At 39.4% G+C, this 144,179-nt stretch overlaps 1 protein-coding gene, 1 long non-coding RNA gene and 1 pseudogene across 3 annotated transcripts; 1 reads left to right on the plus strand and 2 right to left on the minus strand.

The window, feature by feature from the left end:
• Positions 1-43,153: 43,153 nt before the first annotated feature.
• Glrb (glycine receptor beta) lies at positions 43,154-113,673 on the minus strand. 2 transcript variants are annotated; one of them, XM_010627960.2, is made up of 10 exons: positions 113,533-113,673; positions 112,433-112,584; positions 82,280-82,386; positions 80,669-80,736; positions 68,165-68,394; positions 67,980-68,062; positions 64,950-65,090; positions 59,761-59,913; positions 53,983-54,275; positions 43,154-45,525 (listed from the first exon to the last, which is right to left on the minus strand). In XM_010627960.2, exons 2-10 carry the CDS (start codon positions 112,552-112,554, stop codon positions 45,229-45,231), a joined length of 1,494 nt encoding a protein of 497 aa, XP_010626262.1. In that variant the 5' UTR covers positions 112,555-112,584; positions 113,533-113,673; the 3' UTR covers positions 43,154-45,228. The 2 variants fall into 2 exon arrangements, with proteins under 2 accessions (XP_010626262.1, XP_010626263.1); XM_010627961.2 differs by lacking the exon at positions 113,533-113,673 and adding an exon at positions 108,362-108,563 and having other exon boundaries at positions 112,433-112,507.
• A 3,582-nt stretch (positions 113,674-117,255) lies between these two features.
• Positions 117,256-117,770, plus strand: LOC104864799 (annotated as a pseudogene).
• Positions 117,771-126,157: 8,387 nt separating this feature from the next.
• On the minus strand, positions 126,158-128,104 carry LOC104864758. The gene is made up of 3 exons (XR_780982.1): positions 128,038-128,104; positions 127,135-127,211; positions 126,158-126,444 (listed from the first exon to the last, which is right to left on the minus strand). It is a non-coding gene; the product is annotated as an uncharacterized LOC104864758 (long non-coding RNA).
• Positions 128,105-144,179: the final 16,075 nt, after the last annotated feature.

Genomic DNA, 144,179 nt, shown 5'->3' on the forward strand with positions numbered 1-144,179 from the left:
TCATCCAAGTGGACACCTGAATGGGGTGAAGTAGAGTTTCTTTCGGTGAAGAAATAGACTTAGCCGAGGAGAACACAGAAATGGAATGGCCTCGGCAAGTAATCAAAGAATCAAAAGCAGTTCGGTATTTCTACAATGGGAAATGAGATGGAGAAGTAGAAGGAATAAGCCCGACTATACTTTTTTGTTAGTTGAACTTTTTCCTATAGTTCAAAAATAAGCACTTTGAATGTTACAAGTAGAGAAAGGAAGTCTCCAGATTTACATTTTAGATAAGATGTTGGGAGCTATGTGGAGTGAGGTGTGATCACAACACATGTGGTGATTGTTTCAATTTTAAAATCTTAGTCAAAGGCACATTGCCATTAATACTCCTCAAAACAAACATTCCCTCTCACTTCAAATACACATTTTCTGTCATGCTTCCACTTTCTACCAGGGGTCTTGCCACTTTCTGAAGCTGGTTGTTCTCTTTTGTGTCTTTATGAAATGTGGTATAAATTGAATTGTACTGCCAAGTGCCATCCAAGGGAAACAGGATTTTTACTGGATTTGGGATCATGTAACATCTGGCTCTTCACCAAAGTAAAAAGAGCTATGAAGGTAAACATTTTGGTTTGATTCAGGACATTGAGGCAGCCATAACAGTGCAACTAAAGACACTCAGGAAAGTGGACCCTCAGAAATGCTTCAGAAAGTGGCAAGAAAAACGTGCTAAGTATGTTTAAAGGAAGGGGGAATATTTAAAGACAATGAATGGCAATGGGTCTTTTACTGTCATTATATTTTTAAACTTAAACATATATTTTATTTTTCCATCACACCTCACATTTAATCAGAAACATATTGAAAGTAGGGATACCAGGTAAGAAGCATTTCTTGGTGGGGATATGAAAGGCAAGATTAATGGCTTAATAGTATAAATAGGAAGAAATAGTTGTTTTTCAGAAAATATTTAGGGTTGACATTTATAAGAAATTGTCAGTGAATGTGTGTGTGATAGAGGTAAAGAGATAGGGAAAAAAAAAAGAGCTGACTTCCAACAGCAAGAAGTTGAGAGCCCAGTAAGATAGTGTCACCGCGGCAGGAGGAGAATGCTGGGCAGCAGATGTGGAGAGCAGGCAAGGGGAAGAGTCCAGGTCAGGACACACAGGGTTTGCAAGGTTGGTGAGATACATCCACGTGAGGCCTGGGGTCAGCGCCTGATTCTGATACTCAGGTGAGAGCCACATGGTGGGTTTCATGTTGAGACTCATCAGCCTAAGGTGTTTTTCATGATAGTTACCATGTCTTTAAAAACTCAGTTAAATGCACCTTCAAAAAAAAAAAAAAAAAAAGCTAAAAAGCACAAAAATCAAAAAAAGATGACATCTATACACCTTTAAAATCCTGCTTTGACTTAATGTTCATGGAGGTACAATCATTTTTACACTCTTTCAAAGTAGATCCTAGGCATGGACCCGTTGAATAGCTTCTCATTTCAGTTGATTTAAAGTGGAAAAAATGTCACAGGTATCTGTAAAATACTCAGAATACTAAATCTTTTTCAAATTTTAGGATTTTTCTATTATTTTATAATGGTCTTGCTCGCACAAGGAAGACTAAATTTTTTTGTGTCATTGCTTGCTTGCTGATATTCACTAGCACATTCAGCTTAGCTTTTATCAATTCTCTTTCAACAAGTTATCAATGACTTTGTTAAATTACTTAACAGGAATATCAGATTTAACTATCATAAAAGGAGTTTTTTTCCTTGAGTCTTTCTCCCTCTCCTCGCCCCCCTTTAAAACAAATCCACTTGACTCTCACTCATCAGTGACAGTCAAAATCAGATAAGAGTACTCATCACAAGTATTCGGAGGCTCTGTACTGGTGTTTCTCATGAAATGTAAAATGCTGATCACAAGGAATGACAGCAACAAAACAGTGGAGTCGGAAGCCCCAGACTCTACGCCTCCGCTGATTCAACAACAGGCAGATCAATTTTGTTTGTGAGAAACTCATAAACTATTCAAAACTCCTGTACCCAAAATGAGCAAAAAATATCCACATTGAAACCAGTAGGCATGAAGGTCGCGCACCCGCCGGGTGATCTCAGGCAGGCAGGCAGCTGAAGATAGGCTCTTTTTTTTTTTTTTTCTTTTTCTTGAGGTTATTGGTACAATCTAGGTATACAATACAATTACATTCATCACTGGGATTCTGTACCTTTACATAATAGGTCTTGGTTCTCATTTTTCCCCTTGTCCCTGCCCTCCCTTCACCCCTTCCTCCCCTCCCCATTTACACTTTATTTCCATTTTTTCAGTTTCTCATATTTTTTTCCTCTCCCTTGTTCCCTTTCCTCCACCCTTTCCACTTTTCTTACACCTTTAGCCCTTTACTTCTTATTTCACATTATTAATTATCTCATTAGGATCCTGTGTACTATTATAGTTTTTCACACCAAAGAAACTATTCAGTATTTCAGTTAAAGAAATCTCTGTATGAACATTAAAAATAGGGAATCTTAAAATAAAACTAAAAAGGAAAGTAAAAGAGAAAAGGCAATGATGTAACATCAAAATAATCCTTAATTCTGGAGATGAAAATGGCCCCTGAACATATTTAAATTGCTTCTTGCTCTTATAGTCTTATCTTATTCTTTTTTTCATTATTTAGAGAATACTTTATTAGTTTCTGTAATCAAACCCACGTAGATATGACCTTACATATTTAGTATGATGTGTTAACCCTGTACACATGGAAAAAAAATAAATTAACATAAATGGTGTTGGAAAAACTGGATGTCAACCTGCCACAGATTAAAATTAGACCCTTATCTTTCACCATGCACTAAATTAAAATCCAAATGGATTAAAGGTCTAAATATTAAAAACAGAAACATTAAACTTGCTGGAAGGTAAGTTAGGCAGAACTCTAGAAGACATTGGTATAGGAAAAGACTTTATGAACAAATCCTCAGTAGCACGGGAACTAGCAGATAGAATCAACAACTGGGATCTCATCTTACTAAAAAGCTTCTGTACTTCAAAAGAAACCATCAGCAGAACTAAGAGAAAAATCTACAATATAGGAAAAAATTTTTACCAGCTGTTCCTCAGACAAAGGACTATCATCAAGGATATATAAAGAACTCAAAACAATCAGTCCCCCCAAATATAAAGACCCGATTCAAAAATGGGCATCCGAAATGAACAGACATTTCTCAGACAAAGAAGTAAAAACAGCAAGAAAATATTTGAAAAAATGTTCCACATCACTGGTCATTCGAGAGATGCAGATGAAAACAACACTGAGATTCCACCTCACCCCACAAAGAATGGCTGCTATCAAGAAATCACACAATAACAAATGTTGGCGGGGTTGTGGGGAGAAAGGAACCCTCCTCCATTGTTGGTGGGAGTGCAGACTAGTGCAACCACTATGGAAATCAATATGGAGATACCTCAAAGAGCTTGGACTGGAGGTTCCATTTGACCCAGCCATCCCTCTGCTGGGTATCTTTCCAAGAGAACTAAAAGAATCATATCACAGAGAAGTATGTGCACCCATGTTTATAGCGGCACAGTTTGTAATAGCTAAATCTTGGAAACAACCTATTTGCCCATCCGTTGGAAACTGGATAAAGAAGTTGTGGTTTTTCTATAAAATGGAATATTACTCAGCCATAAAGAGCGAGAGAATAGATTCATTCATAGGAAAATGGATACATATTGAAGATATACTCCTAAGTGAAATAAATAAGTCACACATGTGTAAATACCGAATAGTTTCCCTGGTGTGAATAATCTGCAACAATGCATAAGATCCTAATAAGATTACTGACATTTAGAAATGGGAAGAAAGGAGCTAAAGGTGTAGGGAAGGTGGGATGGGTAGGGGAAGAGTAAAAAGGGAAAAGAAAAAAATGTGAGAGAATGAAAAGATGAAAATAAAGTGTTTGTAGATGGGGAGGGGAAGAGGGGGTGAAGGGAGGGCAGAGGTAAGGGGAAAAAATGAAAATCAAGACTTGTCATGTAGAGGTACAAGATCCCAACAGTGAATGTAACTGTACTGTATCCCTAAAATGTACCAATAAACTCAATTAAAGCTGAAAAAAAAAAGATACTGGAAAAAAAAAAAGAAACCAGTAGGCAAATTCGAGCTATCCTTTCACCACAGAACAGACCCATAGCAGGACCCAAGATGATCTACAGCAAACCCCACCCAGCTCCAGCTTCTCTGGGGAAAGAGAGAACTGGACCACATATCCAGTGCTCCCGTTGTGTGGCAGTTGTGTTGTGTGGCAGACTGGCTTCTTCCTGGAAGCACACAGGACTAAGCATGTGCTAGAACCTTTGACACTACAGAGGACAAAGATGGTCATCTATGGGTGGCAGTAAGCACTTAATGCAGCCCATCCTCCCAATTTAGTGCAGAGTGAGGAGGAGAGAAAAACAACAGCTTTGACATTGCAGTTTTCTTCCACTGCTACTACCAAAGGAAATAGCTTCCTTCTCTTTTGTCATAGTGTGCATATGAATGCTTGTAAGAAATAAGAATAAAGGCAGCAGTGTGAACTAAGATAAAGGGTTGAAAATGTTGCAGAATCTCTTACCACACTGATTAGGGGAAGTCTTCTCCCATAAAGCTCATTGGAGCATGGCACAAACAAGGATCAAGGTAAAACCCCAGTAACTGACCCAAATTGCCTGACAGACAATTCAAGGTAACTGACATACAGAGGCTGAGTGAGCTCAGAACATAACCAAAGTTAGATTTTTTACAAAGGAAAAGTTTAAAAGGAGATAAGCAGAAAACTTAAAATTCAAAAATATAATAACTGAACAGGAAAAAGTAAACAGAGGGATCAACCTAGAGCAAATCAAGCAGAGAAAAGATCAGCTAACACAAAGATCATTTAAAATTATCCAATCAAGGAATTAAAAAAGAATGAAAAAGTGAAGGTGGCTTCAGACCTTATAGAATATCTTCAAGGGAAGCAATATATCCAATATGGTATTCACATAAGAAAAGAAAAGGAGAAAGGAACCAGAAAGAATATTATAAGATGTAATGGCATGCATCTTTCCAAATCCCAGGAAGGAAATGGAGATCCACAGCCACAGAGATGATGGAACTTCAAGTAAAACGAATCTTAAAACATTAAAACACATTGTCAAAAATCAAAGAGAAAACTTTTTTGAAAGCAACAAATAAAAATGTTTTCTCAAATATAAGAAACTTTAAAAAAACACTGTTACCTTCAAAGTACAGGAAGAAAAAATTATCAACCAATACTACACTCCATGAAACTACACTTCAAAAATGAAAGGGCGTGGAGGCATTTTCAGACAATTCTTTCAAATCTGAGTGAGTTCATTGGTAAATTTGCCTTATAAAAATGCTAAAGGAATTGCTCAATTTGAAAAAATGGGCCTTAAAAAATGGGAATAAACCATTATTAAAGGTAAATATATGGAGTAATACAAAATATTCTTATAATAGTGGTAGATAAGTCACTTTCAATTCAAATATAAAAGTTAGAAGCTTCCAGGCGTGGTGGTGCATGCCTGTAATCCCAGCACTCAGGAGGCAGAGACAGGAGGATTGTCATGAGTTCGAGGCTAGCCTAGATAGATCAGGGCCAGCCTGAACTACAAAGTGAAACCCTGTCTCAAAACACCAAATCAAAAACAAAAAAGTTAAAAGCTAAAGAGTAAAAAATGTATTAACACATGCAAAATATCAATTATGACATGAGTAATAACAAGTATAAAGGAGTAAGAAATTAAAATGTAGTTTTATATGTATTTGAAGTTAAATTATTTGATTAAAATAAATTGTTATAAATAGAATATTTAATATACATTTCATGATAGCCACAAAGAAAATACTTATTGAGCGTAAAGAAAAAATAAAGCATGTCAAGTAACAGAAATAAGAAAATGAAATATAGAAGACAGAAAGAGAAGAATCAGGAACAAAAGAACAACAAGCAAGACTCACAAAGTCAAATAGCACATGTTTTCTTTCATATGGGCAGCCTAAAAAAAGATGAAAAAATAGAAGGGAGATTTTTAGAGAAGCAGAGGAGGTTAGAGAAGGGTGATAGGAAGAGTGGTAGGAGTGAAAATAATCAAAATGTGTAACATGCATGTATCAAGGTACCAAAACAAAGTCTTTTTTCTATATAACTGCAATATACTAATAAAGTAAAATAAAAAATAGTGGGAAGGGTAAAAAATGGGAAATAATAATCTTCCCAGTTTTGGGAGGAGGGGTTGAAGGGAGGGCAGGGACAAGGGGAAAAAATGAGAACCAAGGCCTGTCATGTGAAGGTACAAGATCCCAGTGATGAATGTAACTGTACTGTGTACCTTGATTGTACCAATGAACTCAATAAAAAATCTTCCCAGTTTTATTGAGGTATTATTGGCAAATAAAATGGCCAAAATTAAGGAGAAGAGGAAATGTAACACAGAAAAATCTATCGTTATGAATAATTAAATTACACTTCCCAATCAAAAGACATAGAGTGGCAGAATAGCTTAAAAAATAACTTCTTACAAATACTTTAAGTTTCCACCTGTGTGTATCACTAAATCTAAGGAATGGAAAAAGAAGTCAATGAAAATATTAACCAAAACAAGGAGAGAAGGATATATTTATATCTGGGTAAAGTCTTTAAAGTACAACTGTCTTGAGAAGGATATTAGATAATGCTTAAAAGTCAATCTGTCAGGAATACATAGCAAGTACATATGAATATAGCCCAAAAAAGCCAGATATATACAGCAAATGTCAACAAACTGAAGGAAAATAGCTGTACAATAATAGGTGATGTCAATATCCACTTCCATAATGATATAACAAACAAACAGAAAAATCAATAAAGAAATACAGGACTTGAACAGCAGTATAGCCGAAGTCAACAGAAGTCATTCACAGAACACTCAACCCAACAAAAGTGAGTATATATCTTTCTCAAGCATAGAACTTCTCCGCATAGATCACATGCTAGGTCACAAAATAGGTCTTAATAAATGTAAGAAGTTTGACATCATACCAACTGTCTTTTCTAGTGACAATGGATTATACAATCAACAGAAGAGAGTGAAAAATTACCAAATATGTAGAAATGGAACAACTTTGAATCACCAGGAAATTTTTAAAAATGAAGAAGAAAATGATAAAATATGAAAAGATACAACATACCAAAAGTTTCAGGATGTGGCAAAAGAAATACCAAGGAAAATACATTGTGATAAGTTTGTATAAGAGAAAGACCTAAGTTAGGCAGCCTACGTGCCTACCTGAAGAAAGAGGAGGAGGAGGAGGAGGAGGAGGAGGAGGAGTAGGAAAAAAAGGGAAGGGAGGGAGGAAGGAGAGAGAACGGAAGGAGGAGGAAGGAGAAAGGGAGAGGAAGGGAGAGGGAAGGGAGTGAGGAGAGAGAAGAAGGAGAGGGGGAAGAGGAAGATTGAGGGGAATTAACACAATAGAAGGTTAAATAGAGATGAAAACGAAATAGAGACTAGAAAATAAATGCCTAAGTAATAAATCTTTACACAGAGTAAATATAGAAGACACAAATGAAATCAGAAATAAGAGACATTATAATTGATAGCACAGAAACAAAAATATTCTGATACTGCTACAAATAAATTGGGTAGCCTACAAGAAAGTGGTAAATTTCTGAAAAGCTTAACTTACCAAGACTTAATAAACTAGTGAAGATCAATTAATACGATACAGTACATTAACGAAGGATAAAAATCACATTATCATCTCAATAGAGAAAGTATTTGACAATATTTAATATTCTAGCAAATTTAATATCTATTAAATTAGTTTGTTAGAATATTAATATTTAATACTGTAGTGATATTTAAAACTAGCAAATTAAGAATATCAGGGAATTATCTCAACATAATAAAAAACATATATGGCAAATTCACAGCTAATAGTGTACTGAGTGGTGCAAATCAAAAGGTTTTCCACTAAAAAGGCAAGGCATAGATGCTGACCCTCATTACTCATGTTCCACCTAGCACAGAATAACTTAGCTAAAGTAATTCATCAGGAAAAGAAATGTCATCCAAATAAGAAAGGAAGAATTTAAATTATGTTTGCAAAATCATAATCCTACAGGTATAAAACTAAAATTTCCATACCCAAAAATGTCTGTTAGAACTAATAAATCAATTAAGGAAATTTTCTGGAAACAAAATAAATACACAAAAGTTCAGTTCTGTATCTATGCACTAACATCAAACTGTCTTAAAAAGCAAACTAAAAAAAAAATGCCATTTCCAATAAAATGAATAAAATGGGATGAAAGTGAGAGGCCAAAAGCTTTTACACTGAAATTTACAAAACATTGTTGAAATTAAAGAAGTCACAAATATAAAGACATCATGTTGAAAAGATAGTAGTCTTAGTATTATTCAAATGTCCATATTACCCAAAATGATACACAGATTTAATGTAACACCAGTCAAAATCTTAAAGACAGTATTGCAAAACAAAATTTCAAGATGCATATGGAAATGCAAAGACTATAAATAACAAAATCTATTTTGAGAAAGAACAACAAAAGGAGAGACAACATATTTCCTGATTTTTTCAAAGTATTAAAAGACCACCATCATTGTACCAGTACGGTACTGATGTGAGTACTTATATCTACTGAGACAAAACAGAGAGCACAGAAATAAGTCTATACATATGCAGTCCACTGATCTTCAACAAGGACAGAAAGAATATACAATTAGAAAAGAAAATTCTCTTCAACAAATGGTGCTGGTAAAATTGAATGAAAACACGCAAAATAATGAAATTGTCCTTCCTTAAATCTGCACAGAAAAATTTCAACGCAAAATGGAGTAAAACCTTTGATATAAGACCGGAAGCTTTAAAACTCATAAGAAATCAGAACAAAAGCTTCATGATGATGACTTTGATAAAGATTTCATAGATTTGACACCAAAAGCACAGGTAACAAAAGCAGAAATAAGTAGGAGGGAATAACTCAAGCTAAAAATCTTCACAGCAAAGGCCAAATGTCAAGCTAAGCAAAAACACAAACTATAAAGTGAGAAATGATATTTGCAAACCATATATCCAATAAGGAGATTAATAGTCAAAATTTCAAAGAAAATCATACAGTCCAATATTAAAAAAATAAAGTAAATAAAAAGATAATTCACTAAAACGCACCAACTGCTGACAGGTACATGAAAAGATGTTCAATATCATTAATCTTTAGGGCACTGCATATCAAAATCACAATGTCTATAAACGCCTACAAAAAGAAAAGGAGGCAATCAAGGGATAGGCGGAAGGAGTAGGAAAGGGGGAAAGGGGGGGAAAAAAGAATTAAGATGTGTTACATGCACCCACTTCTCGCAAGGAATATGAACATAATGTACTACACACATGTACTAGTAGTATGTTTAAAAAATTTTAAATCACATTGTCACCTCATATCTGTTAGGATGGATATTTTTTAAAAGATAAGGGTTGAGGATCTGAAGAAACCTGAACCCCAGTACATGACTGACTGGTAGAGGAATGAAAGTTGATGCTGCCATTATGAAAAAGAAAACAGTGTGGAATTTCTCAAGAAATGGAAAATGGAATGATTTAGCAATTCTACATTTGAAAATATATATATGAAATAATTGAAATCAGTATCTCAAAGATATAATAGCACTCCAGTGTTCATTCTGGCATTATTCACAGCAGGGTGGCAAAGTGGGCATTATATAAAGCACGACATATATGTGCATGGAAATGTCACAGTAAAACCCATTAATCTGTATAATTAATATGAAGTTATGTTTAAACAAGAATGAAATAATGAGAGCTTAAAAATACTGCATTGAATAACTTAAAAAAAACAGGAGTGAATCTTGGGTTCAATTTTCTTATCACAATAACATTTTTAAAATATGCTATTACAGCCATTTTCTCCAAACATTTCTTTCATATCCACATCACTTTTTTACCAGCTACACTAAAGACAGGCTGTTTGGTGTATGTGAGAGACCAAGCCCACCCTTATTACTGCAGGATCTGAAACCTTGATGTTCCTCTCTTTATAATGTTTCTGTAGGTTTGTTGTTTTGTTGTCATTGTTGTTGTTTGGTTTGTTTTATTTTGTTACATTTGTTTGTGCGGACTACTAGGCAATATAATAGTAAGAGGCACTCTAGTGCATACTGTGTTCACTAAATAACAAGTCTAATCTTCATCCCATCCATTTTGTGGCATCTCTGTATCCCCCAGTGAGGATCACACACCCAGGCAGCAGAAAGACGATTATTTTATTTGATGGTTCAGCACCAAAAGGAGACCCATATGAACAAGGGACTGTCAGCTTCCAGCTCACCCAGAAAGGAAGAAAGATCTCCTTGGGCTGAGGAGCAATGTCTTCAAACTCTTAGCTCCCGTGCAGTTTCTCAGGGACCCGCCAGAGGTACTGTCTACGTCTGTGTCTCCACGTGCTCCAGATGCTTCCATTCCCGTGGCTCATGACTTCGGTGTCCGCTTGCTGTCCACTATGCACCGCGAGTGACATTCCATTCCCTGGGTCCAACAGTCAGTCTATAGTTCAGAACGTACACGTATGTTTGGATACCCTAAGTAGACATGGAGCCCAAGTGCCATATACTTTGTAAAACCCAGAGAGGTCTACTGAGCATCGCGTCTTTCTTTGGGGTAGGTACCTCTCTTGTCAGATCGCACATCTGTGATGCAGACCCTCTGCCTTCCCAGGGGCCTTTCACTTGTGCCCTGTCATGCACGTTTTCACTCAAGGCATTGAAGCGGCTTGCTACTTCCTATTCATCGGGTCCAACTGCCATGCTGTCAGGTCCACAGAAATTTTGGGGAATTTGGAATTTCAGAGCTTTCAGCCTCATCCCTGTCTTATAAATGGCCTTATTCTGCACCCCAGAGTTCTGCTCCTTTATCACCAGAATGATTAAATTAGAGCATCTAATTGGCACTGCACAATTTTTTTACCTAAAAGCAGAATTCAGGTTTGTGAAAGGCTACAAATTCCTCACTACTTCAGGAGAGGAGGGACCCAATAAAAACTTCAAGAGATCTTTTTATTCTGCCATGTATGCATTTAAATATATGTTCATAAGTTTTATGACTCATAGGCTCCATGTTTGTTCTCTGGGACCAGAAGAAGAGAGTGGATCACTCTGAAATCACTGCTGTTTTCAAGAAACTAGATAAAATGCAACTTGATTTCCCTCCAGCTTCTTCTTTAGCTTGTGTAACTATCAATGGAAATGAATTCTGCTAACATGATACCACCATCTGATACTCATAATTATGTGTGTCTCTTCCATAAGGAGCATAGCATATCCTTGACCCTCAAATACACGAGCAATGGAATCCTTGAGTTTCATTGTGAGGTTCTGTTTCCTAGGCCCGTTGCAATACCAATTATTCTATGTCTGACTCACTGGAGAAAACACGACATTCACAAAAAATGATCCCAGCATATTTCACTTACAAAGTATGTATGCATGAGGAAAAACACAAAAATTAGTCTGATAGTCTAGGGTGGTAGCAACAGGGCCAAGGCCGGGAAGAAATTGGGTACCTAAACAGAGAAGAAAATATTATAGATAAGGCCACCCTGAAATGTGCAGTGACTCAGATCACTTGATATAACTATCAGGAAAGAAGCCAGGGAAAGAATCGCTCTGGTCTCACTCTGCATTCTTCTAAGCACCTGAAAGGATTGCAATCGGACAAAGCCAACTGTAGGAGTGAAAGGAGCCCATTGCTATAGCTCACCGGGTCAGTAGAGAGCAGAGTGCAGAAGGCAAGAGAAAGAATTTGGGGAGGAAATGGAAATATGCCCTGTAGACATGAGCCATGCTTTCTCAAACTTAATCATGACCAAATTAAAGGTTTAAAACAAGATGAACTGCTAGATAGATACCAAGATTTCATTTGCACAGCCAATGTGAAATGTGGAACATGTTCTTTTTATCAATAGTTGGTAAGTACATTGCTTTGTTGATTGGTTTTGCCTAGAGGAAGGCAAGGAAAAGAAAGCATATGGTATCTGTGTCATTTGAATTCAAATCCACAGAGCTAACATTTGGAAAGAAAGGAAGACAGAGCATGAGAAGACATCACAGGAGTCTGTGTGAAACAGAATGGCACAATTAGTGCCATGTCTCATACTCCTCGTAAATCTGCTGGATTGTGATAAAACACAATGTAAGGATAGAGTTGCAAAGAATTCTTTGTGACTTTGGTAGCTTGAGGTTTTCTCACTATTGGAAAACCTCATAAAATACATAAATGTTTGCATACTTGGGACTGGCATAACATCCCGAAGAAGACACTACAACAAAATTGCTTAAGTACCAGACACTGATGAGAAGAACAGAAATGTGAAAGCCTAGAAGAATGTTTGTGAGTCCACAGGAAACAAGTCCAGAGACTCCCAAGAGGAAAACTGAATCGGGGAGGGATTAATGTCATACATATGTGATATATATCAGGAAGCATTAGAAACCAAAACGAAGTCAACTATAATACTGTAAAATTACCTATCCTGATTGCACAGACTGACAAGGCCCTGGGGAGGTAGGTCATTGTCGAGGCCAATTTTTAAACCAGAAAAGTGTCTGACCTCGTGAATTTATTTTCTATGACATTTTTTTTAATTTTTGTTTTTATTAGAACATTTTGTGATACATAACGATTACAGCCATAGTAAGGAGTTGGTACGTGGACCCACACATCTTAATTATTTTTATCCTCTCTTCTGCCCCCACCGGCTGTCTCTTGGCACCTTCTTGTTGCATTTGTTTCCTTGTATTTGTCTTTTGTTATGTTCTTTATACTTTGGATTTCTCGTATAAGAAAATCCATGGAATATTTAAGTTTGCATGTCTAAATTAATTCGCTTAACATTATGGTCTTAAGGTGCATCCATTTTTGTGCAAATGGCTTGAATTTATGTGTTATGGCAGAGTAGGACCTGTTGTTTATAAATACATTTTCTTTACATCTGTTGTTGGATCTATGGCCTGCCTCAAGGATTTAGATTTCATGAGTTGTAGGGTTGTAAAAATGCATATGCGTGTATAAGTAACATGATGTCTCTCACATTGGCAGGAAAAAACTTAGGGATGAGCTGGCTCAAATGGACTTTCTATTTTTAGATTCTTTGAGGAATTTTGTAGTGGTTTCCATTATGGTTGTACCAGTTTACTTCCAACAAGGTAGGAAGGTTCATTTGGTCCTCCCAGCCACTGCCTGTATTTATTTTTATTTAATTATTTTATTATGTCCATTCTTTCTGGAGTAAGATGGAATCTCAGTATTGTTTCTCTAATGGCCAGTGATGTTGAACATGTTTTCATCTATTATGCAATTGTACTTCTTTGGAGAAGTGTCTATTCATTTCATGTTCATAAGTTTGCTCACTTTTTATTGGATCTTTTATTTTATTTTGGCTGGATCAGTTTATTCTAGATATTTTCCCTCTGTCCAAGGAGGACAAAATGTTTTCCCTTTCCATAGTTTGTCTTTTCTCTCTGTTTGTTTTATCCTTTGCTGTGTGGAAGATTCGTAACTTGATACAACCCTATTTGTTGGTTCTTGATATTATTGTTTGTGCAACTGTGGTTCTACTCAGAATGTCTTTGTCTTCACTTATGCCTATGTCTTCAAACATTTTAACCTATGTTAAATTCTATTAGACTCAGTGGTTCTGTTTTCATATCTAGGTGTTTGATCCACTCTGGGTTTATTTTAATACGTGGTAACAAATATGGGTCTACACTCAGTTTTATGCATGTGTGTTGCCAGTTTTCCTGGCACTATTTGTTAGAGGCCATCTTTCTTCCAGTGTGTATTTTTGGCCACTTTTTCAAAGACCAGATTGCTGAATGTGCCTGCACTCGTTTCTGCATCTTCTCTCCTGTTTTCATTGATCCCTGATGTCCGTGTTTGTGCCCATAGTATGCTTCTCTATGCCTTTTTTTTCATGGTGAATGATACAAATCAAGAGTCACTCTGCAGCATGTGTATAGCTACCTTTTTCAGTGCCGTTTGCTAAAGAGGCTACCTTTCCTTTAGTATATGTTTCTGGCCTCTTTGTCAGAAGTGAGATGGCAGATGTATCTGGAGCTGTCCCTGTGCCCTCAGTTACCCTGAATGTCTGTTTTTGTGCCAGTACCATCCTGCTTTCATCACTGTAGCTCTATAATATAACTTGGAATCTTGGGTGTCATTATTCCTGTTTTGTGTTCTTGTTGCCCAGACTTGTTTTTTCTATTCCAATTCCATATGAATTTTCTAAATACGTTTCTAGTTCTGTGAGGAACACCATTGGTATTTTGATTGCCTTAGATCTACATGCCACTTCTGGAAGTATGGCCATTTTGACAATATTTGTTCTGCCTATGTAGGAATGAGGTATCTTTTCATTTTCTGATGCCCACATCCATCTATCAGAGTACCTTAGTGTTCATGAGGTCTTTCACCTTTTTTAGCTAGATTAATTCCTGAGTGCTTAATATTTCTTGAAGTTTTTGTGAATGCTATTGTTTTCCTAATTTCTTTCTTGCTGGGTTCATTATTATTGTATAGGAATGCTGTTGATTTTTGCAAGTTGATGTTTAATCCTGCTACCTTGCTGAATTTATTAGTTATAAGAATATTTTGGGGGAATTTTTGCATTCTCATATGTAAAGGATCATGTCAGCTCTGAATAGTGATAGATTGACTTCTTCCTTTCCTATAAATATCTTCTATTTTTTCTCTTGCTTGGTTTATGCAGCTACATTGAAAAGGAACCTTGATAATGGATGTCGTTGTCTTATTTGTGAGTTCAAAAGGAACGCTTTCAGTGATTTCCCTTTAATAAGATGTCGGTGGTGGGTTTGCCATAAATGCATTTTATCACATTGAAATAAGGTCCTTCTATGCCTAATTTCTTCAGAGATTTTTATTATGAATGGATATTGAAGTTTTTTCAAAAGTGTTTTCTATGTCTATGAAGATGATCAGGTGATGTTTATCCTTGCTTCTATTTATACTGTATATTACATTTATTGATTTGCATATGTTCAACCAAACTTGAATCCTTAGGATGAAGCCCACTTAGTTATGATGTATCATCATTTTACTGTTTTATTGTATTCTGTTGACCAGTATTTTGTTGAGGACTTTTGCATCTATATTCAGTAAAGAGATGCCAAATACAAGTGACCCAGAAAACAGAGAAGCAAGGAAACACAGAATGAAGATTGGATCCTACAGAGAAGATAGAAATTTCTGGAAAAGGGATATGAAGAACTTTTTTGTTTTACATTTTTATTGAGTTTATTGGTATATTCTAGGTATACAGTATGGTTACATTCATTACTGGGATCTTGTACATTCACGTGACAGGTCTTGGTTATCATTTTTTCCCCTTGTCACTGCCCACCCTTTACCCCATCCTCCCCTCCCCATTTACAAACACTTTAGTTCCATTTTTTTCATTTTCTCACATTGTTTTCTTTTCCCTTATTCCCTTCCCCCTACCCTTCCCACTTTCCCTACACCTTTAGGCCTTCTCTTCCTATTTCACATTGTTAATTATCTCATTAGGATCTTGTGTACTATTATAGTTTTTCACACCAGAGAAACAATTCAGTATTTACACATGTGTGACTTATTCATTTCACTTAGAAGTATATCCTCAAAATGTATCCATTTTCCTATGAATGACTTTAATTTCTCATTCTTTATGGCTGAGTAGTATTCCATTTTATAGACAAACCACATCTTCTTTATCTAGTTTCCAACTGATGGGCAAATGGGCTCTTTCCATGTTTTAGCTATTACAAAATGTGCTGCTATAAACATAGGTACACTATGTCACTGTGATATGATTCTTTTAATTCTTTTAGAGAATAGCCAGAGCTATGGCTGTGTCAAATGGAACCTCTAGTCCCACCTCTTTGAGGTATCTCCATATTGATTTCCACAGTGGTTGCACCAGTCTACACTCCCACCAACAATGGAGAAGGGTTCCTTTCTCCCCACAACCCTGCCAACATTTGTTATTGTGTGATTTCTTCATAGCAGCCATTTTTTGTGGGGTGAGGTGGAATCTCAGTGTTGTTTGCATCTGCATCTCTCAAATGACCAGTGATGTGGAACAGTTTTTCATATATTTCCTTGCTGCTTTTACTTCTTTGTCTGAGAAATGTCTGTTCATTTTGGATGCCCATTTTTGAATTGTGTCTTTATATTTGGGGGGGCTGAATGTTTTTGAGTTCTTTATATATTCTAGACAATAGCCCTTTATCTGAGTAGCACCTGGTAAAATTTTTTTCCCACATTGTAGGTTGTCTCTTAGTTCTGTTGATGGTTTCTTTTGTAGTGCAGAAGTTTTTAATAAGATAAGATACCAGTTGTTGATTCTTTCTGCTAGTTCCCGTGCTACTGAGGATTTGTTCATAATGTCTTTTCCTATGCCAATGTCTTCCAGAGTTCTACCTAACTTATCTTCCAGCAAGTTTAGTATTTCTGTTATGATATTTGGATCTTTAATCCACTTGGATTTTAATTTAGTGCATGGTGACACATAAGGGTTTAGTTTTAATCTTCGGCAGGTTGAGATCCAATTTTTCCAACACCATTTATTAAAGAGGCTATCTTTCCTCCAGTGGTGGTGGTCAGCTCCTTTGTCAAAGATGAGGTAGCTGAGTACATCTGGAGTTGTTTTTATGTCTTCCAGTCTGTTCCACTGATGCTCAGGTCTGTTTCTTTGCCAGTACCATGCTGTTTTTATCACAATGGCTTTGTAGTATAGTTTCAAATTGGGAATTGTTACACCTGGTGCCATGTGTCTGTTGCCTAGGATGGCTTTTGCTATTCTAGGTCTCCCATGGTTCCAAATGAATTTTTGGATTCTTTTTTCTAGTTCAGTGAAATATAGTGTTGTAATTTCAATTGGCATTGCATTGAATCTGTATAGAAGTTTTCGTAGTATGGCCATTTTCACTATGTTGATTCTTCCTACCCAGGAGCAAGGGATATCTTTCCATTTTCTTATATACTCTTCGATCTCTTTTTTTAGAGTGCTGTAGTTTTCATTGTAGAGGTCTTTTGCTTCTTTTGTTAGGTTGATTCCTAGATACTTCATTTTTTTGGATGTTGTTGCAAAAGGAATTGTTTCCCTAATTTCTCTCTCAGTGAGTCTGTTATTTGTGTACAAGAAGGCTATTGATTTTTGGGTGTTGACCTTGTATGCTGCTACTCTGCTAAAAGTGTCAATTATGTCTAGAAGTCTTTTGGTAGAGTTTTCTGGGTCTTCAATGTAGAGTATCATATCATCAGCAAATAATGACAGTTTAACTTCTTCCTTTCCTATCTTTATTGCTTTAATTTCTTTCTCTCGTCTAATTGCTGTGGATAATGTTTCCAGAACTATATCAAAGAGGAATGGTGATAGTGGACATCTTTGTCTTGTTCCTGATTTCAACCTGAAGGTTTTCAGTTTTTGGCCATTTAATATGATGTTGGCTATTGGTGTTTCATAGATAGCCTTTATTAAGTTGAGATATAGACCATCTATTCCAATTTTTGCAGGGTTTTTAACATAAATGGGTGTTGAATTTTGTCAAATGCTTTTTCTGCATCTCTTGAGAGGATCATATGGTTTTTGTCCTTGACTCTGTTAATGTAGTGTATTACATTTATCGACTTACGTATGTTGAACCATCCTTGCATCCCTGGAATAAATCCAACTTGGTCAGGATGTATGAACTTCTTGATGATCCTCTGTATTCTGTTTGCTAGTATCTTATTAAGGATTTTTGCATCTATGTTCATTAAGGAGATTGGCCTATAGTTCTCTTTTTTAGTTGCATCTTTCCCTAGTTTGGGAATCAAAGTGATACTTGCTTCCAGGAATGAATTTGGAAGTATTGCTTCCCTTTCAATTTCATTGAAAAGTTTGTAGAGTAATGGCAGTAGTTCTTCTCTAAATGTCTTGTAAAGTTCAGCAGTGAATCCATCAGGACCTGGGTAATTTTTTAATTTTTTAATTACTTTGTTGGTAATTTTTTTAATTACATTTTCAATTTCACTGATTGTAATTGGGGAGTTTAAAAGTTTTTATCTTCTTTGTTCAACTTTTGTAATTCATAAGTATCTACAAATGTGTTCATTTTTTCTGTGTTTTCCATTTTATTAGAGTACAGATTCTCATAATATGTATTGATGATCCTCTGGATTTCTGTTGGATCTGTTGTGACTTTTCCTTTTTCATTCCTGACTGCATGGATCTGAGCCTTTTCTTTCCTTTTTTTGATAAGGTTTGCTAAGGGTTTATCAATTTCATTTATTCTTTCAAAAAACTACCTCTTCAATTCATTTATTTTTTGTATCATTATCTTAGTTTCCATTGCATTGATTTCTGTTCTAATCTTTATAATTTCCTCTCTTCTTCGACCTTTGGGTTTTTCTTGCTCTTGTTTTTGTAGGAGTCTAAGATTCATCCTTAGGTTGTTTATTTGAGCTTGCTCTGTTTCCCTAGTGTGGGTATTCAGTGCTATGAATTTTCTGCGTAGAATTGCTTTCATTGTTTCCCATAGATGCCTGTATGTTGTATTGGCATTTTCATTTATTTGTAAAAACTGTCTGATTTCTTCTTTAATTTCCTCTGTGATCCATTGATTGTTCAGGAGAGTGTTGTTCAATTTCCACATGAAGTTCCTACAGTTTCTTATGCTGTTGATCTCCAGTTCTATTGCACTGTGATCTGATAATATACAGGGAATAACCAATTATTTTGCATTTATGCAAACCTGTTCTGTGAGTTAGTATGTGACCTATCTTGGAGAATGACCCATGTGCAGCTGAAAAGAATGTATATTCTGATTTTTGTGGAGTGGAGCACTCTATAAACGTCTAATAAGTCCATGCATTCAAAAGCTTGGTTCAGTTCTCGTATGTCATTGTTGATTTTTTGCCTAGATGATCTGTCTATTTGTGATAGTGGGGTATTTAGATCCTCCACTACAGTTGTATTAGTGCTTATTTGATTTTTCATGTTACTTAATATTTGTTTCATATAATTGGGGGCATTTATATTTGGTGCGTATATGTTTATGATTGTCATTTCTTCCTCTTGGATTGTTCCCTTTACAAGGATGTAGTGGCCTTCTTTGTTTCTCTTAATCAGTTTTGGTTTGTAATTTACTTTGTCTGCAAATAAGATTGCTACCCCTGCTTTTTTGGTGCTCCTGTCGTGTGGAGAATTGTTTTCCACCCTTTCACTTTCAGTCTATGAGCCTCTTTTTGCACTCAGTGTGTCTCTTGTATACAACATATTGTTGGATTTTGCTTCTTAATCCATTTTGCCAGTCTATTTCTCTTGATTGGTGAATTGAGGCCATTGACAATGGTTATAACTGATATGTACTGACTTATTATTGTCCTGTTATTGGCCTTTTGTTGACTCTTTTTACTTTTTCACCTTCTCCTTTTAGCTTCTTGCCTTGACTATTTGATTTGCTCTGTTGGGCCTCATGGTGTTGTTGTCTTCATTGTCTTTTTCTAGGATCTTGTTTAGAATTCCTTGTAGTGCTGGTTTGATATTCATGAAGTTTCTCAGGTGTTCTTTGTCATGGAAGTATCTTATTTCCCCATACATTTCAAAAGAGAGTTTTGCAGGATACATCAGTGTAGGTTGGATATTGTTTTCTTTTAGGACTTGAAATACCTCACTCCAGGCTCTCCTTGACCTGAGGGTTTGTGTTGAAAAGTCTGCTGTAATTCTGATGGGCTTTCCTTCGCATATGATTTGTTTCTTTTCTCTTACTGCTTGTAGTATTTTGTTCTTCTGTGGGGTTTCTGGGATCTTGATTATTATATGTCTAGGTGTAGCTTTTTTTTTTATTGTGGCTAGTTGGAGTCCTATATGCCTCACTTATCTGCATGTCAAATTCTTCCCCTCTGTTTGGGATGTTTTCTGTCATTAATTCTATGAACAGCTTTTTTAAGTCATTTGCATTTTCTACTGCTACTTCATGGATTCCTTCAGACTTATGTTATTCTTCTTTGCATCATGTAGGAGTTGTTGGGCCAATTTCTCATGATCCCTTACTGTTTTTAAGAGACCTCTCTTTTCACTGCCACTGTCTGTGATCCTATCTTCTATATCTGAGATTCTATCTTTGTATTATTTTATTCTGTGGTGTACACTTTCAGTAGAGTTTTTAATGTCCTGGATATCTGTTTGAATCTGTTTAATGGATTCCATTTCTTTCCTCTGTTGGGCATTCATTGTTTCCATTTCTTTCTTATGCTGGGCCTCACGGCTTCTGTCATGGTCCTGAGCTCATCTATTTTTTTGTCTGTTTCTGCTCTAGAGTCTCAAATCATAACTTTCATTTTGCTCACCATCTCTATGGTTATCTGGGAAATTATTTATGTTTTGAATTTTTCTAGAGCATGATTGATCTGTTTTGTTATTTCCTGTGCTGTGAGTTCAGAGTGTCCTGGAGGTTCACTGTCAGATTTTTCATCCTCATTTGCCCTACTCTTTGCCATTGGTGAACTGGAAGTCTGTCTTTGTGTCTGGCTTAAGTGTTTTCTCATTTTTATTTTTGCTGTTGGGTTGCTCTTGAATCAATCTCTGTGTTATTACATCTTCCTGAAATCATTGCATTTTAGCTTTTGATTCTCTAATGACTCATAGACATTCTCATATCAGACAATATCAGAGAAAACAACTCATCAAATCAATCCCTATCCTTTATCCCAATCGATGCAATCAGCAACACAATAGTATCAATCACTACTTGCAAATTGACCACTTGTGGTAGTCATTAATCTATCACCTTTAAACCATGTGAATTAAATTAAAATGAAGAAGCAGCCCAAAATATGTTTGCAGCGAACAGACTCCTCAACACAGTATATTTACCAGTTAGGATGGGGGCCTAGACAGAGTTAGGATGAGAAGAGTAATTAAGTAAAAGAACAGGAAAAGGTTTCAAGTGAAGCCAGAGGACAGAGCAGGACCACACAATCTTTAGGAAACTATTAAACTCAAAAGGGATAGACAGAGTGCAAATATAAGGATAAGTCTATATCCCCTTAACAGCAATAGGAGCTCACTTTCCCTTGAAACTACTGACCCTTGAGTGAGGCACAATGATAGAAAAAAAAAACATTAAGAAAATAGAAAAAAAATGATAAAAGAAGAAATCTGAGACAGGGCAGGAGCAGGAACAGAAAGGGAGATGAGGTACAGTATGGTGGAGCAAGAGACTGAGTTGGTGAAAGAGGACAGAAAAAAGAATTTACAGAGTGGAATGAGGAAAAGAAAGAAATGGACAAAAAATGGCTTTGAAGGGCTTCTTTCAGAGTATATCTCTGCTGTCATAATTCACATCGTGTGCAGCCATGTTCAGAACTAAATCCCCCTATCTCAGCTAGCCGATGGCAGACCCCCATGACACAGATGGACCTCAGGCCACAAGGCCCAAATTGAGCTCCCCAACCTCCTGCAGGGTTGAACTGCAGACAGTTCTACTATAGGGTTTCCCCTGCCCTTTCTTTAAAGATGTTCAAATTTGGGAGCTCAGAAAATTACCCTTTATAACCAGCTATGCCTCTGCAGAGTGGGTCCAACAACTGGCACAATCAGGAGGTCTGAGAGTGGGGAGTAGGGAGTGCTACTCTCCTGGCACTGGATCAGAAATGGCGGTGCCTGCAAGGGAGGGCAGAACTACCTGGTCCCAGGGACTGGGCCGAGGCAGGCCGGAGGGAGATCTGATGTCTGAGCTGCTTTACCAAATCTCACCTTCCTGGCGTTGGAGCAGCCAAAATCAGTATGTAAAGAACTAATTTTTTTTAAAAATGATGGTCTAATATTCAAAGTTGTATTGCTAGGACTTCACCACTCCCTTTCCCAAACCTCCAAATGTAACTTTGTTACAGAGGTAAAATTCTACTCCTATATCAATAGAGAAAGTTACCTCAAGAACTCTAGTTATTTGGGATAATATCTACAACCCTGGCACATGTTTTAGTAAGCTTCTACCTATCAGAAACTGAAGCCTAAACAAAAATTTAGGTTTTTAATAAAACAATACTGGAAGGTTTTATCATATCTGGATGAGGTAGAAAATAAAAGAAATTTTTTTTTTTTTTTTGGTACTGGGGATCAAATTCAGGATCTTTTGCTTGCAAAGCATGTGGCAGAACCACTGAGCTAAATCCCTGGGCCTCTAAAAAGGATAATTTAAGGGCTGGGGAGGTAGCTCACTGGCACCACTCCTGCCTGGAAAGCATAAGGTCCTGAGCTCAATCCCCAGTACTTAAAAAAACAAAACAAAATAAAAAAATAAAAAGGATAATTTGACTACTAAGTCTACAAAGTTTTATCCAGACTCCAGGTGCTTTAAATGAATATGATTGAGTTTCAGAGTTGTGCACAAGTTGATTGACTCAAGCATTCTGATTTTCTTGAAATCGCTTTTAATCTAAGACTAAGATTAATTCTTATGCTTGTAGCAAATGATGTTTTCTCTCCAGCTGAAGTGATAGCACTTTGGCTGTGGCTTGTTAATCATTTGTCCCGGTTTTATTTAACTGGTTCACTTGCCTCAAATGTCCCACATTGACACAAAGCCTGGTCCAGAAAGGAAATGCAGGGTTGTTTTTTGGGAGTATCTTCCTCACTTTCCTCTTAGCTAAAGTACAGTACCTAACACCTGCAATGTAAAGGAAGAAACGTTTTGCCTTCACTTCAGAAGTGTCACACGATGGTTTTCAGACGCCAAGGCAGAACCAACATGGTGGAAGGGCCTGCCATGGAGGAAAACTGTTTGAGTATACAGCCAGGAAGCAGACCTTTCCAGGCCACCTCCTCCATAACCCGTCTCTAATCAGGCCCCACCTCCTGTCAGCAAGTCAGGTATGAGTTCAACAGAGGAGTAATTCACTGATGAGGATAGTGGTGGAATGTCACTCTGATCTACCATTATCTGATCACCTTCCAAACACATGAGGCTTTTGGGAGACAACTGAAATCTGAGCCATAACAGTGAGTTACTACTACCGCTAATAAATGATGGAATTTGTAAGTATTATGTGAAAATGGGGAGGAAAAAGATGTTGAAAAGAAAGACAAGCATGTGTAACTGAGTAGAAAAATACAGAGAAAAACAATATTCTTTTAAAGGAGAAATTCTGTAACTTTGCATGCTTTTCTCTTTTTGTGTAATCTTAGAAGACTTTGAATTGGTTTAATCACTTAGTATTTGCTGTGCACACACACTGAGCTCAGCCTCCATTTCAAAGGGGATTCCTCAAAGATTGTAGAAACTTTGGTAACACTGTATACCCTCTTGGAATACATCGTTTGCTACTATACATACAACCTGAGAAAATTTCAGTCATAGAAGTTGTTTGAGGCCCAAATAAAGCCTGAAATGTACTGAATGCCTCCTTTTTCCAGAGGTTTTATGATATCATAAATATTTCTGTTTGATCCCATTAATGAGTGCCATAAAATAATTTTTAAGCCACCAACATCATTGTTCAGTTTTCTCTGTTTGGCTACAGTAATTAGTATTTTTATGTGACTATGCTAAAGTACACCACAGTTAGACAGCCATTTTAAAATTTTAAATTAGTTTATGTCCTAAAAAAGACAACATGATTTTATTTTTTGATCTGCTGTTCTTTGTGCACATTCTTTGTTTTTCAGTATTAAAGTAGTAGTATACTGACCACTGATGACAGATTTTTTGCACCTTACATCATGTCTAAGGAATGCATTAAAGTTGCAATTGAAAGCTCTTTTTCAGATGGTGACATTAAAGCAAAAATACTAGTTAAATGTGTTGTATTGAATGCACAGATCAAAGCTACCTACTGAAATAAGAAAAAGAAACCTGAAATAAATCTTACCAGCCACCTAAGGTTTTGAAAAGTTAATTATAAATGTACACAATCCCACAATTCATTGTTACTTTTAGAAAAATGCTCCTGTCAGACAATACACAAAAGTCTAATTCAGATGTGCCATTAACATTCCTTCCCACTGGAATGCATTACAAAGCGTGTCTCCGGGACAAGGAGTCCTGGTACCATTAGTGGCAAGATAATTTATAGATATAAATAATTTATGTTTTGATCTCAGTCTAGTAAAAAGGGAATGAGAACTATTTTCCTTCTGGTACTCATCCTCTTTGAAATGTTTTGCAGATCTTTGAGCCCTAGAGGCAGGGGGATTTCCTGTCTCTGGATTAAATGAAAGAATGTGGTTTGAAATGAGTAGATTATTAAAGCCGAGAATATCTACACCTCTCAAAAGTTTCTCTGAGGGGTAGCAAAGAGATGGTTTCTCTGTTTGCTTTGATTTTCATTTGCTTCTTTTTGTTTTCCATGAGCATAGTGGGCCATGATGTTCTTTACAAGATATGGAGAAATCTGGAAGAACTCAGCTACCGGAACCCATGATGAAGTGGCTCCTGGAGACTGGGAGAAGAGGAGAATCCAAAGAATCTTAGCTTTGGGGCTTCGGGAGAGGATTCTGTGACCGTGCGTGGCAGGAAAGGAGAAAGCTGTTCCTCTCTGAAGGATCACATGCCCCAGAAAATGAGCATATCTGCCATGAATTAATGCATTGCAGAAGATCATTCTTTCTCTCAATTTCGAGGCATGACGAAATTTCCTGGTTGGTTATGTGATCCTAGGAAAAGAAAAGGTCTCTTAAAATATGGCAAAATTGCATTTATCACCACCCTGGGAAAATGAAGGCACCAAGTCATATTCCATTTAATTCGGTAACATAAGGGTCCTGGGACCTTCCTTCTGACTCTGGATGCAAATCACATGCTCTATTTATTATTATGCCTTTGACCAATTTTACAATCCAACTGACACTAATAAATTTTCCTCGTATTTGACATACTTCTGAATATTAAAATGGTTTCTTTAAATTTGAAGTCATAGAGAGAAAAAGAAACAATTACTTAGCTAAAGATGCTTCTGTAAAGACATTGAAGTCCTTTTTTGTGCAGAATGAAATGACATTAAAATACAAGCTATTGCATTAGGAAGGAAGTAATCACAGACTCAGATACATGTCACCTTTGAAACAGTGGCTTCTAAGCAATTTTAGAAGTTAATGAGAGAAAGCAGCCACATCACCAGAATGTCCAGCCCTTTCAAATAATATCTTTTGCAAATACAGACATGTAGAAAAAATTAAATTAACTATTTTTCAGTTATTAAAATGTCGAGGTACTGGAAGAAAGCTAAGTTAAGCCACAGTAAGGCTTATGCAACTTAGGTTTCTCCATGTGACAAGTAAAATTTTGGGCCTCCAAAGCTGCTCCTATGCCTGGAATGACAACCATGACATTCTGTCCATGGTATTTTCCCATTTACTTTTTGACCATGAAGATGTTAGACCAGTTATTCAAGTCCAATAATGTTTCAAATTATTTTATAACAAATCAAATCTTGGTTATTAATCTTGCAGTTGTCTAGGAGGATGATGGATGAAGATGACTCCAATCTTTTGAATCTCATATTAGATCCAGTATTTCATTATTCAGATGAAGTTATGTGTTCCCAATTGGTGAGTGTAACTATATTACATATAGGAGAGCTGCTAATTTATTCTCTTTATCATAACACACAAAAAGAAGAGTAGAGTACATATTGAATGCTCCAAAATAACTATCTTTATTGAGTACTTACTATGCCTGCCGCAGACCCTAGATATTGAAGCATTTCATCTAATTTTGTCTTTATGTTACTGTGCATAGCATTGTTCTGTAGAACAATAAACTGAGCCCTGAAATTTTAAGCAACCCACAGCTTGGAGGTGATAGATGAGAACACAAATGTAAATCGTGTCCTACTCCTAAAAACACGTGACCCACTGTTCATTATGCATCTGCAGTGTAAACCCAAGGACACGCAGTGGAGCAAAGCTGCAGGCACAATGCCTGAAACACATGTGCCGCCCGCCATGTTGCCAGCGCTCACACTCCCTTCTCTTGTGGTTTTCTCATCTCCGATTTGCTCCTTACACTGTCACCAATTCCTCCTGCGTGAGGGGATAAACTGTGGGCAAACAAGGTCCCTGTTCTTAGGAGACTTTTACTGAGTATTTTCTTGTATGAGATCAAAATCAGTATCCAAGCTAAAAACAAAAACAATAGTTACAGACTCTGATAAAGAATGAGAAGAAGAAAATAAAAGTATTGTGATAAAGGAGACAGGAGGATTGTCTTTCCAAAGCATAGTTATTGGAGAAGCTGATTTGAAGCTGTTATCTGAAGGAGCACAAGGAAGAACCACATCTCTCCAGTTACTTCCACATTCACTTGAGGCACTCACATCATTGGAAAGAACAAAAGACCCACCCCAAGTACACTGATAACTGTTCCCAGATGTCCCGGTGATGATGCATGCAACAAAATAGCATGCTCTTTCACACTGACTACACAGCTGAAGGATCCCTTTAAAACTCCTTCATGAAAATAGGGAAGAAAGTGTCAGGGAACGCTTACTTGTGACGCAGTTGAACAGCAGAGACTGTAACGTGGAGATAATTTGATTTATGTACAAGATTGTCAACTTCAGTAGGGGTGGGAGATTGAGTGATTAAAATGCTGTTTTTATTTGCTATTCTGGTCATTTTATATGAAGGTTAAAAACTTAATAGAGATTATCTGTGGCTTTTGGTACATGTTGTGGAGAAGAATTCTGGGGCCATGTCTGAGTCCAAAACAAAGTATAGCAGCATGTGTACAATGGAAGTGATGTTTCAGAAAAAGAAGCAAAAAGGGTGGCTGGTGGCAAAATGCCACTCAAGTCCTGTTCCTCTTCTAAGACATAAAAGTTACTGAGAATGGGAACAGGGATTGGAGATGAGCATCTTAAGTTAGGCATCTTAAATTAGATCCTCCTAGAAGCAGAACCTGAGTGGTAATGTCAGAGATACGCACCAGGAAAAACCAGGAAAGGCAAGAGCACTGTAAGGAAGAGGGCTGAGCCATAGACTGATCAATGTGCCTTCAAAGAACACCCCAGATTCCACCCCATCTTTTGTGGGACCCCACCTCAGAGTGAAGGGTCTTCACTTCTGTTGGCCAATAGAGCCAGGACTTGGCCCTGGGCTGTCCTGAGGTAATGAGATTGGTTTTCCAGTCTTTTCCAAGTGTCAAGAGTCAGACCCTAAGAAGGGCTCAAAAAAACATGCAAAAGCAGAAGGATGGGCCTGAAGGCTGGTTTAAAAAGGATCTACGTCAAGATCAAAGATCTAAGAAGCTCACTGATAAAATACTGTTGCCAGCTATGAATGAAGAGGATTGGGAAAGTCAGGGTAGATGTGTAGCTAGCCTTTGAGTTTACAGGGCATGAACTTGCGGGCGGAAGAGATCAAGGTTCTCTGGCACTGGGTGAAAGGACAGATGTGCTAGCAAACTGCTCCAATGTCGTTAGGAAGGGGACCAATACCTGCCTGCAAGGCTGGTCTCGCCGGAGTTCACAGAAACTGCACAAGGAGGATCTGTACGGCCACTTGCCAGAATGTGCCGCAGATGCAAGTGACCAGGAGATCCCTCCAATGGCAGTGAGGAAAGGAGGCTTTGGACTAAGATGCAAATGCTGTTACCTCTCTGGCAGTGCCCAAAGCCCAGACATTCTCATGAGGAGTGGGGAACATTCCAAGGTTGAAATAAAGAGGTGAGGGGCTGGGAATATAGCTCAGTGGTGGACCATTTGTCTAGCAGGTGCAAGGTCCTGGGTTCAATCCCAGCACTGCATCAAAACTAAATAAGAGACTATGAAGACGCCAAGTAAAGGGAACTAAGCTAGGGAAGAAGTTGAAAGTGGACATTGTGGCTGGATGGACTCCCTGTGACCTCACATGTAACTACAATACAAGTAATGTATGTGAATGAGATATAGATGTGCTTTTCACATGGGCCTTTGGCCCGATTCAGAATGGTCTCAGTACAGGAATATAACAATCCAGAAAAGTCAACATGAGTATTCTGACTAAGGACATGGTTGAAGTGAGAGTTTTAATTCCTCTTAACTCTATTTAACAAGTCTGTCTAGCCAGTATATCAGACAGCTCTGGAAGGGTGACAGTAATTAGTAACACATTACCCAAAGCGAATGCTGTGCCTCGTTCCAGGAACCTGTTTAAAGGCTATGCAGGGAGGACAATAGGAAAGGGGGACTCACATGATGCTATGGACCTTCTGTTCTTATGTTCCCATTTATGGAGTCTAAGTAGGAACAATTACCATCCTCCTTAATGGAATATATACATTTCAGGTTTTCCACAGGCATATTATAGTTTATTAGTACATTATGATATTGCATTGAAGTGGAATTTTAACAGTTTCGCAAATCATGTTAGACTGCTACACTCTAGATGGCATAGCTCCTCAGAGGAGGAATTCCAAGAGTAACTGAGGATTGTGATTATTCCTTCTGGTGAATAGAGAACGACCGATGAATTCAGGTACAGCCTTTTCTGAGGAATTTCTGGGAAGTTTTTAAAATCATGAAGAATAAGTTATTTCTCACAGACCCTGGCAATAAACAAGAGTTTCAGTGATCGGCAGGGCCATCTCTGGCTTTCAGCACAATCACCTTCCTTATCTAGTGACCTGGTTGGAGTCTAGTTTCAAAGTCAACAAGAGAAAATTATAAATTGGCCTTGGGATCCAAGTTGAAATTAACCCTGAAAGAGTCACAGAAGAGCCGGGCATGATGGCTGACCCACGCCTGTGAGCCCAGTATTCAGGAGACAGGAGAACCAAGGCCAGCCTGGGCTACATGGTGAGAAGCTATCTCAAAAAGCAAAAACAAACAAACAAAAAAATCCACAGAGATGACATCACTCACTGAGACCCTGAGACCCACATGTCCTTAGGACCTAACTGCTCCAGTTATATCAGAAATGTCTTTAGCCAGAATCTACAGTGACTGCACACTTCAGAGGTGGGAATATTTATCACCAACTTTGAATATTTACATCTGAGAACAGCCTTCCACTGTGCTGACTGCGGCCTACATGAAAGCAAATTGTTGGCAAGTTGTTATTGGATTTATCAAAACTTCACCCACCATAGAAGGAGTCAGATGAATCTCACCAGAAATCCCCGTAGCAACTTGGATGGTGGAACAGCGGCATTCTAATGTGGGAAGAGCAGTGTGAAGTTCACTCATGAAACGAACGTGGTGTCTCAGAGCAGGGAAGGGGGAAGATCTGTGTGTAATGGGCAAAGGGGAGGGAATGCCTCCCTACCCAGGTGTTAGGACTCCTGAAATACACCTTGCTTCCACTGCTGTGTGGACAGCACCTGTTTCCCTCCCAGCTGGGGAGGTTTCCTGGTACCTGGAAGGGGGTTCCAGTCTTAGGGCCGCATTGCCATTTGGAAATGGGCCCCAGTGCATCCAGAAGATAGCTACACTTTGACAGAGGAAGGCAAGAGCAAGTTCACACAAGACGTAACTGAGAGATGTGTAATTAGAAGTGGAAGATGAACGAGGCTCAAACACTCTGAAGAATATGAGCAATCATAGCCATGGACTGTAGCCAAAGCCTGACATACAGTCAGGAAAATGGGCTGAGTGAGGGCAGTAAATCCCAGGCAGCTAGACTTTGAGACGTGGCCTTCTTCATTCATTCAGATGCCTGGCAATAAAACACAATTGCCAGCTATGAGTAAAGGGCTCTGGAGAATTCTGTGGACGTGCAGCTACCCCATGAGTTTACAGGACACGTGCTTGTGGGCTGGAAGAGATCTCGCATCAGGCACTGGGTGAGATTACCGAGGAGATAAGAAACTGCCTGACATCCTTAGGAAGGGGACCAACACCTGCTCTGCTGGTTCTGCTGAAGTTCACTCAAGTACCCCCATGATCTACAAGTGGGTTTAGAGAGAATTTGCACAGATTATACTGTAAGGTTTTCTTATCCTTCATCAAAAACAACCTTAGAGAAAATGATTAAAATCTGGGCCAGCACCTTTCCCAACATTTCAAGCCATTTGGTTTTATTTCTTCAAAGAAAAAGTGCACCCACTGCTACCAACAAGCAAAAATATGGGGAAAAAATAGTATCTGCACCCGTGACATTGCAAATATTTAATTGGATCTACATGATTGAAGAACTAATTATTCAGAACAGGGAAGAAGAATACTTGGAATGGTTTGCTTAGATGTTTCATTGATTTTGTTCTTACATCAGCTATGATAAAAAGAAAGGCAGGGACTCCAGTGGGGGACTTCAGTCTTTTTGGAAAGGAGTGTGTGAGATATAAAAGAACACAATCACGAGGATTTATAACTGGCTCTACTAATTAATTATTTAAACTTTTAGCCAGATGTAGTGCACACCTGTGGTCCCAGCCCTCTGGTAAGTTGAGGCAGGAGGATTGTAGTTTCACGCCCGGCCCAACAAATTTAGCAAAATCCTTGCCTCAAAAAATAAAAAAATTGAAAGACTGAAAAGCAGGTGTTCAATCTCCAGTACTGCAAAAATAATAAATAAATTTTTACACATAAAATTTTGCTTTATCCACTGGTCTCATATCTGGTCTTAAACTTACCTTTACAAAAAATGGTAATTATAACATAGATGATACAAAGCATATTATTAAATCTGATATTGTGTACCTGAAAAGACTCACTAATGTGAACTTCATGCAGCCAAATTAAATATAAATATAATATCTTAGATATAAATGTGATATAAATATAAATGTGTCACCATTGGCAAATGGCAGAGACAACTGTGGTTCCTTACTCAGCCATATCCTACAGCATCTGCATAAGGTCAAGAAGCATAACACCAGCCCCATGACTGAAAAGAACATTTGAGTCAGACAAAGTGACTGGGAGGGACAATAAATAGAAAACAAGGAAAATTAGAGTGAACGGAATAGGCTCTCAAAAGTGATAGTAATCTGAGCAAGGAAACAAAGCATACTATTTTGCGATGTATTTCTACAAGAGTGCCTGAGAATATTTATTTCTGGCCCTGTGTGGCTGAAGTGGGGTGGGACACCATGAGCTTATTTTTGCTGAAGAAGTAAATAGGACCATGTTAATATTTCTTCCTTAAGAATTTCTCTTGGAAACACAAGGAAGAGGGAACTCTGAGCACCTTCATGCCTCAAGTTGCCTGTGTTCAAATCTATCAGTTGTGCGGTAGATTATTGTTATCTCTTCCCTATTTGACTGGCTTTTTCCCCAGTCATTTTCTTTATTAGTACATGCTGTAGTTCATAATGTTTCATGACTTCTGGGAATTGGTACATAGAACACAGCCTAATTTCTGTCTTCATCCCCTTTTCCTTCCCGCCTCCCATTTATTTCTATATATGTTACAGTACATGTTTACTTTACATGGCACAAGTATCTAACATGTCTTTATTCTTTTTCTCATCCCCTTACCTTCTCCTCTCCCTCCCTCTCTCTTGACCGCCTTCTCCTTTGAGGAAGTTCTATCTCCTACCTCTTATTATCTATCTTTTATTTTATTCTTTATTTGTATTTTGTGTTTCTCGTATACAAGAATCTTGCAATATTTAAGTGTATGTGTCTGATTTATGTCACTTGACATTATGGTCTCAGATTGCATCCATTTTCCTACAAATGACTCAAGTTTATCTGTAATGGCAGTGTAGTATTCTATCTTGTATAAATACCATATCTTTATCCATTCATCTGCAGTTGGACATAAATTGTGTTACTATAAACAAGGGTATGCATGTATCATTGTAATATGCCCTTTGTATGACAAAGTAACAAAAAGTTTCATAAAATGGTAAGAGAATAACAATATTTAATAATGCTGTATCATTATTTTCAAAGTAGTTACTGAGAGTACAAGACATAGACAAAATTATTCTTACAAAAGGAACAGATTATAGCACAAAATTTTTTTCAATTAAGATGAACTAGTAGTATAAATAAAACAAATTAGAATATATATTAAAATATTTTTGAAACAGAGGAATAAATAATTTGGGGAATTATTTGAACTCCCCACTTCCCATTTATCTAGTATTTTGCTCTTTATTTGTATATCTATGTCTATATTTATATTTATGTTTTTATCTATACTTTCTCATATAAGATAAGCCACGTGATATTTAAGTTTGTGTGTCTGACTTATTTCACTTAATATAGTATCATGTTCTCAGGTTGCATCCATTTATCTATGAATACCTTAAGTTTGTCTTTCTTTATGGCAGAATAGTATTTCACTGAGTATAGATACCACATTTTCCTTATCCATTCATCTTTTGAGGAACATGTGGAACTGCTGAAAAGGGAATTTGTAGATTTAAGTGTGTTATTGAAAATAAGAAAGGTTAAAAGAACTTAACTAAGGGATCAAATCAAAATATTAATGAAAAGCAACAAAACGAACCTGAAGATAATAGGAGAACCATGAAAAAAAGAGAAATAATTAGAATTAGAACAGACATACACACTATCAGAGTTAATCAATAAAATTAAGTTTATTCTTTTATAAGACCAATAAAATATGCAATCCCCTTAAGTGTAACTAAAAGAATACATGAGTAAATATCATTAAGATAAAAATGACTCATTATAATAAACATATATTTGATAAGACTGTATTGCAGAAATAATGTTAGGTAAATAAATTAAGGATCTAAATTAAATGGATAATTTTGTGGAGAAAATGTAAATTATCAAAATTTGTCCAAGGAGGAAAATGCTGACCTGAGCAATAACATTTAAAAATTACCTCAGAATCACAAATGTCCCCCAATCTATCCTCAGAGGAACAAGACCAAATTTACTTCATAAGAATTCCAGAAATTTAGAGTCATAAATTCTAAACATATTGGACTCTTCCAGGGTTTGCTAAGACAGAGAAAGTTACACAAATCATTTTTATGAGACTAGTGTAACCTTGATGTATAAATAGAACATAGATGACATAAAAATAATATAATTGGCCAATCTTAGTTCTAAATCATATAGAGCAGATTTACATAACTCTCAAATAACTACACTAAAGTAACAGAAGTATGTTAAAAGTAATACCTCACAAATATAGTTTATCCTGGAAGTATAGATTTTAGTTCAACTTACACTGTAACTACATAATAGGTTATAGGAGAAAAACAATATGAGTGTCTCAGCACCTGCGAATTAAGACACAGACCAGTGTGTTGATCAATTTAGTGTGGCGAGGTTTCTAGGTGGTGTCTTCTGCCTCTAAGACTCACGAAATAGAGGCTGCAAAATTAGCTGCTCCATACAATCCTGGTTGGGTTATGATGACAGGGGGAGTAGTTACTTGGCAAAACAAACAAACAAAAAACTGTAGTATTGATTAATTTTTTTAAAATTGTAGGTAGCTTTTAACAGAAGGACTCCACTTGTTATCTAGTACATAAAATCATACATTAATACCAAGAGATATTCACAAGCATGTTTGTAGACTTGTTTGAAATAATGAAAAAACTTTGAAACAACATATGGATTTTAACTGAATAAAATGTGATACATTCTTGTATTAGCTCTCCTATCACTGGACACAATACCAGACACCCAGGGCCTAAAGGAAGAGAAGTATAATGCAGTTTCAGAAGTTTCAGTCTGTGGTCTGGGGCTCCAAGCAGAAACCTCATGGCGGAAAGCTGTGGCAAAGGAAAGTTGCTTAGTTCTTGATGGCCAAGAAGCAAAGCAGGGATGTAGCACCCAAGAGGAAGGAGTGAAGGATCAGACACAGATGCCCGAGCCTCCCATGATCCAATGACACATCTGGAATTATTCTCCACAATCCCCTGGGGGACCTACAATCAAGTTGACACTCCACCTGAACTGCCACATCCCACGTATTGTCAACAACATGCTCAAACACATATAATCTCCAAATAAAGAAAATAGCAAGTTCATGATTTCACTGATCATAATATAACAATCCTGTACACAACCAAAAATGAAACAACCCCAACGTCTCAACAACTCTTTTTTCAAAAGTCAAAGTCTCTTCTGAAAACAAAGGCAAATTCTTAGTTGTGAAATTTTGTAAAAATCAAAAGCAAGTTACATAATGACAAGGTACAATGGCACAGTGTAAGCATTCCTATTCCAAAAGGAGGACTAGAAGAGAATTCGACCAGAATAAGACTGAAACCTAGAAAAGCAAACATTAGGTCTTATAGCTCCACGCAGAGCCTATGTGGCACATGGTGGAGATACAAGGTGCAGAGGGCTTAGGTGGACCCACCCCTATAAACACATTACCGGTGCAGCCCACACAGCCTTCCTCTTGATTTAGCCCCACTCACAACCTGCAGAGACTCCATGTTCCTAGCATCTCTGACTTCCTGAGGCTGCCACTGCAGGTGGAGAAAACTGTGAGAGAATACAAAAAGGGGCTGTTTGAATTGTATATTGTTTAGTATCTACTTCACAGTTTGCTATCTAGCAGTATCATGTACTGCCCTGTCAGTAGAACACTGCCTAACCTTGCAGACTTCCTTCAAAAATGATAAAAGCCTCCCTGACCCCACAACTCTTGCATTTTGCCTGCCAGTGAAACCAATATCAGATGGATGATGCCAATGCTGGCTATCGGCCAAGCAATAAGCATCCCCTGTAGACCATGGCTGCAGAGTACCTTCAAGGATATGGATGGCTGAACACAGAGAAATGAATTCCAAGAAACAAATGCCCTGGAAGTCCCTTCTCAAGCAGGCATCCCCGGGACTTGCTTCTCAAATGAATGTTGAACAATTCTGTAACTTTGAATTTGTGGCAGGTGATTCCTGAGATACCCTCAAGGCGTTATTGTTCTTCTTGTCCCTGAGCAAAGTACCTGGTTTCTTATTAGCAGTGTTAATCTCTTCTGCAGCAGCATCTCCTTTGGGACAACATTTAAGTTTTTCAAAATTTTCTGCTCTGCCTCCCCCTTCCAGTTCTCACTATAAACTAGCTAAAGCAGCCTACAGTATCCCTGCCACAGCATGAATATTGGGCTGTCTTGAAATTTCCTCCACCAGATGAATCAGTTTTCACTCTACTGCAAAGTCTCTGGACATGGGCAAAATGTAGGCACATTTTCTGCCAGAGTGTAACACATGTAATCTCTAGTCAGTGGAGATTGTCAGTGTCAGTGGAGATTTTTTTCTCAACTGAAAGCTAATAAGCTTTGTCCTTTACCATCAGTTCCTGTTAGTGCTTGGTGTTCTTTTTTCCAAGCAGAATTGCCCTTCAGACTCTGCCTACATCATTCTAGGGTATCTCTAGCCCACAGCCTCCAACTTTTCCAAACTCTTCTTGCAAACCATTTCCAAAGAAATTCTGAAACAGATGGTCGGGTAGGATCATCACAAAGATCCCACTTAATCCTGTACCAATTTTCTCTATTAGTCATGTTTCTCATTTCTAGAATACCATACTCACCACCCAGAATTTAAAGGAAGAGAGATGTGATTAAATAATTCAAATTATGGGTAGCTGACTCTGAGGCAAAAACCTTATGGCAGCAGGTTATGGCTGAGAAAGCTGCTCAGTTCATGGTAGCCTGCAGGCTGAGTATGGGAGCAGTGCCAGAAAGAGTCAAGGAACAAGACATAGATCTCACTTCATGACCACCCAGCCACATCCGAAAGCATGCTCCATGAATCTCTCAGGCAGATCCAAAAGATAATCAATTTGACACCCTATCCTAACCACCGCAATGCATATTACTGTCCATTCTACATGAATAATTCTCAAACAACTGAAGATTGTGAATGATGAATTTGGTTTATTCTTTAAATTTAAAAATACCAATATTTGTGAATAATTTTCATATATTTTTAAATGTATTTTTCAAAACAACAAGTAAATGAACAATTATGAATATGTCTACGTATCTCGTCAATGGCTGGAAGCTAGCCAGTATTTAGCTTAGAGAAACCTTGTCTCAAAACTGATGAATGATCAGAGATGATGACAAAAGAACAATGCATCAATCTTAAAAAGAAAGGGGTAGAGAAATAATATGGGATCATGATTAGGAAGCAAAAAACAAAATGCTAATTCCAGTCTCATAAGTCATATATTATGAGAAAATGAACAGGGGATGTTAAATCAGATATCAGTTAGTATCTATTTCACAGCTGGATGTCTAATTTAGCTTCTAAGTACAGGATAGGCAGAGAAAGAAGTGAAATACTGAACTTTTGGATGTACAGCTTTATACATTCCAGTAACTACTAAGGAAAATATATGGAAAGGAAAGCTCCAAAACCCCTGGAGGACATGCACAATTTGTCTGTGTGGCTGGAGTTAAATTTAGCCTTAGTTTTGTATTAGTCCAAAAAACTACATGAGGTAACAGGGAGGCATCTGGTTTCCTCTCAGAACCATTCCATACTTAGAAACCAGTCACTGTGGACATTTGGAACAAAGTGGGGTCGGGGTATCATTTTATGAGGTAAGAATGAGTGTGGGGCACATACAGGAACGAGGGTGTTTTCAAATGAATGAACGCACAAATAAATAAATGGAGCAGTCTGCTGAGACTGAGTTTTCTTTGTGGGCCATCTGGTTCATATCAATTAGCACACACTTATTTCATTTGATCTTTAAGTACACATTCTAGCCAACACAACTTAATGCAAGTGAAACTGTTCCATGTATACATAAAATAGATACCACACAGAACTTAAAAATGGAAAAAATTAGTAATCATAGTTCAAATAGAATATATACTTAACATATAGATCATACATATACAAGCATATACAGTGTATAAATATGTATTCACATACATATATGTGTGTGCATGTTTGTGTGTGTGTGTTGGTGTTAATCTACAATGCCTTAATTTCAACTAATTTTGTAAGTACAATACAAAATATATCAGGGAACTAATGTCTTATCTCTCATAGACACAGGCATAGTAATTTATCTCTAAGCTGTCCTAACAAGCTGATATAATTGGATCAAACATGCAGGACATTTTCATAGTACATGTGAAATGATCCATCTTTCTTATAGTTTTTATATTCTTTGTCAGAACAAATTAAATTCCACCTAGCAAAAATATTTTAATAAAATTATTCATTAATAATTCTTCCATATTTTTAAGCTAGTCCCATTTCTCATAATTGTCTTGTGCAGTGCAACTCAACTCTGTTCATCTAGGTTTTCCTGTGGGGGGAAAAATTTAGTTGACTTCAAAAGGCCTTTTGCATACCCTAGATATTTAAGTAAGGTGACCACACACTGAGGTATTTCCAGGCTACCCATTTGTTTCCTATTGTTGAAACTATCTGATATTCCTGTCTCCTCTATCAAAGAGTATCCATAGTAGAAACTCATTTATTTAGTAAATTAATTTTAGTATCTGCCCAGCATTATAAAAGTCACCTGCTAAGGTATTGAGTCTATAATATAAAATATATTGCCTTAAGAAGAGTTAAATATAATTTTAGTAGTTAAAAGTTGGTCTCAGATATTTTTAAAATGAGTGAATAGTGCACCAAATCAGCATTTGTACAGAATTGGTTTCATGGATATTTTGATTGGGAATAACCTTCACATTTGGCAGTTGGATTATCAAACTTCAAAGTGTTGGAATATAATATATTAACACTATAATTCCATTAAAAATAATTTGATATTTCCATTATATTTCAGAAAGGAATTCAGAATCAAATTTTTCTATTAATATTATTAGCTAATTATCTTTTTATCATTTTGCATTAATTATAAGCAATTGTGTTCAGCTTGCACAGCACCCTTGAACTATTCAAGAAATTCTTTCAAAGATTCAGAAGTATTCTCACCCTTTTTTTTACAGGATAAAAAATATATAAAATATGATCCTTTAATCTGTGGACTCTAAAATTCTGGCATTGTTATGTTGTATTGAATTATCCACAACCTTATTTTTTTTACTCTTAGTCAATATTATAAAGATTACTTTACTCACCCCACCAAAAATTTTAATATGCAACTCATAGTTCCTTCTAACGTATATATTATTAAATTATTTTATATTTTACATTGATATAAATGAAATCTAAAGACTGAAGTAATATGTATCTTGTCAAAATGTTCACATCTTTTTACTTTGAGTGCTTTGATTTAAAAAATGTTATCAATAGTAGTTTTAATATTAGAAATGAGAGTAGGAGTAATAAGAAAACTGTATAATGAACTATGATTTATTTATATGCAGTACATTAAATTCTCCCCATCTCTGAGTTGTCATTATTACTGATACTTTGCGAGGAAATGGAGTTCAGGTACTAAGATTTACACAAATCGTATTTACACAGATAAGTATGAACTCTACCCGTGACTATTTCCAAACACCACTACAAAAAAATTGACACACACATTGCCACCAGTAATTCTTTTGCTATTGTGTATTCCCGCTTTTAAATAAAGTAGGATGAGTGAAGAAAATTTTCCTTGACGAGGTCACCAGTGTTGTCAATAGCAAACCCAGGTTTGCCATTTCCAACCCGAGGCTCTTTCTCCCACCTTCTCCTGCCTTCTCCTGCCTCCCTCTATCATAGGGAGTACTGGCTTTGGACTTAGTTCAGCCCCATAATTTTGCTATAGTGCATTTTCCACACATACTCCTTAGGAAATTCCAAACTTCTATGTGCACGTTTATATTAATTCACCTAAAAATTTGAAAACTTCCATGATGCCATAGAACTAATTGGAAACCAGTGATTTTCGAATGAAAGAGCTTTTGAGTCTCTGAATGAATTAACCGGAAAAGCACAGCTGTGTGTAGAAAGAGGCTTTATAATAGTCCAAGGCAGAATTTATTAGGTTATTCCCTCTTAATGAGATTCATATAATATCCTCTCAGTTAATAAGTTAAAGATCATCTTTGTAGCAGAGAAACTGGCAAATTCTGACTTCAATTTATGAAAAAATGCTGGAGTTTCGGTACAGTCAGCAGAGGACTTTGCTGTTGTCATTCGCTTTCGCAGGAGGAGATTTCCAAAAACTGTGCAGTGTGACCTTGCAGTCTTCAGAGAGAGGCAGACAGACACCTACTTTTGTCAAATGCCTTTCCTTCCTGCTCTAGTTACAACTGGAAGGCTAAAGAAAAGGTTCCATTGAAATTTATAAGAAACTGAGCTGAGCTTTTCAAAAACTCAAATGATTTGCCCCTTCTTCTGGTTTTCCAGTTGTTTCTCTGACTCGCATCCACACACAGGGCTGCAATCCTAATTGACGAATAAAGTCTCTTTCTGCTGTGGTAATTGGTGGAGGACCTGCAGCTTCACTGCAATTCTTGTTAAGCCATGTGGGACTCCCCCCGGACGCGGCCTCACTGTCAATGATATTAATTGAATTGCAATGGCCTCAGGCAGCAAATCAGGATTTCCTGAAAATTGTTTCAAGTTATAGGATTAAAATCAGATGTGGGTTTTAGTTAAAAAAAAAAAAATAGAACATCAGCTAAAGTGCATTACATCATGAGCTAAGGAAAATGGGTTTTCCTGCTCATTATTTCCTCAACAATGTTAACTAGGAAATAAAATTCAAATAGCACTGTGGGGTTTTTTTCTTGCAATGTTTTTGCATTTTTAATTTGTATTCTTACTTTTAGTAAACTTCTAGCTTCAAAATCCTATGATGTATTTTAAAATGCCCTTAATTATATTAAAGTATTTCTTCTTTATTCTTCTTCAGGATTTCTTTCTTTTAAACAAATAACTGTGTTCTTGTGATTTTGGCGGGGAGGGGGTACTGGGGATTAAGCTCAGGACCTTGCACTTCTAAGGCAGGCACTGAGCTAAAACCCCAGCCCTCTTCTTATGCTTTTTAAATAATATGCAGTATATTTTCATTTTTCTTATGGTGATTTATATATTTAGTCTACTTTGACTTCACAGTGTTGAGTATGTGTCATTGAAGGCCACAAGCTGCACTTTACTCTTTCCAGATCTTAGTTAGCAGAGACCTTCACCATAAGAAGTATGCAGTAAACATTTCTCGATTTCCATTGTGTTTGCCCCTTCAGTAATCCTCTCCTATAAAAGGGGCTCTTCCAGAATCGCCATTTGCTCCCCCCTTTTAGACCCCCCTTCCCTCCCTCTTCCTTGGTCCTGAGCGAAGCCCCACCTAGACGGTTGAAACATTAGCAGCTAAACCTTTCTTTAGAACTAGCCAGGCAGGTGAAGTCTATTGCAATGCTCCGGCCAAAAAAAAAAGGAGAGACCCGCCCCGCACTTAGGCTTCCTCCCGTGTGCTACCCGCTCCCCCCCAACTCTCTCTCTCTCTTCCCCACAAAAGCACTTCGCATCCCTCAGTCCGCAAGGTACAGCACTGAAGCAAAAGCCCTTTTAGATCTCCCGAGATTTCTGGCCCTTGAATAAACCCGGTTATTTGGCTATTTGCGTAAGAGCTCTCTCCGCAGTGAACGCGGCGCTCCTTCAGCCTCAGGAAGCCCAGACATTTGATTCCAGGAACACTCTGAACGGGTTTGGAAATAATTATTTTTGAGTGTGATATGTGAGATTTCAGAAATGTAAAGATACTTGTAATTTCCTTTATATCTGAAGTACATAAAATGTAACAATAGCAGAATTCACGAGCTCTCTCATTGTCCTCGCTGGTTAAAGATACAACAATATAATATAAGTGTGCAGATATATGGAGAGAAGATATAAAATGTATTGAAATACGAAATATCAAGTGCATACATATAGAGATAATATAACGGACCCTGTATACTTTTCCATCAATGTTAATCATGTGAAATCCCATAAAACAGTCCCGCTCCAGTGAAATGGCTGATTATTTTAAAGAAATTGACCTTAATCCCTTAAAAGGTTAAAACTGGCTTCGTTTAAGAAAAAATGGGAGTGAGCAAATGCTACATTATTGGTATATCCATAAATATGCAAATTAATTTAAAAACATATTGGAATAAGCCTGTTGCTCTAAAGCAGGGTAATAATAGGTTGTGAAAGTATTGAGCAAAGCCTACAAAAAAGATTTCAAACTATTTCTCATTTTAGGTCTGGTACTTTAAAATTTTATATCCAATTATGCGTGTGAGCTGAAATCTTCAGTAATATGGATGATGATAAATGAGGTGGTTTTTACAGCACTGTAACTTAAGCACTGCATGTGTAATGGAAAATATTTCAACTGCATTATTCACTAGAGATAAAAATCACATGACTGAAAAACACTCAGTGTGGAATAAAATACATATTATTTAAAAGGAGCAAAGACACTTACCACCAAAGACTGATCCAATTTAAAGAAAAGCATTAACCACTTACCTGAAAGGAAAGGGATTGCCTGCTCTTCCTGCTCCGGTACGGCCCAGTGTGACAGAAAATGGTTCAGGTTAAGGTGGTTAAATATTATTAGCACACGGGCAGAGCAGTGTTATGAGAAACAGCTGCAAGATAGGTGAAACGCTTACTAGAGGTAATTACATGTAAATTTTTTAAGTGGTAGAAAAATTTTCACTTGGTTTGCTAGTTAACAAAGGCATGAAAGACAGCGAGTGAGACATCACCATTGTGTTACCTCTATTTTAAAGGAATAATGTCATGACAATGAAATGAAACATGTTATCCTGAGCAGCAAAAAATAGTGCAACATTGGCAGGTGGGGGTCAGGCATCTAGATTATAGTACTTTCTCGATGCTGACTTCCCAGTGTCCATACATTGTACTACTGTGTTTATGAAGGAAAATGCTCCTGTGCTTCAGGAACACATGCTAATGTGGTAGAGGGAAACAGACATCATGGCTCTTCTATTATTTTGAAACTTTTAGGAGAAAATGTCTCATGCACATGTAGCAGAAAAGTAAACTAAGTGTGAGAAAATATTAACATTTCAGAATTTGCATGAAAGATACAAAGGAATTTTCTGTCATCCTTTTTAAACTTTTTCGGAAGTCTGAAACAATGTTGGAAACTTTTTATAGAAATAAAAGTAGTTTACCTGCGATATAAAATAGAGTAAGAGATGACCACTGTCAATGCTTGGGAGACTATAGTGAGGAACTACATTTGCTTCACTTTGGAGGGAAATGAGCATTCTCCAGAATTCGAAATGTGTATGTCTTTCAATTAGTAGCTCCACTTACTTATCACAGTACTGTATTGAATTAGGAAAAGAAAGAATTTTAAATTTCTATCCCATACAAAAGTAGGAGGCAGAAGTTGAATTTAATATGTCCCCAACTGGAGAGAATTTCAATACATGTTAAATGGTAAAAGAAAAAAAAATCGCAAAACTACATATCAAGTAAGATACCATGTATGTCATAGCTCATTATGGTGACTGGTCTTCGATATTTAAAACCGAACTAGAGGTTGGCAATGCCCAGCCAAAGTTCTGAGTGTGTCCACAATGATGGTACTCTCGGGAAGAGGTAGGCTAGTTAAGTGAGGCTAGTCTTAGTTTAAATACGCATGCTTGCTCTGTAACATAGCAGTATGCTTGGGCATTGTGTAATTCACAAGTAAAAAAAAATCACACAATTCAAAAATAAGTAACACTATACTGTACTGGAATATAGTACAGCCCAATTAAAGAGAATGAAAAAGGGAACTTGGATGCTGCTGGCAGAGAGTGGGGACAGGTGAAAGAGAAAAAAATATGCTCATCAGCTTCCCACTGCTGGACAAATACTGGGGATAAATCAACTTCAAAAGAGGGAGAGCTTATCTTGGCTCATGGTTTCAGCAGTTCCAGTCCATGGTTGGTTTTTCTGTTGTTCGGAAGCCTGCGACCAGGCGGAGCATCATGGCAGAACACATGGTGAGCAAAGCATCTCCCCTGAGGTGGCTGGAAAGCAGAAACAGAGAGAGGAAGGGCCAGGGCCCCAACTCACCCTCACCACCGAGCTCACCTCTTCCACTAGCCCTACCTCATTAAACTCTACCACCCACCACCAGCACCACAGGGCGGTGACCAAGCACCTAACACATGGCTACCGAAGGACATTTTAACCATAGCACTGGGGCCCTGAAGGAATATCCAGTGTAACGTAGGAAGGGAAACTGGCCACGGGAGGCTGAAACAGCAACGCCTTCAACAAAAAGAGAAAATGAGAAAACCTAGTGATTTGTGAGAAGGAGACCTTACGTTTATTTTAATGACACTGATTTTGATGCATCAGGGGCTCTCTCAAATCCAGAGATGCATAATACTGAAAGTCCGCAGGAGGAACTGCCCAGGGGTTATGATTAAACCTTTGAGAGAAGGATTAAAAAGGACCGTCAGCAGGACCTCACTTGTATGATCACTATGGAATGTTCCATTTGAAGCTATGGGTACAGGCTAATCCTGGGATGGTTGCTTATGTATATGCTTGGGTACTAAGATTCACTGAAGAACTTACAGTATTCTATTACAGAAAAGATATCCATTCACATTGCTTCCAGCAAATACATTTCTATGTAATGAGTGCCTCGCTGTAGTATGGCATATCCTCCACTTAAAATGCTAGATCAAACTCCCCCAAATAAATACGATTTTCAAAAATAAAGAAAACATATTGTAAGTATAATTATTACAAATAAAATTTTAAATGCTTTCAATCCTATTCAAGACGTTTCCCTCTCACACAGTTCTATTGAAGTACTATTGCCTTGGGTCTCAGAAGAGTATTGAAGTTCATCGATAAGCCTATTTGTGGCACCTTAAAAGTATTCAAATGATTACACTTTTGCAACTAGGGGGTGCTGGAGCACTACAGAGGATTAAAGCATATTACATTAAAATTTTTGCAATGAAAGTCTTTACAATTAATCATCAGTGAACTAAATAAATAGCATTGTATTACATATGGTAGTTTGCATAACATTTTAATCCATCATGTAATACAGTATATTATCAAACTGGCATACAGAGTCTCAGTTGTAACTTTCCAAATATATTCATTTGATCTTACGTTTAAAATACTATTATTTCCAATTTCAGCAGTGGTAGAAAGAAAAAGTACATTGAATGTGATATTTTGAGTAATGGGGGCGTCTCATAAAATGAGACTTAGTGCTTACTTTCTGGTTGGAACAAGATCAAAGAAGTAAATCTCAGTTGTCTAGACTCTCAGTGAGAAAGAAAATACAAGTAGAAGTGAAGTCTAATATAAACACAGATATCACTTACTTAATCTTTAAGTGTTTTGTAATATATCCCAAAATATTCAAAAGAATAATAAATTCAGAAAATATTTTTAATATTACTTAAAACAGGTAAGCATTTTAATCCAATGAGAAGTTAAAATTTTAATGATCATGAATGTTTTTTACAATTCAAGTTACTTCTATTAACATGATATTTATTTCCTCTTGGTTTCCTAAAATGATATGAAATAATGTGTCTACTAATGCATTCTAATTTAAAATTTCTGTAACTGTTTTTAAGGCACAATGCTTTTGTATAGCCTACATCAACAGATGAAAATCCATGTTTAAGTTTTAATGTGGATTAAATAAGTTTTTTGTCCTAAATATTTAAATGATGCATCTATCTTTTATTTACATATATTCTATCATAAGTCAGAACTCAGTATGCATTAAATTCAGATTTCCCTTGGACTCAGAAATGCATATTGTGATTCATTAGCTTGCATTTTGACAACTGAGATAACGTGAGCTGATTTTACAAGTTAATAATTTTCTGAACTGTATTTCTCCACAGAGCCTGCATAATTTATAATTGATATATTTCTACTTACAAAGTTTAAACAGTATCAATACAACTTTCCTTAATCTTTGATAATACCATCAAAATAATATAAGAATAAGATGTCTTTCTCTGCATGTTACAAGGAAGGAACTCCGAAATACTACGTACATTAGAAAGGTGACCATAACAAGATTCAGCGTGCGCAACATTTCATTACCAGAAATAACTGAAGTTTTTGCAGTTTATACAAACTGGTGAATTTTTGGGATTTATAATTTGTAATAGGCGCATCATTCATTTATTCTTCAAGCCATACATTTGCTATACATATATACATCATTAGAGCACAGACATTGCAAGATCATGCTGCCATTCAAAAGTAGGCTGCCACATTTTATTACAATCAAATGGCGCCCAAAATGCAATATATTGCTATGGAAATGCAAACGTTTTCACAGACTGGCAAATATGAATGAGGTTGGTCACAATGAAATGGGATTTTATTTTATACAAATGGAAAAGACTTATCACAAATATATAGACCAGTATATAACATTGAAGAACAAGAAGCAGAAAGGAAATAATGCTCTCGCATAAAGATCAATTCGCTTTGCTGCTGTGGGAATAACAGGTTTGGCAGGAGGAGGCTTCTTGCTGTTCTTTGCCTGAGATTTTCCAAGGCCATTGTTGACTTCAATGGGTTTGCCATAGCAGTCATAATTGGACAATTCAAAATCTCTTGGTAAGCTTCCAACGATGCTGAAGTCATTAGATCTCAGATCTGACTTAGAAGTACAAACCTTTTTACATCTGGTCTCACCAACCTAGGGATACAAATTAAAGACAGAAGGTATTTAGGGCTTTTCAATGTATAAAGCACATCTCTTCAAAAGGCTCTTTTACAAATTGCTAGTTTCCACAGGCAGATATCTGTTTATGTCACAACGAACTAACAGAGATAACAGACAACTGATTGAACCATCACATTGCTTGAACACTTAGGCTGAAACGTTGCCTAAGTAACAAGGCTTACACCATGGAGTGGACTCTTATTCTGTGCAAGGGATTAAAGCAGAAATCAACATATATTTTAGGCTTGTGAGAGTTTTCACAACTTAAAGGCCAAGAAACAAAATCCCTCCTTCGTCTACTACATAACCACAATCACAATATTACTACAATATATGGATTAGAGGAATCTTCTCGTTCCTTTAACCTTTTATTTCCCTACTGAGTCTATTTCTAAACAAGGATGTTTATAAATGACTGAGGAAGTTCCCTCCATTGAGAGACTGTGCCTCTAACCCATGTTCACAGAAAGAGGTAAACGTGGTCACCATTACCATGAACAAGTGGCAGGCATCAGGAACGTGTTGGCTAAAGTTGTATTAAACCACCACACTAAGGAAATGCAAAGATTGTATATACTTCAGCTAGACCACATGGCACAGAGATTATGCAGCTTCTAATTTCTGAATCATTAAATTTGAATAAATTTCTTATGCAAACATAACTAATCCCCACTGAATTCTAGCAGTGAGAAATTCTCTTAGCCTAGCGGCACAGGCAAAGCCCCCGTGTCACAGAACTGTCACCTTTGCTCCATTGCTTAACTTTTTCACGGTTACGACTGACTTTAGTGATCATCTTTGAAATCCTCACTACCAACATTCAGTAAGTTTCTGGTGAAAAAGGAAGCCATTTCAGTGCATATTGTTTGTATATTACAGTTACTCGGGCAACTTGCTTTCTTGGCACAACAGATATATTGGCAAGGCCTATAAATTCTGTTTCTATGTATTAGATTGTGGCTGGGTAAATTAATATGCCTAATACAATAAATACAACAAATTTTGTTTCCCAGAAGCATTTTAGGTACCAGGAAACTATCCTTTATTTGAAAAAATACTGATATACATTTCCTGGAAAGTGTTAAACAACAAAAATATCTTCAGTGAAAAATCAGGTTCACCAGAAGTCACTTATCTAATGCCCTGTGATTAGCAAAATATCCCACTGAGAGAGGACAAAGCTAATAACTAAAAGCTAAGTCCTGTAAATCTGGCTTTAAGAAATGTGCATACACATGAAAACGTGTGTACCCAGATGGGTATTCTGACTTCCAGGCCTCCATTGCCTGCCCTACTTAAATTGCCCAAACTGAATTTTTCAGACCACTTTCAGCAGTGAGTCGGCCACCACATGTGCATGCGCGCGCAGGCGTGCGCACTCACACACACACTCACACACACACACACACACACACACACACACACACACATACTTATTTGCATATGCATGCCTTCCTGATCCTTCTGGTAGAACAGTGACAGGAGCCCAGGAGAGTGTGAGCTTCCCAGCGTCTGTCTGCACAGATCCCTGACCTCTGGAGCAGGGCCCAGCATGACGCTCCTTTGGGAATCTTTGCAATGTCTTCAGAAGTGGGGTGATCTGAAAAGTCAGGGACCCTGTGGATACTCTGGTCTGTCTTTCTCTCTTTAGAATCCCCACCTTCAAAGAATTTAGATGAAGCAAAGCACAGACCAACTGTGCCTCTTCAACAGACTTAGATAGCATGACTTCTTATTTTTACTTTTTCACAAGACTGAACATGCTTTCTGTAGAAATGCACTTACTATAAATCATATTTTTATATAGTTTAGAGTGTGAGTCTAGTCTCTGTAGATGAGTCAAATTTACATGGTATTATAGCCCCATAACCTGAGTCATACATGAATAATTGAAGTATTCCAACCTATTTTATTTATATAACAATAATCTTTAATTATAATAGTTTTAATAATTTCAGCTACAGAGCTTACTAAAAGTATACAAATATGATGTTGTATTTATTGAGAGGTTTTCGTTATAAACTAACAACAAAAGAATAACTTTTTCAATGTCAAAACATTAAAAAAGTACAAGAAGAAGTTTCTGGTTGGTTATATTAATGATTTAATTCTTTAAACCCTCTTTCAACAACATATTAGAAGATGATTCAAAATGAGCAGTGTGTGTGTGTGTGTGTGTGTGTGTGTGTGTGTGTGTAAGCACATACACACACTGGGGAAGGGAAGTCATTTTTGAAGAAATGAGTGAAATTCCATTCTCTACTGAGAAGAGAGTCCTCCAGATTTCTTGAGTAAATCTGAATGAATTGGCTAGTGGGCTGATTACTTCTTGTTCCATTTATTAGAGATCTTTACTCAAATAAACTTCCTTTCTTCATTAATGCCTTATAATCATATTGAATAAAAACAAAACTATAACATTTATAATAAAAATATCAGTTTAACTGTTACAATATGACATGAAAAGGAATGGAATGAATGGCTTAAAACAAGGAAATAAGTCTACTTAACACAATCTTAAAAGTAAATTTGGGGGCCGGGGATTTAGCTCAGTGGTTCTGCTGCCTGCCTTGCAAGCGCAAGGACCTGAGTTCCAACTCTGGTACCAAAAAAAAAAGTAAATGTGGGGGGCTGGGGATTTAGCTCAGTGGCACCCACACCTGCCTCTAAAGCACAAGGTGTTGAGTTCAATCCCTGGTATATTAAAAAAAGTAAAATTGGTCATACTAACCTGCAACTTAGAATTTTTCAATTGATCCTCACAATGAAGTTATATGTTACTTACTTTTATCATACAAAGTTTTGTCTTTTTTGCAAATTACTGGTAACAAAAATGGGTAATATGATAAAGAAACTGTCAATAATAAAAAAATGGTGCAGAAACAAAATTTTTTAATGCTTCAAATGTTATCCTCCCATATGTTTTGTGGTTCCAAGTTTGAATCCACACACACTTCAAAGCAAGTAATTTTAAACAATATTTCTTGACTTACAGACATAACCATGGTTTTACGGTGGTAAGCTGTTTTCTACAGATGATTAAAATATGTTCAGAGGAAATAATCTGTATCTATTTTACTGAATTTAAGTCAATTCTTATTTTTAAAGACATATCATTACCACAAAGAAACAACTGTCACATTCATAAATGAGCCGCAACTTATATTTTCTAATTTATTCAAAATTGTGGGCTGGAAGCTATCCAAACATTGGTACTATTGCCTTTTATTCATAACAGAAAACTTTGAGTATGAGTGGGACCCAGTGCCAGGAATAGAGCAATGTAAACCATAATGGGCCCTCAACTATTTTTGTAGGACAATGAAAAATACATAAAGAAACAAATTAAGACCCAAAATTGTGTAATGGATTTAAAAAATACCTCCTTTGGGAGTGGAAAAAAAAAAACCAGACAATTGTACACATATTATCAAATGTTGTTTTGTTTTGTTTTTTTTTTGGTACTGGGGATTGAACTCCGGTCCTTGCACTTGCAAGGCAGGCCACCAAACCACTGAGCTAAATCCCTTATCAAATATTTTTTTGATGTGGGCCACAAACTCTAAGAACCTTATACTAAAATTGTATTAAACTATTGTTTATCATTTTATATTTTATTATTTCTTTCTTTAGTAAGCTCAATGCTATTCTCAAAATTACTTTTAAAAATTTTCTACAACCCAAATCTCATTATTCTTCCATTAATTATTATTGTTATTCTGTCTAAAAATGAATGACATGTCACCTGATTGAGTATGGGGCAAAAGTTAGTGTTTTAAAATGCAAAATACATTGCAAGACATGTATTTTGAATTTAAAATCATAGTTCTATTTCTAGAGCAAAACAATTGATTAAAAAGGCAACAGTTTAAAATCTATTTTATATCTTTCATGAGTCAATATGTAACAACATTATAAATGTATTAAGTTATAGATTTGATGTAACTTTTCTGCTCTATTAAGGATAACTTATTTTGGTACGCATTATTTTGAAGCCTGAATCAAGATGTAAATATGACATTGGTACATAATTTTTTTAGAAATTGCATTTTATCTGGCAACTAGTAAGAATAGCGGATGCATATTGAGGTCATACTCTTAAATGAAATAAATTTGCTTTTCTTTCTAGAGATGAAAATTTTTAGTCAATTCTTAAATTGCCTTTAACTATCTCTCTACGATTTTTGTAGCAGGATATCTCAGTTTCAGAATCCAGAGAAATATGTTTTGTTAGCTGCTGAAACCAAAAGAATCAAAATATAGAAGTTCTTAAATGTATTGAAATTTTTCACTATTTTAATTAAAGATAAATGAAAAAATATAATTAAGTCAAATATTCTAGGATCCCCTTGTCCTTCATGCCCAAGTTTATAAATTAATTTAATGCATCTACACTGCTCTAACAAAGCTATTTCTGATTTGCCTCCTTCCATCAACATCCCACTTGATGAACCACACTGAGAAGCCAAGATCATCCACAGTGCTGCTTTCTGCTACTAGATAATTTCCGCAATTGTTCGGGCCCATGATACACCAGAAAATTGGTCTCACTGTGGCATTGCTGGAAATCAAGCACCTATTCTGCAGAATATCCTTACTTTCTCCTCCAGGTCTGAACCAGGGTTCAAGTGGAGGGAGTAGTGGGCTGGAAACTCAAGGAAGTAGCAAAAGATAAGCCAATGTTAGTGGAGCAGTAGGCAGCTAAAGGACCAAAGTAGAGAACGAACATTTCCATGTATCATCTGAGGTGTCTGGAGTATTCCTCCTTCCATTTCTAGCATGGATAATGTCTTTTTTCTCTTTGCTCAGACAAAATACTCAACACCCAACATTACAGGGGGAAAGGTTTATTTGGCTCATAGTTTGTAAAAGTTTCAGTCCATAATCAGCTGGCTCCACGGCCGGTTAGAATGCACACAGGCATCACAGAGGAGAAACAGTTCATGGTGGGTAGAAGGTAGCAAAAACAAGGGACTTTAACAGAATTTTTCTTCCCTTTTTAATCTTACCCAGGCTACTTAGGGTGGGTGGCACTCACACCTTTAGTACTAGTGCCCTTGTGCCCAGCACTGCACCATGAATCAATTTCAGCATCACACACTCTAGATCCAGCCACCTCTGAAAAAGCCCATCTATAACTTCACAAGGCTTTGGGGGACATATAGACACAAGTCATAATGGCAAAGTAAGTGTATCCTTCAGAAAGACAAGCAGTGTCTCCCAAGGAGCATGCTTCTGGTTCTTTGATGTGCTGGTGCATGTCCTCATGGTCCTTTAGTTCTTGGTAACAGTGCCTTTTTAGACTTTAACTGTCATAGAGTCTAAAGTTAAATACTGGCAAAGGGAACTCTGCTTTTACTGAAAAAATGTTTTTCCCAGTTCAGGATTAAAATAAGTCTGAAATGGCCCAGGAGACCATGCAGTTATAATATCAATAAAGGTGCTAAGAGTAGCCCACTGCTAGATCTATGTAATTCCTAGAATGCAGTAAATGAGGTGCAGGCACAGTGAGGATGTGGAGCCCTTGTAGAGCACAGAGGAATTCTGCTTCCTGGAAGATGAAATAGACCTTGCTCAGTTCAGAGGAAATCATGGACATTCTCTTTAAAAGGAGAAGGGGAGTAGGAGACTACTATAACTATGAAAGGTAAAGGAAAAAAAGCAGATTACTTGGGGACCTCAAAACTTGAGAACTGAGTGGTGATTTTCTTGTATAATGTAGCCCACATTTGGAGTTAAAAAAGTTAGAAACTGGAAAATCCAATGGATGCTGCATAAAATCCCCCAGGATAGTCTGCTCTGTCTAGCTAGAGATCAAAACAGGGACCACTCAGTACAGAAAACTTTCAATTAATAGTGTCTGTAATTCATTCAAATGTCATAGGGAAAAACATCTGGCCCCATTCACACACCACAATGGTCGAGGACTAAGCTGAGCCTCCATCTTATGAGGCCTCCTAAGGCACCTCCACCCCACTGAAGTGGTGTCAGAGAAGGCTGAGTGGGGAGCTATGACTCCCATCTCTGAGGACAATAACAAGGCCTCACTTCCTGTTCAGTGTCCATGGAGATCTCCTTGGAGGCATGGACTTTGGTTCCCACCTGAAAGTTGCAAGACGCTCTTCCTCTTCTACTTTTGGAGGACACTGTAAGAGGATGTGGAGAGTCGGGACCACAATCTTCACCAAGGCAGCACCCCTGCAGAATCAGGAGGATTTTGCGGACTACTGGGACCTCCCCACCACTCTTAGGTATTGCAAGGAACCCAACCTCACTGAGTAGAGAACCTGGATTACTTCTTCACCTGGCAATTATAAGTCCACATCCTTTCTCCCCTAGAACAGAGTCAGAGAAAGTCAGCTTAAACAGAGAGTTTCAGAGTTTCCTAATATAATATGAAAATATGTAAGATTCCATAGAAAGTCATTCATCCTGCTCAAAGATCTCAAATTGAATTTAAAAATCAGATGTCAAAGCCAAGATATCAAACTGATAAATGTTTGATATTAAAGTGTCCATGACAAAAATTCTTCAGTGAACTACAAGATATGTTTGAAACAAATGAAAAAATTGGTATTTCTCAGAAAAAAGAAAATATAAATAGTCATTAAAATATGAATACATAAATACATGTTGCTATGGCTTGTGTCTAGATGTCCCTCCAAAGCCTCATGAACTCATAGGTGGAGTTTTTCCATGGCAGGATCTGTGATGCTAGGATTAAGGGTGTGATTAGTAAATTAGTCCACTGATTGGTTTGTTATAGTTTTGGGTGTGAATACTGGGAAGGCCTACCCTGGATGTTACCCACCCTAGGGGCATGTAGCCAAGAAAGAAGGGACAGAAAGAGTGCTACTGCTGTCACTTGCTTCTTTGCTACTTCACTGCCTGCTGCCTTGCTGTCTTCTGTCTTTTCCCTGCCATGAACTATTTCTCCTCTGCTAACTATGAATTGAAACTTCTACAGATTCCTTTAGCTTTGGGTGTTGGATATTTTGTCTCAGCAGTGAGAAAATAACTAAGACACACGTGCAAACAGACATACATACTCACGTACATACATACATACCAAATGGGGATTTTAAAACTGAAAATATATAATAACTAAACCATAAGCCTCATGGATCAAACTGGAGGTAAGAATCAACAAAATGAGAGTTATAATAGAAGAAGCAGAGAAAAGAGATCAGGAAAAATGAATAAAGGCCCGAGATATAAAAGTATAACAGTGGCCCTAGCATTTCTGTTATTGGAGTCCTTAAAATAATCAAGAATGGGGCAAGTTTGCAAAAGTATGCAAAGTAAGTAACTAAAAACTAAATTTTGCAAGTGACATCAACCTAGATTTTCAATAGACTGTAAAAAAAATTAGATTAACCCAAAGAAATCCACAAAAAGACACATTATAATCACACTGCTAATGATTAAACAGATACACATTTTTTTCAATCCAGAGATAAGGCTTTATCCACTGGGAAGATATAATTACAACGTTTTGTTCTCAGGAGAAGGCATGGAAGTCAGACGAGCACACACAGTACTTGTAAGGTGCTAACGAACACTGGCAGAACTGAGCTGTGGTTCCCACAATCCTATACTTAGAACAGTCATCTTTCAGAAAGGAAGCACAAATCAACGCATTTGCAGTTGAAGAAAACCCGAGATTCTATCGGCAAACCTCACTATAATAATGGATAAAGTAATTATCTGAATATCAAGAAAACATGATTTTGGAATATCAGGATGAAATAAAGAACACAACAAGCAAAAATATAAGTAAGCTTTTCTTCCTCTCCTGAATTTTCAAAATTATATCTGGAAGGGAAACAAAAAGCAACACTGTAGAATATATGTGGGAAAAACATTTAACTATAATAGAGGCAGATAAAGGGTGGTGCAAAGAGAGGTAATGACTGAATGTCACACAAACCAGGGTCATGACTAGCAGACTGGGATAAGTCACATATAATGTAACATCTGGAGCAAACACTAACGATGTTACACAAGACGATACACTTAAAGTTGATATGGAAGCTGGGTGTGGTGGCGTATGTCTATAATCCCAGCACACAGGAAGCTGAGGCAGAAGAATTCCAAGTTCAAGCCAAGCCTGAGCAATTTAACTGTGTTTTGACAAAATCTCCACTCAGTCATGGCCATCAAATCAATGCTGTAGCCGTAAACTCCTAGATCTCAGTGCAAAGTCCTCAGGAAGTACTGATAAGGTGTTGATTTTCTTCCTAAATAATATTTAACCTATGTGTTTTGAATGTTTTTTTTTAAAGCGCATTTTTTGAAAAGTGCGTTTTGCTCAGTTCTTTTCTTCAGTGTGTAAGAAAGCAAATGAGGCAAAGCGCCAAGTCTCCCAGACCTGCACCTTCCTGACTCCTCAGTCGGGAGTGGGTCCGGTCACCGGGGTGCTCATCTTACCTGCAGCGAGCTGATGTGCACAGGCGTGCCCGTGCCATTCACAGTATTCTTCTTAGCTGCACTTGCACCTTTGCCGTCTGCTTGCTCGGCCTTGGCAATTCTGGCCTTTTCTGCCTCCACTCTCTTGGGGTTGTTCAGCATCACCTGGACGACTGCGTACTCCACCAGAGAGGCGAACCCAAAGAGAAGGCACGCGATGAGCCAGACATCCAGCGCCTTCACGTAGGACACCTTGGGCAGCTCAGCAGCCAGCGTGGTGCACTCCGAGGCCAGGCTGAGCACTGAGAAGATGCCTGCAGACAGACAAGGAAATTCACCGCCCTTTCACAGAGTTCCTGCCCAGCAACTTTCAGAGGACCTCAGAGGTTCATCGGGTCCCCTTAGGGCCCCAGGATGAGAAGAAGGAACAGGCCCGGGATCCCTGCTTTGGTTCACTAACCCAGGACCTGAGCTAAGTGCCACCCTCAGCCCTAGAGGCTTTTGTGTAAGGATCACTGGTCATGACTGGAGTAGCGCTAAGTATTCATCTAGAAAGTAAGTAGAAATTTAAGCCAAGACGCAAAAACAGAATTGTAATCTGACTCACATATTACAGATGTCCATAGTATCTCTGAGGAAGCCATTAAGCCCTCTGATGAGGCAGGATTATTTGATTTTTCAAATTTGTTTTAGAGAGATCTCAGTTACAGAGGGAATTTACAGCCATGCACAACTATATCTGAATGGGAACTAGAACACATAAAGAAACTCCACTAAAAATTATTTTTAAATAATTTTTAAAATATTATTTTTTAAATAATCTAATAGAGCGGTCAAAGTAGAATGTTCCTGATTATTTTAGCCAATGATTCCAGCTTTTCCAGGAAAGGCATAAAATTCTGTTCTATATAATATCAACTGCATATGGAAACTAACATATATCAATTCAAGTAAAGTAATTAAAGTGAATGGATAATTATGTATAACTTATACAACATAATACACAATAATATATGTGCTTTGGAAAATAGGAGCACTTTATTATAGATCTCAGGGAGGAAGGAGATTCTTAGGACAGCTAGTTGGAAGCCCAGAAATCTAAAGTCAAAATTTCGTTTCTGCATTTTTAATGGAAAACTGCTTATTTTAAAAATAAATTTGACTTTAGCCCATTCCCCCATCCCTTTTTGCCTACTCCCCTCCCTAAGTACGAAAGCTGTTTCCATTTTTTCCTTCTATTTTCACTTTTCGTCAACACTTTGAAATAATATATAATTTAAGAAATCGTGAAACTTCAAGGAATTGCAGCTCTGCCTCCCTCTCTTCTCACTTAGCTGCTCTCCTTCCCATTCGTCTGTCTTCTTCTCCCTTCTGTCATATTTCAGAGCAGGGGACGGAGGGAGGGGACCCCTGGGCGTGGCTGGGGACCACGGGGAGCTGCATTCAAGTCAAGGAGGCACCAGGTTCGGCCTGGCTCTGTGCATCCAGCTCACTTCCGGGGCTGCCTCTGCTTTCCTTTTCTTAGATCGGGCCACCTAAGAATTGGGGAACGGATTGCTGTAATAACAGATGTGCTCCACTCTTTCCCTTCCCTTGACATGGTGAGCACTGTGTTATTATTAATAATCATTTAAAACTTAAAATTATAGCTTGTCAGTTGTGTAATTCCAGTAGCTTCTGAGAAGTGTGCAGTCCGTTTGAAAATAATTGTTCATTCAAGCACTTTAGATACTGTCTACTGGAAAGAGTTTCGGAGCAATGGAGTGACTTATACAGGTGAAAGTGATATTAGACATCTTAATGATTTGACAAGCATGTGGTTTTTATTTCTGTAGTTAGTGTTGCTCCTGAGGAAAAACTTAAGACCAATGGTAGAACCACATTTTAAAAACGAATGGATAAAGAAAATGTTTACACCCAACAGAGTACTACTCTGCCATAAAGAAGGGTTATCTGGAGTCATCTGTTGGAAGATGGATTTTACCTTAACGTTAAGTAAAATCAGTCAGAAACACAATCTTAATGGATCCACAGCTTATCTTTTATGAGAAACCCAAAATATAAATAAAAAGCAAAATAAAGATAGATAATAGAGGGCAGGGAGATAATTTTGTTCCAATGGGAAGGGGATCAAGAGAAGGGGCCGGCAGTAGGGAGGGGCAGGAAAAGGGATGAAGAAAATGAATTGAAATGGTTTCTACAAACCAACTTCCCAGAAGGAATCCAGTTACTATATACGGCGAACATGCCCTGAAGTCAGCCTGAGCGCAGGGCTCTATGAGCAACAGGCCACCTTCTCTCGTGCAGCAATGCAATCTCTCTGGGGCTTGTGGGAAGCCACCCCCAACCACGCCGCCTGCTCTCCTTTTCCCGGTCCTTCTCAGAGGCAGACTTCTCAGCCCATAGCCATGCCCGTGACCCGGTCAGCCGGTCACCGTGAAGACGGTCTACTTTCTGACAACCTGAAATTCTTGCTCCAGCTCTGAAGTCTCCAAGAAGTCTGAGGCATGAATATTCAGCTGCCTACGTGACCTCCCCCTGAGGTCCTCTAAAGGATGCAACACATCTGCTCCCCTTCTCAAATCTACTCGTCCTTGGGTCCAGTTCCGACTCCGTTCACGTTATGTGTCTTTCCAGTTTTACAGAAATAGATAAAGAACCTCGACGCCAGCCTCACTTCTGAAGACCTCCGTACAACACAGCCGCGCGTATCTTCCCTCCTACTTCACTTTAGCCCTGTCTAACGTTTCTGACCACATGCTCTGGTCCCTCGAGCCCTCGCCAGGACTGCACACCGACCCCATCAGCCTCCCGATCGCCCTCCGTGGTCTCCTTTGCTCCCTCTTAGCCTTTTGCTAACAAAGTCAGCAACCACCACATTGGAACTTGGAGGGGACTGCAGACTGATCTTTGCATTTCACAGTAGGCAAATAAAAACCAACACGGTGGGGGAGCGAGGGGCGATGCAGGGTCCAAGACACTATTGCTGCCTTTCTGCCCGGTGCCTCCGCTCTCCCTGGAGCTCACTGTCTTCCGGCCACACTGACCTTACTGCTTCTCAGGACCCGCACAAGAGCCTCTGGATGCAGCTCAGGATCATCACCGTCCCCACTTCACTGCTTCCTGGACACCCAGGCAACCCTCGTTTGTTTCTTCACCTCCTGCATCCATTTTTGTAACATCACCTCTGCTGTCTCTCCTCAGGATCTTCTCCACCAAGCAGACTGCTGCCCCTGTGTCACCATCTTACATGTATTTATTTGCGGTCTGTTTCTTCTCAAGAGCAAATCTTATCCTATTAAGAGTAAGGCTTAAAAACCTATTTGGTTAACTATCAGCAATTAATTTTAACTACATCTCACATCTTCTTTGATAATACCCAGCACACGGCACAAAAAGTAAGTATTTTGTGAATGAATTAAAACACATACATGTTTTATAACTTGTAAAGCAATATATACTTGTAGCATAATATTAACTCCTCGGTTTATAATGTGGGCTTTATACTCATTCTCTCACTCTTTGCAGTGGCCCACTTAGCTATTATCTCTCTAGTTTTTCAGCCACAAAAAGAACTCTGAAGTCAGCCTTGATTCTAGTTTCATAATCCCGTACACAATGCATCCATGAATACTTTTTATCATTCCTGAATGGACATTTCAGCCAACCTATGTTTGGAGAGGCTAGGTCAGCTGTCTCGGCTGTCTTGATCATTGAACTCACAGAGGGGATTCACATGCACTTAGGACTCTGAGACTGACTTCCATCATCAAACATTTTCTCCCCTGCGGCTGTGGCATTGCTCAATGAGAAAGCCTATGCTTAGCATGCACAGGGCCCTGGGCTTAACCCTTAGCAACACATAAACAATTTTTATAAGAAACTGACAGCTCAGGGACCTCATATTAGAAGTTCTGCAATGCATGGGAACCTACAGAGAAAACTCTTATGAAAATGTCAGAGATCGAGAGGTCTCCAAAGGGCCCTTGGAAACATGACATTTAAATTTATGTCACTACAGGACCATGAGATATTTCTAATAAACAAAAATTGACTACTTGACAGAAATGTGTGGCATTTTTGACAAGTCTAAGCTCTTAAATTCAATAGTCATTTCCAATGAAATACATTACACAGTTAATTTTTATCCCCTAAATGATTCGATTAACCTATCAATTTTCATTGTCTTCATTATAGATACATAACACTTAAGCTAAAATCTCCCTTGTTTTTGGTTACTAAGATATGGATTTGGCCCTTGTGGTTATTTTTGTACTGGGGATCGAACTTGGAACCTTGCACTTGCAAGGCAGGTGCAGTACCACTGAGCTAAATCCCCGGCCCTGTGGTTACTATTAAAGGTAAACTACCAAAGTTCTTTTCCAGATAAACCTATCATTCACATTGCTTCCTTCTCTATTTCCTACTCTTTAAACCTGCATCTCATCAATTTTCCCCACAAGTCAGGACTGGGGCATCCGCAAGGACTTCATGGTGGAAGAAACATTAAACCTAGTATTGGCTTACATCTCAGCTCATCTGCATGAGCTCTGGGCGATATTTAGGAGACACACAGGAATGGAAAGTTAAAAACCCTCTGGAGACAATCAGAAAGTAATGTGACAATGTCCATGTTTTGGAAGTTATTTGCTTTACTTTGCTTGTTTCCTCAAGCAAACACTTTTAATCCTTACACAGACTGGTCAGTGCTGTTTATATGTCACCAAGCCTTAAAAACAGTGCCCTGGAGAGCATGCACATTCAAGGGAGAGACAGTCAGCCCTTAAATATGCCCAGTAAGTTTAAAAAATACATTACTTCATCATACAACACTGAATGGTGGGGTTCTGTTCTGAGAAATGTGTCACTAGGTGCCTCTGTCATTGTGCGAACATCAGAACGTGCTTACAGAAGTCTACATGCTACCTGCGCGGTACATTCCTAGGCTGTATGGTATATATCTGCTCTGTGCCTTGGCTATATGTCACACCTCCACCACACGTGGGTTACACAGTGTGCAACTGCTCTGCACCTTGCTACAGACCTTGGCTCCACAGCACAGAGTTGCAACAGGCCTTGGATATGTGGACAATGTGGTCTACCACTGTCCTAAGTGTCACGAGGCGTATGCATGCCTGTGTCCCCCAAGAGAATGGGGGACACACATGCTATTGTTCAGAAAGATTTGCATCAACATAGTAATTTGATATTTCATGCTGACACTCAAAGAGTTTCAACTTTAGTAATCCAAGAAAATCACTTCTCAACAACTACTTAATGACAGAGAAAGCAGACTAGATTAAGTCATAAGGGCATAAGAAGAGAAATTCAGCCTGATCAGAACAGGCAGATACTGACAAAATCAGTTGTACAGCAAATTTTAAAGGAAGCTCTCCGTCAAAGAAAACAGGCTGCCACTGACTCCAAAAGTCCCCGTTGCCATTGGACCATCCATGGCACAAGAGTTGAGTTACCCTTTATCTGAGACGCCTGGGGCCCAAAGTGCTTCAGGTCTCACAATAGGGGGGCTGTGGAATATTTCTATAAACATAATGAGATATCTTAGGAGACCCAAGTCTAAAAACAAAACAGACTGATGTTCATGTGTGCTTTAAGGAAATTTTATAGAATATTTTCAGCATGCTGTGCTTGGACTGAGACCCATCCCAGGCATGGAACACTTTACTGCAGCGCTACCCAAAAACTCAAAATGTTTGCCTTCTGGAGCACTATGAGTTTCAGGCTGGGGCGACTCACAGCGCGACTCACAGCCCCGACATACAGCACGAAGCACCTTACCCAGAGGCACCCTGGCGGCACTGGCATCCGGGTTGATCCAGAAGGAGAGCCAGGAGAGGACCACGATGAGCAAGGTCGGGGCGTAGACCCCCATCATGTAGAAGCCGACCTGCCTCCGCAGCGTGAAGATGACCTCCACACACGTGTAGTAGCCTTGGGAGACAGACACAGCCCGGGTGAGCTGCACACCCACACCATGCAAACCCACGACGGCTCAGCCCAAGCGCCAGACACAAAGGAGTATGATCCGAAGAGAGACAGCATGCAGCCTGCTCCGCCTGGCCTTCTGTGGCTTCACCGACATGGATCCCACCTGCTGCTCCACTCTGCTGGCACCTGGGCTCGAACTTAAACATTCAGGAAAAGTACCGGAAGTGATCATTAGCCAGGGAAAGGCACTGGCTTTTCGGCTTATGTACACAAGAAACACAGTGCTGAGACCCTGATTCCTCTCCTTCTCCCCTCCTCCTCCCCGGTCCTCCAAGTCCACTCCTTGGAGAAAATGCAATTTTTTCACATGTGGGGGCAGATGCAGAAGTTGTAACGTAATTCCCGAACTTCCATGACACCAACTAGACCCTGAATTAATAAGAAGGTACGTGGTGGCCTTTGCCAACCCGAGAAATAGAACAAGTGACAAATCCTGACAGGACTCCTCACCTAGAGGTGATATTTGCAGATATTTCAGAAGATTTCTTTACATACTTTGTTCCTTTCAGTTAGCAGTTTAAATATAATGGTTCAGGCCTGAAATGCCTAATTTAGATAAGAATTTCATTCAGTATTTAACAGAAGTATGGTTATACATAATATCCAAAAGTTCAAATCTGTCTAATTCTTTCACTTTAAATGGTGCACAATTATTTTTAAATGCTGAAACACATAAAATAAATGAACAGTGCTAAAGTGAAATATTTATGAAGGAAAGGGCAATGTTAGTTTATTCTACATAGTGGAGAAAAATAATATTTACACAGGCTTCTTAATTGGGATGAAATACATGCTTTGACACTACAATAATCTTCATAATCATTCATCATAGTACCTGCAGCAGTATTTTCACACAGCACAATCTTAATAAAAACTGACTAACAGAGTTACCTACATCTTCTTTACAAGTGATTTGGATGAGAAATCATCTTTTTCCAGTGTGGATTGTAACTACAGCTTGCTTCTAAGAAGTTAGAAAGGTAGCAGTACATGAAACAAAAACTATTCGTTGCTTAGAACTGATCTGAAATGTAATTTTCTCAAGTGCTTACATATTATATCAAAATCAAAAAATGCAGAGCTTCTTTTTCTAATTTTAATTTCAATAAAACTAGGCAATATATTAAGTTGTCCACAGGTTTTTAATATAGAAAATGCAAAATAATGAACGTCCTCTTTCTGCTTTCCATCACTCATTTTAACTTTTCTCTCAGACAAAGGAGAACACGTGTTTCAAATTCACAGTCACATGAAACACTTAAAAATGCAATCTTTCATAAGTACAACTGCTGAAACTAAGAAGGATCACAGTATTTCCAAAAAGCAGTTCCAAAGTAGCTTGCTTTTTGTAACAGTATTACTTTTTCAGATCAGTTGAATATTCATCTACTGCACAGGAAATGATGAATGAAACTTATGTGCCTCTGAACAAATTGTATACTTGCAGGTAGCCTCCTTTGTCATAGAGATGATAGCAATGTATTACAAGGTAGTACACTTTGAAACGAAATTTTACAGTTCACCTCTCTCTATAACAGAAGTGCTGTATTTGAAGGCAAATTTCCATCACGTAGTTTTTAAAAGGCTCCACAACTGGAAGCGATGCACAGAGCCTGGATACACTTACAGGTAAAATCCATGTTTGATGCTACTGCGATTTGCTCCATTGACTTTTAGGAGAAACATTTCTAGGTTTTTGGTTTTTTTTAAATCTTCCTTTCTCACTGTTACCTTTATGAGGGGCAGGTGGGCACTAATTGCTCTAAATGTTCATTGGAAAATTCAATTTACTTTCTATTTCCTGTGAGATTTTAGTTCATTATCCACTCAGGTTTCCAATTTTTACATTTTCACATGCTTGTTTTTTCCCACATATTTCTGCACCTTTACTCTTTCTCTAATCGCAGGAAAACACAACTGCAGGAATGTTAGAGCTGAGTCATCATTTGTGCGACATTAAGGAATATTCTGGTAATCACCTTAACGTAGCACTCCGCAGTACTGCTCAGAAGCCAGCGCATTCCACATATCTCATGCCCACAGATATTACCTAAACCTAAGATCAAGTGGAAAATGTTTTACTTCTGTCCGCGTGATGACTCATGTAAATACTGATCAAGTACCAGATTTCAGCAACTTCCTTACAACGACTCAAAAAGAGGACAAAAAATCCCTGCTGTCTTATAATTCTTGAGTAATCGTCTAAATTCCTTTCACCACAGTATGCCTATTTTTAATTTCTTCCATTTAACTGATGTATTTATTTTATGCACTGAAATATAGATCCGAAAGAGTCAGGGTTTGTCTTTAATTCATTGTCAAGTCTTCCAAATAGAAAATTTTAACAAAAGGTTATAAAAGTTAAAAAAAAAAAAAAAGAACACCCGTAGAATTCTCAAAATTGCACTACCACACAAAATTACAAATAAATTTGCTAATTTAATTTTATATCTAAACCCAATTTAAAACTCCAACAGAATCTTTTTCAAATTTCTCTAAGCAATTTAGGCATTTTAAATGTTTTTAATATTTTCGATGTTAAGTATGTGATCTGAATGTGGGTGATGCTTTTCAAATTATAACAGGACTCCACATGTGGTGGAGAAATATCAAAATCAATAGTTTGGTGTCCCACATAGTCACGGTGCAACCTTAGCTAAGTGAGTAGCCAATGCGTCAAATAGGCCATAATAAAATACTTAACTCAGAAGATATTTTTGTGATGTGTGTGTGTGTGTGTGTGTACTGGAGATCAAACTCAGGCCCTTGCACTTGTGAGGCAGGAAGTGGAACCACTGAGACTCATCCCAAATCCCTGACCGAATTATTTAAATCATACAAGGCACTTAATACCTAAAAATACTAAGAAATTTAAAAAACCATCTACAATGCCTGTGTTACAACAATCCCCAAAACACTTTTCTTGATTTACAAGATTTTTCTTCAGTTACTAGCCAAGCTTCAATGGTCAAAAGTAGCTGCATTCTTGACTGGGAGGGACTCCCCTGGATGAAGGGAGATCACGTCCACAAGTCATCCCATCACCCGGGACTGCAGTTACTTTATGTGTAGTAGCTGCCAGCTCAGAATATCTATAAGTTTCAAATCTAACAATCGGTGTATGTATGTCTTCTTCATTGAGTAGTTTGATGATCACATTTTTAAGAACTCAGTTTCAATTTTTAAAAACTGATGCCCATATATTTGGTTATTATGTCTCTTGTCCTCCTGTATAATAAGCTCAATAAGAGAAAGGATTGCTTACATGTAAGTGTAAAATAATGTGTCAGTTTTGTGAATGTCAACAAGTCTTTAACTCTCCCCGATATCACTAGTGCTGCATTTAATACTATGAAAATTCAAATATACACTGTATCTCCTATATTAACATCAAAAGAAACATTTACAATCATATTTTGGATTTGATAATGTCATGATGGTAGCTTTCTCCCCAAAACAACTGACTTCTCTAAAATTCTACACAATTAAAATATACACTTTGTTATTATTACAAGTCAGCATACAGCATAAAGTTAAACTTTACATTATTCATTCTTTGATGTCTGTTGACATGATTTATTTTTTGATGGAGAATTAGAATTGTGTGGCCAACAAGCTGAATTATTACTACTAACATAGTGACCAAAATTCCACAATATTTTTATTCATATTACTAACACTATATTCCTCTCCAGACCCTTCAGTGACTCGGATCTACTCAAATGGATTCCAAGGTTGAGCATTACTTATCTTATGGCCATAATGAGTAGGTGAGTACTGTATTTCCTGAAGAAGTTCCATTTACTGAGTGAATGAGGTTAATTTCTTGTGCCTTTCATAATTGGGAAGATTGTAGTCCAAACACCTCCCTCCCCTCCTGCTTCCTGCATAGCACAAAGACCAAAGCTCTGTATCATCTAAAAACTGTCAAACCGAATGGATGCAGACATATGGATGACACTGCTCATTTTTACAACTTTTAGCCCCAAATTGAATCTTACCAGATGTAAAATTTCTGGACAACATCTCAGAAAACCACTTCCTGGGAGAGTTGGCCGTAATAAAATTTAAAAAGTGCCAGGGGCAATGGCTTACACCTGTACTCAGCACTCCCAGAGGCTGAGGCAGGAGGACTGCAAGTTTGAGCCCACTTTGATAACTTAGTGATTTAGCAAGAGCTGGTTTCAAACTCAAAAATAAAAAGGGCTGGGGTGGATTTGCTATGGCTGAGTGTAGAATTCCCCTGCAGCCTTGGGTGATAGGAGGTGGATTTTAGGTAGTTGGGCTGTGGGTGATGTGGCTGGCTTGATCTGGGTGCAGGGTCTGGTGGGAGGAGGTGGGTCCCCAAGTTCAGCTAGTAAAGGGTTTGTCTGTCTCTCTCTTGCTCCCTCTTGCTCTGAAATGCTGCCCTGCCTTGAAGACAGCAGACAGACTGGAACCTCTGCAAACTGAGAGCCAAAATAAACCACTCTGGCCTTGAGATGTAGGTGCAGGCATTGTGTATTGGCCAGGAGAAAAGTGACTGCAGCAGTGTTTCAGTGGAGAGGCCTGGGGTTTCATCCCCAGCACCACAAAAAAGCCCAGGGAAAATAATAAAGTAAATTTAAACAGTGAAAACCTCTTACCATCAGAATTACGTGAAGAAAACTATGTCTATCTTGTAGTTAAATATCAAAACATCTGCAGTGAATGAAATTCTGTGAAAGATTTAACATATGAATATGGAGATAGACACTTGCACTAAACTTGTTTTTAACTAGTGTCCTTCTACTCTTCCCTTAGCGTACATTCATAATGAAATGGATCTCTGAAATAAGCAGAGAGCAGGGAGGGAGGAAGAGGGAATGAAAAAGAAGGCTGAAGATGTATTATGTACATACACCAAGTCCCCATGATAAATGCAAGCATTATATACTGCAAATATGCACTAATACAATATTGCTGTAAAAATTAAAAATAATAACAAAACTATCACTTACCAGTGCCTTTGTAATATTTGGTGCAGTTCCCATACTCAATGTCCTCCTTTTTAATATCAAATTGAGGCAGGGCGATTTTTTCTAACTGAACGGGATCCCCTGACTGCCAGATAAATCTCAAATCATCTGTTGTGTAACCAACTATAAGCAAAAATAAAGAAATGAAAGCATCAGGTTGAAATATACTTAATTGTGAATGCTTACTTCATCTTCAATAATTTTCTTAATGTTTAGGAATCCAAATATCAAACATAGAAAAGCTAAGACAGCTAAAACTAGAGAGGCTTATGACAAAATATCAGACTTATAGATAACCTCTAACAATGAAAGAATCTAAGACCAGCAGGTTCAATCACTATTTTAATTTCTAAGTGTGACTTTCTCCCCCACCTGCCCTTTTATTCTAGTGTGCTTAAGCTTAAGATCATGCATACTCCAATTTCTTAAAAATTTTGTTTATTCTTGCCTAGAGGCTGCCAAACTCCAAGTGGTCATACAAATGGAACCAATGACAAACATGGTAGACTTCTTTTACTGGGATCCACCAGATTGACCTTGTAAACAGCTCATAACTGCTAAAACTATACAATATGACTTCTATGTTGCATTCTGAAGTCCCCTGGAACTTCTCCTTGTCCTCTTTGTGGGCTATATTCATATATTATATTCATATATTATAATTTGGCAATGCATTCTTAACTGTTTCTTTGGCTTTGTCTCCCCCAGACTTAAAAGCTATGCAAGTACCAAGATGACAATGCCAGGTGCCTACTGAAGGCCTTTAGATAGACCCTTCATAGAACAACTCTAACTGCTGATCACAACTACGACCCTCTTCAGCTGGAAGTAGCCAGAGCTGTCTTCACCTTTTGCTCCCCAAAAGCAGTTAAGGGTACTTCTTCAGAGTGGGGAATATTGCAGATAAGTAAGTTAATTAGACATCTTGTAGGCAGGTAGATAGGGCCGCCCTCAAGGAGCCAACACAGCAAGGAGCCAACATGGAGGCCAGTCAAGACACATTCACTGTGACCAGAATTGTAAAAGGAGAGAAACTACTATATTCTTGTGCTTTCCCTGGGGGTAAAGAGCAGTGATTAACATCCTAAATAGGTATCCATCACCTGAATGGGGGGCCCAGTCTTTCCAGGGAACATTCCTGACCCCCCTCCTTACTAAAAATCCCTCTACACTAGCTAAGTGACTTGCTCCCCCATTTGACCTCCCCTTAATTAATACTACCTGGGTGACTGTAATCTTATTGGTTGGTCATGGTTTTGCCCCACCTCATGCCCACCTTGTAATTTTCCATTGGTCCCACTTTGCACCCACCTCACCACATGGCTTTGCTGTATAAAACATCTTTGTAAAGTGGGGTGAGCGGGCAACACACTTTCGAGTCACCCTTTTGTCTCTCTTAGACAGAAGCTTTCTTTCCCTCAGTAAATTTTTCCTACTCTTAAAAAAAAAAAAAATGAAAACAAGTCAATGGCGACCTATAAAATTTAGCACAATTTACAGACAATCATCTCAAAGAAAGAAGTTTAAAGAAGAGCAAAGTGTTAATAGTAAAAATCCGAGAACATCGTGTGTAAAAATTCACCTGTATATGCCTGAATTCTTAACCCTCATCAATAAAAAGGAAATAAATGATCAAAGATTTCTGCATGTGTACCTTTACCATTGTGCAACATGTTACCTGAAGTTTCTTTTATAGAAATGTAAGCATTGAGGCACCTGTTTGAAGAAATCACTTCAGACTTTCCTAAAGGAGTTAATCCTGACACAGTCAGCTATGCAACAGTCTCTTAAGTTGACATCATCACAGCAGTGTGTTGGCCACCTGAAGCGCATGCTTGCTCTGAGACAGTGTGGCCTCACATCAGGAAGCCTAGCGTGCAGTGGTTCCTGACTGAACCCTACAGCATATCTATGCTTAACACTCATTTTAACGTGCCTCGTAAATAGAACCAGAATGCAAAGATACATTTGGAATTTTTGATAAAAACAAAGTAGTAACAAAGCCGGGCGTGGCGGTGCACCCCTTTAATCTCAGCACACCAGGGGCTGAGGCAGGAGGATCACCGTGAGTTCGAGACCAGCCTGGGCTACATAGTGAGTTCCAGGTCAGTCTCAGCTACATAGTGAGACCCTTTCTCAAAAAACCAAAACAAATAGTAACAAGCATATATACACATATATGTATAGCACAAATAAACATCCTGCGCATCCTTACACTTCCACGCACAAATTCTAAAATGTACTGTTCACAAGTAGGATTTATTTTCACACATATTTTTGAAAAAAAACAAGAACCATAAAATAACTTTAAGCATATTCTCTCTAACAAGCATATGCAATGTATTTTAAAAGGTTATTATTCTTTTTTATTCTGCAGAAATGGATCACAGTAGATAGGGATTCAGGCTAGAGATTTCTTATGACGTTAGTATTAATTTTTCAAGGTTTATGTCTTTTATTTTCAAAGGACAGTCATTGCAGTAAATTAATGTTTTTATAGAAAAATTTCCATAAATATACGTATTAGGTATTTTTTAACCCGATTGTATATATATTATACATATATATTCATAGAACCATTAAAATCAGGTTTCACTTTAAAAGTCCATATTTTATCTAAGTATCCATAGAAAATGCATACTTGTTTGGATCTGCAGAGTATTTACAAATGTTTTCCAAAGTTTTTGTTATGAAAATGTGGTTTTAACATCGAGGAAGTTATTTTAATTAGGACTCTATCTATTTCTTCACCTTTGCTATAGCACTCATTAAAATTAAGATGGCAATCGGATAAGTTGAAAGCATATAGACTTACATCAACAGAACTAAAACCAGACTAGAACCAGAAAGATTTGTCTGTCTTAATCAAAATTAATATAGTAAAAAACAACTATAATTTCTCTAAAAGCACCCTAATAACTATGTGTGATCAAAAGCATTACTAGCATGTGCGTGTGCAGTCTAGACATGAGTATTTTACTCCCATAGTCCTTTAGGGTCTCATTTACATACAGCTCTCCAGCTGCATCTTGCAACGCTGTGTGTCCATGGGAAACAGAGTCAGGTCCAGGGGGCAGGAAAGAGTAATTGACAACCTGCAAGCAGAGACAGGGAAGTAAGAACTATTGTAGTCCCCATCTGTGCAGTCCACCAATTTCCAACCAAACACATAAATGTGCAAAGGTATAAGAGAGCACCTCATGCTGACAAGGACATCTCCATCCCGAAAAATAAAGAGAAGAATGTTTTCCTGGGTTACATCATGGAAATTGGCACTTTTTTCATTTGCGAAAAACAAATCTGGTTTCCACAAGCATTTGTACATCGTGGGGTCCACCGTGAGTGCATCTGAGCCCCGGAAGTCACTGGGGAGCTTCAGCCGGGGGTCGTTCCACTTTTGTCTCAGGAAGATGTTAACTCGATAGTCCTGGAGAGTGAACGAGTAAAGGAATATGTGCAGTTATTGATACATGTATGCCTGTGTACTTGTTGCTGTTTGTATAGGAACTTGTTTAGCACCAGGATAAGAATTCTAACAATTAGCAGCACCAGTACTTTTGGTTTTCCAACATCAACCTGGATCGTCGCAGATCAACTACTAAGTGAGAGCTCAACTTGCAGGGCAAAATAACCTTGTGTCTGTCCATTTACTCACTACTGAAATGCCATAGAACTCAGTAGCTCAAGGGCCAGAATATATCTTTACTAATAGCTGCTTTAATTGTCTGCAAATACCAATAATTCCAGTTAGTTAGACGGTATCATCATAGAAGCAGGGAGAAAAGTAAGACAAAACTTACTTAAGAGTAGGGAAGAAACGGGGAAAATATTTCCACTTGTCTTTCTCTAAGCAGCAAACTAAAATATAATATTGCACGTAAGTGTGTGTTACGTTTACAGTCATTAAGACACACAGTAATCTCTTGATATCTACCAGGAATTGCTTCCAGGATCCCGTGCGGACACAGAAATCCATAGATGCTCAAGTCTCTTACAAAAAACAATGTAGCATTTGCATATAAACTACATAATCCTCCTGTATGCTTTTTTGTGTGTTTGTTTTTGGAGTCACAGTCTCGCTCTGGAGTTCAGGTTGGCCCTGAACTCACTCTGTAGCCTAGGCTGGCCTTGAACTCGGCAATCTTCTCACCTCAGCCTCCCAAGTGCTGGGATTACAGGTGTGCATCACGAAGGCCAGCTCCTCTTGAAAATCTAAAATTATCTCTAGATAATTTAAGTAGACAGTGATGACTTAGTACTATGTAAATGTGTAAGTAGTTGTTGTAAGGCATTCTTTAGGGAGTGGTGACAAAACAAAAGTCTGTACACACCAAGTACAGATGTAGTGTTTCTCAATATTTCTCATCTGCAATTGGTGGAATCCATAGCTACAGAACCTGCACACAGAGCGACTGTAAATGAGTGCAGAGAGTTTGGAGTAGGCAGCCAAGAAGAAATCTGGATGGTGCGAAACAGGTCAGAGTGGGTGCGAAATTCCTAGCTTTTGTGGTGCTGATATTAAATCACAGCTGAAAAACATTTAAAAATTTACTAAAAGGGCCGGGGATTTAGCCCAGTGGTTAGGTGGCCTGCCTTGCAAGAGCAAGGACCCAAGTTCAATCCCCAGTACCCCTCCAAAGCAAACAGACAAACAAACAAATTTTACTAAAGAGTTGGTTCCCCAATCAGTTGTTGAGCTGTAATAATTTTAATTGTAAGACTGAATGTTGCCAAGACATAGTGATTGGAAAAATATATGAACCTTGGCACGTTGGTACAGCTGTAACACACTTGCACATGCGCCACTAAGTGTGGGGGTGGCCGGGTAGCGGTAACATTCAACACCCAGGGCTCCTGCTCAGGTCTTCTGATTCCAACTTCACTACCAAACTCAAAATACGCACACAGCTGATCAAGACCCAAATTACATTGGCCTTCAGAGCTTTCCTTATTTTAAGTAATCTAATGTTTACATAATACTGTCATTCGAAAGCCTTTTGATATGAGCAAAATGAGTTGGGTCATAAACTTCAAATCAAAATTAAAACAAATAGGAAGAAAGAGTAGTTCATTTTTATTAAATAACAAGATTGCATAGACTTCCATGAGACATAAACACATGCATTGTATTTATAAACTATGAAATAAAGCGTAAGCAGTGAGCACCTACTCTGCAAATGCTTCATGAGTTCACACTCTCATTGGAATAATCTTGTTTTCATATCCAGATTCTGTTTGGTATTGGCAGAGGGTAAGGCACTCAACATCAGATATGTTTACGGAACTACAGGCAGTGAAGTCAGATTCAATCTGCCTACACTGTACGGTAACACAAACTTGGTGTTCATAAGAAACCCCAGTGCACGAGGTAGTAGTCATGGCATGACACTGATCCGATCCCCACACACTGTGTACATGTGCTGAGGTATCACACGGTGCCTCTCGGATGCATGGTGAGTGTAGGTCCATTAAAAGTATGAAGTGTTAAAAGACCACAAATAATTAGGATTGACACTTAAAAATCATATGCACATAGTTTCAAGGTGCCAAAGTCACTTTCAATGCTTTTCTTGCATTTTTACATTATTCTATACTCCTAACCCTTTTAACAAATAGAGATGGATGACAAATAAATTCACAGCTTAGAAATCATCTGTGCTGGAGAGGGGGCTGTTGGCATTATTTGGATATAGCTCCTGAAAGACTTTGCTGCTGCAGTGAAGAACAGGAGGCTTTATTGTGTCCTGATATTAAATGTCCCTATTTTAATAGAATGTCACACATATGCAAACAGAGACAAACATGGAGACTGCATTGGTTTTGTAGAAAAACAAACATTACCTTTCAGAATATATACTAAGTTTGCTTACCAGCAGTTAATTGTCAAGGACACTGAAATTTTATAATAATATTCAAGATATGGGAAGGGATGAAGGCAATGCTAACCTTTGGCTCCAGTGTATTTTGCATAATTACAAAATAAGCCACTTATAACATCTTGTGTCGAGGTTCAGAAATTAATTTCATACTGTACTGAATTCTCCTTAAAATCTCCACACATGCATATGTACTTCTGGGGCCGCAGTTCTATGTTCTACCAATTTACAAAACTGTATGGTTAATTCTTCCAAAAGGATGTGGCAGGATTAGTTTTCTTTTTAAAGAATCACTATCGCAATTTTAATAGTGTTTCATTTCCCTAAATCTCTCTTGAAGTTTAATTCACATTTCCACACAATGTGAGTATATTTTAACTGCGTTGATCAGAATCCTGAATCCAAAGCCTCAAGGTCACCAGAAGGCGGGCGCTGGAGACAAGCTCTGCTCAGCCCCAGGCACCTGGCCAAAGTCTCGCCCATCTGCGGCAAACAGTTCAAGGACGGAGCATTTTCATTCACGGTCAAGCTCCCTTTTACTACAGATATCATCATAAATGATTATTCAAACCTTGTGTTAACCTGATTGAGAAAGCCGAGTGATAGAAACCGCTGTGGACCTTGCAGCAGGACTTGGGCCCCTCTGGCCCTGTCCTCTCCCTCTCTGGCTGTGCTTCCTGGATGCCATAACATAACGGCTGTTTCATCACACCCTTGGCCCTGTTGCTCTGGCTTGGGAGCCAGCAATCCTGGACTGCAACCTTTGAAGACCCAAGTGAAATAAACCTCCCCTTTAAGTTGTGGGCGTCAGGTATTTTGCTCCACCAACACATATTTTAAAAAATAATACTAATATATTAATGTGAGGATTACATCAAATAGTGTAAAGTTAACATAGAACACACTATATAAAATAATTTCCTTCTTTTGTATCTTTGAGAGTGGCCACAGATCACATCAAATGTAATTAGAGAAATATATGGGGAAAAAATAAGAACAAAGTTGGATTATGTAAAGTTGCAAATTTCCAGTGATGAATGTCATTACATTGTATACTTAAATGCACCAATAAAATTAATTAAATTTTTAAAATGTATGAGGATACACTCCTAAGTGAAATAAATAAGTCACACATGAGTAAATACCGAATAGTTTCTCTGGTGTGAAAAACTACAATAGTACATAAGATTCTAATGAGATAATTGACAATGTAAAATAAGAAGAAAAAGGGCTAAAGGTGTAGGGAAAGTGCAAAGGGGAGGGGAAAGGTAATAAGGGAAAAGAAAAAATATGAGAAAATGGAAAAATGGAAATAAAGTATTTGTAAATGGGGAGGGGAGGAGGGGGTGAAGGGAGGGCAGGGACAAGGGGAAAAAATGAGATCCAAGACCTGTCATGCAGAGGTACAAGATCCCAGTAATGAATGTAACCGTACTGTATCCCTAAAATGTACCAATAAACTCAGTGAGGAAGAAAAATGTACTTAGATAAAAATTTACTTAAATTCCCTGCAATCGCAGGCTGACTGGTTGGTTCAGTCATTCATTCGAAATCGATTAGCCATGGATTCATTTTCATGCTCTGGGCACTAAGGATACAGTAGGAGCACTTCCTACCTACCAGAGAAAACCAGTTTGCAAAGAAGATCTCGTCTACTCTAGGGATCAGTTAAAACTAATCAAAAGGATGGCACCTATGCTCAGTCCTGAAAGGTCTTAGATGTTAAAAATATCTGGGTCTGAATTATGTGCCACCCTATTTGTTATATTCCCTATGGCAAGTTATTTAGTTTCTCTGAGCCTCAAAATCTTATTGATCAAGTGAGTTCCCAGTATTCATAAGGATTAAATGAGGTGCAAGAAACCAGGCACAAGGTGAACACTCAAAAAGTTAGCCTTGGCATATTTGCTAATATTATTGTTATCATTTGAAAATACTGACATTACTATTAAAGGCATTTCATTTCTACTGCTACCTGGATGTTTTCACTGGCTACTGAATATTGTGATAGCCAACATTACTAGAGAGGAAACATGGTGTTAGGTACCTGCCAGGCAGAGATCAGTACAATAGAGTACTGGAAAACAAATCTGAGGTTTCTGGACTATTTGGATTTCACTGATAAGCTACATTAACAACCATTAACCACACAAATGTCTGTTGTAGACTGCGAATACACCACCTGGCTCTTAACTATGTTGGGACTAATTCCACCATTAGGGCAGTTCTGATAAGAACTGGTTTAGCCAAGCTGTGTTAAGCAATCTGTATGTGCATTTGACAACAACCCACGGTCAAAGGTCTAAGCACCCAACCTGAGAGGGACCCAATGGAAGACTGTGTGCTTGAGTTCTTTCCCTGGAGACCCAACCTAGCGCAAACAAGATGACACTATGGATAGGATAAATGATCACGTCAAACATCAGGGGAAGGAAAAACTGGGCGTCCAGCGGGTTCCTGAAAAGGAAGCAGAATTTTGACAGCTGCTGAAGTGAGGGATAGGAGGGGAAAGGGCATCGGTTCCAATGCAATTTCATCAGCAACACAAGGGATTTACTAAGCGTCAAAGTGACAAACACAGTCAAGATCATCACAAGGAAAGAGGCCAGACAAAAGTCAGCGGTTCGGGTGTAATCAGTGGGCAGTCAGAGTTTAGCATCAAGACAAGAAATATACAAGGAACTCTTAAAATGTAAAATTAAGGAAACAAATCACCTGTACATACACCTCCTCAAAGATACACACATTCAAAATACATGAAACAACGTTCAGCAACGCCATCAGGGAGATACAAAGCGCAGCAGCTGTGAGATCCCTCGGACACCTTTAGAGAGACCCACATCCCGTGCAGTCACCACGCAGGAACCCCCATTCATCACCCATAAATAAAATGGTACCACCACTTTCAGTGAGCCAGAAGTCCTTGCTTACAAAACTAAACACACTCTTACCACATGCCTCCTCCACAGCCAAGCTCCTTGGTCTTTACCCGAAGGAGATGAAAACACAAACAGCAACAATAACAAAATCCTGTCTGCTAAGGTTCATAGCCACCTTATTCATCATTGTCAAAACTTGGAAGCAACCATTATGTCCTCCACTAGGTGAACAGATAAATACATCGTGGTACATCAGGACAAATGAAGTATTATTCAGTGCTAAAAACATGAGCCACAAAATCATGGAAAAGTATGGAGAAGACTTGAATAAATATTACTCCGTGAGAGAAGCCAACCCGAAAATGCTATGCACTGTAAGACCCCTACTATGTGGCACTTCAACAAAGTCACTTGGACACAAGAAAAGATCAGTGAGTGCCAGGATTTAGAGGGAAAGGAGGGATGAACTAAAGAAAGTCGGTCTTTGTACCGGCGAAACTCTTGTGCATGGTGCTACACTGTGGACACAGGTCACTGTACTCTAGTGCACGGTGATAATGATGTCAGAGTACTTCATCGTTTGGAACAGATGTGTCTCTCTCGTGCCGGACATAAACTACTCTGTCTCTACTTACGTATTTTTGTTGTATTTAAACTTTGCATTTTAGAGCAGTTCGAGATTTATGGAGCACTTGAAGAAAAAATTCGAGGATTTCGCATACATACTTTGTACCCAGTAGCACACAGCCCACCCTTCACACAGTGGTACATTTGTTACAGTGGATGAAACTGTTATTTTTAGAAGTAATTTCCCTCTAAGTAATAGACATCAACAACACTAAAATACATTTTCAGCATCTCTTGAATTCTTGTTTTAAGGCACAATATTGAAAGTGTAATACAGTATAAAAATAAATCAGATCTTTCTTTCTCTCTCTACTATGCAAGTGAGTTACATACCTTTTTTTTTTCTTTCTTTCATTTTGGGATAGACGCTATTGGCCAAGCTGTTCTCAAGGTTACTATCCTCCTGCCTCAGCCTCCCAAGTATCTGTGATCACAGGCATGTACCACCATGACCAGCTTGGATCACTGTTGTAATTCTTTCTACACTGATTTTGAATAGCTCTCGATCTAGGTCATATTCCAGCAGGCATCACCCAAAACTAGGAAGAATCTGCTTCATTATCTCACTTAATGTATTGTTCTGAGTTATTAGATTTTTATCATTTCATTTCAAAAGAGCATCCAAGGTGCTTTTTGTCAGCTATGAAAATAAGGTACTATTATGCTTCAACACAAGTTGTAGCAAGCTTAAATATCTTTTTGAAATGTTTTAAAATTTTGCAATATAAAATAATTATTTGGGGCCATGATTGATTCAAAGTAAAAACTCATTACTTAGTATGTTTTGATTAGCGTTTAAGGAGAATTGCAAAATATTTGCTAGTTATCAGCCATTTTAAATTATCTACATGAAGATAAGTGTCTTTGACATCTATTTATTTTCATTTTCAATTATTCAGTCACAATAATCATAGCTCTATCATTTATTTTGCCATGAACAAAGTCCCATCAGAAACATATTACTTTTACCAGTGGGAAATTGGTTAATTGTTTCTAAAGTACTTGATGAGAAACACTTCATTGTTCCTTCCAAACATCACACTATTAGTCATGATCTGGGAAATGGATACCCTCCAAATTTTTCAGTACCAATTAACACTCAGATTAAACTGCTTCTTCAAGGCGATAAAGCGTTTCCCAGGAAGACACTGTAACCAGCTCAGTCTCCCTAATGATGCCTTACTAATAAGAGCTCCAATCTACCTTCTGGGATACTGGGACACGAGCTATCCTGGATGTCACCTGTACCTGGCTGTCACATATGGGCCAGAGCCACTGTCACTTGTACGCATTGTGATAAAAAAAAAAATGTATTCATGGGAATAAGAGTGATCAGTTTTCGTAGCCCCTGGCAGCATAAGTATGGTTCTGTCAACACAGTAATAAGCCTGATTTGAAAGCCTTTACAATTTCGATTTTAGGAAGATTAGAAGTATCACAGTAGAATTATAACCTTAAAGAATGCCAGTAAAAGCTCTTATGTTACAATGATTTTTCTCAAAATTTCATGTCTGAAGGTTTTCAGTTAAAAAAGCATTTAATGTCATATTATGAACACCTAATATGCACATGACTACTTCACATTCATATATGAACGCAGACCCCCGGAGCGCTATTGCCCCGGAGACGGGCAGTCGGTGAAACCCACATTCGTCCTCAGGCGTGCAGGCCGGGAGTCAGGCCCTATCCGTGTGCGGGACGGCCGTTCCTCCACAGGAGCTGGCTGTGAGCACCCTCAAACGGTGGACAGCAGAGAGTGACAGCTCCAGTGAGCCTTCAGCTGGGGGCGGGACTGAGTCGCGAGGGGTGGCCAGCGGGAGGAGGTCACACGGGAGTGACCCGGGGCTGCCTGGACCCTGACCTCTCTCCCTGGCGCTTCCTAAGGCTCCGCTTTCCGGCTGCAGCAGGAGAGCAGCTTTGCAGCCGCCACGCCCAGCCACGACGTTTCTGCCTGGGACCTGTGGGCCGGGCCTCTGACACTGTAGCCTCAATAAATCTTTTCTCCTTTTACTGATTTATGTCAAGCATTTGTCCCAGTCACGGAAAAGTGGCGAACGCAAGGGGAAAGTTTCGTCTCTCTTCTGATGGCATTAGAAGTCATTCGCGGGGGCTGCACCCCCAGTCCTCACCACTTCCTAAAAGCCCCTGCCTGATGTTACCACATTAGATGCAGTGCTGATTACATTTCTACACGTGAGACCCGAGGGGAAACAGAGTCAGACTGGCAGCAGCCAGCTGGGCCAAGTAGTTTGCAGGACAAACTTCTATTACAGGCAGAGATGAAGCACAACTTCTGTGACCGTGTGTCAGGTGAGGGAGCTTAGCATTCTTCCTATGACCAGTTCGATTTTTCCAATTTCCATTGATGGTGCAATCAGGTTACTAGAAAGAGGACATAAAGCTTGGACATTTTTCATCATACCTCATGGCAAATGCAATCCTGTGACTTCTGAAGTTTAATCACTCATGCTTCTGAATATTAGTGCTTAGAAGTAAAACAGTAAAGAAGAAAATATAAAAATATATTATTTTAAAATTTCAGGTATATTTTAAAAGTATTGGACAAAGAGGAGGGAACACAGTATTTTTTTTAAACTACTAAAAACGCAGATTCCCTTTCAGTTTCTTAGTAGGATTAACTTTTTTTTTGTGGTACCCGGAGTCAAACTCAGGGCCTGGTGCTTACCAGGCACACGCTGTGCCACTGAGCTACATCCCAGCCCAGAATGAACTTTTAATGAGGAGTTTTAGGAATTATTCAGTGAAAACAAACTGATTGGTTTGACATTTCCATATACGGAAAAAGTGCAATGCAGTTATGTCCACCAGTGTAGGTACAGTTCCCTATGACTGCTGGGACACAGTCACCAACACAGAGGCTGAAAACAGCACAGATTTATTCTCTCAGTGCTTAGCTCAGAACAACAGCAAAGATAAAATGAACTGTAAAGTAATATGAATTTAAAGGAAGGATTATGTATGTGTGTGTGTGTGTGTGTGTGTGTATATATATATATATATATACATATACATATATATATATATATACATATACATAGGAAGTTTATTTGTGGAGGTTTTGTAGAGAGAAAAACATAGAAAATAAAATTGTTTCAAAACAAATATGAGCAACTGCAAAGAACTAGAAATAAAGCTCTCAAAGCTGATTTCAAATATAGTTTTTCTTGACAAGCACAGCTGTGTTTCCCAAAATGACTTGAAGTCTATTATTAAAACAAGCAAAAAGTCATGCGGCAGAAAGTCTGACAGGATCATGAATTGTAGTGCAATAATAATTCAATATAATTACAAAGCATGCCTAAATGAAAGAAAACGGATTGTATAAACAGCCTGTTATTTCCATGAAAGAGCCCTTATGTATTTCTGATGAGACAAAGTGCCTGTGTATAGATTATTATAATAAGTCCATTTTTTCCTGCTTGACTGCAATAGTTCAAATTTTCATTAATAAAAAGCTCACTGGACCAAGCCAAAGTACGGAATGAACTGAAAAAAGTCAATAAATATCATAAATATAACTGCAAAGGAGATGTCACCGAGATGCTAACAAATCAGTCTCACTGTTTGGAACGCTGCTTTTACTTCCCTTGCCACAAACAGTGCCACAAGTGCTGATGAATTAGACGTGACTACTCTGTGACTTTCAGATTGCAACAGTAACAATTATTGGATGGTCAGGGTGACACTGCTATGAATATCTGTAAATATCCCTTACGGTATTGATAATTACGCCTTACAAGAATTGCAGGCCTGACTCACAAGTACAAGGTCCTGAGTTCAATCTCTGGTACCTCCAAAAAAAAAAAAGGTAAGGTAATGGAATGCAAACACACACATAAATTTCAGAAAGAGGAACGACAAAGGTACAAAATAAGACCATAAAACAGTCAAAAGGGGCAAAGAGCCGCAGAGAAGTGAGAGAGGGTAAGGAATATGCAACAAAGCTTTAAGGTTTCCTCTAGCGCATAAGTATAATTTGTGAACGTGAGATTAATTTTAGTTTAGCAGGCAATATTTATCATCCAAAATAAAAAAAAAATAAGCAAGAAAGAATTTTTCCGGACTATACTTGGTAAAGACTTCTTGACAACAATGTTAATGCTGACTACCTTGATCGATTTGTTTTTTTTTTTTTAATAATCATTTTATACACTGGATAAATGAAGTACCCCCTTCACTCCACAAGTTGCCTCTGGTGTCTGCCTGTCCTCTCACGCACAGCTCCTGATGTTCTGTCCACCCAGGCTCTGAGCCTCCCCTGCTGCTTTCTCGAATACACAAGCGCTCACTGAGGCAGGGAGCCCTGAACGGGACAGACAGATGGTGGGCAATGCTGCCGCTTCCAAAATGTCGGGACGTCCTTCCTTTCAGCAGATCCTTGGAGAGGAGATTTCTAGAAGGCCATCGGTAAAGCCACACATGTACATGGAAGCTGCTTCTATAGTCCATTTTCGTTAGGATGAATTTCTACTGGGGGATTGTGAGGGTTGGTGTCTAGACGTCCCATCCAAGCCTCACCTTCTTCAGAGGTGGCTGAATCCAGAGTCAGTGACTGATTCATGGTGGGGCTGGGTCCGAGGGCACTAGGATTAAGGGCCTGAGTGCTACCCGCCCTAAGTAGTCCGAGTGAGATAACAGGGGCAGAAAGTCACTGTCAAGGACTCTTGTTGTCTTTGCTTTGCCCACTGCCAGGAACTGTTGCCCCTCGGCCTGACCCAGCCTTGGAGCCAGCTGATTACAAACTAAACTGATATCTCTGATTCTTGAAAAGTGGAGTCCTTAGCATGAACAGCAGCACATACCAGTTAAGGAGGGTTACACTTGTCTCCTGAGTGCTGTATGACAGAGCAACCTTCAGGTGACCTATAAGGTGTGTCTACGTCACTCAGGGGAACTAAAAACTCACTGGAAGAGAACTTCCGACTTGCTCTGAAGGTCTTGGGTGATGTCAGAGGTGTCTGGATGTCCCCCAAAGCCTCCTGTGGCCAGAGGCTGTTCTGGAGGTGGCAGGATCTAGAATGTGGTGGGTTGACTGGTGGTGCAGTGCTAGGCCCGAGGGCACTAGGATTAAGGGAGTAAGTGCTGCTAGCCTAGGTCAGGATAAAAGGGGTGGGAGACACCAGTAGGGTCTTGCTCCTCTGCCACCCTGCCCTGGAGGAGACTGATTATGGACTGAATCCTCTACAAACTGCGAGCCAGATCAACCTTTCCCCTTTAACTTTAGGGGTTTGGTATTCTGTCTCAACAATGAAAGAAACATCGTCTTTTAAATAACTGTCCTAATAAGTCTACAAACTAAGGATACCAGTTACTCAGGAGCTTAAATATGTGCTTCTATGATAAACAATAAAATTTATCACAACTAGATATAGATGAGTGTTGTAAAATTAAATCTGAACTACATTTGCTTTTATAATACATTATGCTGCTTCTAGGAGTACAGAATTATTATAACCAAACTGTGTAATATTACTTAATAAAAAATAAATATTAAAAAAATGGGTCTTCTTTCTCCCACCGGCAGTACGGTTTTAAACTCTGGTTTGTCAAAAAGGGACAAAATCTAATATTCTAACTCCGCGAGTAGCAGGTGTACACACTCTTAAAGGGCTTCCAAGAAGTTGAGGGGAAATTGTATTACACAGCATTCAGAAACTGCTAGTGCCATTTGAGAGAGGTCTTTGTCCTTAAAAATCTAAATCATCTTTGGCAGCAGCCACTCCCCAACAATTTTCTTCCACATTTCCTTCAAGACAGGAAGCTGATGGTCACCCTGCTGTCCTCTTGCCCTTCCCACTAGTGGCAATCTTTTTCCAGAGAGTTCAGTTTCCCTACTTTCTGAAAATCACTTTTCTCTTTGCTTCCTAAAATTCTCTACTCCACACATCAAGCAAGTACAACAGCAGAGAAAATCCTCAGGAATTGGGGAAAAAATAAGTACAAATACTTAAAATATTTGTGAGGGCTCAGACCCATAAGCATATTAGCAAAACAACTGCTGCCCAGGAGTTTTTGTTGCACAAACCCTTTTCAAAGGTGGTATTCAGTCGTTGTCTCTCGGGACAGCATAGCAATTTCTCCCGAGCTTGTAAGTGTCCATACAGCATCAGGGCTAAACTTGAATTACAAATTTCTATAGGTATCAGAACCACTAGTTTAACAAAAGCAGAGAGTTTGAACATCAGATAGTAAGAGAGGACATGCATTTTTCCTTAGCATTGCTCCTTATATTTGATTTAATGCTACTTGCACTAGCTAAATTAGATCATTAAAAATATCATGTTAATTGTTATCTTACCATTGTTGTCTCTTGAATGGACCCAAAACTGTTAATAAAAATGTTGACGACTACATCAACAGGAACACCTGTGAATAAAAATCAAGGATATATTTATCTAGTAGCTGTAAAAAGCTTGAACACAATCTTCATGATATGGTTTGTACACTTAATTTATGTATTTTTTCAAGACATTCTGAGTTAAACCCGATCATAATTGCCATGAACTTATTTTTATAAATACGAATCACAATGCAAATACAACATGAGTTGAGCTGGATACTATCGTATTTCTCATTCATCCTGAAAAATATGTTTACTTTTAAAACAGTTTCATTGGTCTACTGCATTTATATTTCCAAACTGTAAATCATTTCTTTTAAAAGTTTTTTGAAAAATAGTTTGATGTTTTTTTTTTCCCACATCATTTTGAATTCTGAAATGAATTAGGATAGCGGCATTTAATTTTTAGTTGTAATGACTACATTGTAATATTTAATTCATGAAAATGCAGAGTTCACCAGATGTGTGACAGAAGCCATTATATATAGATTTCTAACTGACCTGTTCCAAAATAACTTGAAAGTTCACGAGTGAGAACTGAGGTATAATGTTGCAAAGTTATTTCTTTTTTCTCAGTTCATTGCTGCGGGTTAGGCTCTCAAAGGGAGACCGTGAACTTGGCCTGAGCCACGTGACCACAGCCTGATGGAAGCCAGGTGGGGACTGGGTACCGGCTGCCCTGGAAAGTGACTGAGCAGGGCCAGTAATGAGCAAAAACCCCACTTTTACAACAGAGCTGTGTAACTTCAGCTGACTAGAAGCAGCTGCAGCCCTTTCCACAGCAAAGGAAAAAAAAAAATCAAGCCTTCTAATGTTAATCTGATCTACATTACTACCTGACCTTAAGCAGCAATGAGAATTACTGTTTCCCACAGATTTTTTTTTTCCACAGAGCTTTTCCTTATTCATCAAAAATTTTTTAAATCTATACAAATACTCAATCTACTGATGACTTTTATTTACACATAGCATTTGCTCTTGAAAGCTGTAATAAAGGACAGTATTTTGTTGGAATAAATACAATCTCTGTTCTTAAAGTTAACATTTTATAACCACAGGGTCACTTTTTTTTAAAGTAAAGGTTAGGGAATTTTTTTTATCAGTGTGAAATACTGACACAAGTAAGAGGACTTAAATATATATATCAGAATGGTTCGTTTTCCCTAAGTGAGTAAATGGCTGTTCTATAAATTATAACATCTGGTCTGTGAATGAAAATATCCTGCTTAAAAAGGGGGTGATTATCCACAGCCTCACAGCCTCAGTTTTAAATCACTAAGATTTAGAAAACCCATTAGAGGCTACGTTTTTAATTCACAGTGTACCCTTTTCTTTGCTTTTTTAAAACTAGTAACCTATATATAAAGCTATTAGAATATTTTGCTTATCACTGAATGTATTTTAGGCATTAAACTTGTTCCAAGCCTAAGCACATTATAAGACAGTTACATGTCCCTCTGAAATCTGAGTGCTGCATATAGCACAAAGAATGATTTTGTATGCCTAAAATTAAGTTGTAAATTATAATGCATGAAGAGTTTGGGACTTGAAGGGAAGTAGGCTACAAACCTTTGAAATTTGGTCTTATCCTGGGATCATAACTGACCAACATCCTGTTCAAGATATCGCTGGTGGAATTGCGCGGCACCCGGTCCAGGTCCTCCGGCGACTGCTGACTGCACGCCAAAGAAAATGAACAAGAACACTGGTAATCAGTATCAAGAAGCAGCATGCAGAAGACATGGGAGATCTTCCCTGGGAGAAAGGACTGCTCTACTGAGACACATCTAGACTCGGAAGCTGAAGATACTTGTACAAAAGTAAACACCAAGGAAAGCATTTCAGCACTCATGTTTCCTAAACCCCTAGAGCACTGTCCCAGGCACTCTGCCTTCCCTTGTGTTACAAAAAGATAGGCAGAGATTTTACTTGCCCTGAAGCAACTTGCAATTCAACCCAGGTGGGCACAGGAGTAGAGGATTCAGTGAGGGAAAAGAGCAGAGAACGCCTTAGAACAGGTGTGGGACTCGCTTTCTGCCTGACAAAGGCGACTGTGAATACTGCAAGGTAATGGAGTCAGAGAGATGCTCTAAGATTTCATAAAACAGCCATACTGACATTCATAAAATGATATTCCCCAAGAAACAGCGGCTCTTCTCCTTACTGAATTAAATATGGTAGCCCGGGGGAAAATTGATGAAAGAGGCTTCTCTGTTATCAGATCAATGAAACAGGTAAAATTCTCTAGAGTGCTGTAAGACGATTATCTATTTATTTCCTCTATAAATAGGATGCAAGCATTTGCCATCAGCTCTTTACTCAGGAGAAGAAAATCGGTCATATGTTGCTGTTTTAATTAACTTTGAAAAATAAGTCACATGAAATTGGTAGTTGAACGCACTTTTAAAAAAATATAACTCCTTGGAAATCCAAAGGGAATGTTTCGTTTCAGTTTGCTGCTTAGGTTTGCTTTCTCCCTAATGAAATGAGGTCCCTGAGGAACACAAGGCAGATGAAACCTATACTCGGAGTATCTAGCAATGATAGTGCTAAGGGGAAAGCTTTTAATGTAATCAATTAATGTATGTGGAAGAAACTTCGATCCAATAGGCTTGGCTTCATAGCGAAGTAGAGCCTCCTTCCTATTAGGTAGTTTGGTTCTGAGAAGAGGCAACTGCTAAGGTGAAATGTGAGGGGCAGTAGGAACTTGATGAAAAATCTGAGAAGACCATGAACCAATGCAGACAGACCTTCCAAGCAGAAATCGTTCAGCGTGTGAAGAATTGAAAAAAATGAAAGTCATTGAGTTAAGCCTCCCAAAGGGAGAGGAGAGGATATGGAGTTTAAAAATGCTTTTTCAGCTCCAATACCACAGGTCCTGGATTTGAGCACTGCCAATGAGAGGCTCTGGGTCGCTGCAAGTGAAACTGTAACTGCCTTGGAGCCAACTGTCATCCCTTATCAACAGATGGAAAACTCCAGGAGAACCAGCGTATGTGGCGAGCTCACTGGGTATTAGGATGCAAATTAGTGTCCAGAGCTACCCACAAGTTTCCTTGGGCAGGGGGGAGGAAAGCAGAATTGATTTTGGAATAAACGTGCATTGGACCAATTAAGGGTTGTGATTATTGTGTCTCGACACGAAATCCTTTCCAAGTCCATTTCTTCTAGGCAATGAAAAGACAACATAAAGACATTAATGCTAATTTTTACAGTTTAGAAGTTTATGGTCTAATTTTTCATTCTACCTGTAAGCTGTATCACACCCAAATTCCAGCCCTAAGTAGCAAAGAGTGCACTTTCCCTGGTCACTACTACAGAGTCAGTCCCCCTTCCGTGAATATTGTATTGTATTTCTCCTTTCTCATTCAACTAAAGTCAATCTGTTCTTCAAGACTGCTTTAAAACTCACTTTGCTAAAATTTTGCTTCAATCACATCTCCTTACTCCAATGAACACAAACTATTAAATATACAATTCGGCAAAAGGTTTGTAGTTTTTTTCATCTCCGTAGAGTGCCACCTACGCAAAATGCAGATACTACCATTACTGAGGGGCTCGTAGCTTCTGTATTTCTGGAGTTCCTTATGCTGCTTGATTAGTATTCCGCACATATTTGTTTGAACAGTTTCCATCCTCCAGCTCTCCTCAGTGCAGATCAGTGCCCTGTTGTTTGTGTTACAGGGGTCCAGGTCATCATTTCCCAGAGGAAGAAGATTCTTTCTTCATAAAGCTCTCTTTCAGGAGTAGCATGTCCCCTCCTCAGAAGTTTGCAAGCCCTGGACATTGCCAAGTCAAGCATCGGCACAGAGAAAGGAAAAATCAAAATCAGCTCCAGTCGATATTCTAGAATGGAGTAGATACTGGGAATCAACCATCACATCCATTATGTGCTTTCATTTGGTAAACTTATTCACTTGGCTAACAGAAGAGAGATTAACTGCGCAGAAAGCTGTTTTTCAATGGAGAAGAGAAGATGAGAAAAAACTGATGATACAGTGAGCAAGAGGTAAAGAAACAAAGCAATAGAATATAGGAGACATGAGGAATAATCCAGAAAGGTTCGTGGATTCTTCTCTGATGCCAGAATCAAGAATGAGACCTGGACCAGGGATGGAGACAGCTTGTCTACCAAGGGTGAGGCCCCAACACCACAAACACAATGGGACCTGGAACCCCACCTTCTAGTTACAGTCTCCTTCCACCATGAGCCAGACAGTGTGGAAATGAAATATCATGTTTCATTTCTTACTACTGTCAAAGGACAAATTTGCAACAGCTAAATTTTAGCTGTCTGCAATTTCAATTACAGAATCAGGCTGCACTGCATTCCACAAAACACAATAAATGTTCCAATGAATCCAGGAAAGAAGTTTGGTTTTAGAGACAGAAAAGGGCTGAAGAAAGCAGGATCAAAAAACAAAAGCAAATTGCTCATTTCAAAGTTACTTTCCTTACAAACTGGTGACAGGGACACAGGACTATAGAAAAATAAATCACTTAAGAGCAACATTTTTTCTGTGAGGATTAAAGCAGAGGGCTTTCCTTCTGCTAATGGAAACTGATCTATTAAGGAAATTGGCAGTTATTGCACTAAGCCTGAGTTCTTGAAAGGTAAACATCTTAGTCCAGCATAGCAATGTGGAATTTTAGAGTGAGTGGCTCTACTTTTTTATTTTTACCTTTGTCTAGTGGGGCCCAAGGAAGGAGTCTGGATCAAACCAACAGCTTTTTGTCATAATTACTTAATACCAACACCAATATAGTGCTTTAGGGGACATGTATGGTGCCTTGGATTCTGTGAGTTTTCAAATCATTGTAAACAATCATTAGCATTGACAATGTGAATTGGCCTACTCTACAGTTTATCAGGTAGCCATCTCCAATGTTTCCATTTCTCTCCAAAATTATAAACAAGTTACTGTTTGCAAATACCAAAAACTTCAAGTCAGTTGACAAAATCCATTCAAAATCAGTCAAACAGGGAATATCTTAAATATCATATGGCCCTTTCTTCCTTATTCATTCTGTCAAGATGTGTGTACCTGACTCTACTGTAGGTAACCTGACATGAATGTTTAATCAATAGTGTACCTTTCTTTTATATTAGAAAGTCCGAGACACTTAAAGTTTGAAACTAAATTCCATGTAGTTTTTATTCATTTTCATGAAAGCAGGGTTCTTTCTGGATTGCCAGTACTAAAATCACATTTAAAATCATCTCTACTGATAAAAATATGTCTGAAAGATTAGATAAAGGTACCAATTTCTCCCAAAGATCCAAAGTAATTTGTATGTAGAATATTTTCTTATATCTATATATCATGAAATATCTAAAACCTTGCTATTTGAAAAATATTATTTACCCACAAATATGCATGGAAGAAGTTAAACAGCTTTAATTAGATCACATGCTTTATGATTAATGTGTTTGGAGCCTGAATCTCACTCAGGCCAATGTTTTATCCATTGGACTCCACTGTTTTGTTTTATTTCAAGAACTCTATCAACAATTCCAATATATTACAAAGCAGGATTTATTTCTTGGAACTATGATATTAATTTAAGTAAATAACATTCCGTTCAGGCACCATGATCAAATAACTGGAAAAAATAATGCTTTATATCAAAAGCCCTTTACCACCGGCCCCTCTGTTCAGTTGCCTGACCTTGAACCAATATCATTACTGACAGGGAAAGGTATGTGAGGAATGTGTCTGCAGAGGGGCCAGGTGATGTCATGTTTTCCGGCACCAAAGGAAAAATCCAGAAATTCCTTCTAAAGGAGGAATCTCAATTTTCTACTAACTGCAGAGAACTCTTGTTTTGCAGGACCTTTCTGTGACCATTTTAAAATAGCTGAGCATGCCATATTGTCTTAACCTTCTCCCTCAAACAAAAACTCTGAGTCCAAAGAAGTTGTGTTGTTTTTCCACAGGTACAAATGCAGCACCAATGTCCAAGGACTTCTTGGAGCCGAACACTGGGTGGCAAATGTCACTGCGAGTACTGGGAGACCTGGTGCAAGTGCAAAGCCGCAGGCTGCAGAGCAGAGGCACTTGTGACTCTAAGGCATTATGCCTCTTGGTGAGGTGGCAGGCCCCTCTGAGAATCTCGTAAGGGCAATGTGCTTCCTGGGAAATGTTGCATGAAGTTTGCATTTCTGGAGGGTTCTGGACATCTGACCAGAGGTTACGAAACTGTCTTCCACACAAACAAAGATAATCCTCCATCTGCCCATCATAGGAGACGCCGCCTTAGTAGGATGCCTCGATTAATCCTGATTGTCCTTCTCCTACTTCAGAAAACACAAGGAGGCACACAGGATCCTTGTGGCAGGAGGCTTTAGAGAGAGAGATCTTCTTTCTGAACCCCACACTAACAGGACTCAGGAAGGAATTACATCAAAGAAAACAGTACAACCACAAATAATGGCGTCAGTGACTTTATTAGTCTTGTGTGTGTGTGTGTGTGTGTGTGTGTGTGTGTGTGTCTCACACTAGGCATTTAATAAGGCCTAGGCATTAAGCTACAACCTCAGCTCTTTTTACTTTTCATTGTGAGACAGTTTCACTAGGTCACTAAATTACAAGAACTTTTAATCCTCCTGCTTCAGCCTCCCAGAGTGCTGGGATTATAGGCATGTGCCACCACACCCAGCTTATTCGCCATTATTTTTAAGAAGCTAGCATCCTCCTATAAGATGAGGGGAGAAGAGAATATTTTTTTAAAAGGCAGTTATCTTACAGTGACAGAAAATTTAAAAAGTGTTCAAGAAAAGAAAAGAAAAAACCCGCAAGGCTGGGAATATCTCAACTGAGGGACACTGGAGTGCCTGAGAGAGGTCCATGGCCAAAGCTGAAATGGTTTGAGCACTAAAATAAAGTAGTACTGGATTATAACCAAACATTACGTGAATACCCGTGAGTCTACACTGACGTAAATAACTGAACAAATTCATGAGGGAAACAAACACGTCACCCATGTAAACATTCCAATACTTGGTGTAGACCCTCTGCTCCCAGGTTGACAGAGCACAGCTCCTACTCCCGTGGTGACTTTGTTCCAGGTTCAGGATGGGAAAGGAGACAAAAGTATAACTTCGGAGAAGGCACCTGACAGCTCAACCTCAGCGGATGGCCACGGCCAGCCAAGGGAGCAGGAGGTTGAGTGCACAGAACACTCCCCAGATGTAGGGCGATGAGAATGGCATTAGAAGCCTACCATCTTCCTTCTGGAAACTCTACCCAGTCTCCAGTCACGAGAAAACATCAGATGGATCAAGAGACAGCCTGTAATGTACCTGACCACAACCCTTCAGAATTGCAGCAGTCATCAAAAACAAGGTCCGAGGAGCAGCCAAGAGGACCCTCGGCAGCTGCAATGACCAAATGGGACACAGGATGTCAGCGAGATCTGAGTGTATTTGAACAAACTATGACTTTAGTTAGAAACATTGCACCAGTATTTGTTCTTACACTGTTGCAAAAATAACTGACCATACTAATGAAAAATAAAAATAGGGGAAATGAGGTACATGGGAACTTTCGGGACTATTTGGAAATCTTTCTATAAATAAAAAACTATTTTTAAAATACAATGTTTATTTGAAAAAAGTGGGCAAGAAAGAAGCTGAGAGACTCAGGAGAGCCAAGCACACTCTCGTTTTCCAAATCCACAGCCTTAACTAGGAGCCAATGATCACAGAAAAGTGACATCTTGATCATTCGCCAAGGCAGAGGCTTATAAAAAACAGACAGACACAAGTCTCTACCAGTCAACTATTAAAAGTTCAACACAGCATTTCTATCTATATGGAACAGCTTTTAGATAGGTAGATGATGAGATAGATAGACCTTCAAATATAGACAAATACTTTACATTAGTACATTCAGATGACTAATTAAGTCAGCAATATCTGTGAATACAGACAACTGTGAGGTTACATTTTTGTTGTGTATTTTTCTCTCTGTGATGTGTCTGTCATCTGACAGTTTCTGTATTTATTTTATATTCTGTTTTCACAGATTAAGTTGTGAACAGAAGACTTATGAATACAGGGCAGAGAGAGATACCCTTTCTACGATTAGTTTCGTTTAGTCTAAATTTATGTGAAAAGAATGTGTCTGTTTGTGCCTGCGTGTGGCAGATCTGCTGTGTTCTTGTGGGCCAAGAATCATAATTAAGAGCCATGTTCCACAACAGTCACCTTATTTATCCCCTCACTGGGATGAAAGGACTGAATCCTGTGGAAACATTTTCAAATCCTTTATATCTCCACTTATGCTATGATCTCACCCATGGCCCCTCAAAAAAGGATTTTTCATAAAGCAGAAGTATCTATTTGGAGAGACACTGGACTTCGTATACAGGTGATTTTCAGAGCTCATCGAAGTCTATACTTGGTAACCTCTGACTTCATCAAAGTAAGATCACTTGTTCTATGAGGGCCAGGACAGAAGAGCACCCGAGTATGGGGTCTGCTTCTCAAACAGTGTAAAGTACACATCCACACCACTCCCATTGTCACTGCTCACCAGAATAGCACGTCTCAATCCTTCTGATGCTTGTCGAACGGTATTAATGTACATTCTCAGTGCTTCATGAAAGGCACACCTCCTGAGGTAAGAAATTACATGTAAAACTGCGTCTGAACAGAATGTTGACTGTGCAACTACTTTCCATACCAGGCAGAAGGAGGTTATATCCTCACACAGCAACAAGGCCCCTGAGTAACACATCTGAAACTGGTGCCAACTACAAAGGTGTTATTTCCCCTCCAATATCCATACTCAGCATGCACAGAAATGGCTTCCTCTTGCCCAACAACAATGTGTACAGTGGGCCAGGGATTTAGCTCAGTGGCTCTGCCACCTGCATCACAAGCACAAGGACCTGAGTTCAATCCCCAATACCAAAAAAAAAAAGTGTATAAGACAAACCACACACACACACACACACACACACACACACTCACACACACACTCTGACGAGAAGGACAAGTATGCTGGACAATTACTTTCAAAGTCCAGAGACAGGAAGCCAAGCTGCAGGTAGAGTGCAAGCTGCTCACGTGAAGCAGCATCCCTGAGTGCATCTCAGCAGCCTCACCTTTCAGTCAGGGGCTCCACTCAGTCTTGCTAACCTGGCACTCAGCCGTGGAGCTGACTGGAGCTGAGTGGTGGCCACACAGTCCTCCTCGCCCTCAGAAGGGAAGGTGCTCCCGGAACTGGGTGCTCAAGGCTTGGAGCTAAGTCATTGTAGGTGGGCTCAGAGCTTGCCCTCCGCTACTCACACACAACCCTTCTGAAATGGCAAAGTCCCCTTCTACCAAGTGAACGACTCCGAAGGGGCAGCTTGGCTTCAGTGCGCCCCATAGCATGAGCGATAGATGACTCCATTACAAGTGCAAGTTCCTGTGTTCAAAACTGCTTTGCTGCCCCTTACAAGTAAGCTGTTGCTCCCCAAAGCAATCCCTTTCTTCATGAAAATCCTCATCTGATATTTTAATGGTGGTATCCAAGGAGCTAGATTTTATCTCATCCATCTTAGAGCACAGGCAGGGTCCTACATGGGTTAAGCTCACAGAAAGCACAGATCGTGTGATGAGGTGACTCACTGCAAACCCTCTCTCAACACAGCAAGTGCAAACACGTACTCTCCAATTACTTGTGAAGGGGGAATGAGTTGATCCCATGTTCCAACTTCTCCAAGAACTGTCAGAAATGTTGGCTATTGATCCATCTGACTTCGAGAGCAGACAGGAACTGACATACTAAGGAAAGAATGAGTGATTTGCACTAAATGAAGATTTCAGAAGCCCACAAATGTCTGTTGTTTGTTAAAAGTCTTCTGTGCATTCGGTCCGTAAGGACAGGGAGAAGTAGAAGTATTTTCTACGCACAGGTACAAACAGATTCTTGGAAAATGAAGAAATAGGCAAGCGCAATCCATAAAAAGGAATAAAACTCCAAAACCAACCCTGATAAAATGAAATCTGACAAAGGATTCAAAGTGAACATCCCACAGAGGCCCAGTGAGCTCAGAAAAACAAGGCATAAAGTGAGAATTTCAACACAGATGGAAAATTTTAAAATTAAACAAGCAGAAATCTTGGAGCTGAATAATTGAATAATTGAACTGAAAGTCCAATGGAGAGATTTCACAGCACATTAGAATAGCCAGAAAGAACCAACTGACTCGAGGACAGGCCTCTTAAAATTACTCAGTTCAATCAGTGGTCTAAAAATGAAAAAGAACAAAATAGTGAAGGGAGCTTAAGGGGCTTCATGGCACATTTTGATTTTGTGACTTGCAGCTGCAGCTCGCCCCCAAATTGTGGGGAGGAGAGAAAGGCTGAAGGTAAGAATTGCCTGTGACCAATGACTTAATCATGCCACTACAGTGAACCCTCCATAAAACTCCAAGCACTAGTGAGCTGAACTCCTGGAGGTCCCGGGGGCTGTGCTCCTGGGAGGACGTGAAGTTCCCTGCTCTTCCAGTCAGTAATACAGGTCACAGCCCAGGACGAGCATGAAGTATCTGAAGTTGGGGGAGGAGGACCAGCCTTCAAGCTGTAGGACTTGACACTATCTCCAGAAAGACTGCGTCAGAATTAAAATATAGAAAAGCTGATTGGTGTCTGCTAGAGAACTGATCAGTGGGAGTCATGGTTTATATCTAGAGGCCCCCAAGCCTCATGTGCTATGCGTGGGGCTTTTGGAAGGCGACTGGATGATGACTGCTTATGGCCGACTCCCCGTTAGGAGGTGGTGTCTGGGGGGAACAGGAGGTCACTAGGAGTGGAGCCTTCATGTGTCTCTTTCCTGCTTCCCCACGCATCTCTCTGTCTGCTTCCCACTGCCCTGCCATGGACTGTTTCTCCTCTACAATGCCCCTCTGCCATGCCGCCCTGCCTTGGAGCCAGCTGTTGTGGACTGAAACCTCTACACACTCTGAGCCAAATAAACTTGCCCTCTTTTAAGTTGTCGGTGTCAGACAGTGTGTCTCAGTGACAAGTAAGTGGACAGTCGGTATCTGACACCCCTACACACACTTTATATCAGAAGTATGGTACTGAATAGAGAGTAGATAGGTAAAATACTTTGATTTCTCTATGACACCATTAAGTAGATACACGTATGTGCTGTGTGACTCTCAGAGGAGAAGAAAGGACTAGAAAGCTTTTGCTAAGAAATACTGGCTATAGTAATTGGGGAAGGAATTGATTATCCAAATGCAGGAAGCGCAAATAATCATATACACATAAAAGATGACCCCAAGAAATTATACACTGAGACATATTGTACTATTCAGGATTCTGTAGAGACCAAATCAGTGGGGTATGCATTCTATCTTTGTATCTGTATCATCTATGTCTATATTCCACACCTACACCTGCACCTACAGCTATGTCTAAATTTTATATGAGGGAATTTGCCAGGGGAATTGGCTCACACATTTATGGGGGCTGAGAAGTCCCATAGCAGCTTTATCTGAAACTTGAAAACCCTGTGCTGTATAGTGCTGTATAGTGCTTTCACACTATACTCCTGTAACAGTGATGGCAAATCATTTTAATGTAACACTTAAAAGAAATGTATTGGAATAACTAGAAAAAAAAGATGCTAATGGACATCAATAACAAAGTGAGAGGGTATGAAGTAAATTGCAGAATGTTTTAGGTGCTTTATATTAAGATCACAGTTTAAGGCCAATGACGATAATTATGCAATATTTTTCTTAGCTCAATGATAATGACAAAAAGAAGAAGTCACATAAGAGAATAAAAGTCACAGAAGTCACATCAGAGAATAAAAGGAATCAAAGCATATAAAGATCACACACAAACACACATTTGAGAAGATTGCAAAGAAGGATAAAAGGGATGTAAGAACTAGGAGGATACAATTTTTAAAAATGGTAATGGTAAATGTCTTCCTGCTGATGATTCTTTTACATTTATGCACATTGATTAAATTCCTCAATCAAAGACAAAGAGGGGCTGAATGAGATAACACTTCTAAAAAATAAAAATATGTGCTTTCTGTGAAAGACCAATATTAGTTCTAAGGACACAGCTAGGCTGAAAGTGGTGAGACAGAAAAAGTTACCCGATGCAAATGGAAAACAAAATAGAGCAGGAGTATTTATATTACATCAGACAGAACACCATTAAGTCACAAGACACAAAGGAAGACACTACAGAATGATGAAAGGCCTGGTCCACCAGGAAGATGTGACAGTGATAAATATGCACACACCCAATGTAGAAGCATGCAAAGATATACAGAGCTGAAGGAAGGAACAGCAATGCCATGATAGAGAATTCAATACCCCACTTTCATAAATGGACAAAAGAAACACAAAAAAATCAACAAAGGAAGCGTGGACCTGGTCTGAATTACATGTATGTAACAGGCACAGAGGAGTTTACTAAATAGGAGCAGAACATATTCTTCTTGAGCATAGCTGAAATCTTCCAAGGTAGATCATGTCATATCCAAACACAGAAGGCAGGAAGGAGAGAGGAAGGGAGCAAGGAAATCTTAACAGCACTGGTGTTGGTGTCACACCATGTCTTTTCCAACCACAATGTAATGAAACTTGAAATCAACAGCTAAAGGAAAACTGGAAAATTCACAAATTCAGGCAAGTTGAACATGTTTTTGAATAATTTATCAAAGAAAACTTAAAATGAAGTTAGAAAATCTCTTAAGGCAAACAGAAAGCACAACACAGCAAGACCTACAATTTAAAAACAATGATAAAAAAGCTTCAGAGAGGCAAATGCCTACATTAAAAAAATAAGGAAGACCTCAGACATACAGCTCCATCTATATCTGAAAGAACTAGTGAAGGATTTTTTTAAAAGTTAGCAAAAAGTAGAAAATAACTTCGGCTGAAGAAAAGAACTAGAGACCAAAAAATAAAAAATATTAACAAAACAGTTTTGAAAAATAGAAACAAATTTGACAAACACTCACTAGAATAAAAACAAGTGAGAAGATTTTCAAAATAAAATCAGAAATGAAAGATGAGACATCACAACTAATGACAAAGACATACAAAGGATTATAAGAGACTACCATGACCCAGGTAACCTAGAACACATAAACAAATTCTAGACACATTCAGCATACCAAGACTGAATCATGAAGAAATAGAATATCTAAACAGATCTACAAACAGCAAGGAGTCTGAATCCATAATCAAAACCTTCCAACAAAGAAAAGTCCAAAAAGGGATAGTTTCACTGGCAGATTCTATGAAACATTGAAAAATGAAGTAAAACCAAACCTTTTCAAGATCTTCCAAAACACTGACACAGAGGGAACACTTCCAAAGTCTTTATGAGGACAGCATGACCCTGATTGGGAGGCCAGACAAAGACACCACAAGAAAAGAAAACTACAGGCCAGTATTCCTGATGAACATAGAAGAAAAATCCTTAACCAAATGCTGGCAAATTGAATTCAGTGGCATGTGAAGAGGGTCATACATCATGGCCAGGTTGTTTCTCTCTGGGATGCACAGGTAGTTTAACATGTGAAAAGCAGCTAATGGTACACAGCATGCACATCAATAGAAAGATGGATAAAAAAATCATCAATAGTCACATAAACATTTGATAAACTTTAACACTGTTTTATGATAAATATATTCAGCAAAATAGAAATAGAGGGAAATTGTACTCAACATAATAAAAGCCACAAATGAAAAGTCCATAGCTAACATCATACTTGATAATGAAAAACTAACAGCTTCTCTACTAAATTCAAGAGCATGGAAGGGGCCTGCTCTCAGCATTTCTATTCAGTGTACTACTGGAAGTCCTGGTCAGAGTATTCAGAAAAGAAAAAAAAAAAGCACTCAATTGGAAAAGAAGTAAATGAGTCTGTCTGCAGATCATGTGATGTCATGCATATGATTCCCTAAAGACCACACACACACACACACACACACACACACACACACACACACATCAGTTGCTTTTCTACCCATTACCAATGAACTCTCTGAAACTCTGAAATGTAAGCTTGGAAAACAACCCATGTACAACAGCATTAAAAAGAATAAAATATTTAAGAGTAACTTCAAGGTAATCAAAGTACTTTGTTTAAGATACAAGAATGAACAGTTTAATTATTTCTTGATGATCTTGGAATAACATAAAGATAATGTGCTACACATTTGTTATTTTATGAAAACTATTTGCCTGTTTATTTTAAATTATTTTTCATTTCATTTGTACATGTTTGAGTTTATACAGTTTACAGTCATCCTGGGGAATGGCTACACATTCGTATTAGAGTGTGTTTCTTTAATGAAAGTCATACTGTAAAAACTTAAAAATTGATGAAAGAAACCAAAGAAACAAATAGAAAAATATACCATGTCCATGGGTTGAAAGACTTAATATCATTAAAATATCTATACTCCTTGAGGTTGTCTATAGATTTAGTGCAATTCCTATCAAAATCTCAATTCAAATACAGAAATTTTAAAAATTATAGAAGTTGTAAGGAAACATCGACAGCCAAAATAATTTTAAGAAAGATCAAAACTGGTGACATCACATTTTCTGATTTCAAAATGTATAAAGCTCCAGTGACTACAAGAGCACAATAAAGACCTAGAAACATGGAGACCAGTGGAACAGAAGAGAGCTCAGGATGAATCCAGGTCAGCTGACCTCTCCACGTGGGCCAAGAGTGCCCAATCAGGAAAGGACAGTCTTCAGTAAATGGGCGTGCAAAAACAAGCTGCACATCTACAAGGAAAGGAATGAAACAGGGCCTTTGTCTTACACCACACACAGAAATCAACTCAACATGCAACCAAAGGCTTAAACCTAAGACTTGAAACTGTAACAGTTGTAAAAGCAAACACAGGAGAATGGCTACATAACTTTTATCTTGGCAATGATTTCACGGATAGAGCATTAGAAGCACAGGCAATGTATGTTAAAATAGATAAGTGGGACCCTGTAGAACTAAACAGCTTTAGCACAGCAAAGAAATCAATGTAATGAGAAGGCAGCCTATGGAACCTAAGAAAATGTCTGCAAACCATATACCTGCTATGATGTTAATTTGAAAAATACATAAGGGACTCCTACCATAGTAAAAATTCAAAGCCTGATAACCTCTTTTAAGAAATAGGCTAAGGACTTAGACACTTCCCTAAAGACACACAAATGGCCAACACATCCATAAAAGGACACGGATGTCGCGATCAGGGGATGCAGATCAAAGCCACAGACTATTGGTTGGCTGTTCTTAACTTCTCAAGACAAATGTCTGCAAGAAACATAAAAACATTGGGACCCTCCCTCACTGTTGGTGAATTGTTTTCCTCACAAATTTAAAATAGAGCTGTCATACATATCATCCACAATCCCACCTCAGGGTTTGTGCTGGAGAACCGAAACAATCCTGAAGTGATAGCAGCCCTTCGTCGCAGAGCTGCCCACAGTGGGAAGAGATGGGCGCGCCGGCCTGACCATCGTCGACTGGTGAGTGAGTAAAGAACATGTGGTCCACGCATGCAACCGAGCATCATTTGGCCTTAAAACGAAGAAAATCTTGCCAACTGAGACAATATGGACGACTCTTGAGGGGATTGGGGTCAGCGACCTCAGGGAGCCACAGAAGACAAATACAATATGACTCCCGTCCCGGGGAAGTAACTAAGTACTCAGCCTCACAGAAGCAGACAGCAGGAGGGCGACCGGAGAAGCCTGGGGAGGGCAAGTGAGGAACAGTTGTTGAGAGGCATAAAGTTTCATTAATGCAAGCTGAGTAATCATACATAGCTTGCCGTCGTGGACAGTACTGAGCACACACACGAAGATGTGTTAAGAGGGTTAAGTCTCAAATTAAGAAAAAATGTACGTGCTTGGCACGTGGAGAAATCAACAGTAAGCTCCACCAAGATCACGAGAACTTCAACTTTTTTAAATCAGAAAATTAAAATGGGCCTACTTCTTTATCCACCCCTTCTTCCACGAAGTGGAAAGAAAAGTTTAATTCTTTGGGCTCCGGAAAATAAAAGCGTAAAAATGAAGGAACTACGAGAGCTGGGTTCTGTGTTGCGAAATGTGTTGTCATGTTTCTTTTCCTCATCCATAACAGAAAACCTGAGTATGTTACCAAAGATCCAAGGGATGCAAGCTTGAGAGAGTTAAGCCCAATTTCAAGATCAGGCCCCTTAGGGTCATTGGATGGGAGGAGGAGAACCAGGATCAGGACACGGCAGGAAGTCAGGCTGTCTTTCTGTGGAAGACTGAAATTACAAGTTATTACAGGAAAACCTAAATTACAAAAACGAGTATACTGCATTATATTTTAACACAGTGTGGGAGGTTAGCTGCTTCACAACAACGTGTAATAGACCTTTCAAAAATCAGGTAGCACCTGCGCATAAACTACATAATCCTCCTGTATATTTAATCTCTAGATTCATTTTAATACCTTATACAATATGCTGTGTAAGTAGTTGGTATGTTGTATGGTGTAGTGGCTAATGAAAGATCTGTACATGTTTGTTACAGGCGCAGTTTCCTCCGAACATTTCACTTAGTTTTCGGTTGAATCCTTGTAGTTGGAATCCGTGAGCCTGCAGGGCCCAGCCCATGCAAACACCGTTACATAGATAAAAATGTGTACCAGAGAATGGAGATTTATAGCACAGTTGCCACAGATACACTACATTATGCTTTTTATTGTTATTTTAAAGTGCACTCCTCCTACTTACAAGAAAGAACTAACTCTAAAATTAGCAGGAGCCGAGCCCAGGGGAGGACGGCACTGATGTCACAGGCGGTGACACGAGGCTGGTCTGCGTCTCCTCACACTTCTGGCCAGGCCAGGGGTGGAGGTGCTCGCCAGGGATGCTGGTGACCCCAGCCCCGTGAGGCTCCGTGTGCTCCTCTTAGTTCTTACTAAAACGATTAAGTATAAATAGATCTTCAAATATCTGTAAAAGCTTACAGAATAAAGAAATCTGTTTCTAAAGCTTGGGGTGTTTCTGAGTGAGGTGTACTCACAAAGACAGAAAGTTAAAAAAAAAATAGAAGTGTGTAAGGCAAAAACATTACCATAAACTAAAGTGAATGTGTTACTGACGGAAGAAGACATCTTCTCTCTAGTGTAATATTGCCTGAGAACTCGCGTTCATAAAGCGTGGACCACGCAGGGCGCCCGGGGCTCTGCAGTCCCTGCCCAGGCACAACCCTGCCTCAGCGTCAGCCCAGCCGTCCTGCAAGCTCCATGCGAAGAGCCGGGCAGCTCCTGGTGGTGGGACCACTGAACCAAATCCTGGCCCCTGTGTCTTATGTCTTGTACTCCTCATTCCTTATGAAGGCCAAGAACAGGTGAGACCAGTCGAAGGTAATAAAAATGAGAAGTGATTCGCCTTTTGAAAGACGTTGGGACACAGCATGTGGGATATTTCCAGACCGAAATTTGCCTATGACTGAGCAGAAGATTCGCGAACTCCTTAAGATACGTGCACTGCAACTTGGTAAAATGATACAGCTCAGGTGCAAAGTGAAAACACCAGGTAGGCACGTATTAGCATCCTCCTCCTCCTCAGAATCTACTAACAAGAAGCAACAGAAGCCAGTTGTATCATGTACAAGGTGACACGCGTTCGTTATGATACACACACCGTGTTTCACAGTTAAAGGCACAACAGCAACGTTCTTATTCTTAGGCTGGGTAACCAGTACATAGGTTTATTTTATTATCATTCTTTGAAGCATACGTCACTTTTATATATCTTTTTATGTTTGAGTATATAATACTTTAAAACTATCAGCATATCTTTTTGAGACTTCCTAAACCATACAGCAAAGACAAGATTTCCTTTTCTTCTAGTAGAAGAAAGAAAGAAAGGAAGAGAAACATGAAGCTCCTTTCACTGGGGATTAAACTCCCCAGTTCTGGAGAGAGACTAAGTGAATTTAAACCCTAGTTTACCACTCACCGGAGGGAAGCTTCAGACCCAGACTGTGCCTCCGCTAGTTTGTAAAAAGGGACGGTGACTCTAAAACATCAGCTCTTTACCAAAGCCTGTTTCCAGAATTCAGTAAGGCAATACAAGTAACGAGCTTGGAACAAAACCTAACCTTTGTGTGGCAAATACCTCATAGTAGCCTATTTTGTGTCATGTGAAGAGGAAGAGAGATTTATGTTCCAAAAGTTAGAAAAAAAAATGGAGTCACAACTAGTTGAAAGTTATCAGTATGCGGTTTAGTTAAGCAAAGATACAGACTACCCTAATTTCTGACATAAACACCTAAGATTCATGAATTCTTGTATCTTATTTCCCAAATCCTTACTTTACTTCCACTGCTCTCTAGAAATGGATACAACTAATTGTAGAGGACGTATTTTCCTTGCCACTACAAAACAAAACTGTAAAGGGGGGAATTAAGTAAGAGCCAGAGCAGAAGCTGAGAAGTGAAATGGATAACTTCAACTCCATAACCCTTAGGAAATCCCTCTAACGGACCCCAGAGCCGTCGGGGGAGAAAGGGAACCCACGGAGCCAACTGCACCCCTAAAGGCCACCTCTGACCCTCACCTGGCTCCTCACATTTTCAGCCTCTCTTTACAAATTCCCAGTGTGACGTTATGTGCAGTGGAGGCATGAGAGAGTGTTCCCTTTGAGAATGACTTTCATTAGCACATCTTCGGCCCGCGACCAGCCGCCCCTTGCAATATGGAGAAAAACAAGCCCTTTCATGTCCCCATTGACTCCTGTTTAGAAGCAAATGTCACTTGTGATTGAGTAAGCTGGCCTCTTGGACTTGGCTGTGAATTCCCCCTTCTCACACGCACCTGCCCAACGCTGCAGCATGAGGAAGCACCTCCCAGGGAACCTGGGCGAGATCTCCAGCGAACCTCACGCTCTTTGTTACCTTTAGACCACCATGTCCTTCCTGACACTCCGTGCCACCGCGAACTCTTCCTCTATCCCTACAATGTGCAGTCCTGGCCAGGACCAGAACCCAGAGTCTGATTCACAAATGTCATCCCTCTCCCCTCAGCCAGGCCTTTCCGAGTCGGGGAAGCTGCTGTGGGTCTGGGACACAGCTGGACCTTGCTCTGCCCTCTGCTTTCTAGTTTCCAATGTCTCCGCGCTCTCTCCAGATCCCCGCTTGAGCGTCTCCACTCTCGATCGCCTGGGAGAGGTCATGGCTGCCGACTCTGCTCTCCCACTGTCAGACCAAGCTTATTGCAGCCCACTCTTCACGGGGTGGCGGTGAATCTATGGCACAAGTGCCACAGGGGGCTGTTTGTAACACTGAGCACTCTGAAGGGTTCGCCATCCCTGTCAGACCCTTCCAGACCAAACTCCTTCGTTACGCTCCAGGCCGAAACATCCCCCTGTCCTTTGTCCCCCTCTCTCCCGGTCTAGGCCTCTCTTCTGCAGTCCACACACATGGGCTGGCCAGATGTGAGCCTCCCCAGCACACCACTTCTCCCTCAGCTTGACGTCCCCACAGTGAATCAGGCCTCCATCTGCTCGGTGCCCCCGCAGCTATGGGGAACAGGTGTGCTACTCCCTGTACGTCGCCCCTGCCCGAGGGGTTTGGGAAGGGAAAACACTTCCCCCACATCCACGGTCAGCAGTATGGGAAACACCATACTCTCCTCATGGCTTCCTCCTGGGCTGCATGACTTGCCTGATCTTCAGTTCTTCCAGCTTATTCCCAAACGTTCCTCAGTGACCTTTCCCCGTTGTCATAATTTACTGCTCTAGATTCATACTGCAGCCAAGACCATTTCTCAGAATTTCCCACTTTCTCTTCGACAATTAGTTAACATTTCCCCTCTGATGTCTCACGGACACCTCAAGCTGCACACATGAGGGCCGAACTCCTGGCCTTGCCTCGTGTCCTCACTGCTGCACTGTTCAAAGGCCTGCAGTATGAAGAGGGATAAATGACATACTGTTTCCTGATGCTGCGAGTTTAGAATGAGCTCGTATTTACCATACCTCCACTGGCAGGTAGTGTCCAGACGGAACACTGCTAATGCTCCCGTGTGCTGGGACACACGTCTGTGGGAAGGAGGCCTGGGAGGCTGGGACCTCTGACAGTAGCATCCTGTTATTTTAGGAGAACATCAGTGAATTTTAAGTCCTGGTAAGGGACTACAAGCAAGCCCCAAATGCTGCCTCAAAATGACAAAAACACACACACAAAAACAGCGATGCTGAAAAATGTGTTTCTGCTGGTGAAGGCAAGATCAAACGAACACAAGCAGTAGCAAGAGCATTAATGAAAAATGGGCGGGTGGGGGATTGAAAGACCCAAGTTTACGAGTGAGATCTGCCACTAGCTGGGCAGAGTCGTAGGAAAGCAGGCCACTCTGCCACTCTGGATCTCCAGCTTTCTAACTTTCAAACAGTCAGGTTCTGATGCCTACATGTGCGCAAAAAGGGAGCCTAAAGTATTTGTGACGATGAACACTGCAACCTTCAAAAATAGGCATAAGCACCCTCCGTATCATCAGGCTTTCTTACACACAATAGAACAGACTACAAGGAGCGCTGGCTGTGCAGGAAGAAGAGGGCAGCACCCCAGGAAGCACCGCAGGACCTGCAGAGCAGAATGGAAAGAGATGAGGCCAGCCACGAGCAGAGAAGTGAACAATTGGATATCTATTAAGCATCGCAAATTCGCTGGAGCTAAAGGGTAACAGTTCACAAAATGTGGTTCACTGACCACCGCGGTACCCAAGACCCTTTCAGGCAGTCCGCAGAGTAAAAAGCATTCACAATAGTAACTATAATTTACTTTTCATATGTTAAATGTGCACTGATGGTGCAAAAGCAATGGTGGGTAAAACTGCCGGTGCATTAGCACAAATCCATAAAATAATATCATAGATCCTAAGTGTCAGAGTATCCCTTACCAGCATACACTGGCAGGAAAGACTAAATGAAATGTGTAAAAGGCAAAGAGGTAAGAAAACGATAATTTTATTGAATTTTGCGAAGAGGTAGGAAATGCAACTAGAAAGAGATGCTTTGGGTGTTATATAATGAAATGTGTCAACATTTGGAAGATTTGCAAAACCCAGCAAACCAGTAATTTCCAAATGTGCAATGCATGATGTTATAAGATCACTTCTGAACAAAAGAGGCTCTTCGATGTGTGAAACAGAACAGTGCATTCTAATGAAACCGAGCACAAAATGTTCACTGATCTGACTTCAGATTTCACACTGCGGCTATCCTGTGAGGAACTATTACTTATCAACTTTCGCACGACACTAAAGGAGACCATTCACAATTATGAAAAGTCTGTTAAAATACTCTTCCTTTTCCAATTGTGTCTGCATGAGATCATATTTTCTTCTCATACTTCGATCAAAACAGTACATCATAATGACACAAACACAGAAGCAGTTAGGAGGGTCCCACTCTCTCCCGTGTTCCTGGCCACCGAACTGATGCATAGTGATGTGAAACAACCCTCATCTCATCAATTTGATGTTTGAAAATACAATCCTTTTAATAAAGTAAGCAATTTATGTTAATATTAAATAGCCACAGCTTCTGGCTTGGCTTTGAAATCATTTGGGATCGGATCCAGGGTCTGCCTCATGCTGGACAAGTCATCTCTCACTGAGCTACACCCTCAGCTATTAACTATTTTAATAAATTAAAGCACTTAAAATTTGTTTCAGTTCACAATAAGGTACAGCTCTTTGCAGCCTCCAAAATGGTTCAGATTATACGTGGGTCTTGAGTTCAACAATTTGATCTTTAACGAAGTGGGGAGGACAGGCTAGAGCTCCGGTTTCCAGGTAAGCAATGACAGTGACAGATGTGAGGTGAGATGTCTAACACCTGACAAAGCCACAGCAGAGAAGGGAGAAACAGCCAGATGTAGAACTGGCTGTGAGCAAGGATCACCAAGATGAGGAAGGGGAGACGAGGAAGACAAAAGAAGCAAAGATTCTTCACCTATTTCCTATGCTAGGCTGGATTCAGAGGGAGATAAAGACGGTACAGCCAGTGTAGTGTGCTTTATACATTGACTTTAGAGTTCAATAGGAAGCTACAATAATTGCCCAGAAATCATAAGATATATGCATAACATAGACACCAACAGAAAGTACCAAGAGGAAATCTGATGAGTCAAAGCCTAAAAGAACAGGATAACTACCTAGTTCAGTGTTTCAGGAAAGAAGGAAGGAATCACCAGCGAAGGTGGCTCATTAGGTATAATCAGGGAGGTTGAAAAAGAGACCCAGAAGTCAGTAAAGTTCTGGAATCCAAAGGTGGGACAGATGAAACAGAATTGTTTCAGGATATAGAAGACAGTGACCAGCCTTTATCACATAAAAATAAGAACTTAAAGAACAGTCACTAGATTTATTTAAAGAGAATAAAATAAATATCTTTACCAAAGAGTGGAGCAATGACAGCAGTCAAAAGGTATTAATAAGGGAATAATAAAGTGATTATTCTGTTTGCAACAATAATAATGCATAGCTTTTGTAATTTAAGGAAATCCAAGTAAAGTAATGAAATAGTGAAGCACAGTTCGGGAAGCATAAGGTGTAGTGTAAGAAATAGAAGGAAGATGCACAATTAGTAAAAGGGAAATACAAAATCTAAACACGTTTCTCAAGTGAGATACTCCCGGTGTGTTTGTAAGCACTTAAAAGACCTAAAGCAAAGAAGAAAATTTAAAGCATGAGCGAGCAGCAGGAAGCTGATAAGAAAAATGTTTCAGAAGACGGGGGAGGTGAAAGAGTCCAGGGTTCAGAGTAAGGCGGTCTCTGTTCTTCCGAGACCAGAGCAGAGGAGAGAAGCACGAACACCGGACAGGTAGCTAGAATGCAAAAAGGAAGGCACTGGAAAGCTCCTGCTCAATGAACTTTATTTATTTTCATTAAAGAAAAGGTTAACATTTTATGCTAAGGCTAAAATGGGTAGAATAAAATACTGAAACCATATGGAAAGAGAGTTGTCAAGCTGCCAATGGGCACGGAAGAAGATTGTGGAGCCACAACAGAGACCCAGCCAAGACAAGATCGACACATAAAACAAATAAACAAAAACTCTGACTGAGAACACCTCCATCTGCAGAACTGAACCATGGATATTATATATATATTCAAGCAAACGAGAACAGAAATTTCAGACGCTACTGAAGAGTGCTACCTAAGACCTTCACATGATCTTCTCACCCTTGCCCAGGTGCCACTGAGACGAATGTTAGCGCAAAAAATTCCACACATTGGTTTGTTACTCACTGAGTTACTCTCAGGAACTAGAACAGTCAGCTGCCCTGAATAATTACGAATCCAATGTTGTTTCCTTTCATGAGGATTAATAAAGGTCGTGGTCAAGTTATCAACATATTCTATTAGTGATTTAGTAAGTGATTTGTTTTTATTCCAATTGGAGCTCTAGGAATATTGCACATCCACATCATTTCCCAGAGGAGCTGTTGGAATGAACATACATGTAAGTAATTTTCTGCATGCATTCTAAGTGTATTTCCATAAATGGTAAGAGAATCCATTTAATGTAAAGGGTCCTCAGATCCCTGCAGTCCATCAGAGACAGCCAATGGGAACATCACCACAAAGAAGACATGTGAGGCTTTTGTAAATAGAGTCACTCTCTGCCACATTGCAGAAATTACCTCTAGAAATAGGTGCTTTTTTGGGTTACTGGGGATTGAACAGGGGTCCTTGCACTTGCGAGGCAGTTGGTGGAACCACTAAGCTAAATCCCTGGCCCTAGAAGTGGGTACATTTTTGTTTGTCAAATTCAGTAATTTTTGAAAGTGCTGTAGGCTGAGAATGTAGATAAAGTCTTGTCCAGATATTGAGAAGGAGAATTGTAAAGAACATATTTAAAGGCATTACTTCCTAGGCACTGATATATCAGTGATCAATTTGTGATTTTTCTGTGTGATCATTTACCCACATGATTCCATCTGACTTGGCAAACATAAAAGGAGCAATTATAGAAAGAATTCTGAGGAAGACAGGGTATAAAAATATATGTATACAGGTCCCTAATCTCAAGTATTTATAAATTAGTTAATACTGTGTACGGTGTGACTAGGAAATGAAAGACACCATCATGTAGAGAATTAAATCTAATCAAGTTTCAACTGCACAGTGTAGACTTGAATCCTGGGAGATCAAGGCATTCAACATTAACTGTAGGCACATGAGACCTTGGGGAAGAAAGAGGATTTTAATATCCCTAATGCTCTACTAAGGCATGAGTTTGACTGTGCTCCTACCCATGCTATCTATGTCCACGCACTCTGGTGACAAAGACCTTCCCACAGAAATCCATTTTCTCTTTGGACAGTTCTACAATATCCTTTAGTCTGAATTCATTTGCCTTTTGCTAGTCCTGGTTTTATAACTTGGGGCTATACAAAAGAAGTCTTCCCACTCTCTGTAACACCTTAAACCACAGCTGATTTCTCTTTTTTCTTCAAAGAAAACAACCTGCAGTACAATTAATCAAACAACAGCTGACGACATTCATGGTAAATCCAACACCAATGGTGATTCTCCAAACAAACTTCTGCATAATTGCCACTGTCATAAACCATGACAACCAGAATTTAGCAGCAACACTCCAGGTGAAATACCCACCATGTAATGAACAACTTTCCCCCCTTTAAATGTTGTATTTCTACTCGTGTCCAAGACATCAAAAGCCAAACTGCCATGGCATGCCACTGATCATATCACTCAAATCACCAATTTTTGAAACTTCTAATTATTTAAAATGTCTGCTTAGCCAAGTAACAGCTGAGCTAATCCATGGAGAACTAATAAAATTGGACAAAATGAGGAAGGAGTTGTCATTTCCAGCATAAATTAACAGCAGGAGAAGGTCAGGTCCAGGGTGGATCGGCCTTTCTAAAATGAGAGAGTAGTTTCAGATCAAGATTGGAAAATAAAGTAGGGAGGCCCTAGGAATTCAGGGAAACACACACACCCCAGATCATCCGGAAGTATAGAGATATTGTGGTTTGGGGCATGAAAGACTAACAAGGAGAGAATGAAAGCAGAATGTTAAAATGGATAATAAACAGCAAGGAAAATAGCAGGGTGGATGACTAGAAAAATATGTAACAGATGCATTGATAAAGGTGGTGAGAGGAGATACAGGGAAGAAACACCTAAGCGTGAAGACACTGGAGATCATTTTAAGAGAAAAAAGGCAGGTTTCACCCTAGATTTTATGCCTGAGTTACTGGAATTATAAGGATGCCAATTTCAAAAATTGGGAAGTTATTTGGAAAGGGAAGATCATTAATTTGATTGACTGCAAAATAATAGCATGCCATTACAGAGGAATTCTTTAATGGGTAGTAAGAAAATACATACGCAAATGTTTGCAAAATATTTGATCTAGACTTACATTAATAACAGTATCGGCAATCCCCAAGGGTATGCATTTTATAGATTAACAGTATCTTTTTCCAGTCAGCCTTTCATCTTCTGGCCAATTCATTTGCCTTGGACATTTCCACAGGTAATAGGAAACGGGAACTAAAGAAGATGGCTAACGTTTCAATAGCATGTTATGGCTTGGACCATTCACAGCTTCATCTTTCTTACCATACACAGGACCGAGTTACACAAATGCCCTCATTGAACGGTTCAATGTCTCTGAGAAGGAGATAAAGAAAACTGCATAAAAGATATCAAACATATTTACATCTAACTTTTTTTTTTTTTAGTTTCTGACTACACAGAAACAAGTCACGTTTTTCCCAATATCACACAGAACCAGAATAGAAATAAAAAGTTATTCATGCAATGATTTTAAAGTTGTAGTGCTAACAGTATGGACAAAAACTATTTTAGAAGATAGGATAGCCATACACTAAGTAACAGCAAAATTCATCCCTTAAGAGCTTGTTCTTAACCTCTTCAGCCTAAAATACAGTATGAGCCCAAAGTGGGAGAAATGAGGAGGGATTTCAAATGCAATTTGGAAGCACATTAGATCCACTTAGTGTAAGCTACTGGATGTCTGAAATTCAGTCCTCCACAAAAGGCAGGTTCCCCCAGCTTGGAGATGACCAGTGGCAGCCTGTGCTGGCACTGCCCTGCCTGGGAAGTTCCACAGTACATGTGTGAGTACATCTGTTATGAGCAGAAACACAAACAGAAAACTTTTGTTTTGGTTTTCTTGATACTGTGGCTTGCTGAGATAGTCCTGCTTTGTTATTATCATCACTCAAAAACTCTGCAAATATATTGTAGTATGTTCTAGTTTCACATACAGCATACATACAAGCATAGCATATGAACAAGTATAAGATTATACTCCTTTTCTTACTAATTATGGTAGGCATTGATTAGATCACTTGAATGTATCATCCTGAAATTATTTTCGCTTCAGACGTATAGTAGTCTGTTATTTTTTCTAGTGGATGAGGTCAGAAATGAAAAGATTTTTCTAGATTTGAAAGCAATAGTTTTGAAAATCTGGTTATTCATGAAAATTCAAGGAAGAATTCTTTCACTGAAAGTTTTTAAAGACCAAGATATGGTTTGCTCTACATATAGAAACTTCCAGGTCAATGCATGAAAATAAAGGTAAATAAATGGATTGAGGTAAAATCTGTGGAATGATTCCATGTCGTTTTGCTACAGAATAATAATAACACTGCAATCAAACAATGTGTTAGAATTACACAATCTTCAAAGTCTCAAGGGGGAAATGACCTTCAATATCACCATCTCATCTATCCCCTCTCCGATGCTCAAATCTTCTCTAAAATATCACTGCTAAGTAATTATCTCACCCGCCCAAGTGCCTTCAGCAATAAGAAACATCACTACCTCTCTTTCTGATCAATTATGTCTTGGCAGTTCCCTGTTAGAAAGTTCTTCTGAATCTGAAGCCAAAATCATTACTTCCTGTAGTTTCTATTAATCAGTCCTGGTCTTAACCATTGGTGCCAAGTCAAAAATCCACTTTTTCTTTTCCAAAAATTTAAAAACAAGTTTCAATCTTCATGTCCTTCCGCTTCTGCTAATATGATTTTCATTATTTCTACTGTTGTTATTTCTGCCTTAAAAATCCTGACTCATACAGTGTAGAAATATCTCTATTCTTTTCTGATATTAGGAAAAGCAATATACTTGACATGGAATCATTAAAATAAAACAATCATTTCTTTCTTGAATTGTTTTCATAGTCCCACATGTATTCATTTTTATGTTACAATGTCTAGAATTTTTCCAAATCAACTCTTCCATGCTCTGTTTCTATCCATCCTATACTGTACTTGTACAAGTAAGGTCTGGATCAAAGTATAAGTTATACTTCACTCTTTATCACCCTACCCTGAGTGAGCACATTGACATTCTGACTTTTGTCTCACATATTCGCTATGCATCCCAGTATTACACATCCTCAGTTCAGCTGTGTCTTCTCTGTACAGGGTTATTTTACTATTTAATAATATAGAATATGGCAAGGCCAAACTACCACCAGGAACCGTAGTCCAGGGTAGAGGTATTCCATGACTGCCTGTTTGCCAACTCCTCTACTTTCCCTTGCATTGAGCCTGTATTTTTAAATATCATCCACAGGGATCACATAAGATATTCTTGAGTCACTTACTCAAATCCAGATGTAAGACTTAGTAAGTGGCGATCAAGGCCTTTAGGTTTTTATTCACTCTTTCGGCCAATTCTCATTGGATGTCTATGTGGCGTCAGGCACTGATGTTGTCCTCTGGAGACTGGGTCAAAGGAGACGCTGTCCTCAAGGAGTTTACCATCTGGGGTAAAGAACACTTTGCAGTTGATGATTGCCTTCAGTACTGCAAACATGAGAGGCAGTTAGAGAACTGGAAGGGACAGAGTGGGATCACCTAATCGATGCATAATTAAGAAAGGGGTCTGGCAGGGAGCCTCAATCATAGTTCACTTGCGTCGCATGCACAAGGCCCTGAGTTCCAACCACGGAACTTCTAAAATGTTAGGCAAGGTTTCCCGAAGGAGGGACGAGGACTTAGGCTGGAATTGAGTTTGAGTCTGAAGATAAGGAGACAGGTTAAAGGCTGGAATCATCAGTGAATAAACAGCAGCTGTAGGCACGACTGGAGCAGGACCACTGAGACAGGTGCTAAGCAGACAGACCGTGGGCACCTATATTTCAGGTGAGGGAAGAACACCTGCAGGGATGTGCTGGAGATGTGGCCAGCTGTGCATCACAGAGCACGGGGCGTGGATGGGCAGACACGGGGAGGTGCCGCGGTTGCTCTTCAAGACACGCGTGTGTGGGTCCAGGGACCTGAGCCATAGACGGAAGGTGAGGGTCTCGCAGGGCTCTGTGCTGGAATCATCTGACTGGATCTGAGAAGTGGAAAGGAAACTGCTGGGTCAGTGGGGAAGAAGACCCGATGGAGAAAGAGAAGAAGCAAGGACACTGTCAAACAGACGAGAAGAGCAGTGAAAGCAAGATCCTCAAGGGATTAAGTCAGAGATTCCAGAGGCGGTTAAGACCACACTGGCCAGGCTTGGCAACCACAGAATTTGAGAAGCTCAGGTAGAAAGACAAGGTCTAGGCCAGTGACCATGAGCCTGTTAGAGACCGTGGGCCTGAGCTACAATGGAGCCCACTTATTTATCACAGAGCACCAACACTGCAACTGACCCTAAATGTTGAAGTTGTAGTCTAGAAAGCAGCTGTGATCTGATGCTCAGTGGCTGGGTCACTTGGCTCTGGTGCTGACAGGCATTCCGTGTGCTGGCGGTGGCATGCGTGCCGTAGGCTCACCCTCTGGCTAGGCCCATCCCCAGGCTTCTCCTTTGCCTGGAGAAGGAGCTGGGACACCATTGGCACACTGTGTTAGGTAGGAGCTGGGGGTCTTCCGGATCCAGGCTTTATCATGTGTTAGTGAGCTCCAGCTCATGGTAGAACAGCAGGATGCATGGATGTGGTGCTCTTCAGAGAGGTCTGAGCTAGACAGAGACCTAGGAGTGGCAGTGACTGGTGACAACTCCTCCAGCTATAGATTTGGACACAGAGTCAGAACAGAAAGCCAAAGGGAAGACCGACATACTCAGGTTAAAGACAGATGAAAGCGATACATGCTGTACAAAGTAACTGTGTGCAGGGACTTACCTAAAAATACTTTTACTAATTTAGCATACATTTATTTGTTAATCCATACTAATTTTCTACAAATTTTGAAAGCAAATGCATCAGGTAATTTGTTAGCTTTAGAATGCTACTTCACTCACATCAAAAAATAAGTGGTGAATACTGTCCTCACTTTATGATTTTCTAGCCTCTCAAAAACAATGCAGGTTTAAAGAAATGAAATGAGGCTAGGAATATCTCTGATCTGATCTGAACTCAACATCAAAATTATACCCTAGAAAACCAGAAGGCAGACTTTTACAGATGGGAAAGGGGGCAGGGGAGAGAGGGCGGAAAGAGAGAGGGGTTAAAGTAATCAAGATATGTTATAAGCATGTAACAATACACCAAGTCAAACCGTACTGTTCTGTGTTACTAATATGCACAAATACTGCCCAATTTAAAACATGATACCACTAGGTAAAAAGGAACCAAGTCATTTATTTCTATTTCTTATGCATTTTATAACACATGTGCTATATTTATAGTCTTTGGGTGAAACTGCTGTTATAACTGTAGAACAGGAAGACTTCAGTCTTCTTTTCCATAAATTAACTAGTGCATTTGTATAGTCCCGCTGCTTCACCAAAGCAACTCAAAGTGCAGTGTAAGTGTATTCAACTACTGTGGGCAAGAATCTAACTATAGTGAGATAGTGAGAAGTATTATTCTACTCTGCGCCTAACTTCTGGGCTTTGTAATATCAAATACTCCTCTTAGTCACGATATTTTATACCTAATCAATTTACAGAAGTTGGACAAACCGATCATTTTATAACCCTAAGCAGTTTACATATTCATCCACAGCCCTCTGTAGCTGAGATTCTTAATTTGGGTGTCTGCAGAACCAGTTACAACCAAAGATAACCCTTGCGTTCAGAAGTTCGTAAATCAGTGGTAAGTCAGGCTTCTTAATAAGATGCTCAAAAATACACAGCTCTTAATGCTCCAATATTCATCTGCTTTTTAAAAGTCCAGATTTGTGGTGGTGTCACCATCCCAACTATTGATAAAGCTTTATCTAGTCTCATAATTGTAAAACATAAAATCAAATTAAAATCTGGTAGAAATCTCAAAGACAAAAATTTCAAAGAATTGTATAGCACGTCTAAAGCACTATGATACGAGCTTATCAGGAACTTGTGGTTCCTTGTACTCGAAGATTGGAGATTCCCATATGGACCAAAGAGATCCTTTATGGCTTCACTCTTTATCTTCAGAATTGGACTTTAAAAATCTATCCTAATAACTATCAACAGCATGAATACATATAGTCTGGTTTTATACATAAGGTCATTTAATAGTGGATTTATGAAAAGAGAAAGAATGTGCTCCATCTGCAACACTCTTGCAGACTGCACGGTAGCTACATTCTTGCTGGGGATGTAGCTCAGGGGCACCACCTGCCTGGCAAGCAAAAGGTCCAGAGTTTGATCCCTGGAACCAACAAAAAAAAAGTTTCCAAAGACTTGCTGTCAAGCTCTTCCTGACAGCTGGCTGCAGACTCTGATAAGGGTGTGTTTGTGGGGGGAGCATAAGAGCCCTCTGCTTCTTGCTATAGGGAAGCCTCACTCATGGAGATTGCTGCTCCACACGAGGGTCACCGTGACTGAGATCCCACACAAGAGGCCTCTAAACCCTGAAATTGTGTCCCCTCCCATGAGAGAGGGAGGAGCACAGCTCCTACCATGAAGGTGGGTGGCTTTTGCCCAATGGGGTTCTTATGATGCTGCCCATCCCGTCCCGGGAAAAAGGCCAAGAAGGGGCACACACAGTGTTCAGGGCCACTGTGTCGGACACCCCGAAATCTGTGCTGGCCCTGGAGTGCTGAGTAATGACCTGTTGCAGCAAATTAATTTTTATTACAGATCACTGTATACATTGTTATTATTACATGAAACACACGATGTTTTCTGAGAGTTATGTATACACTGTTCCAACTGTTCTATTAGCTATTATCTACTTTTATTCACCAGTAACATTAGCCCTGCCTATAAAGAAATCCAAGCTGTAAAACTGTATCTTGGGGGGGTATATTTAAATTAATATTTTGTTTTTACAAGGATCTTCACATTTAGAAATATGCTTTTTGAAAAACACCCTAATCTCCCAATAAAAATCCTTTACAAACCCTGAAATAGAGATTTTTATCTACCACATGAAATTGCTTCAATATAAACTAAATAGACTTTGAGGTTATGGTTTAGCTATCCAGTTGTTTAAAAATATTCATTTTGGATTATTTTTTAAAATCGACTTTCTGAGCTAATATTTGCTCCAAACATGCAATTTCAGTGTGCAATGAAAGTAGAAATTACATAAACCCACAGCACAAATAAAATCTTATAAAACTATATCCTAAATTCAAGGATCTGTAACATTCTAAAATCTCTTTATCCTGTCATTTTCTACCCGCGAAACAAATGAGTACATTATCTGATAGGAAGAGGTGTGTGGGTTTGTGTCCTCACAAACCACCTTGGCTTTAAAACCAGACCACGGCAACATTTCTCTATATAAGAAGATAAGACATGGAGAACGTACGATGGGCACAGGTACTGCTTCTTTTTCCCCTTCCCTTTCTTTGAAGACTTTTCTTTAGAACAGGCTTCTTCAACCCACAAAGAAATTAAAATAAAAAAGGCGACTGCCAATAAAGACTTCATCTTCACAAGTTAAACTTCAGGAGCCCGATCTGCAAGGGAGAACAAGAAAATGTTTACGTTTATGAAGCGAATGATGACTCCAGGACTGTCCCATGAATACACCTAATGATTACTGCCCGAAGGACCGGTACATTTGCATCCCATCTTCTCCGCTCAGTCCTGATGGCTACATGTCCCTGCATAGCAGATTCCCTTTACAGAGTAGGAGCAAAGTCTTGCTTCATGTAGTAGTAAAAGTCAGTTTAAATAATGGTACATCAGAAACAAGATTCTGATGCGGTATGGTAGGTTACTGGTATAAAATTTCTGACTCTAGGGTTATAAAAATTATAAATTGACACTGAATTGGACAGGGTGTCGAACCCAGCACAGAAAGATTCCAGGAGGGATGCTCACCGCAGCCTGAGAAAGGTCATCCCCCATGAAATACGGAAATTATTTTTGTTTTCTTTTAAAATGTCTATACTATTTTAATTGTGTACGTACATTTTTTTCAAAGACGATGAAACTGTTTTAGCATTAAACGAATGGCAGAAATAAAGAAAATAATTGTATCAAAGGGTTTCACCCTCTGAATTCACTGAGTTACTTACACAGATTAAATTTGCAAGCTTCTTTTCCATGCCCCGAAAGCACAGATTATTACGCGTTAGTCAACACACAGCAAGCATTAGTGTTTTCACCTTTCCCATGTACCAGATCCTAACCTTTCCTGCTAATATTATTGCTCTAGAAATTCTAGGTTAGGAACAAAACGCTCTGAAAGAATCTTCTTAGCTGCATTTTAATAACATTATTTCTGGGCAGATAAGAATCCTGCTCTTACCAGAAACTGCTGTATCCAAATAAATAATAAGCAATAAGCAGCCCCCCGAGCCCGCCTTGACCCTCTGTCTGCGGACTCGCAGCCCCCTCTCCCTCCTGCCGCCCCCACACAGGCCCAGGCCCTGCCCGCGGCGCCCCCTGGCTGATCCCAGAGCAGCCCGGCCTCCTCTGCCCTCGCCGCCCGTCAGGAGCCAGGACCGTGGTGCGGACCAAGAGGACGACAGGCAACCCCCGCGCTGCAGCGAGGCTGGCGGACGCTCCTGATCCAGTCACCCCGAGCCTGACGTCGCACCCGAGCCCACCGGCCCCCTCCACGCTGCGGGCGCCGCTGCCTCAGCGATCAGCGACAAGGCGCCGGCTTTAGGGTGCAGAGGTCGCCTGGGACGTACCTGAGGCTCGCAGGCAGTGCGCTTTGCCCAGCCAGAGGACAGAACCTGGTGACCGCGAACAGCCCACAGTCCTGTTCAAGGGGCGCTTTCTTCGGATACACTGGTCCTGGTTTACAGCCTTGCGCCTCGCAAGGGCTCCTGTGAACTCTTTGTATGTGTGCTTGTTTGGTTTGAATAAGAGAACATCTTTGGCCATTGCACTGTGAGTCTAAAATGCGTCCACTAACGTGTCCTTCGCTCAGTCCCGTGCTAAGATCGGTGACCATCGCCCAGCGGCCTACTTTATATCAAGAGCGGCTCTCTCGAAGGCATCCCATGGGATCGGGATATGACTTAGGGTTGCATAGATTCGTGCAGGAGAACTGTGCCCATCATATACACTTATTAATTGAATTTTAAGAATTAAATTTTGCAGAATATGCCACGTAAGGAGGGATAAGATCATTAATTCCCATGTAACCACACCAGTTCAGAAACTGAAGACAACGCCCTGCCTAACTTCCAAATAACAGAGGGATTAATGGGGTTTGAAAGGATAGGATGTTGAGAGTCCTGTAAGGAAGTGGATGTCTCTTGCTTACAAACGCAATGCAGTTTGGAAGTAGGTCTGTGCTTTCTGCCAGGGTCTCTGGCTTTGGCACCTGTCCTAGTCTGATAGAGAAAGATGCCATTCGTAACAAAAGCATCTCTGACTGTTCGAATGCCCTGGGGGTCGCTTTGCCCAAAGAGTAGGAAATACAGTCCAGGACCTGGAAGGGCCTGTTGTAGGCCTGTGGAGGAGTGGTGTCTACGCTGCAATTTTTTTCCATGAACTAATCTGTTGTTCTGAATTTATGCAGCTATTTTGTATACAGTGTGAAAAAGTGAGCTTGTAAAACGGTGGCGTGAAACACTCTGTTTCCCCCAAGTTTCTCAAGTGCTACCAGCCCACTTTGCTTTATACCCACACCCTCTCTTTGGGATTTCATGTACCAGCCTGGCTTTAGACGCCATGTTGATGGCTTTCAATTCTGCCCCAGCAGGCCTCCTCTAAAGCTCTGCAGTCTATATCTGAAGGGCTTCTAAACAGTTCATCTTCCACATTTAATACACTGCCCCATCCAGCACACCCAGAGCAGAGCCATGCTTCTCCCCAACTTGCTCCATCCTCAGCCTCCTTCTCCGTCAATAGCGTCAGCCTTCACACTGCTCGGGCCCAAACCCTCGAAGGTGTCCATGTTTTCTCTTCCAGTCCTTGGAGAAGTCCAGATTGCTCTGAAATTACAACCAGGATCAGCTACATTCTGGTTCAACCTGCCTGGACGGAGCCACCATCATCTCTGAATCAGGTATCATAGCAGCATGGGAGCTGCCTTCTGCCTACCTACGTCCCTCCACCTCTCTAGGTCTTCTCAACCTCATGACCAGAATGGTCCCCTCCAAATGCATCCTGTCATATTATGATGTCGTTCCTCACCTCAAAACCCAGGAGGGAATTCCCCAGTGAGATGAGAACCCAACCTGCATATAGTGGAGTGGCCTTTAACCCAACTGTGGTTCACCTCCCTCAGTAAGGCTGACCTCTCCCCCTGCCCCTGCCCTCTCTGCTCCAGCTACTCTGATGTACACAACTCCCATGTGGGCTCCAGCTGTTCCCTCTGCCCCAAAAGCTCCTCCCCAGACCCAGAGATCCACTGATCTCCACCCTAACATCTTCAAACTGCTCAGCCCACACGTTGTCATGGAGAGGTACTGAGTGCTATTTAGAAGTGCAGACTCCCCGTCCAAGGATTTCTGACCCCCTTTACCTTACTTTTCTTTTTCCTTTTCATAGTATGCACTCTTTTGTATCATACAGTATATCTATAATATATCGCTGCAATGCTTTCCTGGCTAAAATCTTAGTTCAAAGTCCACTGATGTTTCTCAGGTTTCCCAAAGAGGATGTCGAATGAGTAAAAAACAAATCTTGGCCTAGTTACTAAATACCTTTATATCTCATGTTTCCTTATCAGCAAAATGAGAAGAACACTGCATGATTTGAAGAATTGTTCCAGGAATGGAGCAGGTTAGTAATTTATGCCTGGTGCAGAGAAGAGAGGCTGCAAAGAAACTTCTGCTTCTGTTTCACTTTGCTTAATGGAGTGATAGACTTTTGATTAATGAGATTCTTGTGTCAATATGATATGTACCCCAGAACCTCTGCAGAAGTTTAACCCCAAAGGTTAATGATTTTCAGCAGGTGGACAAGAAATCCCACCATGGCATTCCAACATGCAGTTCTGCGAAGTGAGTGGATTAGATCATTAGTGTCTTATCTCTGGACTGACTCTTAATGGCTTTACAAGGAGAAGGAGAGCAACACACAGACAGAATCCTGGGCTTGGACCTCCTGCTATGGTAAGGGTGTTAGTGAGAACCTGTGTTCTTCCCTTCAAATTTCTACCCCACAAAACTGGAAGCTTAGTAAACCTCTTTTCTGTTTAAATAGCTTGCACAGGTATTTAGTTATAGTAATAAAGAGCTTCCTAGTAAGAGTGCCCTATTACTTATTTATCTCTAGCTTTTGGTTCTTTTCTTTACATTTATATCTAAAGAGTTTTGTAGGCCCATCTGAAAACACTGAATAGGAATCCTACTTTGCAAAATCCCAGACATAGCCTGTTATACATTAATTTTATTTCACTTGGTCATAAATCCTAAAAGCAGATCTAAATATAAATGCTGGAAGAAGTGAGACCTTTCTTATAAATCATTTTTGCATAGGACATAACTACTTCCTACCCTAAACACTGCCCAAATACCCTTAAAGAATAGTCTTATCTTTCTTTTATATGACTCTTATTTATTTCTAATGATAGCCTGAGTTGAAATATTTATGAGATTTTTATCAGAACTTCAGTCCATTTGCCATTATAAGCAAAGATATTTGCAATAAAGACATGCTGTCTTATTTAATTTTCACATTGCTGAGACAAACTACCTGACACCCAAAGTTAAAGGAGGAAAGGCTTATTTGGCTCACAGTTTGTAGAGGTTTCAGTCCATAATCAGCTGACTCCAAGGCAGGGTGGCATTGCAGAGGGACATTGCAGAGGAGAAACAGTTAATCGCAGGCAGAAGGCAGCAAGGCAGCAAGCAGCAAGTGGCAAGCAACAAGTGACCCCAGCAGCCCTCTTCCTTTCCTTATATTTTATTCAGGGTAAATCACAGGTAGTACTCACACCCAGGGTGGGGCACCCCTAATCTTACTCAGAAATATGCCAAACCAATCTATGGACTGATTTAGTAAGCACACACTCTTGATCCCAGTACCACACACTCTAGATTCAGCCACCTCTGAAAAGCCCCACTTATGAAAACATGAGGTTTTAGGGAACATTTAGACACAAGCCACAACACATATCCACCTGTTTCTGGTGTTTTCTCCAATTCATCATATTGGAATTTTTTTTCAAAATAGATAATGGGGCATCACTCCTGCCTAGCATGCCTAATACGGTGATGAACAACAAGGAGGCCCTCTGGAGACCTGGACACCCAGCAGGAGTTGGCTGAGCTCATGAAGCAGAATCAGGAGCTGGCCGAGATTCTGGAAAACTGGGAGAGACAGATCTATGCTTTTGAAGGAAGGCACATAGAAGACATTCAGATATGTGGCAGTATTATTCATGGCTGGGATTAGTATCTGACCAACCAGTAAAACTCCAATAGCAAAAACATCCAAAGGAACCAGAAGTTTAAGGAAGCTGAGCTGTTCTTCAGTCAATATTCAGTTACACTGGCAGCTGCAGTAAGTGCATCAGCAGGAGCTCAGGACCAGGTCACTGAAAAGAGGGAACCAGAAAGTGGGCTGGAACGTGACACTTCTCCAGACTTCCACAATCAGGAAAATGAGCCCAGCCAGGAGGTCCCTGATGATCTGGACGGACCTGTGCAGGGAGTGGAACTTGAAAGGCTGCTTCTTCCCCTTCCTCAGGGAGCCATCATAGCAGCCATAAAAAACAAAAGGATAAAAACTGACACAGTTCAGTGGTAGGGACCTCACGGCAACTGTTGGTGTAAAGGGACCGTCCTGGAATCAAAACACTTCAGGATGACAGAAATTCCTTTGCTCCAAATGAAACCAGCTAATGTTTTAAGGGAGGAGCTGATGGGCAGTAAAGTCAGGCTGAAGGAGGACTTCAGGACAACCTTCCACTGTTGCTAGCGCAGAACCCTGACCTTGACCCCAGGAGCACTGTTTAACACTGTGAATTTGGAATCCTATCAGAAGAGAAAAGGGGGAAATAGAAATGGAATCTGTGTAATAGTATTTGCTGCATGACACTAGTGTGTATCAGGTAAAGTGAGATAGTGTTTTGCTCTTACTCCTGATCCCTTTCTACTGTTACGAGAATTGATTTAATGTGCCTTTGAAACAGTTTAAATACAAGCTTTTTGATCACTTAAAAAATAGATAATGGAACAAAACAAAACAAAAAACCCTCAGGCTAGGGATTTAGTTCAGTGGTGCTGTTGCCTGCCTTGCAAGCACAAGGTCCTAAATTTGATTCCTGGTACTGCAAAAAAAAAAAAAAAAAAAAAAAAAAAAAAAAAAGATAATGGAAGAATAAATATAGATAAGGAGAGGATTATAAGATAATGAAAAAAATGGGTCCATTATTCAGCATCTTCTAAACACTATTCATAAATTAAAAAAAAAAACAGCAAGAATTTGCATTAGAGAAATTGATGAGTTGGAACTTGCTAGACCTTGGATCTACAATGTCTTCATGGGTGAAAGCTCAGCCCCCAAACTGGGACTACAGAGAAGTGGAGGAACCACAAGGAGATGAGAAGACTGGGGTGAAGTTGGGCTGGAGGACTGTGCCATGAAGGAAAGTGAGATGTGGACCTGTCCCTCTGTCTCTCCTGGTCATAGGTTGTGTCTAGACATCCCCCAAAGCCTCATGTGGTCATAGGTGGCTTTTTCACAGGTGGCTGGATCTAGGATGTGTGATGCTGGGATCGATACTTGGAGCAATGCCAAGATCAAGAGCACTGGGATTAAGGGTGTGAGTGCTGCCTGCTTTAAGTGCTGCCTGGATAAGACAAAAGGAGCAGAAAGATGATGTTAAGGTTTCTTGTTGCTTTTGCTGCCTGTAGTGTATTAACTAATAGTCGACTTGTAATGCCCAGCTGAACTGAATCAGCATGGTCTGGGCATGGAGGACCCACCTGAGGATTGTTACCAGTAACCCTAAAAAGAGAACTGGAGGGGAAGATCTTGGCCTGTCGATTTTCTAGGAGAAGCTTGCTGTGGATGGTTTTCCTGATGTGACGCAGGCTGTTTTCACCAGGGGAGCTCTGATCTTCGCTGTGAACATAACTTCCTGGCTGCAATCTGGATCCTCAGCATGGTGACACAAATCTTTCATCTCACAAGCATAGGTTTTCTGGCTTCCACCACTGGCCTTTGGGACGTCCAGGTGCAGATCCTCAATATGGACAAGTGTGAGACTCTGTGGTGCGCTCTAGGCCACTGGCTGGACTCCTGGAGGACATTGCCTTGGACTGCAAGTCTCTGGCTGGACTTGTGTGGGGCATTGCTGAGATCCAGACCTTTGGATGGATTTGTTGGGCCTTGCGTGTGTGGCTAACCTCTTGCACTCCTTTGCATTTGACTTTTTGGGTAATTATCATAAAATAATCCTATAAATTATGTGTCTGGTATTTAATATATTCCCTTGTCCAAACCCTGATTACAACCCTGACTTGTGCTGCCCATGAACTGCTTCTCCTCTGTAGTGCTGTGCTCTGCCACCCTACCGTGGAGTCAGCTGATGATGGACCAAAAACTCTACAAACTGTGAGCTAAATAAACACTTCCACTTTAACTCTGGGGGTGGGGCATTTTGTCTCAGCCAGGAGAATCCATCATCCACAGCAAGCTTCTCCGAGAAAATCAACAGGCCAAGATCTTCCCCTCCAGTTCTCTTTTTATGGCTACTGGTAACAATCCTCAGGTGGGTCCTCCATGCCCAGACCATGCTGATTCAGTTCAGCTGGGCATTGCAAGTCGACTATTAGTTAACCCACTACAGGCAGCAAAAACAACAAGGGACTTTAACATCATCTTTCTGCTCCTTTTGTCTTATCCAGGCTACTTAAAGCACGCAGCACTCATGCCCTTAATCCCAGTGCTCTTGATCTTGGCATTGCTCCATGAATCAATCCCAGCACCACACATCTTTGGTTGTCAGGAGAATAGACCTCCTCCCCCAGCTGCTCCTTGCCTTGTGCACTGAGAGGCAGGGCCAAGCAGCCATGAGCTGAGACCTTTCAAACCACTGCCTAAAATAAATCTCTCTTCTTTATACATTGATAACCTTAGGTACACTTTCATAGTGACAGAAATCTAACACACACTCTTATTAAAATAATACCAAAAAATCTGCTAACCCGCAATCACTTTCATATGTTTTCTTAGTATTCTCTTTTAAAGACACTATTTTTAACTTAACTTTTTTTGTTTAAAAAAACACATTTTATTAATTCCTGACAAATTACAACAGAGATCTTTTATGCCATGCTTTTAGAACTCCAAGGTGTATTTGCAAATTATTCACATACCTATATGTGGTTCAGAAAGGGAAATTAACTTATCCTGGGTAATAGAATTAAAAGAGAAGGGGTATAGGACTTTTTCACCTTTAATGTCCTATCACAATATTGAGGCTCTGCCGTCAGGCACTGGGGTGTTACTCAGTGCTTAGCATGTGTGAGGCCCTGCATGAATCCTTACACCTCAAACAAAAACCACTGCTGCAGTTGCACATAGGAGAGGGAAGGCAGATTTTGTTAGACACTGACGAGCTTTAGGCAATTCTTCTGGAAATTAGTAAAGTGATCCAAATGGGCTGTTTTAGTACTAGAATCTTCCAACTCCAGCTTGGCCTTAAAGATTAGCTAAGCGGTGTATTTTTTTTTTTCTTTTACTTAAAAGTTTTTTCTGTTCAAAAAAAGAATAATAAGCAAACAAAAATACGAGTGGTTGTCATTACCAGTTGAGGGTGTGTTTAGTGTATCATTTTCAATGTACCATGCAAGATACTTTGAAGTTATTATTTCCTCTACAAACCTGTGGAGTCAATTCTACTCTTGCTGCAATATAATTTTTCCAAAGTTACTTTACTAGCTCGTTAGTCAGCGATACACGTATCCAAGTATGCCTGATTCTGGAAAGTGGGCCATCAAAATACTTTGTGACTGCAAACAGTATGTGCAACGACATCTCACGAGACCTACATGTTATGGCTGTGTCTGGACATCCCCAAAGCCTCATACTTTTTCAGAAGTGGCGGGATCTAGAGCATGTGATCGATTCAGGAAGCAAGGCTAGGCCCAAGGGATTCCCCATCCTAAGTAGTTTGGATAAAATAAAAGGGGCAGTGTGGGAAGCCAGCCATGGCCCTCTGGCTTTTTGAAAGATAACTTCTTTCTTTATAATCAAGGGGCTGTGTCTGGACATCCCCAAAGCCTCATACTTTTTCAGAAGTGGCGGGATCTAGAGCATGTGATCGATTCAGGAAGCAAGGCTAGGCCCAAGGGATTCCCCATCCTAAGTAGTTTGGATAAAATAAAAGGGGCAGTGTGGGAAGCCAGCCATGGCCCTCTGGCTTTTTGAAAGATAACTTCTTTCTTTATAATCAAGGCATTGACACAATGTGTGGTCAGGATGTTCCTAATTAGCATTTGTTAACATTTGTTCCTTTTTAAGGACTGCACGTGTTAAACTTGTTTTTGACCCTGCACGGGAGAAACTCGGACAGCCAAAGATCTGTAGGAGTCAGGTGCTTCCTGTTAAAGATCTGACGTTATCTTTAGGAGTCAGGTGTTGTAACTCCATTTTGTTAAGTTCCTCCACCTATTGTGGGAATCATGATTATTAGTTGCAAGTGTTGTTAATTTGTTTTTCCTGAGCCTGCTTTCTCTTTCCCGTGTGAACCCTCGTTCCCATGGAGCGGGTGTTGAGGTTACTATGGTAATCCTAGCCCATAATAGTTCGGTCTTTTCCTTTAAAAGGCTGATGCTTGCCTGCAATAAACATCGCCTTGATCAGACTCTTGCCTTGGTGTCCTTCCTTTCTCTCTGCCCCATCTCCACCCCGCTGCTCTTTCAGGTTTGAGGCACTGCTGGATGGTGCTCTGCGTCACAGACTCGCGACAGGGCAGGAACACACTGCTAAGATCCCTTGTTGCTTTGCTACCTTCTGACTGCTATAAACTGTTTCCTCACTGCCACGCCACTCTGCTTTGGAACCAGTTGTTTATGGTCTGAAAACTATGAACTGTAAGCCAAGTAAATCTTTCCTCCTTTAACTTTGGGTGCCGGGTATTTTGTCTTAGCAACAAGAGAAAAGTAAGACATGAAAGTAACAACAAAAACAAAAAAATCCAACCCGAACCCTGAATTAATTGTGATGGTCTGGTCAGGTCAAGGAATATGAAGTATGACCCAGATCGTAAGTGTGAATTTGCACTGTGTACTCTGTCTCACTGAACTCAGGAAACAGTTTGGAGCAAGCAAGCCCTCACCTTAACAACTGCTCATCTGCCCTGGTGCTTACCTGTGGCTGGAGGTCATGGATTTCAAGTACATTCCGGGGCTGCAGGGCTGGGGTGCAGCTCGGTGGTACACTCTTGTCTAACATGAGAAAGTGCCTCGACCCACACAGGTGGGGGCTGCCAGGGAGAGCAGTGGGAGATGAAGAAAATTGAAAAATAACAAAGAAGGATGCAAACCGAAATTATGCTTGAATGCTGGGACCAGGTGGAACCAGTCTGAAGAGCGAAGGGCCACGTGGAATCCAACACACTATAGTGGAAGGAAACAGGAAGAGAAGGCGGGGCAAATAGTGCCACGTGGCCTATGTGGCAGCATGATTATCCACTGGTCGGGGCATGTGCAGGAAGGGAACAGGGAAGGATTCAATGGAACTGTCTCCCAAGTCCTGCCATCCAGGGTCTGCAATATTACTCAGACAGACACAGTCTGTGGAGGCTAATCTATGGAGGAGAAAGGGAGTAGGGATTAGTCAAAGGGCCATCTTCAGGCTCAGCCCCAGGCAAGCAAGGCCCTGGGTTTCATCCCAGTTACAAGTAGAAATTTCAACACTTTGTCAGAGTTTTCACTGCAGTAGCGCCCACGTGATATGGTATAGCGTTTAGATAAGTCTGATGTATGTCCGAAGTCCTTAGCAAAAAAGAGACGAAAAAAATAACCTCCTGTGTAAACACATTATACTGTGCTTCAAGAATATGCCTGAGAAACAACACATTGCTTGTTCAGTGTTGTGAAGGTTAATACAATGTTAATTATATCAAAATCCTAGGTGATACCCAAAACTGTTTGCATCCAGATAGATATCACTAAGTGACTGTCATTCTCAGATCCGTTCCTGGGAGTGGTGTGTTCTTTGCTAGTGAGCACTGACAGCTTATGTCGTGCATTTCTGAAGCGATGCTGAGAGTTATCGTGGCAGGAGCAGATGACTGGTGAGTCAAGCCCACCAATCTCCCAGTCAGACAGAATCACTTCCAAAAGCAGCTCTGAGCACATGGAGCAATGTGATGGTTACCTCTTCCAGCAAGCTGAGAGACGCCTTCAGCACAGGAAGGGGTCGTGCTGTCTCCCACCAGCAGGGATCCCAAGTCTCAGGCGTTCCTGAGAGCACAGCCTCTTGCTCTGCGCTCCACAGCGGACATGGAGATTCAGTAGAACAGGCACGCCTGAAATCTATCTTGTAAGACGAGTCACCACCGTCAATCTTGATTTTTACTGATATTGTCTCCTGCTTTCAAGACCCAACTACACAATTAATACTAGAAAAATATTATCATATTATGATTTCTTCCTCCAGGTTTTCTAACATCATGATAGGCCAGCTGAAAGCTCTAACCAAATCTGTCATTGTTGCAGTTGCTTCCTATTACTCCATCAGCAAACTCACATGTGTAATTTATATACGTGGCGTGAGAAGAGCTCAAAAAGAATGAGCACAATAGTGGTTGCTTAAGGAATGAGCAATCCTGTCAATATTTTAAAAATCAGCTGGCGGTGTAATCATGGTGTGTCCGAAAATGTTAGTGTTTTAAACTAAGACTTTAAGATTAGGTAAACCAAGCTTGCTCTTGTCATACCCTCGTGAATAACTACCTAAGCTTGCTGGGACTTTTAAAGGAGACTGTAGTCACTAAAATTATTTATGTATTTTTCAATGCTAGGGATTGGGCCCTAGACCTTTGCACTGAGCAGCATCCCAGCCCATATTTTACCTTAAGACAATGTCTCACTAAATTGCCTAGGCTGGGCTTGAACTTGTGATCCTTCTGACTTTTTCCATTAGATTTTGTTTTTAGATAGGGTCTCACTTCCACTACTCTTCCTACTTCAACCTTCTGAGGAGCTAGAATCACAGGCATGTGTTCATTTGCTTGGTTCTCTAACCTGATGCTATAAGCTTTTTGGACAGAACTCACATGCAGTACTGGTGCAGAAGGAGAATGTTGGCCTTAAGGTAGCAGCATCAGCAGATGAAGCAAGGGCAGAGCTAAAGCTCCAGTTCTGAGGCTTGCTTTGGCGGAGGTGCCAGAAGAGCCAAGAAAACATTAGTTGGGGAGCAGAGTAAAATATTAAGATTAAATTCAATCAGCATTTCCTGAAATATGTTCTATTCACCGTTGGGTGTGTGGATGCCTCAGAGAGTGAAATGTCTATCATATTTTCTTCATAAGACTTAGAAAATATTTTGGCTCATTGATTTTCATGTCATAAGACAGAAACCTGTCAAAACTGTTTCACCCAGTGCAATGGGTTGAATATTTTTGTCTCCTACATCTCGTATGTTGAAAGCCTAATCCCCAAGAAGATGGTAGCACAAAATAGGGTGGTAGTTAGGCCTGGTGGGTGGATCCTAATGCACGGGGATGGGCGGCAGTGCTCTTGTGAAGGGAACCCCTGAGAGCTCTCTGTCTTCCACGTCAGAACACACCAAGAAGACTGAGGCTATGAACTAGGAAGGGCCCCATATCTTCATCATGTAGCTCCTAGCTTCCACCACTGTAAGAAATAAAAATTTATTGTTTAAGCCACTCAGTATATGGTATTTTCACAGCAACTCAGACAGACCAAGTTACCCAGGGTCTTGAAAATGTGTTTGACTAAGGAACTATTTTTAGTTGCACATATAAATATCCCATAAACTAGGAGTCCAAAAGCTATAATTTAGAAAATGCTCCTCTATAGAAAAAAAGTATAAGACTAGGTATGTTAATGGGATGGTGAAAACAACATTTTCCACTAATATGTGAGTAGAATATGAGGTAAAATAAGAGACCAGTGATAGAAAGCCATTCTAACAAATCACATTAAATTAGCCAATCTTCTAACAAATCAGAGCAAAGGTGAAGGACTAGGTTAAATGCTGGACATAGAAGGAAATAGAAATGACCCAGCCCTGCGGATATTCTGGAGAAAAAAAAAATGACTACTTAAAGATAAATAAGTTATATGAGAAAATATAAAACAATATGCTTTTTCTAAATCACTTTATAGTTCTGATGGAAATATAGATATAAAACAATTGCAAATAAAATGAGTGGGGTCCATATTTAGCCTAATCATGAATACAGATGGTATAATAAGTGGTAATCAACTAGAAAGAAAGAAACACAACTAACTTCCACCAAGTGGTAAATCTGATGTCCTAAATAATTCACCAACATGAATAGAGGGCGGTACTCTTAGCAGTGAGTAAAGGAGAGCTCGGCTCATGACGAAGTGCGGGGGGGATTTCATGACTTAAGCCTTAATTACAGAAAATAGTGATTCCACTACCAGGAGACAGAGGAGGTGGTGGTGCTTGACCCATACCCACAGAGGTCATGACCATCTATTATCCTGAGGTGAATCAGGCACAGTGCTGTACCTTTTCTTAACCACCTCACTGTCTAGTCGGGGAGTACTAAGCAATGCAGCTAACTTTTAATCATCATAGTTACAACGTAAGACCCACATGGGAAGTATTCATGACTTCCAGAGCCTGAGGAATGTGTCACTGATTAACTTAGGGCAGAGAGGGAAGGACTGTCACTTCTCACTGAGATAATATTTGAGCTGGATAGTGTAAAACGAGTGTGCCGGATTTACCAAGAGAGAAAAGGAGCCTCTAATAAGTAGTAAAACATGTGTGAAGATTGTAAACCAATCAGTATTTCTCTAAAAAGTGTTTTGCTGGCACATAGAGAATTAATGATAGGAATAAAGAGTGACAGAAAATGAAGGTGAAGGAATGAATTGTCAGGGCCCATACCATGCGGGTTCTCATTTATAGTGGTTTATTTTATAGGTTGTAATAAAGCAGTGAAGGAAAGATCTTCAGAGGAGATAACGGTTTGTTTTTGTAGGATGGGTCACTTGAACGGCGTTTGGCGATGGTGGCAGGAGCCACAGCACAAGGAGCCAGAATGTTGAAGAGGTGGCGAAAGTCTTCAGAGGATGACACAGGCTAGAACGTAGGCAGAGGCTTGGGAGCTGGAGGAGGACGAAGACTGTCTGGGAGAGCCGTGAGACAGCTTCCCTGGTACAGTGACGACTGGCTGCACAGGAAGTCACGGGATGGGAATGGCAGGACCAAGTACAGTGCTGTACAAAGCTGAAAAGAGCAGCAACAGGGACCTGGCTTTATCGTGTGCATTTTGTTCTGTTTTGTTTCAGTTCAGTTCAATATTAACTGTGCTTTGGCAATTCAAAGAATCCTCTCTAACCCATCGTTCTCCTGCTGCATTGCTTTGGCAAAATTCCAGTCCTGATCAAAATCAAATTCTTCTTTACTACAAAATTGTGTCAAGGAATTGATTACTTTACATAATAATTCAAATGGCATTTGTAGTAGACGAGCCTTTTGTAGGCCCAGAAATCTTACCACATTCACTCATGTTTTCCGTGGTCCATTTTTGCTCACTGCAGACCTCCAAAGTCCCTCTTCCTACTCAGTCTCAACACGTGAGAAAACAGAAGCCATACAAATACAAATCCTGTGACGTCAGTTCAATAACCCTCATCTTACCAACTTTCCTTGTCTATTTCTACTCAATTAAGACATTTATTCTCTTTCTTTTCCCTTCCAAGATCAGACTCTAGCTCTGTACTTTCAATCTTACCAGTTCCTGATTACTTAGAAACTATGAGGCATCTGTTCTCTAGCTCCCTGGTACCTTCAATTTACCCTTGCTCTCGAAGGAGCATTCCATGCAATAGGGCATCTTAGTTACTTTTCTCTCTCATTGCTGAGACAAAGTACCGGACACCCAAAGTTAAAAGGCAAAAGGCTTATTTAGCTCACAGTATGCGGAGGTTTGAGTCCATAATCAGCAGGCTCCAAGGCAGGGTGGCACATGGCAGAGTGGGAAGAGTTCATGGCTGTGAAGGCAGCAAAAGAAACAGAGAAGTCTTCCTTTTTATCTTAGTCAAGCTACTTAGTGTGGGTAGCATTCATACCTTCAATCCTGGTACCCATAGGCCTGCGCCTAGCCTTATACCTTCAATCAGTCACACACTCAAGATGCAGCCACCTCTGGAAATGCCCCACCTAAGACCTCATGAGCCTGGGTAGAGGACTTCTGGACAGAGGTACACTAGGCTTCCCCAAATCTGAAAATAAGAACTTGGTCTGCCCCCACTTATGCATGTCAGCTTGCAGACCTTTCAAGGATCCCAAAACAGTATATCACCCTCGTAGATCTTTCCAAACTTCTTCTTGTCTTCTCCTGTCAATCTTTCCAGTTGTGAATTTTATGAGAAATCTTCTTCTATCAGTTTTTCTGACAGCCAGAGTCTTACTTTTTACCTTTACTTGGAAGATTTTCTGAGCATTTCCTGCTACCTGGCCTAAATCAGTATCCTATGTCATTTTCCGTTTCATTGTGCTGCTTGGTCTCTTCCTAATCCTTCTCACCGTCTGCAACTGTCCTGCTTGTTTGCTTTCTTGTTTATCTCTTCCACTGAAGTGTGGTATCTCTAGGAGACGTTATAATTTAGACTTTGTTATAATTTTTGCATTTGGCACTGCTCTTGCCACATGATGGTAAGTCAGTACTCTCTTTTTAAATGAACCTCTTGGGTATTTTCTTAGACTGAGCTATGGTATGCTCAGAAGATAGGGATAAACTGACAAAAATAAGTGACCTACAATTAATTTTGAATTTAAAAAAATAAAGGAGTGTTTAAGAGCATTCTGACTTTGCACCTCTGGGTCCATTTAGGCCTCTCAAGCTGTTAATACTTCCTTTCCGCCTTTGACGTGAGTAACTTTGTTAGGTCTCCGAGGAAGAATGGTAGGGTATCTATTTATGAATTGAAAAGCACTGACCCGAGGTCCACACTGTATTATTACTGTGCCACAGCTGCTGTGACATAATTCAGAGTCCAGATGGTTTAAACAAGAGAAATTCATTTTCTCAGAGTTCTAGAATTTGGGGGTCAAGGGAAGAGCAAGGCGTTGACAGGATTGGCTGCCTCTGAGCCCCTCTCCTCTGTCTACATCTAGCTTTCCTCCTACTCTCTCTTCCTACTGCCCTTTTGCATGCCTGTCTCTGTGTGCTCAACCCCCACAATCTCCTTTTCTTCTTAACTGCCCTGATCGAGGACCCAAGCTTAATGCCCTCCTTTTAATTTAACCCATCTAAATGCGTCACTTCCCAACAATTTTTGGTACCGAGGACTGCTTTCCCAGAAAACAATTTTCCATAGGCCAGGTGGGATGTGATGATTCACATATGTTATATTTGTTGGGCCCTTTGCTTATATCAGTATTGGAATCTAGGGTGAAATAATTATGCACCTCTCCACATGGGGGTCACGGCAGATAGTGACACCTGAAGTGTGTTGCCTGTGTCCAGGCTATTCTGCGATCTCGTTTTGGATGCTGTCACTGTGGAAAATCAGCTTCAAAGAACTAGTGTGTTGGAAATAAAAGACAGTTTTTCAGTCTTTTGTGGCAATCTCAGGATATTCCACCTTGACTTGAATTCAGAAGATGTGGAGATTTGATATTGTCTCATGCATACTTCCTAGGCCACCATTATTTGTGACCTCAGACAGTTGATACTGTCCCAGCAAAGCTGATTCACTTGACTTATTGAAAAAAGTCAGTTCTTGGATCCAATTCTTCCCACTCTGGGGGACCTTTGCAGTTGAGAGGTAATGTTCAAGTTCTCCTGAAAACTCAGATAGGTGGTCCTAATCTTGGCTATATACGACCACGTGGAACTGGTTCACAGGAAGTGTTTGTGAATTCTGGAGAGAGAAGCCCAAGAATGCTGTTAGCTGAGCTTGTTGAAAAAATTTAGTCAGAGCTCAGAAGACCAGAACGCTGATTGGTATTCAGAAAGTGAAAGCCAAGAGGCCCAGGATATGTCAGAAGGGAGCAATAACTCCATTGTCAGTTGAACTAAGAACAATGTGTGTTATGTTCTATTAGGAAATTTGCCTCCATTTTGATCGTATCCTGAGACTTTATGGGCAGACCAATGTTTAGGCTGTGACGTGGGTACTGTTGGGAGCTTTCAGGCAGCTCTACATTGAGAATCAAGACCAAAGGGCACTGCTAAGTATTACATTTTATTAGTTATTTTTCATTTTATTATTTATTACATATTATTAGTTCCAATGAATTCACCTCAGTTTCCTAGTTTTTCCTTCATAAATTGATAGTGCGCAAGGTCTAGTTATAAAATGTATAAAGGTAGAAAAAATTGATTAAAATAATACATCAAAAACAGCATTTTTATTGTAAGAAAATTACTAATTGAAATTAAAGCAATACCATATAGCTAGTTTAAATTTACTTTTCTTTTAATGAAAATGGTTTTTGAATATCTAATATGGCTCTAACATTATACAAGAAATTGTAATATAAACATTAGTAAGAAATGGACTGTACCGTTAAGTGTTACAGAGCAGGAGGGAAACATCAGGTACTGTTAAAGCACGTGGTTCAAGTGGGCCAAGCCCCGTGAGCCTGCTCGGCCTCGTATACAGCACCCAAGAAGGGTTTCTCAGGGGAAATCGCTGGCATAACCCTTGCAGCACAATTAGAGATGAGCAGGACCAAAGGCCTCTGGATACGGAGATTTTCATTCTGAATATAGACCACGATGCTCACGAACACTTGAGTCAAACGCAGGTCAGGTAGGTATTCCAGACCTCATCCACTGGGTTGGAGTATTATAGGACAGGAGGTGTGAAAAGTGTGAAAAGATATTATAGGACAGTGATGTCATGAAGAATACATGCTAATGAGTTCATTTTTACTGCAGCCTAAAGTCGATGAGAGCCATGAAAGAATTTTAAGGAGGAGATGAAGCATGAGTAGATTTACCATTAAAAAGTATGATTTGGGTCTGGGGATTTAGCTCAGTGGTTCTGCCGCCTGTCTTGCAAACACAAGGACCTGAGTTCGATCCCTGGTACCAAAAAAAAAAACAAAAAAAAGTATGATTAGGTCTGGCGATTTAATTCAGTAATTCTGCTGCCTGCCTGGCAAACACAAGGGCCCCAGTTTGGTACCCTGTACAAAAAAAAAAATTAACAAAAGAACATGTTAATAAAAGTCGATGAGAGCCATGAAAGAATTTTAAGGAGGAGATGAAGCATGAGTAGATTTACCATTAAAAAGTATGATTTGGGTCTGGGGATTTAGCTCAGTGGTTCTGCCGCCTGTCTTGCAAACACAAGGACCTGAGTTCGATCCCTGGTACCAAAAAAAAAAACAAAAAAAAGTATGATTAGGTCTGGCGATTTAATTCAGTAATTCTGCTGCCTGCCTGGCAAACACAAGGGCCCCAGTTTGGTACCCTGTACAAAAAAAAAAATTAACAAAAGAACATGTTAATTTTAAATTTTTTGCAAATATTGAAGAATTTCATTAAGGAAGATCGAAGAAATCATATAATGAATTTTCATTGAGAATAAATCTGAAAATGGCATTGCTATTCTTAAATAACATGATGTGGTTATTTCAGTATTGTACTATATCATCAGTTCATTTTAGTTATTTAAGAAATAGCTGCACAACTGAATTAAGAGATTCTTTATGAAATATTTTAAAAACTGAAATATCTCCATTAGTAAATCCTATACAAACTCTGAGTACCACACAATCTGTATCCCCTCAACTGACAGCTGAGTCTATATTGGTTCTATTTGTTAAATGAGCTTGTACTTAACATAAACGAACAAAATCATAAATGAGGTGCTGACAGGAATAGGTGCTCTAACAGAAATTATTATCAGGGAAGTTCTACCTCTACTGATGATGTTGCATGTATTATTCAGCTTTCTATTGCCTGACAAAGTGCTCACAGTTCAGAGTTCCAGTCCATGGTCACTGGCCTGTTATTTTGGTTGTGGCAACACAGGACAGCATGGCAGAAACATGTGGTCCAAGAACCTCAGAATGGCTGGGAAACAAATATCTCCAAATTCTTTCTTGCCTAGATGCCACCTCTCAAATATTCTACCATCTTCCAATAAAGTCATGGAATGCAAACCAAGCCCTCAGCACAGGACCTTTGGGGGATACTTCAGATTCAAACCGTAGCAATGTAATGGAGAACCACTAAGCCACCAGAAACTTGATTGCTGAGGGAAAGGAAGGTCTTTTTAATGGTAGACATCTGTATTGGGATCAAGAGGACAGCCTGCAGCATCTATAGGAAATCTTTTCCAAATGATTAAAGAATCAGAGATGATTTCCTCTGGGTGCAGTGATGCACGCCTGTAGTCCAGCTCCTTAAGGGGCTGAGGCAGGAAGGTTGCCAGCCTGGGTAACTGATTGAGACCCTTCTGGGATTACTCAGAGCTTGCTGGATGCAATCCCCAGTACTAAATCAAATAAATTATATTTCATCTACCTAATTTGAGAAGAAATCTACAATAAAGTCAGAGAGATGATATAATGTTTACAATATATAATATAAATGCCTGATCGTGTATTTTAGGAAATATCCAAGTAAATTATATATTTAAATGTCAAAAGGACAACATATTTACAATATTTTCTGCTATAGAATGTATACTTAGGAAAAATATATAGAATATATATTCAGGAAAATAAACATATCAAAAAAAAACCTTAGTCTATACCCCTTAGAAAGTTATAGCTTCTTTTCTATGTTAATGCTTGTTTTGGTCGGTTAGCAAAAGAAATACAAGAATTCCCAGAAAAAATTCTTCACTTATTTCCATTCCATTTTGGTTAGTATAATTCCTAGAGAAAATATCTGCCACTGATTGAATTAATTGCTTCCATTTGAAAAACCAAGACAGGATTCTCAACCAGATGCCAGACCATGCACAGTGTTACCCACGAAACAGTTAAAAGCCATAATGGCTTCATTAGGCTAGCACAAAAGTATGTTTCAAAATTTGCCGTAGATGACATTCACCGCAATCCCATTGCTTTCATCCTGCACCCTTACATGTTACTTTAAAAAAAGTGTAACTGTAAATGAGAATTGATCTAGAAAATGAAGAAAGCATAGAAGGAGGAATCAGGCCAAAATTTAATAAGGTCAGAAGCAACTAGACTGCTCACTTAAGAACAAAACCAAGTAAACTTCATATTATTTCTATTGTTTTTGAAGCAACATATTTCATTTTATTGACATTGACAAGTAGACAGAAACATACTTCAAGAAATAAGCCTCTTTATTCTCTGGTTCCTCTTCAAAAAAGTAGGCCTCTTCATTTTCATAATTTAGCAGGCTAATATTATGTCATCAGTAAATAGAGTGTTATTGATTAGACTGCTTTAGCTTGACTGGATACAAAATAATAGCTATAGAGTTCTTGTAGTACACAAGTATAGATGAATTTCTTTATTTTAGCTAATTCAAAAGTGAAGGTGTCAGTTATTTGTAATAAAACAAAATATAAAAATGACTCAACACTGCAGAAAGCTTGAACATAAAGTATATTCATTCTGTGTTGAAGTCACTGCATTGTTGATTAAAAGATAAAAGAAACAGAATGAGGGTCCAGGAATAATTTTACATTTATACAAGAATTCCCTTTATGATAAAGGTGATTTTTTAAGTTAGCATGAGAAAAAATGAATTAATCCATAAATAGGCTTGGTATAATCAACTCCATGCTTAGAGAAAATAATGATTTTGAGTCTTTGTTACAATGGCATCAAAATAAACACTGTGTAGATTAGAATCTGTTAAAAAAGGAAAAACCCTTGGATCTTCAAACTTGCAGAAGTAGAAAGTATGACAAGGGGATTATATTCCTCGTAGGAGGGGATATGCTTTAATTATTCATTTAGAAGTAGTCACAGAAATAGACAAGGAATAACTTTCAAGAAGGCCCACCAGAAAGAAAAAGGAAAAGAAGAAGAAGGACCAGGAACTGCAAAGTGTGATAAATAAGAAAATCTGTCCCCATGATCAGAATCAGGGATCCATTAAGGATGTTCTTCTCAGGTCAGGAGAGATCCAACAATGCAGCCACAAGGATTTCAGCAGTGCTTGGAAACTGGCCAATATGATTTAGATACAAATTGACCTCCCAAAGCCTCGTGTGTCCATTGGTGGGAGTTTTGGAAGGTGACTGGATGATTCAGGAGGCTGTCCTTACCAGTGGACCAATCCATTGACAAGTTCATATAGCTGAATGTGCTACATAGAGGTGGGGCCTCCTCAGAAAAAAAGGATCACTGGGGTTATGACTGGGAAAGATGTATTTTTGTCCACAGCTCTTTTTCTCTCTCCCTGTTCTTCCTTGTCACCCCAGGTGGAGCAGTTTTCCTCTACTAGAAACTTCCTCCCTGACATTTCTGTCTAGGACCCAGCTGACAGTTGAATTTCCTAAAACCATTACACAAAATAAACCCCCTTCTTTATGTTGCAGATCTCAGATATTTTGTTCTGGTAACAGGAAAGTGATTAATACAGAAAAGTGATATCAGAGAAATGGCATACACCTGACCATATGGTTCAGAAATATTTGCAACTGGTTTACTAAAGGAGACTGGAAAGATCTGGAGACCTGAGGTAAAGAAGCTGTGTGGAATTCCGTAAGCAGAAGTTGATAATTCTGGTCAGTACTCAGAAGACAGAAAGCTGATAAGAATGTGGACAGTTAAGGCCAGGTTCATGAGTTTAAATACAAATGAGGAGAAAAATAGAGATTGGACCAAAGGGCATAAATATTCTTTTTTTTCAAGTAACTTGTCCAAATTTTCCCATATCCTAAGATTTTTTAATGATACTGGATTTGAAGGTGGCTGAGTAATCTCAAGGCAACCCAGTATTTAGGCTTTGAATAGATATTGCTAAGTGAACTTGGCCATTTTATAGTGAGAATCAATTGCAAAAAGTAGAGCTGCAAGTGTGAAAAGTTTGCTCTTTGTCCAAAGAAGAAAATTTGGGACCAAAGAATATATAGTTGCTGAAAAGCATTTGCTGAAAAAGTTAGTCCCCAGAGATGTGATACAGAAGGATGTATTTCTGTCCTTGGCCTCTTCCTCTCTGTCTTCGTGTTGCCATGGATGGAGCCGCTTTCACCCACCACACCCTTCCAACATACCAATCATGGAGCAACCAACCATGGACCAAATACACCAAAGCCATGAACAATGCACTTCTTCTCTTTAATTTCAGGTATTGGACATTTCATTCCAGTGATGGAAGAATGACTAAGACGTGAACTAAGGTATTCCAGATAGCTGATAAACCATTATTTCTGTGTATATCTATGAGGGTGCTTCCTAAAGAGATCACCACTTGAAAGAGTTGCGTAAGGAAAGAGGATCATCCACAACCAATTCAGGTTTGCACTATCCAAGCCATTAATGCCTGAATAGAGGAAAAATATGGAAAGGAGAAGAAAGAAGGGCACATTTTCTCTCTCTATTTTAGCTGGGATACTGATCAATATCCATGCTCCTGGTCTGCCAACCTCAGTGACTTGCCTCTGCCTTAATTGGGCCTCTACCTTTCCAATGGCAAATAGTGGGGCTTCTTAACATCACTAATTATGTGAGCAGTTTTCTAGGAGAAATTACATTCATCTTGGTTGTTTTTCTCTGAAGAATTCTAATATAAAGGGTGAGCTCTTCCCAAAAGTAGTATCCAACTCTGGGTGCCATAGTGTATGCCTATAATCCCAGTTACTCAGGAGGCTGAGGCAGGAGGATCATATATTAAAATCCAACTTGGCCAACTTTGTGACACTCTTGCCTTTAAAATGAAATGAAAGTCCGGAGGATGTAGCTCAGTGTAAGGCTCAGGATTCAATCCTATATACCACACAAAAAAGTTATGTTTATACTTATTTATCACTCATATTCACAGATTGGGAAGAAGACATTCACAGTCATACAAAGGAGATAAAACAGCCAAGAGTTGACAACAGATTACCTCCCTCCAAAGCCCAAATATTTTGCTTCTACAGCAGCAAGACTACATGGCAGTTTTAGTAGCATATCAAAATTGATCAGCCCCAATTTCTTAGTTCATTCTTAAATTACTGAGACTTTCCTTCACTGTTCTTAGCTGCTTAGGTGTAGACAAAATTATGGTGTAGATCAAAAGATGAATGATACTGGATGAATCTATTATTGGAGTTTTGCCAGGAAAAGTTATTTTTAATTTAAAACATTCTGTCTTATTGATCAGACTTTCAAATTCTGTGCCAGTACTATCCTGTGTTACTTGGTGTGGGTTTTGAAAGCTTTGTAGATTTTTAATTGAAATTTAGTATACATACAGAAAGATCATATTTCCTGTAACTGGAAGTGCCTTTGCACACTGAGTGCGTAGTTGGTACAGGTGCCAAGAATTGGCCTGGGGGTGTAGCTCAATGGTGGAGTACCTGCCTGCCAGATACAAGGCCTTGAGTTCGATTCCCAGCACCGAAAGAAAAAAAAAATCAGCAGCCCTCATTTTATTCTACACTAGACACAAAGAATTCACTTTCTTGACACCTAAAAATACAGATGAGCTGTGATACTGATATAAAATATAGTCACACTTCACTGTGTATAATTATACAAATGGAATTACTTAGTACATATGGTGTGTCCTTAATTTAAATGGATTCATAAAAGGCATCCACTTATGCATCTCTTCTTTTTATCAACACTATTTGAAGATTAGTTTGAACTGTTGGGCAAAGAGAAATTAATGATTGCAAGTCGTGATTGGTATTTCATGGTCTAAATGTACCACAATTCATTGACTTATTTTCCAGTGTGTATGGGCATTGAGCAGCTCACATTTTGGAAATCATGACTAGAACTGGTGTGAGCACTGCAGTTCAGATATCTGGTAAATCTGCGTGCTGTTTCTCCGGGCCCTACGTGATGCTGTACTAAATGTTACCAAACAATTTGGCACAAAACCTGCAAGCATAGGAGACTTTCAGTTGCTCAGCCTGGCCCTCCATTCGCGATAGTTTTCTCTTTCTCACGTAAGACACTCAGTGTATAGTGGAAGTGTATTTTTGTTTCAACTGGGACTTCCCTGCTGACTGATGAGCACGTTAGGATATCCTCTATTGCAAAGTTTCCTTTTCCCATTCTTCTGATGAACTCTTTTCTTCTTGAGTTGTAGAGTCAGATGTGACATACATATATTAGAATGCCTTCTACCACACTGTGGCTTTGCTTTTAACGCTTTTAAAAGTATTGCTCAATGATCAGAAGTCCTTAAAGTCAGATGATCCATTTTTAAAAATTAACTTCCTGTTTTTTTTTCTTTTTTACATGCTGGATTTTGAACCCAGGTTCTTCACACTAAACTGTATCTTGAGTCCGATTTTGTACTTTTCATTTTGAGACAGGGTCCTCCTAAGTAGCCAAGTCACCCAAGTTGTGCTCAAACTTGTGATCTTCCTGCCTCAGCCTGTCAGTGTGATGGGATTACAGATATGTGTCACCATGTCAAACACCCACGTCCCATTTAAGAGACATGTGCCTACCCCAAGCAAAAGAAAATGTTATCTCACATTTGCCTCTAAAAGAATGTCCCTTACCTTTTGATCTGTGGTTATCTGACATTAATTTTTGCGTTTGGTTGAGGTAGGAGTCAAAACAAATTTTCCCCCCTGAAAAGGCAATTGAGCCTATTCATTATGATTATCTTTTGAAAATATCGCTCTTCCCAACAGCACGACCGTGTTATCCTTTGTGTCTGCCGGTGTCCCGGAAGACTCGCTCAGCAAGCCCAGCGTTAAGGGAGACGCCTTGTGAAAGGGTACTACAGTGACATCTCTGGAAAGATGGACAGACGATAAATGGAACTGAGTGGAGGGATTAGCTGAGCTGCCAGGCAGCCCCAACCATGGCATCCACCGAACTCCCAGGGTCTCCCAGAGCTGAGGCATGCCTGCTTTTGCCTGGAGCTGGGCTGGCTTTGCAACTCTGCACTGATGCGTCCTTTGATGCAGGCTGCTCCTGAAAAAAAGCACAGCCTTAGACGCAACTTTTCATTAGTTTAGGTTTTCCCCAGTGTGGGCTGACAAATGGAAGCTATTTCCCAGCGGTACTCCATGTAGAGGAGAGAAAACAAATCCTTTATTTCTAAAGAGAGGACGTTATCTAGGGTATACTTAGCACTATATCAGCTTCTTCCACTGAAGAGAGTTCCTCCCGGATTCCAAGAAACCTGTCTTCCCAGGAAACTTAGAGGAACCTCAGGAAACCATCTATATATAGCTTGTGAGTCTGCATCTGGCCTCAGGGCTACAAGTGATACTCATCATTTACTTTCTCTGCTGTTTGTCATGCAATCTGCTCATCTTAGTGGTACCAAAGTCCTGTGGTCGTCAGCCCACTCCTATGTCTTCTCTGCCGTACGGAAGGTCACACAAATAAAGCCATACCGATCCCATGGTGGATCAGGTATTTTGTAAGTCGTCACCCGTGATATTTTCTGAGTCCCCACATGACGGAAATGCAAAATCTCATTCCTAATATAAGTATTTTCCTGCTAAAAATTAGTCATTGCTTTTTCCAACCTGGAGGGCTTTGTGTTGTCAACTTATTCCCCAGAGGCTGGTGGATCTCCTCAGAGATCCTGTAGAGTATGAAGAGAGTTGGTCTTTTGCTCTGGCGTGATACTTGACAGGAAGTGCGACCTGGTCTTAGTAAGTGGGGATCCACATGCATGTTTCTTATCCCTACCACCACAAATGTTTTATTCCTGAACCCATTGTGCCCGACCTTGGTTGGCTAATGACAGAGCTTGGCTGATGTCACTGCCTGGGTAATTTTGTCCCTTAGTTTGTTCAGTGTCTCTTTCCAATGAGTGTTCTCTGGTGGTCATCAACATGTGACTCAGATTTTCACCCATAATTTCCACCTCCATATGTCTGTTCAAATTCTCCTCTAGAATTATTTTCCCAAATTACTGCTTTTTCTAATTTCACCTCTCCCACCTCCTGAATTGCCACTGACCATGAATCCATATACAGCAAAACCTTGGTTTGTGAGTAAAATTCATTCCAGAACCATGGTTATAATCCAAAGCGCTTGTATATCAAAGCACATTTTCCCATAAGAAATAATGGAAACTCAGATGATTTATTCCAAAATACTCATATAAACACAACTATATAGTGTAATGTAAAACAAAATAATAAAAAATATAAAGATAAATAAATTACTCTGCACTTACCTTTAAAAACCTTTGTGGCTGGTGTGAGGGAGACAAGGAGTGCAGTTATTGTGCAGGACGACTTTCACTATCACTACGGAATAACTGCTGTCTATTGGCTCAGTGGAATCTTTTTCTTTTCATGCTGCTTTAACAAGGAACCTATCCAGTAACACTTGCTTGCCTCCTTTGGAGGATTTCATGGAAATATAACACTGCCCTGCCTTTAAATTATATCACAATGCTGCAGTCTAAAATTTGGATAATGATTGTAATAAATTTATGCATTCTTTGTAGAAAATTGTTGTAGTATACCTTCCAAAAAATCATGAGGATTCTAATTTCTAGTGTATAAGCTGCTAATAGATTTAGTCCTACATATTTGTTGCTTGTTGATGCTAATATAATAATACCATTTTCTCCATTTCACCTTTGTTATTTTTGTTTTGCTGCTAGAAGCCATAGAATTTTTTCCATTGAGCAATAAACCCAATAAATTCATCTACTGATTCTAAATTCTCTGTATTTTACAATTATTAGATCCATAAATAATGGTATTTTTTTTTTAGTATTATTAGTCCTTTTTTCCTTGTTTTATTTTATGGACTGGATGCTCAGTACACTGTTGAATGAAATACTGAGGGTGAGTATTGTTGTTTATTTATAAATTTCAAGATAATGTTTTTCATTATTTCAAGATTATGTAAAGTTTTTTCTAGATTTTTTTTGTTGTATTAAAGATATCTAAAAATTTCATTAGCTATAGATAAATATCTTTTCCTTGTATCCCAAATATTTTTGTTGCTTTTATGATGGGTGAATGTTGGACTTTGTCAAATTATTTTTCTAAATTTATTAAAATAAGCATGCCATTTTCCACTTACGTTTCCTTTTTTCTTTAGCATGACCAATCACTTTCATTGATTTTTCAATGTTAAGCTAACTTTACATGTGAGGAAATTTCACCTGATGTTGATGTACCTGTACATATAAACATATACTGAATCCAAGGTTATAATATTTTATTAAGCATGCCTGCATCTATTTCTATGGGTGGTCTCAAATTTTCCTTTCTTTTATGTCTTTGCTTGGAATCTATATTCAGTCTAAGGTTTGGAATGTATATTCAAATGTTTATGTAAACAACTTGGAACTATTCTTGTTTTTTTAATATATCCTGGAAGAATTCATGTCCAATTGGTGTCATTTCTTATGCAGAGCTATTCTTAAATCTTTGGAAAGATGTGTCAGTGACGCTCTCTGGGCCCATCACCCATCATGAGAAGGTTTCCAAATGACTTTAACTGGAACTGTGAAGGAATGATGTTCAGAAGCAAGTCATCGAGTGAGGGACTGAATGAACGCTGTGTGCCACTGTGAGCAGGGCACACTGGGCACAGACTCTCACAGGGGGCGCAGTGCACAGTCTGTTCTTGTGGAATTTGTGCTCTGCAGGGGGAGACAGGCTGGTTGAGAAGATCTGAATGTTGATGTGTTCTACATAGAGGTCTGTGGTGGTTCAGAGTTGAACACGGGACAATACACTCTCACCCAGATATACTGTGAATGACTTTATGAGTGCTTTGTAAGTAATTGTGTTCTTTTAATACATGCGCTCCTATGCATGGACCCCTTTCCACCTTAGGATGGCCTGCAGTCACATCTCCGGTGCACCCCAAATATCTGTATTAGAGGTGATAGAAAGAACTTTTGTAAATAATCTAAAAACCTGCAAAATATTAGGAAAATGTAAAATGACTTCTGCTGTCTCTAACAACAATCTGCTTTGTTTAATTCAAAATTAACAGACACCGGGGGCATTGACCATGAAGTGGGACACCTGGCCTCATCCCTAACCTTGAGCACCCGCTTCCTGTGCGCTAGAATAGATGGCTAGAGGAATCTTAAGGTAGACTCCCTACCACAAGGAACTGCTACATCTGGGTTAAAGTGAATGGTCGCTTAGTGTAATTTGTACACGGGCAATGTGAACTGAGGAAATGAAATGTGACCACCTAAGTAAGATCATAACTATAAAACCTATAAGAGAGGGAGCTGCAACACAATCGGAGGTCTATCACCGGCACTGCCTTTTGAATGCGATCGACCTTTGTCAGGCAAACTAAACTTCTTATTTTACTTCCATTCAGCTTGTCTCTACCTGCGTGTCACTTGCCAATTCCTTCCACAACAGAAGGAAGGTCCAGTTCTCTGGGGCCTTCTGCCTCTTGCCATCTCCTGCTGCCATTCCTTCTCCGGACCACACAGTGTCTCTGCTGCAGCCAGACTTCCAGTTGGGAGGTGCTGGTCCCTGAGGACCCAGCCTTGAGATCAGGAGTGTGGAACAGCAGCTTCTGCACTGCCTGGATTTCCTACGTCCAGCTCTGGTGTGTGCTTGCTTGGCTCGGCCACTGTCACCATCTCTTAGGTTCTGGGATACTGTTTCAGAATATTCCAAGCAACAGTCTCTGCAGTTCCAAGGACTGTGTCTACACGCTTAGAGGTCCGCTTGTCTTCCTTTTATAACTTTCAGAACTCAGCAGACCCTATGCACCTCTTCTTCCAGTTCACCTACTTACCTCGAGAAGACTTCTTGGATTCACTATCCTTGGTCTAAAGCCACCAAAATATGGAAGACGCTTGCCTACTCCCTTGCAAGACCAGGAAGCTACTGTTTACCCACAATGGGTCACCAGCCTATACCGAGATATTAGGAAGATTTATCCCACTGAAGATTACCTAGGTAACTTCCAGAATTTCTGCCGCTAAGTCAAAGAACAGAAAAAACAAATACAAGCTTAATGTGGGGAATATATATGCAATAAGATGTTCTTTTGTGAAACTTCTTTTTGTTCTAAGTAACACTGACATGCAGGAAAAAGTTATTCATGATATTCTGAAAACTCTTCATGTATTTAGTTTCAGCAGTCAGAGTTTCATAGACTTTTCTTCAATGATATAAATGACATCATTCTGTAAATCTTTCCTCGGGTCTAGACGTGTATTCACTTTCCTCCGTCTTCCCTGATATTTTCCAGTTTGTCTACATCTTTCTGAAAGTCTAGTGACCAAAAGTAGCCACAATATCCCCACAAAATAGCTCATGAATGCATAATATAGCAAAAAGATTACTTCCAAATGCTCCGTGAATAATTCTTTGTAATACATTCCAGAATCACAGTGTCTTTGGGTGAGCATCAAGACTTCAGCTTGTGCGTTTGTTTGGAGTGTGGTTCTTTCCCATTTTATTTGCTCACAGGGGCTCAGATGGCTTTGGTGAGGCCCAGGGAGACTGTGCGCAGCACCCAGCTCTCCCAGGGTTGGGGTAGGGCTGACCTCTCTGGGCCCAGAAAGCCCCTATCCCCAGGTACAGCTGGAGTTTTTAAAAAGCAAAATCTCTATTGGTACATTTTAGATACACAAAATGATCGCATTCCTCATAGGGAATGTGTCCCTGTACAGAATAGATCTTGCTGCTGCTTCTTTTTTTCCTCGTTCCCCCCTTCAATCCCTCTTCTTCTTCTTACTTACAGAAACCTTGCTTCCGCTTTTCCCTCCTATTCTCTTTTTTTCCTGTCCCTTCTTTCCTTCCCCATTTCTCCTTCCCGTGTTCCCCTTCTCATGTGAACATTTTCTTCCCACCTCTCAAAATCTGTTACATATCTTGAGCCTTATTACCACTTTTGGTTTCTCACACCAGAGAAATTATGTGGTATTCATACATGTGTGTCTGATTTATCTCACTTAAGAGTATGGTCTCAAGGTCCATCCATTTAGCTATAAATATTTCAAGCTCACCATTCTTAATGGCAGAGTTGTACTCCATTGTGCATTTAAAAAAAAAAAAAGCACATCTTTATCCATTCTTTGATTGAGATGGACATTTGGACTATGTCCAAGATTTAACTATTACAAGTTGTGCTGCTAAGAACATCAGTCTGCATGTATCTCTGTGACAGGATGCTTTTAATTATTTTGGGAAGATACCAAGAAGGGAAACAATTAGGTCAAAGGAACCCCTAATTTTGCTTTTTGAGGAATCTCCACACTGATTTCCATAGTGTTGCCCTAGTCCACACTCCCACCAACAGTGGAGCACAGTTCCTTTTACTCACAGCCACATTGCCATTTATTGGTTGATTTCTTGATAACAGCCATTCTTTCTGGAGTGAGATGGAATCTCAGAGTTGTCTTGATTTTCATCTCTCAAACGAACAGTGATGATGAACATTTCTTCATATTTATTTAGAGTGCTGTTTCTACTTCTTCATCTCAGAGGTGTTTGATCCAGGTGCTCATTTTTGGATGGGGTGCTTAAATTGAGGGGGTAATGGGTCTTTTAGAGTTCTTTACATATTTTAGATAGGGTTTATCTAAATCTGAGAAACAGGTGACAGTTTTTCCCCATATTATGGGTTATTTCTTCGCTCTGTTAGTGACTCCTTTTGCTGTGCACAGCTATTTAATAAGATGAGATTCCAGGTGTTGATTCTTTGTGGTAGTTCCTGTGTGATCGGGTTTTTTGTTGTTGTTTGTTTGTTTGGTTTTTTGCATAAAGTCTCTGCCTACACCAATGTCTTCAAGACTTCTACCTGTTCTATCTTCCAGCAGATTTAGTGTTTCTGTTTTAATGTTTAGATCTTTGATCCATTAGATTTTAGTTTAGTGCATAGTGAAAGATAATGGGTCTAGTTTTAATCTTTGGTATGTGGAAAGCCAGTTTTTCTACCACCACTTATTAAAGAGGCTATCTTTCTTTTAGTGAAGTTGTTTGGCCCCTTTTTCAAAGATAAAGTGGCTGACTGTGTCTGGAGTTGTTTCTGCATCTTCTAATCTGTTCCATTGATCCTCATGTCTTTTTTTTCCCCCAATACCATGCTGTTTTTATCACAATAGCTTTGTAGTATAATACCAATTTGAGGATTATGATGCCTTCTGCTTTGCCTTTGTTTCCCAGAATTGCTTTTGTTATTCTGTCTCTTCTGATTCCAAATGAATTCAGGATTTTTTGTCAATTCTGTGTAATATGCTATTGGTATTTTGATGAGGATTGCATTATATCTGATAACAATTTTGGAAATATGACCATTTTCTCTATATTGGTTCTTCCTACTCAAGAACATGGGATATCTTTCCATTTTCTGATATCCTCTTTGATCTCCTTCAGAGTATGGTAGTTTTCCATTAGATTGAAACCTAGGTATTTTATTTTTGGGGATGCTATGGTGAAAGGTATGGTTTCCCTAATTTCTCCCTCAGTGAGTTCGCTATGTTGTTAGGAGTGCTATGAATTTTGAGTGTTGAACTATTTTGTATTGAGCTATGCTACTGAATTTGGTTATTAAATCTAGAAGTCTCTGGTGGAGTTTTGGGGTCTTCTGTGCAGAGCATCATGTCATCCACAAATCACAATACTTCACTTCTTTTTTTCCTATTCTTATTTCTTTTATTTCTTTCCTTCCAGATTTTTATTCCTCCAATAAGAATTTTTTTATTCAACCACCAATAATTTTGCTAATATCACATTGATTCTTACTTTAACATTCTAGAACAATGGCAAGATTTCCAAATGTCAAGTAATTCCACATCTCAACCCCATTTCATATTGCATGTTACATGGATTATTCAGTAGTTTCACTTTAACATAACTACTCCATGTTTTCCCAACCATATGTAAAGAAAATCATTACTGAGATGATAGTTCACAGTGTCCTTCTAATTCTAG

Source organism: Fukomys damarensis, unplaced genomic scaffold (assembly GCF_012274545.1).
Source record: "Fukomys damarensis isolate Sample0158 unplaced genomic scaffold, DMR_v1.0_HiC HiC_scaffold_38, whole genome shotgun sequence".
In the NCBI taxonomy this organism is placed as follows: Eukaryota; Metazoa; Chordata; class Mammalia; order Rodentia; family Bathyergidae; genus Fukomys; species Fukomys damarensis.

Bases quoted from the DNA above. Each gene is read 5' to 3' on its own strand.
- Glrb (XM_010627960.2), bottom strand. From the start codon at position 112,554: ATGAAGTCTTTATTGGCAGTCGCCTTTTTTATTTTAATTTCTTTGTGG. The intron at 59,914-64,949 runs GTAAGTGATAGT...CTGTCTCCCAAG, and splicing joins CAAATATTACAAAGGCACTG to GCTACTACACGTGTGTGGAG. The intron at 45,526-53,982 runs GTAAGATGAGCA...TTGTATCCCTAG, and splicing joins TGCACATCAGCTCGCTGCAG to GTTGGTGAGACCAGATGTAA.